Raw genomic sequence first — 143,548 nt, 5'->3', positions numbered from 1 at the left:
CGTGTGCGTCTTTCGCTGCATTCAACACAGCGACCGGACACGACAGGATTTGATAACGATAAGTATAGGTAACGCTGCATTCCAGTGAAGTGCGCGCCCTTTTGCCATGACTATGACAGCTAGACGTATAAGTTGTTCCCTTTTAAAAACGACCTATAAACTTTCTGTCGACTTCTTATACACTCTATTGCCTTCCTATAGATATTTCTTTTTGACCATTCATAGTCTATACACTGTCTATAGACAAAGGTCTACTAAAAGTGCGTGGCCATAAATCTATAAATTGTCTGTGGACTGTCTATCGGATTCGCATCGTCTCTGAGCCAGCCATAGGGTTTGTATATAGATTTTATAGACATAATTCTATGGACTGTCTATAGACTCTAAATTTTTTTTGTAAGGGTTCAGCGGTTCGACGCTTTCCACAGAATACGCGCAAAACTTTCGGATAGGCAGGATACGGAGGCAGACGCATGATCGTTCCGTTGCAACAACATCAATCACACACGCAGACAGCATCGTACATGACGTCCTATATAGCAGCCATAAACATCATCGCCGCCGTCGGAGCTGACCTCCGAGCGCCTGCAGGGAGCACATCGTGTCTCTGGTGCATGGCATTTACTTGTCCATATATTTCGCGAGTCGTGATTATCGGCAGCAGCACACATAAACCGAGGTTTACCGTTTTGATCATGCACCGAATATTCACAGGTATGAGTGAGCCCTTAGCTGCAGCCCTTATAAAAATTGTATATAGACAGTCTATAGACTTCTTATAGGCTCTACTGCCTTCCTATAGATATTTCTCTGTGTCTATTCATAGTCTATAGACTGTCTATACACAAGTCTGCTAAAAGTGCATGGCCATAAATCCATAGATTTTCTACAGACTGGTCTATAGCATTTGTATTGCCTACAGACTGGTCTTCAGAGTTTGTCTATAGAGAGTCTATAGACTTTATAGACAGGAGTCTATGGACAGTCTATAGACTGTCTAAAAAAGTTTTGTAAGGGTGGTCTCAAATCGATACACAAATTGAAGTTTCCTTGGATAAAATTACGGCGTTCTAATGATAAAGACAGACTATTTTCACAAAAAAAAAAGAAACGGAATTTCACGAGCTAGAAAAGCTCAGAAAATGAAACACGGTGACCGCCTCTACCAGCGGCTATCGCAAAGCAAGCTTCAGTGACGTCAGAACAGCGAACGGATTCCCGAGGCTGGGTTACACTTCCGTTGACTGCTAGTCGATGATCACAGAGTCCTACTCTCGGTCCTGGCGTCATGAGTCTGAATCGAGTGACGGTAAAATTTTAACAGGAATCCTTCCAGCAAAAAAGGCTGAACAAAAGCGACATAGCCTAAAGGAGATATTGCTTTTTAGGGAAAACACTGGTTGGAGTTCTTCTCAGCGTTCCCTTTTGAGGCTGTGACGTGAAGAGAAAAATCTGGTTGTCATTTTGCCATGTTGCAAAGCGATTCTAAGTAAAACATGTTCGTTACGATGTGCATTAAATTACTGTTGAGTGGAATCCAGTGGTGAAGCATGGCGTTGTTACTGCTAGTCTGCAAATTAAAACATGCTACCATGGTCTAGACGGCGATCCGCTACGTATTAGAGAGTTTTAGCATACAGAAGATGTAACAGCGAATATATAGACGTATGCCAGATTGCCAGACGCCTACGCTGGCACGCCTCCCCTGTGCAAAGCTTTCTGTCTTCAAACCACTCGTGCACTTTCCATCATCCTCCTTCTTATGCCCTTTTCTTCCCTCTTTCCCTTCTCTCCATTCGTAATGCCCTCAGACAAGATAGTTTCAGGTGAATAACAAACATATTTCTCTCGCCCTCCCTCAACCAGTAAAGCGCTCACACGTTTATTCACGGTCGCGAGCGTTTTCCTTTAGGCACACGCCTCGAACTGCCAAGCTTTGTCTATGGACGGGGACAGCTGAAGCAGAGAACAGACGCGAATGGAAGAAAGTGGACGGAGCTACAAAGGTGACTACAAACTCAGGACAACCGCCTTCAACATTAGCCGTTGAAAGGAGTCGAGAATTAAGCAGCGAACCCGAGATATCGCATCGCCTCTTGTCTGGCTCCGCAATTTTTGTTTTTCTCGTCGCTTGCCACTGAAAGATCGCTTTGACGTGTACGAGAGCCTCGTGACGATTTCAAGGGCTATATCTTCTTTCACAACATGAACCGATGGGCCCCTTGGTCGGACAACGGCGGATAACTTGCGAAAGCAAGAAGCATATCTGAGCATCTATTTCCCTGTCTTCAAATTCCTGGAAGATATCATTAACGAAGCGACTGCAGAGTGCCTCCATGCAAGCGCTTGCGTTTAGTGCAGCAACGATCACTAATAGGTCGGGAGACGTAATTTTGATTGCGAAATATTACACAATTTCTTGTGTTTCGCCAATCGCGTCCCGCCCAGCCCCGCCCTGTCCTCTCTCGCTATCGCTGCTCTCGGTATTACTCCTGGCTATCGTATCCCTGTCCCTTTTATCTCCGCCGGCCAGCAAAATCTTTTCCTTCCTTCGTTTTTCTATTGTATTTTTTTTAATAAACCATTTATACGCATAGGCTTTCAATTTTCTGCCTGGCTCTAAAACTTCTATCAGCCGTATATGGGGCAGTCTCGTCGTCCTTACATCCGAAGGTGTGATTTTTGGAATAATACAGCAGCGCCTAAAAATTGCCTCTGTGACTCAAAACGGCGCAGTAGTCAACACCCCTGACGGTAAAGCTAAGCACTGAGGCACCCAAGAAGAGACGCCATCGCTACGTCAACCAGCGGCGATCCGCAAAGCGCGCATGCAGCGGACCTCGAGTGGCCCAACGTCTTCCTTTACCTTGGCCGCCGCGCTGGGTGTCTCCGTTTTCCCCGCTTGAGTCACACGCTTGACCCGTACGCGGCAGCGCAGCGCTCTGTCCCGCTACCAATAGTTGCGTGCACTGCTGGGCGAACGCTATGAGAGGCTCGTCTATTCGCGTGTCACTTTGCCGCCCCTGCTTGCAGTACAGTGCAGTATAGTCCAAGGTTCGACGGAACACCGTCTGGTCAGGGTGAAACATTATTTACAAATGAAAATTGGGTCACTGGGTCCCTAATCATCCTAATTGGGTCCCTAATCATCCAGACAACGGCCAACACGCTAAACAAGAATCAGGGCACGCTACATCATATCTACGTGAAAAGATTGCAGAAGATTCTGAAGCGTATATAACCATCCCTTCTTCTGTGACAGCCTTATTGTGAACAAGGGCCCCGTATGAGAGCCGAAACGTCATTTTTCATCTTTTGACTTGGTCAGTGACCCAATTTTCATTTGTAAATAATACAGCGCAGTATACAGGAAAATTAACCGGACGTTAACCATTGCGGCAATGCGAATTTCAGCGATAGCCGCGGTGGTGTCAAATTCCGATATCAGTTGGAGCGCTGAGTTGAACTCTGGGCGCGGGTGTAGGATGGGTTACGTTTATACCGCTACACTTGCTGCAGCGGCACGGGACCTATCAGTGATTGCAACTGTGGCCAGTCAGCGTGTCGCGTTGTCACAAAGTCATACGTGACGTCACTCCATTCTGGCCAATCAGCTTTGTGCGTTGCACCTGGTGCGCTACACCGACGATATATCGACGCTTTATAAACTGGAAACGCGACTGACAGCTGTCGCTGTAGTACATCAGGGAACTGCCGCCCAGCAAACAATCCTTCCCAAACTAACCACGTGAATCGCCTCAATTTCGGCTTTTAAGTCTGATTCTGCAGTGTTAAGCAGCAGTTTTGTATGGTAGCAAAGTGCGCCGAACGGCGGTTTTGATTAAAATTAAGTATTTATAAATAAATAAATTTATAAATAAATAAAAAATCGGGTAGCAAACCCAGCAGCACGGCCTGCAAGAGACACTGTGGTGTGTGCACGCCTCTGGGTTTATTACGACCACCGGAATTCTTTCAACACATAGCAAAACCTCAGTAGACAGGCGTTGTTGGACCTCTTCACCACCTTGGCGGGTATCGAACCTGTTACCATTATTTGATGGACAGAAATTCGCTCCCGCATCGCGAAAATACTAGGCTGGTTTACGAAGACCGAACCACTTCTCCACCTAGGGCTCTCCTGGACAGGAAAAGCACAGCAGACGAGAAAGACCGTACAGCGAGGTTACTATTTTCATTGTTTCAGAGCGTGTCAACTTTCGTCTGGTTTATCGATACAGGTCGTTATCGATACATTTTATCGATACAGGCCAATTTCAGTTTGCCCTCGGTGCTCCTTTAAGTTGTTCTGATTGCAGAAGACATAAAAGCATGACAAGAATTTGGCGACAAAGTAATTAATCGTTACAAACCCGTGCATCGCAGAGATATTCGAAACTAGTTTATTTGCGAGAAAGTAATCACTGCTGTGCGATTAAAACCAGTAAATTACAGTCTAATGAACGTAGAAAAACTTGTCCTATGTTGAGATGAGAAGGAGGAGTGAGAGTAAACTTTACTGCCTTCAAAACGCATCTGGTACGCCCTCTAAAAAGCGAGGCCCTCAGTACGGGACACAAGTAGTCTGCGCTTCTCTTCTAGCTCGGTCCACCAGCCGAAGACGAGAACAGCCGAAGGAGCACGCACCAAATTGCACAGCGACATGCCGTTTCAGACAGCACTGCACGGAACTAGCGCCACGAAGCGCGTCGGGGGCTGGTCCGGTCGCGGCACAACCTGCGTCACAGCCGAGCGCACGCTGGGGCGACGCTAAGCTGGACTCGAGGAGCGACGCGGCGGGCCTCTCGCGGCGAGGCAGGCCGCCGTTTTCCTCACCTCTGTTTATTTTACTTCATTTTTTCTCTCGCTCGTTTCCAGCTGACGGCGCAACGAAGACAAGGCGAAGCCGGTTTCCTTGAGGGAGCCCAGTGAACGCCAGTGCCTCAATCTTGCGCCAAGAAACGGTCCACGAAAGAACAGGGTGGTGCACTTGAAATGTTTCCCGCTGCGGACACTTTCTTTGTTTTTGCGTGCTTTGGCCACGCTGCGTAAGGCAGTTTCACGTTGTGGCGCCATTTACTGTCGCTATCTGCACGTAGTCTTTGCCAAAAGTAACCCGGCACAGGTGGTGTGTTTCTTAGCCGCATAGCGAAGCACTCATGGCAGCCCTTAGGCTCTGATTCCGTGTAAAGAAAGGTGAGGCCTTGTCCTTACATTATGGCACCGTTCACTCTTTAGGGCTGCTGTAAATGCTCCGTTATACGTTTGAGAAGCAAGAACCTGTTGATTGGTTACTTTTGGCAAAGGGGGTACATACGCACTCCTTATCCATGGTTTCGTAGCACACGCCCACAATGAAGAATAAACTGTGTGTATCTCTGCCATATCTCGCAGACGCATTAGAAGCTTTACATTTATGGGCTTTTACGAAGCTGCACCTGTTAGGGAACCAGTAGAATGGGCATTAACGTACAGCAGGCCAAATGTTTAGCTAGCGTGCCCGACGGCCGTGTTTTCAGTACTCCTGCAGCTTAAGGCTGAGCAAAATTGCGAAAACATCAAATATAAGCACAGGCTCCCTAAGCCCATGCTTAATATTGAGATGTCCGCAAGTTTTCTTCGTTGTAAAGCGCAGAAGTGCAGAAAAAGCGGCCGTCGCGCACGCTAGATGAACATTTGGCCGGCTGTACTGAAGAAGCACTCAGAGCGCATGTAAAGACGTCATCATCATCATCACCATCATCAGCCTGAATACGCCCACTGCAGGGCAAAGGCGTCTCCCATGTCTCTCCAATTAACCCTGTCCTTCGCCTCTAACGCATTCTTTTTTATAAAAGGGTGTGTGCCAGAGGGGGTTTACTGCATTCTTACTCCCATATAGGCGTACCCGTGTTAACAGTGTACAGTCGTGAGCAATATAAGAGGGAACAAAGTTTGAGGGTTCCCTCATTGATTACTCCATAATAAGGTGGAACAAGCACAGTTTTTTTTTCCCTTTTACTAGTTTTTCTCTCTTGGAGTAAAATATTCAAAAATCATTCTCAAATCTAGCGGTGAAATAATCAGACAACTCGAAATTTTCTGCACAAAGTTTGTTGGCTCTCATAACTGCTCACGACCCCACACGTCGTATATGTGCACTAAATGGGTGCTTCCGTTAAAGCCCACGCACCACATCGGGGTTATCGCCCTTCCCTTCAAGCCCGCTTGTACATCGCTGCATTCCAGAGGCAGCGCCAAGCATCAGCAAATCCCTACGGATCCTGGCTATATACGTTGAGCATTTAATACAAACAGACAAAAAGGTCGCGGCACATGAGGCGCTGCGGCTTAAGGATAAAATCGAGCGTTCGTATTTCCTCCTCGAAACGACTCCGGAGCGCCCAGTGTCCCCGTATAGCGTATATATACTGTTGAGATAGGGCAAGAGGTCCTGTATACCGCTGACACTGTGGCGGGACTCAAGACAGTTTGCTCTAGTTTTCCCCGCCACCTTCTTTCAGTGGTGCGCTGGCTTCAAGAAGAGCCGTGTGATCGCTTTTCGACCGACTCAACGTCTCCAGCAACAATGACTGCTTCATATTTACGTCTTGCCACCTTTTTTTTGTTTGTGTGTGTGTGTGTGTGTGTGTGGGGGGGGGGGGGGGGGTTGGACGATGTTTTGCGATCATTTTTCTTCGGTCCTAGATGGCTCTACTGCATTAAAAAAAAAAAAAAAAGAAAGTCACCGAGGCGCTTTGAAGTTCGCGCTCAACCTTTCCTCATTCATCTGGTATGCTGCCAGTCTCTCCCCGGCTTCGAACTGTGGCAACGTTTGCGTCATTGCAGAGTTGATGACTTCTTGGGCATCGTCGTGCGAAAGCGGAGGAAAATAAAAGAGGTGGGGAAGAAGGTTGGGGGGGGGGGGGGGGGGGGGGCGAAAGGCAGCAAACAAATCCTTCAAAATAGAGGATGGGGGAATAAGAGGGGGGGGGGGGGGGGGGGAGGCAACATAACAAAGCCTTCAAAACTAGAGATAGAGATACGTCGAAGTACTCCAACACGAGCTCAAAATAGCAGACGGTACTGGTACTTCGCTACGAAGGCAAACTTGTCATCCCGACCGTCGACGGTGCTGTATATATAGAATATGTGATGTGGCAGTTATTTATTTATTTCAGAAGTACTGCCAGCCTTCGCAGAAGACCTTTGGCAGGAGTGAGCATATATTGTGAAGAAAGTACAAAAAAAAGCGCAACAAGACATGGTAATGACAACAGTGGTGTCATCCGCCTGCTTGAGCAGATTAACACTGAGAAAGAAAAAGAAGAAAGAAAAATTATTTGTACAAGCTTGCGCTGTTCAGGCATACAGAAGGAAGACTGACACATAACACAAGAACGCAGGCGCATCAACAGCTCGCTTTGGCAGATAAACACTAACGGAAGACGCAGGCTGTTCCTTCAGCAAACACAAGATTCCAACCACAAAGATTGATGAATAAAGTAATATCACCTGAAGCGTAGCGCGAACTAAAACTGTTAGGTTGTGTTAACGTATGCACTCCAACACTCCAATTCTGATCAGAAAGAATCGGCAGTCGGGCATTCCACAGCGCCAGAAGGCAGAGCGATCCACTGACGCATGGTTCTTGAAAAAAAAAAAAAGAATTTTTAAAGGTATATTTAGTATAGTTGCAAACAGCCTGGATAGGTGCAATCCTATACTGAATTGCTGTAGGCTCCTCAGTGCCTGCGACCCTTTATGGGAGCTGGTTACGTAGACGTTTGCAGAAAGAGTTGTAATGCGCTCGAAACGGATACCGTATTTTTTTTTTTCGTCTCTCTTTTAGCGCGACATAGCTTCCTCGCATCAACGACTTGATGAGATCTTGGCGCACACAGCCTTACGGCGGCTAGCAGTGGCCTATGAAAGCCCGTTTTGCTGTGAGCTACGATTGATTACCGGCTTGTAAAAAGCTACCCATTCGATGTAACAGTAGCTTGGTTTGGGCTAGTTGGTAACAGTTCTTCGAAAACATAGCGCAAAAAGGACACAGACGACACAGCAGTGGACAGGACAGGCGCTGTCCTGCCTTTCCACTTCTGCCTGTCCACTCAGCGCCTGTCCTGTCCACTTCTGTGTCGTCTGCGTCCTTTTTGCGCTATGTTTTCGAAGTACCCATTCGATTTCAAAAAAAAAAATAATAATGTCGTTAATTCGAGTTTGCATATTTCTAACTTCTGGTTTATTCATTCATTCATTCATCTTTATTCGACATCTTTACAGAGGTCAGGAGCACAGACAAAAAGATGAAGAAGACAGCTTGACGGGGTCTGTGCCCCTGTGCCCCTGGTCTGTGCCCATTCGAAGCGACAGTTCGGTCCCGTCAACATCAGGTGTACTAGAAAGGTAAACCTTAATTCGAACTCCGCGTAACTGGAAAAGATATCTTGTCCTCGTCGAGTTCGAACTATCGAGTGCCGACTGCAATACGTGTTCGTCATAATCCGACGCAGTGAACGCGTCGTGCACATGCATCGGATGACGTCTGCTCCAGGGGCGACGTGTACACCGGCTGGACGCCACGTATCCCAAAGCGCGACCCCCTTCCGGCATGTTTACGTCTACGAGGAGGCAGCACCACGCCGCACCAAGCGCGGCGCTGAGTCACACGCGTAATCGCCGATCTCTACGCGGCGAACCAGCGCGTGGGAAAGGGCGATCGTGCGCGGTCGTTGACGCACGAGGAACAAGAAGGCTGCGCGACAACTGACTCACCGCACTTATTTCCTCGGGCTGGACGCGAAGGTGCATGATGCAAATCGCCGCTTTCTTTTACCACCGGCGTCAGGCTATTTTTTTCTGCGGCTGCCTTTCTAAAAATAGCTGCGAGCCGTTACAGCTCGGGATTTAGCCTTCTGTGGTGACGGATGGGGCGCGAATTTCGTCAGCTCAAGTTACCTTGTATAGATTCCAGGATGTAGTAAAAAATAGCACAGGAAAGAAAACGTGCTGCTAAGCCATTTGGCCCCTGTAACGTGTGGTCAGTAAAAGGTATGGTAGGGTAAACGACATGGCCTATGAGCGACGCCGGCGATATTTAACGTGCACTGACGTCATACAGCGCACGGGCGCCATGTGTGTTTCGCCGCAGTGGGTCCAGAAAAAGGGAAGACATACAGTCATCCTGATATAGCTCTAACCAATGCCGCGGGAGGCAGCGTTAGTGTGGCTGAATGCGCACAAGCTCTCAACGACGCATTCACATCAGTCTTTATCCGAGAAGAGGCTTATTTAGCCCCTGCTACTACGAATAATTCTAATACCTCAAGTAATGTAGAAGAACTTCCTGCTGGTCGAGTTGGCGCATAGCTTTCTCTGAATGGCGTTGCCCACACGAACAAACATACACAGGAAAGAGCAGAAGACAGAAAGAGCGCAACATGCGCTCTGTCTTCTGCTCTTTCCTGTGTATGTTTGTTGGTGTACGCAACGCCATCCCAAGAATTATAATACCTCAATGTCCCAAATAATTATTATTGAAACTGGAGTCCTATCTTTACTAAAGAGACTCAAAACGATATCAGCGTCTGATCACCTTGGTTTTGATAACAAAATGCTCAAGAATTCATGTGAAAGAATCCATCGCATCTAGTCAGCTATTTTTTCGCAGTCCCTTTCATCTGGTTTGGTTCCACGTGACTGACGCCTAGCTAAGGTTGTGTCCATTTTCAAGTCCGGCGATCATTCTTTAGCGCTAAATTATCGACCAATTTCATTAACTAGCACGATTTATAAACTCATTGAACACGTGATTCATTCGCAGGTATTTAACTTTTTAGAACAACACAACATCATTTTTAAATACCAACGCGGCTTCCGTAAAAGGTACTCGTGCGAAAAGCAACTTGCTGGTCTCATCCAAGATCTTCATTCATCTGTTGATGCTGGTATTCAAGTCGACTCCATATTTCTTGATTTTGCCAAAGCGTGTGACAGGGTTCCTCACAACCGGTTATTAACCGTATTAACACTTCTTAATATTCACCCTCTTGTTATTGCATGGGTTAAAGATTTTCTCTGTTCCAGGTTTCAGTTTACCACTGTCAATAACCATAATTCGCCTCTCAGCAAAGTTCATTCCCGCGTTCCACAAGGAAGCGTGCTTAGCCCCTTGCTTTTCTTGATATTTATTAATGATTTACTTAACTCAGTTTCTTCCCGAATCAGACTTTTCGCTGACGATTGCGTGATTTATCGCAAAATGTATACTAACGAAGATCGCCTAGCCCTTCAATCCGACCTCGACACAGTAACAGCATGGTACTCTACTTGGCTCATGCAACTTAACCTTCCTAAAACAAAATTTATGTCTTACTAACCGAATGTCTAGATTTGAAACAGCGTATTCTTTAAATAACACTCCAGTTGAGTTGGTAACCACTTATAAATGCCTCGGTCTTCACGTTCTTTCAGACCTAACATGGAACCACCATATTAACCTTATTCTTGCGTCCGCTAATCGGTGTTTAGGTCTCTTAAAACATAACTTAAAGCATGCTCCCTCCCACCTCCGATTACGTGCTTACACCACTCTTAATCGACTTAAAATTGAATATGCTTCGGCTATTTGGGACCCTCATCAAGCATACTTAACAAATAACATCGAATCTTTGCAGAATCGCGCAGTTAGTTCTATCTTCTCTGATTGTTCGCGTCATAACAGCATTACAGTCTTGAAGAAACGCGCTGATCTTCAGGATCTGTCTCCGTCGTAAAGTTGCACGTTTGTCACTTCTTCATCAATTGCATCATCACTCAACGCTTCATAATGACTTTTGTTCTTTGCGTTCTTCCATTTTTGACCGCCGCGACCATCCATTTAAAGTTAAGCGCTTGTCCATTTCTATCCACCATTAAACGCCACTTCAGGGAGAGCGTTTGGTGTTGCGTGTGTCTGTGGTTTTCTATGTAGTCGTCTGGCGTTTCGTTCTTAACATTTTTTTTTTTATCATCAGCTGTCTGAAGGTAGCTCAGCTTGCAACGCTGTTACATCGATTTGACTGAAAGTTTCTCTACGCTGCCGCGATCCATGCCGGGATTTGTAGTCCTTGAAGAACCCCCATTGCAACCGGGCAGTTCATGAAGGGAGGAGACGCGGTACTCAGCTCCCCTTGGATGGATGGAAAACTTTATTACGCAAGCGAGTTTGGCCCGTGCAAGGTCTCAGGGCCACCGCACAGTCCTCACATTACGCGAATGTGTGCAGACCACGTAGGGCCATAATGAAGTTGCATGCCAGCGTTTGGTGTTGCATGTGTCTGCGGTTTTCTTCGGTAGTCGTCTGACGTTTCGTACTTAACACTTTTTCTCTTATCATCAGCTGTATGCAGGTAGCTCAGCTTGCAACGCTGTTACACCGATTAGACTGAAAGTTTCTCTACGCTGCCGCGGGCCATGCCGGGAGTTGTAGTCCTTGAAGCACCCCCATGACAACCGTGCTCTGAGGGGAGTTCGTGAAAAAAGGAGACGCCCCTTCGAAGTCGCTGGTACGATTCGTTTCCAGACAACAGCCATATCATTCAGAAGTGTGCATACATTTCTAATGCAACCTGTTATTTAAACCGGAGCATTAATGTCTCCTGCCTAAAAGTATTTCTTATTGCTAAAAGGAAATACCAGAATTACCAGATTACCGGGATTACCAGAATTCCGGCAGCTGATATTTTCGTGTTGTTGTCTTGGCGGCAGCGTTTTCCGGTTCGTGTATTTGGTTGACGGCGGTGGCACGTACGCGGACAAAGTTAGCGCAGACAGCACCCAAACCATTCCACTTCCCGACACAACGTCGGATGATCCGATCGGAACCTCTGCAGTGCGAAGAATGCACGTCCCGGGTCTTCCACTGGTCCTGCTGGGGACTTCGCTGGTTATCGCCCGTCCTTCCAAGCCTCTTGCCTACGGAGAGCGACCTCTTTATTCTTGATGTTCTTATTCAAATCTGCCCCCCCCCCCCCCCTTTTCCTTTCCTTTTTTTCTTCGCTTGAACAGCATGATTACATTTCGACCCGACCCACAGCAAATTACGCACCAGGTCACATACTTGCCTGCTTGGTATTCGAATGGAATAACCTGATACTGGGCGCTTCGCGAGAGGAGAACTGCGTTCAGGAGATCACGTAGGACCTTGGCCTCGCAAGAAGCGTGGCCCGCAGTACTATGTAGATAATGGTGACTTGAAAAAGGACGCGGAAATAACCGCAACGCGGTAGTCTGTAACAGTCGGGCAATGCCCTATATGGACACCATCCAGTGAGTATATCCGCTACAGGAAGACAGGACGCCATCTTATATTACGGCGAAAGCCTTTAATGGCGCATACTGTCGTCCGTTAGCAGAGGGTGTCCCACCTTTGGCAGAGTGTTAACTCGGGAACTAAAAAAGATAGGAGAAAACCAATGGTTGCTTCAGGTAGAGGAGGAAAATAAAATGAACCCAGAAGCCAAGTTTGATGACTAGAGGGTAATTAGTTAATTATAGGCAAAAATGTCCAGATTGCGTCGAAATAGCGCGGACGTCGATATAGCCACGGGAGCGGTGTGACCAGGGTGTCGAACCGGTATTTTTTCGGGTTCGGTTCAGGTTCGGGTTCACGCCTTTCGGGTTCAGTTCCGGGTTCGGCTCCAGCGGACCATTTCGTTCCGGTTCGAACCGGTTCAGACCGTCCTGAACCGGTTCAAACGGGTTCAGGACAAAAAAAATATAAAACGCAGATGAGTTTCAGTCAACCCTGCTATGCGCTTTCTTTTTTCTGGCACATTGGTATATAAAATAAAAAATGCTAAAATTTGTTCACCAGAACATAAAACTTTGCTAGTTGGTAAGGGTTCATGCTTAAGCAGCGCAGTAAAAAGGACAAAAGGAAGACTGGAGACGACACAGACCCTGACTAACAGCTGGTTATTACATTCTCGGAAAAGTCCATGACGGCGCAGGACACAGTGAACAATCCAAAAAACAGAACAAAGATTAAAACTAAAACACCATACTGTGCATGCACATCATAGTCGAGTCATGACATTTTTCAACGAAATACGAAGACTATATTCCATAGTAGACAGCGCTCCGCTATCTCCTGGACCTCAAACAGTTGCCAAGAAAGCCTGACTATTTCCCTATCAAATTGATGGATGGTGAAGCAACACGCTCATCTGCTTCCGTCCTGATCATAAAGGCTTCCACCATCACCCTACAAATTCGTCTGGGTGAATAAACAGAAGACGTCTTTCTAATTGGGGAAGCAGTGAGCGTTTGTTCGAACATCACAGATGGGTGAAAAAAGTAGCGGTGTGGTACAACTAGCGAGTGCAACGATTGCTTCCTCTAGTAGATAAGACAATTAAGTGTCGTGTTTAATAACTCTGTTTGCATATGTAGGGAGTTGGTGGAGGCCTATATAAACAGGAAGGAAGCAGATGAGGCTGTTGCTTCACCATCTATCAATTTGGTAGATAAGGAGTAAGGCTTTCTTGGCAATTGAGTGAAGTCCAGGAGATAGGGGATAGTGCACTGCACGGGCTCGGGCCGGCCCGAAAGCCCGAGCCCGGCCCGGCCCGCGGGCTGGGCCGGGCCGGCGTATTCGCCAACTGCAGCCTGTACAGCCACAAGGCTTGAAACCACGGTGAATTGATCACGGTGACTGAAAATTGTCACAACGGCTTACCTAAAAGGGATAATTATTGCCTAAATATTGCTTAAACGGCGTTATATGCCACTAAGCATCACGATTTGCGACCTAAAAGGGAAAAAAATTAAGAAATGAAATTTAAAAAAAGCAATAAAATTACAGTACAGAGAGCGGAGTCGAACGGGCGACCTTCCATACGCAACACGTGCCTCTAATCCACTGCGCCATAGCGGCGATGTCGAGCCGTCATTCTGAATGAATATTTATCACGAGCCTTAATGGTGGCTGCTACCTGCCGGTGGGCGGCGCTGTCCTCGCTGGCTGTACCGGCTGCATTTGGCGAACACGCGGCCGGGCCGGGACATGATCTGTTTTGCCGGGCCTGGGCCGGGCCCGGGCCTGAAGTTGCAGGCCCGGGCTCGGGCTTAAAGCTTGCGGACCCGAGCCGGACTTGGTTTCGTACAGAAACAGCTGGTGTCCGACTATTCATTCACTCTTGCACAATGAAGTACACTACTGCGGCATTGGAGCAGCGAGACAGCTGAGCTATGAGTTATAGTACGCGCTGAGAAAAAAACTAAGCTTTATTCATTGACTTATTTCCCTATTTCCACGTCGCGGTGGCTTAGTGGTCAAGTCTCTTGATTACTGAGCCGGGGAACCAGCGTTTGCTCCAAGCCTCGGCGGCCGCATTTCTATTCAGGCGGCAAGCATGACAGCCATGTACTTGTAGTATCATTGCTCGTTGATGAAACCCAGGTGGTCGAAATGATCCGGAGCCCTCTGCTTCGGTGTCTCTCACAGCCTGACTCCCCTTGGGCCCTTAAGCCTCCAAAACATAGCTTTTATTTTATAGCTATATTTTTATCATGTGAGAAAATTCACAAAGTAAAGCGCGTTTAGCTTTCTTTTTGATCAGCTGACCGGCACGTCTCGTAAATGAAATAGCCACAAAAACTCGCGACAGTTTGCAAATCCCATCTAATAACCACATATGTCCCTCCTCGCTTCTTCAGCCTGGTTGTCATGACAAGTGTTTTGCCCTTTAAGCTATCACGTGGTTCGCGCGTTATCTTCTGCTCCACCAGTAAGAGTGAAATTCAACCGGTCTTAAATGACCATTGACCGTTGGTCATCCCAATACATAGCTATACACTATTAGAAATACATTCGGGACGAACATATTAGTTTAGGACGCTTATATTCTTCAAACACACACCGGGAAGTACTCAAGCCTTTTAGCTTTTCGTTTCTGGTGAAAGGCAACCAGTTCGGCCATGAGTTCAACCTGTGAGATCGCGTTCACTAAAAAATGTCATCCCACTGCTTGCTAGGCAGCTATAATGTTTACACTTCGTGGGTGGCAAAATATAACTGATTAAAATCATGGGGAAATGCAGAGTAGTCTATTACGCGCGTATGCAGCCCTTTTTAATTGGCTCTCGGAACTTCCGAATTTATCTTTGCGCACCTGCACGAGATCACTGTCCAAAAGACCGGCCTGGCGAGCACTGCTCTTAATCACTTCCTTCTGGGTTAAAAAGAACCAACTTTCTGCAAGCCAATCTGCGGTTTCAGAACCTTTGTCGGCCAGTTCCTTATCGGTCTAGTCGCAATCTACTTGCTGAGAGTCAGCAGTGTACCTCAAGGACGACTGTGAAACGGGCCGGGCCGGGCCTGGGCTTTCAGTCCGGGATTCACGGGCCGGGCCGGGCTCGCTAGAGCAGTAATTTAGCGGGCCTGGGCCGGGCCCGGGCTTGGTGCCGCGGGCCTGGGCCGGGCTCGGGCTTCAGGTCTCGGGCCTGGGCCTCAGATTGAGGCCCGTGCAGTGCTCTAATAGGGGAGTGCCGTCTACTATGGAATATAGTCTTCGAATTTCGTTGAAAACAACGTCATGACTCGACTGTGATGTGCATGCGCAGTATGGTTTTTAAGTTTTAACCTTTGTTCTTCTGTTTTCGGGGTTGTTCCCTGAGTCCTGCGCCTTTATATACTTTTCCCAGAATAAAATAACCAGCTGTTAGTCAACGCTCGTGTTGTCTCCCGTCTTCCTTTTGTCGTGTTTACTGCGTTACTTAAGCATGAAAAAATTGTTTAATGCGAGATGTTCTGACTTTCCTCATTTTACTTATTGTCCGCATCAAAGACGAATTTACGGCAAGAGCCGCAAAATGAAATGAACCCAAAATTAATGAAAATCGGCTATGTATACGCTATAATCCACCTTATGAGGTGTAAGGCGAAAGCCGGTGGATTTTGCATCTACAAGACCCTCCTGCTTGAGCAGTTTGGGAGACCCCGTCACGCGAGTAATAGGTCTGCCTTGAAGCTTGCGTCAGTTGGGACTTTCTCGTACGCAGTTTACTTACAGGGCCCCAAGACTGCCACCGCACGCGCCCTCTACGTTCCCGCGCACTACTGAGAAACGAAACTGCCATGTGTCGGTACCTACATACAGACGGACATCTTTCCGTCGCCCCGAAAACGACTTGCCAGTCCCCCCCCTCCTTTACTACATGGTAAGAGAGTGTGCGAGAATCCCTCCACCGCCCATACGCCGCCAAACGAGAGCCTCGTGGGAGCACAGGCTCTCTCTAACATCCAGAACTAACCAAACATAATTTATTTAAATCACCTATTCGACACCGCTTTTGTGACTCACGTTACATATCCCGAACTCCTATAGCTCAGTATCTTCAAAAACACAGCTAATCGTGGCTTCTCACTATTGTACAGTAAGAAATTACGAAATTGACTTATTATGATGAGGTCAACCTTCTGATAAAAATAGTATCATAAAAGCACACGCTTTGATGGGTTGAGAACGCTTCGTTTTTGCACGAACACAAATTGTCAACAGCCCCGCCGCGGTGGCTCAGTGGTTACGGCGCTCGGCTGCTGACCCCAAAGACGTGGGTTCGATCCCGGCCGCGGCGGACGAATTTCGATGAAGGCGAAGTTCTAGAGGCTTTTGTACTGTGCGATGTCAGTGCACGTTAAAGAACCGCAGGTGGTCGAAATTTCCGCAGCCCTTCACTACGGCGTCCCTCATAGCCTGAGTCGCTTTGGAACGTTAAAATCTAATAAACCAAACAAATTGATAACATGTTTGTTGCGACGTTGAGCTCCAACATTCTTGCAAGTGCAGCATTGTGCGAGGAAGAAGATATACTTGCACTACTTTGAATGTTTGCGACTTTTCCTGGGCGCTATCAAAGGGAACCTTTGCGTCAACATAATTTTTTGCGCCCTTGATAGAGTGATAAAGAGTGGTTAATCTGGCGTGCACCATTTGTCCACCAACTTGTTTCAGGCATTTATTTTTAAAACTACGAACCACCCCTTTCTGGCAGCTATGCTTCATAGGCGAGTAAGCGCTCTCCTGTCTTTTCTGGACATGCTCGCGAGAAAACCCGCGTCGATGGCCTACTAGGGCAATCATTGCCTACGCGTTCGCCGGCTCGGCAAAGCATACCGAATGGAAGAAGCGCGGTGCGCCTGAGACGGGGGCACCGTCGAAAGCAAAGCTACTGACCGTGGTCGCGGATCAACTAACAGCAGGGATTTGATAATTTTGAAATCCTTGCTGGCCATGCCGGTCACGTGTTATGCATAGCCTGCCCAGTCGTCGCACCTTTTGCGCCGCTACCATGTGCAGGCGTTGTCATACAGCGGACAGTGCAACGGATGCATTCTGCGCCACAAGCGCTGCGCTACTTCGTTCATGGTTAAACTGCGCGAAGAAAAAAGGACAGAGACAGAAACAAACGTACACACTGAGCGCAATCTGCGCTCAGTGTGTACGTGTGTTTCTGTCTCTGTCCTTGTTTCTTCGCGCAGTTTAACCATGAACGAAAAGAACCAACTAGCCCGCCAGAAGACTATTCTTGCGCTACTTCGTCGCCTCACCAGCCCAGGAACGACAGAAACAGCTTGAAAACACACGTTACCAGACGCAGGCACATTTCTGGCAACACTTCGTTGATCCATAGCCGACCAGATGTTTCCTCGGATAACTACGTTCCTGCGGACCACAAAATCGCAGAAGCGCCTCCTCTGACGGAGACGTTGAACACCAAGTGCGAGCTCTCTCTACTGCCAGGAATCTCATTTAAGTGGCCGACCTGCCGCCAGTTGCTATGCACACTTCATCCATGATTAGTTGTACCTCGTCCCTAAATTTGATAGTTGGCAGCAAGGTCTCGACGAGGATTAAATGACCACCCTAGATAGCCTTTAAAGAGAAGCTAGAGGCTTCTACTTTGCACAAGTAGGCACGCATAACGCAGCTTTATAATAAACGCCACTTTTAGCGGCCTTAGTATTTTTGGATGTTGTACGAAAAATCCACTTGCTACGAACATCGGATATAACGAACGGAAGCCGCGTGACCGTCAGCTTCGTTATAAGTGGGCTCGACTGTAGTTTCAATCGGCCACAAAAACCTTGTCCACGCTTCAGACATGGACCTTACATGTTAGGACGAACCTTCGCGCCGAAGGGACGTTTGGGCCGTGGTCAGTGCATTTCTATCTGTGCGAGCAAAGAGAGACAATTTGACAAATAAAATAATATTTTGTCGTGATGCTGTGTTCTTTTGGGACATACTTAAGCAGTGTCTTAAAAAACCAATTGACATCATACATTTCTTTAAAACATTTATGTCTGCGATGAAAAACTCCGGAATTCCGTGCTGATAGGACCGTGTTGATAGGACCGCTTAGCGTGTGGAAAACCCGCATGATGGATGAACACGCAGAACCACCGCGTTCAACGAGGTCACTGTTCAGACAACAGTGCACTTTAACGCAGGAGGAATATGCTGCGCAAGTTCAACCTTCTGACTGGTTCCCCTTTCTTGACGTGTGCACCGTCTGGAATTTTGATGTGCGGGTGGAGAAAAGTAGTTATGGTGGCATGAGGCCTTATGCCGAGATCGCTGAATTCGACGCGGTCAAGTAAGGCATGAGGAGGGTCAGAGAGGTTCCAAATATTCCATGCAACAACCATAAAAAGAAGCCTAGAAGATGACCGAGTAGACTAAAGCATCTGTAACGAGAGTTTTCTGTTGCGCCGCCATTGGTATGAATCCCACTCGGAGTCAGAAGATAGAGTATGCATACTCTTTTAGTTGTTCTTTTTACTGCATTAACAATATAGCTTGATTTCCCAAAAATAATCGCGCTGTGTGTGCGTGTGTGTGTGTGTGTGTGGGGGGGGGGGGGGGGGGGGTGCGTGCGTGCAGCCTCCATCCTTGATGCACACTCCGGTGGGCGCACATCCGTGCATTCACTGGTAAAAATGCACCTTCAAAAACTTTCACCCATCTCCCCACCCCCCATCACCCACCTGTACTCGATATAGCCCAGGCAGATTGTTGTGAAGGCTCAACGTATTGAGTCGCCCAAGCGTTGTACGAAAAAAAACTCCAACAATCATAAGTCGCCAGACAGAGAATTCAAGATCGAGCAGTGCGAGAACAGCGGATGGAGCCGCGCACTGGCGACTGGCAGCAATTTTTTCTTAGAAGCAGAACTATTTCAGCGAATCGGCATAACGAAATCACTTCATCGCAGTTACATTTCATCGCAGTAGCATCTTTCTGGGCGCATTCACTATTGCATGCAAGCGAGCGCATGCATTTCCGCGTTGCTGGGTATTCGGTATTTAATTTTTTTCTTATTAGTACATCTCCACCGTTGCCAAGAACCCGCCTTTCGTTGCATATTTCCGTCGCGCGCAAACAAGAATATGCGGATTCTAAAAAAAAAAGGAGCTGCACCAATTTATACATCGTTCTTTTGGTAATACTAGTAGTAATATCTCGGGTATAACGAGTCGAGTAGACATTGGGGCTATGCAACAGACGGTGTAGGGGAGGGCTCCTGATTAACGGAGACCAGCTGGGGATTTTCGGCGTGCGGCAGAGCACGCTGGTTTTTTTATTTTTGGAATCAGCAGCCGAGCTCCACAGCCATTGAGCCATTTTTTTTCTTTATTGCCCAACATCGTGAGAGGTTTTATTTAGAACCTATTGTGTGAGACAATGAGTGCCTACAAAAGTAAATGTTGCAGTACCCACTGCGGTGGCTCAGTGGTTAGGGCGCTCGGTTACTTATTCGGTGTACCGGGGTTCGAACCCGGCCCCGGAACCCGGCGTATTCTACGTGGATGTCTCAGGCCCCCACCATGGGGGATGGTACACAGCCGCAGTCGTCCACCAATCCAAAACAGTGAACGGTCTTACTTTCCGAGCCCGTGACATAACACACGCGGAGGAGGTCGCCATTGCGTTGGCTGCATCTGATTCCAATTCAAAAACAATTATTTCCGACTCGCGAGGGGCATGTCGGAACGTCGAGCAGGGCTGGGTACCGTATCTAGCCTACCGCATTCTTCAAAACAGCGTCTACACCGGTGACCCCGCGCACCGGCGTATCGCTTGGGCTCCCGCTCACATGGGCCTTGAGGGAAATGAAGCTGCTGACGCCGCCGCCCGCGCGCTCTCTCACCGGACATTCCCCTCCGACCCTGACGATCAGGAACTCGAATTTATTCCAGCTTACACCTTCAAAGACATCGTTTTACTCTATCAATCTGGCCATAGTCTTTATCCCCGCCCGTGTAAAGATCTGTCAAAGGCGGAGGAGCGGCTTCTGCTCCGCCTGTATACTAATACTTTGCTGTACCCGGCAGCTCTGAAACACTTCGACCCTTCTTTCTCGGGCAGCTGTCCGCACTGTGCGGAGAAGTCTTCGGACATCTACCACATGGTGTGGGCCTGCCCCTCCAACCCTGCTATCCCCCCTCACCCCAACCCAACCCGGGAGGACTGGGAGGCGACCCTGCTCGGCTGCTCTAACCTGCAGGCCCAACGGGCCTTGGTCGCGCGAGCCTGGGCGGCGGCCGATGCCACTGGGGTCCCGAACTAGGGACCTCCACCTAGTATTTGCAAGGGCTGGCCCCCTCTGGGTCAGCTCATGCATAACCTCCTGTATTATACCTGTACATAAATGTTTTCCACCACCACCACCACCACCACCACCCGGTGTCCATCACGAAGTGAGACAGTTACTGCGCCATTTCCTTTCCTCAAAAACCACCGTGACAACGTTTTTGGATCCTCGCGCTAATATTTCATCTATTTGTGGGAAATGACGCAAAGAAAAGGAAGGTATTCTCAATCGGTGGTTAAATAACTATAGCACCCAGTTTTATTGCGTGTTTTCTCCTTTCAAATGACACCATAGATATTAGAATACATGGACCACCGTGTGGTATTCGCCTACTGCCACTAAATAATTTAGAAAATATTTTCTTCCTCCCATGCCGTCTCAGTTTCATCAACCGAATGATGGCTGTGATGTAAGTTCAACATTAGGTCACGTGAGACACGGGAAAACTAATACAAACGCTGAAACGTTGTTTTGATCCACTATAGCACTTAAATCAGCCGGCTTCAAGACCTATAATAACAACGAACGACGTATCAGCACTTATATTGCCGTTTTATTGCACCTCACGCGACCTAATTTCCTCTTATTAAGGTGGAAGCTTGGGCTAGTTGGAAAGGATTTGGATTCATATTTGCTAGTGCTTAGTGTTCTTGTCCCGTCTGTTCACTAAGCGCTAGCAAATATGAATCCTAATTTCCTCTGCTCGTCACAGCCATCGTTATGTTGGTGAAACCGAAACAGGGTCGTGAAGAAATTCAAATACAAATTATTTAGTATGTGTTGGTGAAATACCACGCGGTGCTGCGTGTACATGAATGTCTGACGCATGGTTTGAAAGAAAAAAGCACGCAAGCAAAAATGTGATGTCTATAGTACTTTGTTGAGTTAGAGCAGTCCTAACAATTTGATTAAAGATTTACGCAAATATGTAAAAAGGGAGGAATAATAACTCAAGTTTCACATAAACCTGAAGTACAAAGAATTGGCGGTAGTACATTACAGAAGCGTCAATTAGGCTTCTTCCCAGGCACCAGACTTCCTATAAGTTTGCTGTCGCATATACTAGGTACCATTTTCGCACTTCCCAGCGCAGACAGCTACGGGTGGGTAAGTCTATGCGCTAGGTCATCTCATTTTGTCCGAAAACAAGAAATATGCCGAGATGCAACAAAAGTGTGGATGAACCGGGTCCCGAACCGGTTCGGAACGGTTCCTTTGAATCGTTCCGGTTCGGGTTCAGTTCCAAGATGGCGAAAAAATTATGGGTTCGGTTCGGTTCCGGTTCCGGGCGAAAATTCGGGTTCGGTTCCGGTTTCGGGTTCGGGTTCGGTTCCGGTTCGACACCCTGGGTGTGACATCACATCCACTGTAAGCCAACAGGATAGATAAGTGGGCGAGTTGGTGATACATTCTTCGTCTCGTTCCCGTTTGTTCGCGCTGTTTTTTTGCACACTGTAAGTCGTCACGGCATAGCAAAAATTTTCACAGAATGGTCGGAAAAACATCGTATTTGCGTCAAATTATATGGAGAAATGTGTAATTAAGCACAATTAACACTTAAGATTCCCGAAAGATGTACAATTTGGGTATCGATATAGCCACGGGAGCGGTGTGACGTCACACCCACCGAAAGTCGTCACGGCATAGTGTCCTCGGCTTTCGCCTTTCAACACTTTAGTTGCTAAAGTATCCTCGCAATTTTTTTTAACGTAAGTCGCCATTTTTTTTCATCGCGCGGAGGGGGGGGGGGGGGGGGGGGGGGCGGACGTTTGCGTAGCAATGCGTTGTTAATCTGTATAGGTGGTAGAGATGTATTGTATAGATATACTTGAGTGAAGCTCCGCTTATATCATAGCCTCCGCGCGCAAAACTCTTCCACGACAAAAAAGTAGACCGCTGCTTAAACGTTTATTGCTACCTAAACAAGAAGCTTATCACAAGAAAAAAGCTATGACCTCTAGAGTTTTTATACGTGCATTGTTTCATATATTTCATATTTCAGTTTCATATTTTTCTTACGCAAATTGTTGCTTCCTCTTGACTGCGCTCTACTGAATTTCGTTTTTCCTGCGTTGCCCTTGTTTGGCCAGCGGTAACAACAGTGTGTGATAAGCGAACATAAGACACATACATAAACAAATATAGACATAAAACAAACGAGTATAAATACGCCACGTGTGGCCACTTTATCCGGGTTTTCTGGGTATTTACAGCCACTGAGCTCATCTATCTTCCTAAAGTCGGCACTGCCTCGTATATAGCATGCCGTCAAGAGAACGAGGCAGAAACAAAAGAATAGCCAGAGTTCGGCGACTGATGCAATGCTCAGCGCACTCCTAATAGCACGTGGCATCGGGAACACCCAAGCCGACAGACGATCGCAGTCTTCCTCGAACACTCATCACAAATTGCCCCGAATATGAACCGCGTCTTCTTCTGTCCGTTCACGGCGTGTCCGTTATTGCGTTATGCTTTCCAAGAAGAAAAAAGAAGCAAAGCGATTTTTCCTTTTCTCGTCTCGGCTTCCGAACAACGATATAGCTGACGCGGCGCACCGGCACTGACCGCTCGAAGCGGACGGCGCTGGGAACGCCCCGGAAGTTCTGACGCGCTCAGGATTTCCAGCACTTTGGACGAAGCACAGGCAGAAGGCCCTATTATCGTGCGTAGTGCATGATCTTTGTCATGACAAATACAAAATTTAGTGCATGACAAATACAATGAACTACAAATGGTCAAGGACCTGCACACACCTGTTAGTTTTCTTGTGCAACAGCGCAACGGCACAAGGCCAGAGGACAAGAAGGGACGATACACAGCGCTGTGTATCGTCCCTTCTTGTCCTCTGGCCTTGTGCCGTTGCGCTGTTGCACAAGAAATCATGTCTGACCAACCTGCCCATCAGTTATTGTTGTACACCTGTTAGTGCCTAGACGGCTTCTTTAATGTCCCATATAACCCTGTCTGAACATGTACGGATTTAGTTTTAGTTTGGTTTATTGGGGTTTAATGTCCCGAAGCGACTCACGCTATGAGAGTCGCAGTATCGGAGGGCTCAGGATAATTTCGACCACCTGGGGTTCTTTAACGTGCTCTGACATCGCACAGTACACGGGCCCCTAGAATTTCGCCTCCATCGAAATGCGACCGCCGCGGCCGGGATCGAACCCGCGTCCCTCGGGTCAGCAGCCGAGCGCCATAACCGCTGAGCCACTGAAGCGGCTCGATTTTATTTTTTTTTTTAATAGGGCATCGACGGCACTAATGTGTTACAGGGCAAATGACTTTCCCGATGTTCTCTGATCACCCCTGAGCCATAACCCTACCAATATCGTTACTCCAGCTCCTCCTCTGCACCTCTCCACTAGGTTTCGTCGACCTTGGTGTCAACTCCATCACTGTCACGAGCCACCGGCTACTTGCTGTATCAAGCGTCCTGCACAATCACGAGTCCTAATTAACAATCTTATCACCATGTCACGGCTCCGAAAGGAGCGCGAGGCACCTTCCCGAACCGAGGCAAAGGGTTGGAGCTTTGACGCCCAGCGGTAGCTGGTTTATTTTCAGCGTCGCGAATGAAGACAGAACCACGAAGGCAGTTTCTGAAAATAGGATATATTCACGGTATCAACCGCAGGAGACTAAGACGCAAGCATTAACAAAAACGTGAAAGTAACAAAGCACAATAAGTAACGGACAGGAAAAGTAGTAATTACCAGTACAACAGTCAAATTTCAACTAACAGGTTATATGCAGGTTGTACACAGACATCGAAAATTACAGAATAGGAGTGAAGGAAAAGTTCACAGTCAATTAGGAAACGGTCCAGCGAGCGCGGCGGCAGTCCACTCACAAAGACGACGCAGAAGGGGAACTCTCGAAGGTGACGGTCCTTCCGGAGTCCTGTGGCGTTCTTCGGAGTGCGATGCGACGGCGGCTCGGGCAGTCCGGAGTGATCGGAGGCGAGAGGCGCACTACTGTTGTGTCCGACTCGGGTTCTTGTCCAGCCGTCGGTTGTCAACGCAGAAGACACTCCCTCCCATGGGAAGACACCCCCTCCCAGGGGAATCGTGGCCACGCTGTTCACCAACTAAGACGTGCTTTTTGCTGTCGTAGGATCGCTTCGCGCCGTGCTGCCCATCTGCTGATTGACCCTGGTCGTCGAAGGAGCAGCCGCACGGCCCTCGCCACATCACGCAACGACAACGCATGCATGATAAAAGCTGTGACGTAACATCGAAGACAACGCCACTCTACTACAAAAAGGGATGATCGCCTTCGCCGCCTCGGGAATCGTGGCCACGCTGTTCACCAACTAAGACGTGCTTTTTGCTGTCGTAGGTAGGAATTTTCCCTATTCATTTCGTTTCTTTGAACTATAAGTCTGTGGCCATTGATTCCCAACTGACTCGTGATTCTGTGATTTGCTTTCCCTTGGTTCCCTGCTTTTTATTTAATGGGGATCGATGTGTGTACGTACCGAGCGCGCATTGGCACGTTTTTTGCTCACCAGCGTCGTGATCACACTCATGGTTGTGGCTGGAGAGGGGCACCCGGACTAATCCGCGTGCTTTGCCCAAGACCGTCTGTGGTGCTGCTGACTCTTTTTTCACTGTTACTGCTTTGTTCTGGGGATGTCGAGGCAAACCCTGGTCCAAAGATGGACGACGTTTTAGCTCTCATCAGTGAATGCCATAGTGAAACCACAGCCACCCTAGCTGCAATCAAAAAAGACATAATCAGCATAAAAACGCGGGTTAAAAACATTGAACAGAACATCGGAAGTGTCCCCGAAATTGGGAACAATGTCGAGGCGGTGAAGTTGGGCATCGCAAAAACAAGTGAAGAGCTGGCAGATGTAGTAGACGACATGAATAACCGCATGAGACGAAACAATCTGCTCATCAAAGGCCTCCCCGAAGAAGAACAGGAGGGTTTTGCCGAATCTGAACGTATTGTGAAGAATTTCTTCTCCACCCACCTCGACTTAAACGTCACTGACATCGAACGTGCTCATCGTATAGGACAGCGCCGCTCAGGAACTAACAGACCATTAATTGTGAAATTTCTCAACTTTAAAACAAAAACAGAGGCTTTGCGCAACGCTCACAAACTGAAGGACTTGGAATCAATGACAGTATGGCTGGAGGAGGACTTCTCTCCCAAGATTCAGTTAGCGCGCAAGAAGTTGCGAGACTTCGTCAAGACAAATCGGGACGAAAAGGAACGTTTCCGCATACGCTTCAACAAATTGCATTTTCGGGGGAGTACCTTTATGTATGATGCAGCTACTGGCAGTGTCGTAGAAATACGCCAAAATAGACCGAGCACAGAACGAGACGAACAAGCTTCGGCCGAAACCAGCCAAACCAACTCTCAGCCAAGCGAAGAACAACCAAACAAAATTTCAGACTGACTTCCCCCGCCCGGCCATAGCAAACACATGGACACCAATAACGTTTCGGTTCTCTTGGCAAACTTCCGTAGTATAATACCGAAACTTCACGTTCTCAATTCATTCATCTACACATGTTCCGCGGATGTCATTGTCGGCACTGAAACCTGGCTTTCGGACGACATCCCCGACTCTGAATTGTCATTTCCGCCTTCGTTTCAAATTTTTCGTAAAGATAGGATCGGTTCTCGAGGGGGAGGAGTAATCATAACAATAAAAAAGGAATTTCGCCCGACTGTTATACCTATTGACACAGGACTGGAAATTATTTGGGTCTCGGCACATGTTGGAACTAGAAGAATTATCTTAGGAGTTCTTTACAGACCTCCTGACTCTGCATCTGATTTTACTGATTCCCTGAATGAAGCCTTAGAGCAGATAACACTTAAACATCCCAAATCAATTCTTGTCCTGTGCGGAGATTTTAACTATCCTTCTATCAACTGGTTGGATTATTCTGTCAGCCATCATAATAACCGAGCCGAATGTATTTGCTTTCTCAATCTGATGCAACTTTATCAACTAACTCAGCTGGTTCGTGAACCCACACGTGGCGATAATACCTTAGACCTAGTTTTCACCAACCATCCTGACCATGCGTCCGCTTCTGTGCTGGAGGAAATCAACGACCACAAGATTATTCACTGCCGCTTCAGCTTGCCTCGCCCTGATAACACAAGGATCAGCAAAGAGATACTGGATTACGCACGTGCAGATATACCTAAAATGAATAGCATTCTAACAAGCTTTGCAGCTGATTTCCGCCACGACTTCACTAAACGTACTACGAATGAAAACTGGTGCTTATTTCGCGATAAATTAAAAGAACTTGAGAAGATATGCGTTCCCAAATTCACAGTCTCAAACCGAATAAATGATCCCTGGTTCACTAACGAATGCAAAAGGTACTTAAACAGAAAAAAGAGGGTATACAGAAGAGCTTCAAGAACTAATGCACCACTCGACTGGATGAAATATAAGGAAATTGCTGCGCTTACTGAAAGAAAACTCGAAGAAGAAAAACAAAAATACTATAACGACACACTTCCGAAACTATTAAAAAGTGATCCCAAAAAGTTTTGGCGCACTGTAAATCCTAAAAGCAGCAACATTTCACCAGCACTAACTACAGGAGAGGGCTCGCCCTTACCGTTAGACGAGTGCGCCGAAATCTTCAACAAATCTTTTAGTGACATGTTCACAAAAGAACTCCCCACTGATAATTTACCGCCCATTTCTCCAGCATACATAAGGTTTCAATTTGCACCTATTACTATCACAACAAATGGCGTCGCCCGCGCAATCGACAAGCTAGAACTAAAAAAGGCCCCAGGACCCGATGGGATCAGTACAAAGATTCTGAAACTAACATGTCACGAATCATCTGGTTTGCTCGCGCTGATATTTCAACAATCTCTGGATACAGGACAGCTCCCGGACGACTGGAAACAAGCACACATCATTCCCGTACACAAATCAGGAAGTAACACCGATCCAAACAACTTCAGGCCCATCTCACTTACTTGCATCTGCTGCAAACTACTAGAGCATATCTTCTTTTCCCACATCATGAACCATCTGAACCTTAATAACTTACTTCTCGAGAACCAGCACGGATTCCGGCAAAACCGATCATGCCAGTTACAACTCTTTGAGCTTGTGACTGACCTTCATCAATCCGTACACATGTCTCATCTCACAGACGCCATTTTCATTGACTTTACAAAAGCTTTTGACCGTGTTGCCCACAAACGCCTACTACTGAAGAGCCGAAATTTACAGCTCGACGACAAAACAACTACATGGATCGAGCAATTCCTAACCGATCGTTACCAGTCGGTCAAAATTGAGAACCTCATTTCTAAACCCACTCGCGTATTATCCGGTGTCCCGCAGGGCTCAGTATTAGGGCCATTACTTTTTCTAATTTATATAAACGACATAGCCTCTAATATTACTTCATCAATACGGCTTTTCGCAGATGACTGCGTAATATACAGGCAGATAACCACCCCGACTGATGCACTAGCTCTCCAATCAGATCTAACAGAACTAACTGAATGGTGTTCAACGTGGCAGATGGATATCAATGTCAGCAAAACTAAGCATGTAAGATTCTCTAGCGTAGCAGAAACATCACAGAATAATTACCGGTTAAATAATAGTGGAATTGACTCCGTGTCGTGTATAAAATATCTGGGAGTGTTTTTCAGTCAGAACTTAACCTGGGATGCTCACATTGAATACATAACTAATAAAGCCTTTAAAAAAATTGGTCTCTTGAAACGCCGTCTACCCCTTGCGAACGCTGAAACACGGCACAGCGCTTATACAACGCTTATCAGGTCGTCTGTTGAATACGCTTCTGTTATATGGAACCCCTCCCACGCGATTCTTACAAATGCTCTAGAAGCAGTACAAAATAAAGCCGTCAGATTCATACTGTCATCCTACTCACGTCATCAAAGCGTATCAGCAATGAAGCAAGCCATCAATCTTCAACCTCTTGCTACACGTAGAAAGTTCGCCCGGTTGTCATTATTTCACACCTTATACTATAGCGAAACGCCGTTCTCCCGAAATCATATCTTTCCTGCACCTCATTGTTCAGCTCGCCTGGATCATGCGCATAAGGTACGTCCGATTTTCGCTCGCACACTAAAATATCAGAAGTCACCGCTAGTTTTGTCAATTAATGAATGGAACTCATTGCCATCCAGCATTGTCGGCCATACTGAATTATCATCGTTTCAAACAGCTTTACTAACATTTTTGAACACAGAAAATGCGTCATAGAGTGCTAGATGATTTACCGTGTCCATGAGTTTTTGGCGGTCCTTTTTTTGCTTTGCCATTTTTTGTGTGCTGAACAGCTCCGGAGCCTCTTTTGTGTGCCATTGTATTTTTAGTTACTTATTTTGCCCTAATTATTACTCACTTGTTTGAACGTGTTGAATTTTGCGGTTTCAATGTGTTATACTGCACTTAACCAAATGTTACCCAAACTCTGCCTTCTGTATATTTACCATCATTTGTTATGAGTTGATTTGTTATGTGTGCTTTCTTTTAATCATTCCCCCCCTATGTAATGCCCTCTTCTGGGTCTTTAGGGTAAATAAATAAATAAATAAATAATTCACTCTAAGGGACAGCCCCCATAAAACAAATACCCATAAGCGCACCAAGCAGTCGATACACACAGGACGGAGCACGTAGGCTCCGCTCCTTCCACTCTGCATGGCCGCCATGTTGGGGGTGAAAAAAAAGTAGGACAACCAAAAAAATGGTCACGTACGCCAACATCTTCTGTCCTGCAAGGGGGCACCTTGCAGGCGAGGAAAGTTAAAAAGTTGAAAAGGAAGCCCAAAGCTTTGGGCCTGTTAGGGGTGACTGAGCTCGAAAACCTAACACATATACACAACAAGCCGGGTGTGCTTCCCCGCTCGCGCACTGCGGGGGGTCTGCCTAACTGGGCGGAAACTAACACGCGAAGACGACGCGCACGTACTCGCGCTCTTGCGACAATCGACCAAGGCACAGACATACAGGATACATTGACATGTGATATCAACAAACTCTAGAACTTACAGATGCTTAATTACCCGAAATGTAGAATATACAAATGCGTACCACTTTTGTGACACACCAATTCTCGCTTGACTTTTTCCTTCACCAGCTCTTTCGACTGTCTTCCAAACGCGTAATGTTCCATTTTCCACCATCCACCGTTTATTGCATTGTCCTTTGTTTGTTTTCCAACCGACATCTCAGACAGGACCTCTGTACACTAACTGCTCCTTACCTGGCCATCACCACTGCGCAAGTGCGCCCGCTGTACAAGATACAAACCGACACTCATAATCACCCCTGCTAAACTCTGCATTTTTCGGCTTCCCAGAGATGCCGAATGCATTCGATATGCCAATGCAAAACCTTCCTTTTTTTTTTTAGTTCAAGTCGTCGCCCCTATTATACGGTTAGGCAACGACGCGGTATATTATTAGAAGGCCCTGGTCTTTGAACAGAGTTCTCTCAATCAGGAGGAGAGAGCTTTCGCACCCAGGTCAAATGTACACCTGCGCCACTGACAGATTACAACACATGAAAGCCCGCATATACCATGCCAGCACCATTAGGATATTTTAAGACCTCAAACCACGACTCCGGGTCACGCGCGGTTCCCGATAATTTTGCAGATCACTGTGGAATTGGCAACTGAGTCGAAGTTGTTTCTGGGTGCGGTGACTTTAGGGAAGGGGCAACCCTTTACGAAACTGTTTCGGGGAACGGAGCAAGTGGCGGCCTCGAACAAGTGGGCATGGTGTGGCGGAAGTGATTTATTTTGCATTCGAGCGCACACATTACGCGCGTCTTTACGGTACTTACTCGGCATTCGACGATCCGAGTGCCTCAACAGACCCGCTAATACCGAGAAAAGAGCGCCAAACGAACTTTCTGCGAAGCGCGGCCGTTCGGCGACCCGAAGCCGTAGCGTAAGGTGCGCCCGAGTTCAAAAGCACACCACAGCCTCCATGCACGTCGTCTGCAGCGAAGCCTCCGCGAAAGCCAAGCCCGCATTCACGCAGTTCGCGAAGAAAATGCCGTGGAACGACCGAGGTTCCCTTTGTCATACAACGCGCGACGTCATTGAGTTTATTCTTTTTTTTTTTTTCGGGTGGCTAATGAAAAGACGACGACGACCGGCTGTGCTCGAGACGAAAAGAAAGCCTCTCAGAAGAAGTGGCCGGCGGCTGAAGTTCAAAGTGTGCCTCTATGCAACCATTTGGCATTTCGCCACGCACACTTAAAGCTTGTTTTTTTGTTTTCTTCAATCGAGCCTCACACAATGCAGCGATTCTGTCCCTGTCTTTGCAACATTCCTTTCTTTATTTTTCAAAGCCACGGATATTGCCCGAGACATTTGAATGGAGAGCGGCCTTTCGCAGGCGTCGGTCAGCGACACGGGCGAACGCAGTGGAAGCGTTGCCCGCGAAGCCTCACGAGGGCGCTGCGGACGACAGACCGCACGTGTTGCGCAATTTAATTCGTTCGCAATGCTTCCCATGGGTGAAAAGGGTGGTGATGGGGAGGAGGGGCGCTATGCAGAACGACGCCTCTTCAATACTTCAAGGCTACACCCTGTACAACCAGAGTATACTGACCGAATAAGTTGCGCAGTACAGCCGGCGTAACGCTCATTGCGTTACAGAGACAAGCGAGAACCGCACGCGTTCGAGATGGCCATGCATTGAAAGGCGAAAAGAAAGAACGTGTACGTACAGTGTACGCACGAGTACGCGATGGGCGCTCGAGCGATTCGTGCACAAAATGCGGTTTTCTAAGCGGCAGTGGGCAAAGAAGATCAAGATAAAAAAAAAATTAAAGGGAACAGGGCGAAGGGGAATGCTGCGCGAGTTTCGTAACGGTTGAGAAACCGCTCTCGTTCGCGAAACCTCGTTTAAAAGATAACCTTGACCCCCCATTTTTTCAAGTGGCCTTTTCGACGCCAGCCTTCGCGCAGCTTCTGTACTGATCGCTATAAAGCGGGGGCGTTTGCGGGAATGTCGGCGTTCACGGCCAATCAGCGTTTGGTCGCGTTTCTTTTTTTTTTTTTTTGTCAAAGACGACCTTGTCCCGTATACAGTGCGCAGTTTCGAGACCGCGGCAGGAGCTTGTAAGTGTTGCGTGCGGTAGAAGCGTTCGCCAGTGTCGAATTTCAGCAGCACGGAACGAAGGACTTTAAAACTTCTAAATCACTGCGGCGGCCCGAATTGGAGCAACGCGGAAACAAAACGTGCACATACTATATCGACGTCTGTGGCTGTTCTGACGTCTCTTTCGCGTTTTTTTTTTCGCGCTTAATTAAATAACTAACTATACCTCGTCAACCAAATTTTTCCCACGACAACGTTTTACCACAAACTATCCGTCACAATTGTACTTTCATTCTTTTATCTTCAGAGAACGACGCAATCGCGCGGACAAAACTGCGGACACTTTTTGCTGACGCGACAGAGCCATACTATGCTGGTCGAAACTGATCCGGAGCCCTCCACTACGGAACCTCTTTCTTCTTTCACTCCCACCTTCCTTCCTTCCCTCACGGCGCGGTTCCGGTGTCCACCGAGATATGTGAGACAGATACTGAGCCGTTTCCTTTCCTCGACAACCTATTTTTATTTTTCATTTCTCGCATTAAAAGAAAAAAGAAACAGCCTTCCAGCAGGACTTTTCAGCGGACCACTTCGCTCGATCGTCGTAAGAGAACTTGCGGCATGCAGAAAATACGCACAAGCGGACGCGCAAGAGCGAAGACAAGTGAATGCACTGTCCTCTTGCTACCGTCTGTTTAACTAGGCTCAACCAGCACGGCAATGCTTTGTCTGTCACGTTAGGTTACGAACAAAACCCTCAGTGGCAAGGAGGTGAAATTCGAAAACCTGCTGAGGCGGAGCAACCAAAGTCCCACAGCAACTGTTGAAACGAGGAGATTGAAGTGGCTCGCTGGAGCGCTGAAGAGGTTCGAAGGTGAAATGACTCGAAAAGTGGCCGACGCAAGGTAAACAAACTACGCATGAACGCTGGCAAACAGGGCATGTCTTACATGCGCATTGCCACACGCCGTCGGGGAAGACGAACGAGTCGATGAAGCACCCCCTTCGATGTAAGCAGCGTTGTTATTTTTTTTTTCGAGATACATCACACGAAAACAGCGCAAACTTCACAAAGGACGCAGAAAGGGGAGACGAGACACAGGCGCTGACAAACAACTGAAATTTTATTGTTGTGACACATCGGTAAATATACAGAAGGTATCAAAAACAGCAAGAAGGGTAAGACATGAAACAGACAATCGCAGCAGGAAATGAGCAGGGAATCATGAATGCCGAGCTGACGCAAGGAAACGAAATTCCTTATCCAGAAGGGCCACGGATGGGGTGCTGACACAGTGGTTTTAGGCTTGCGATTTTTTTGGCTTCAACTATCTCTCGCGTGATTTGGTCACTGCACCTGCTCAGCACGCTCGTGTCACTCCAGTGAGGAGTGCATTTACAGTCGCGGCAATGAACGCCCAGATGGCCCGAGATTCGAGTGCTTACATTGTATTTGTGTTCTGACAGTCTTTTGTTAAGGCATCTGCCGGTTTGTCCGGTTGTCGAGATACACACATCTTGGACGCGTCACGTCATTTCACTGCATCCACACGTCCGGGACTGAATCGTCATTTCATCGCATTCAATATACACTCCCCCTCTGCGTAGGCTCTACCTCAGTGCAGTTTTTATTTTTTGTTTTGTTTTGTTTTTCATCAACTCTGCCTGCCCTTTTCATTGTTTGAGGCAGCTGACCGACGAACAATGCGCAAGCCTACCGCGAAGCAGTGGTGAAAGCAAGCCGAAGCCGGCGGCCGCATTCTCGCATCCAGCACCTGCAGCGGCCGCTACCGAGAACCACTGCTCTCCTTGCAGCTCGCATCTGGTACTTACGTAAGGGGCCCACACACGCGCACGGCGTGCGTAGCTGGCCGATCGACACAGCGGAACGGGGCGTGCGGCGGATCGGGCCATTGTGTCGGTGCGCCACACGGTGGCGCCAGTTACGCAAGCGCCGACCTCCATCGTAGTTGCGTCCTCCGGGCACGGCGGCGCGGGACGAAGCGTGGGCAGCGCGGGCGTGCGTCACGACTGCTGTGCTGTCACCGAACGGACCGGCAGCTCCAGGCACTGCTACCGCTGGCGGCGAAAACCGTGCAATGCTGCTGTACCTGTGGAAGACCTCCGAGGGTCGGGCTTCGTACGCAATTCTGTATCGCACGCACTACAAAGGAAGGCATCCTACGTCTCGCTCTGACATTTTGGCTGTCGTATTAATTAATTATCGTATTTATTAGCGATAGCTCGAAGGATAAGAATGGGGTGGAGCGCATATGGCAGCTTCTCTCAGATCGTGAATGGCAGTTAACCAATATCATCTCAAGAGAAAAGTATACAACAGCTGTATCTACACCGGTACTCACCTATGGGGCAGAAACGTGGAGGCTAACAAAGAGGGTTCGGCTTAAGTTAAGGACAACGCAGCAAGCTATGGAAAGAAAATTGATAACGTGTAACGTTAAGAGATCGGAAGCGGGCGGAGTGGGTGAGGAAACAAACGCGAGTTAATGACGTCCTAGTTGACGTCAAGAGGAAGAAATGGGTTTGGGCAGGGCATGTAATGCGAATGCAAGATAACCACTGGCCCTTAAGGGTCCTTAACGGAGTGGATTCCAAGAGAAGGCAAACGTAGCAGGGGGCGGCAGAAAGTTAGGTGGACGGATAAGATTAAGAAGTTTGCGGGGATACGGTGGCCGCAGCTGGCAAAGGACAAGGTTAATTGGAGAGACATGGGAGAAGCCTTTGCGCTGCAGTTGGCGCAGTCAGGCTGATGGTGATGATTTATTAACGCAAAAGCATTATATGGCTCTGTCCCTTCAGCAAAACGTGTCCGCACGATTACGTCGTTCTCTGAAGATAAATGTGTGAAGGTGTGATTGTGACAGATAGTCTGTGATAAAATGTTGCCGTGGGAAAAAATTGGTTGGTGAGGTGTAATGTGTTCATTAATTAAACGCGAAAAGATATACACTCCGACGTCAAAATAGCCATGGACGTCGATACAGTACATGGGCGTCAGAACAGCCACGGACGTCGATGTAGCATGTGCCCGTTTTGCTTTTGCAATTGCTCTAGTGCGGGTCGCAGCAGTGATCTCAAAGTTTTTTGCGTGCACGGATAGCTGTAAAATGGAATATTGGTCGTACGTGACGCACACTTCGGACAAAATTTCCAGATTTCCCGGCAGCACAGGGATTCGACGGCAGTTGGCAACGCTACGCAGTTCTGGCCTATGTATATAAAAATTAACATAGTAAGGTTGCACTATACAAGAAAGCCGTGTGCGGACGAAAAATAGTTGAATAGTTAACAGCTTGGTTGCAAGGCAGGAGAGTAGCTTGCCAGTCAGGGTTCCCAATGGGCCCGGCCGGTGGTGAAGGTGAAGGATCGTCAGGATCGTCGCTACTACTTTGGCTATCGCGACCGCGTTTATCCGGCCCTCATATCGGCCAAAGTTTTGCTCGTTCATCATTGACAGTATTTGCTTTTCAACTTCGCTCAGATTCTGCAAGCTTGACATACTGCCTGTCAAACAAGATAACATGCGCGCCGCGACGCCGCTTCGTCCTGGATTGGATTGATTGCCGCACCCTCTCATGATCATGGTGCTCACGTTCCTGTATTTTTTTAAAGACAAAATGCGGCTTCGCATAATTGCGACATATATAACCAATTTCCTTTCAGTGCCGATTTCTTTTAATCATCTCAGCACTTGAAAATCTCACTTTATAAATTGCTACGACGTTTGTTTTTTCATGGTTGCCAGATGAGCCTACCATCTCATACAGGTGTGTTCCCACATCAAAAAATTCTATTTTAAAATGTTCTACCACACTTATTGGGACCACGCCTGGCTAAACGGTAATTTGGGTAAAGAGCTATCGATTGCTGCAAAGGAAATATGGCCGATAAAATTAGGTAGACTGACCCTTTAAAGTGTTTCTCTGGGCTAGTTGGCACTGGCCTGCTAAATTCGAGGCTACTAGTGAAGTAACAGACGCAAACAGGACACAAAAAAACAACAGTACCACCATTAGTCTGAGGGTGGTCCGGTAGTTTTTTGTGCCTTGTCTGCGTCTGTTATTTTGCTAGAGGTGGCCCGGTCGTTTTATTAATGCGAAAACACTAGCAGGCTCACCGACATGAAAAACCTGGCGTCACCCAAAAAGTGACGGCGTTACAAAACTCGCGATTGGTCGAAACTGTGTGACGTTATCAAAGGCGGGAAAATACGAAATGTTAACAAGTAACACTCAGTACTAATTCCTAACGAAGGAATAGAAGTTGTGGATGCCCGAAGGATCGGGCAATCCAGAACAATACAAATCCCCTTTTTTGGAAAGAAACTACCCAGCCAAGTAATCTATCAGTGCGGCGTCTTTCGGGTGCACCCCTTCAGGGAGCAACATGAAGTATGCTACAACTGCAGGAGGGTAGGACACCGGGCCGATGTCTGCTACAAACCTACAACGAACCTTTGCCGCCGCTGCGGAGAAAATCACTCGCCTCCACCTGAGGGAGAACAGCCAACCTGCCAACCCGTATGCATCGTCTGCAACGGGGGCCACAACACAGGCAGCCGGAACTGCAAATTCCGGCTGATCAACAAGAACAAACAAGGAACGCCCCATGGCAACCAGGCACCCAAGCAAGGGGACAACGACTCATCACTACACGGACACCAATCTAGGCCCAGGAAGAAAGAACACGGTGCTACCGGAAAAGGAGGAAGCCACAGCCGGAACAACTCCAGCTCCTTCCCGCCCCTGGGGAACCCTGCAGGGAACGACAAGCGAAGCTCGAGCCGCGGACGCAGCGATAGCCGCTCCAATAAAAAGGTGAGCTGGCCAGCAGAGGCCTCCCAATCTATTGACGCTCGAGAGAAGGAGTTTCAGATCGAACTACAATCCCGAGACAGAGAAATTACCAGCCTTAAAAAAGAGTTGGCTGACATTAAACGCCTGTTACAAGCGCATCAGGTACAGAATGCCACTGCGGCTAGAATGCCACCCACCGCGTCCCAGGCTTCGACCAATAATGCGATGGAAACAGACGCTATTTGCCACACTCCCTCCACCGCGTCCCAGTCTTCGGCCCATAACGCGACGGACCCAGACGCCAGAATAGCAACTAAAAGACCGCTTCCTACAAAAGAAGGCGAGGAATCCAAAAGAAAGGCCGAGGCTTCGGAAGCCGACACCCCGCAGCCGTCGAAAGCGCCTACCAAACTCAGGGCAGACATCAATACTCTGTCAGAGAGAACTAGCGCTATATCAACAGAACAAGCAACATTCCAAGGCCTCGTTACTACCAAATTTGCAGAGCTAGATATTCGCTTTGCAACACTAGAGGGACAGGTATCCCAAATAGCCACCTGCATGCAGCAAATAATGGATAGGCTTACAACTATCGAGGCCCGCCTACCCCCCGTCTTGGATCTGTCCACGACGCCACAACCATCTATAACCCAACATGGCACCACGCCAAAAATTTGAAATTTGGCAATGGAACTGCAGAGGCTTCCGCCGCAAGCGGGCCCACTTGCAGCTCCACATCCAACAAGCACCGTCTGTTCCAACCCCAGACGTGATTGCATTGCAAGAAGCTAGCGGCAGGGCTACACTGCCAGGCTATAAAGCATATCTGCCACCTCATTATGATACTAGTAACGCAGCCGGCTCCTTCACAGCCACTCTGGTGCATAGAAATATCACCGCAATTCAACATTTCATAAATGATTCGGAAGAAGATTACACCCTACTTGAAATAGTACCAAGGCAAAAAGGAGACTCAAATCTCTTCATCCTTAATGTATACAACCCGCCCAGAAACAAAGGCAATGGACTCCCACACTTGTTGATAAACACAGTAAAGCTGGCTGCTGGGGCTCAACTAATAATTGTGGGAGACTTCAACGCTCAACACCCAGCATGGGGATATACCAAAGCAACTCCGAAAGGGAACCTGCTCTGGCAAATCATACAGTCACTAGGGCTCACAACGCTAAACAACCCGAGCGACCACACACGCATGGGTAACAGTGTATGTGTAGACACATCTCCAGACTTATCCCTCTCTAAAAACGTCAAGGACGCAAAGTGGGTCAACACCGGGCAAAACCTTGGTAGTGATCACTTCATCCTTAGCATCACCTTCCCCACGACAAAACTTAAAAACAAAGCAAAAGAAATACGAACCACGGATTGGGACAAGTTCAGGCAACTTCGCGACAAAACAGCTCCAAAGGAGATCTCTAACCTTAGCGACTGGGTTATCTCCCTGAATGAGGATGTCAGCTCCACTAGCGTTGTGGTGCCAGTTGAGAAGGAGGAGCAGATTGCAGACTCAAAGCTGTTACACCTGTGGCAGGCACAAAAAGGCCTCCAAAAACGCTGGAAGAAGCAAAAACACAACAAGCGACTACGCAAAAAGATCGCTGAAATCGAGAGGCGAATCGAGGAACATACACTTACTCTCCAAACACAACAATGGAACCAAATATGTGAAAGCGTCAATGGACAGCTCGGAAATAAGAAGACATGGCATCTTCTAAGACACCTGCTCGACCCAGAACAAACACGTCCCGTGCAACAAAGTCATCTGTACAGACTCATACATAAATATGAGGGTACAACTGAAGACCTAATCAAAGAGCTAGCAGAACGTTATCTAAACACGGATGATGGTACCGCACAACCAGACTACCGGGGGACTCCTAATCCAAATTTAGACGCAGACATCACAGACGCAGAGGTCTGGTACGCAATTGGAAAACTGCGGACAACATCTGCGGCAGGACCAGACAAAGTAACAAATAAGACTCTCAGGAACTTAGACGCAACGTCGATCGCGGCGGTTACAGACCTTATGAACAAATACTGGCATGCAGGCAACATACCACCAGAGTGGAAACAAGCGAAAATCACTTTTATTCCTAAAGCGGGTAAGAAACTCAGCACTGAGAATCTACGCCCAATTTCATTAACATCATGCCTAGGCAAACTCATGGAGCATGTCATCCTCAATAGACTCCAAAACTATGCGGAGGACATGAACCTCCTACCTGAAACAATGTTAGGATTCAGGGCCCAACTATCTACCCAGGACATACTGTAATGATCGGAGGCCCAGCCAGCGGAGAACGGCGAGCCAGCCAGGCGCCGTCAGGTATGCGGCCAAAAGCGCGGCTGTTTCTCGGCGTTGGCGTGGACAAAGGCTCTAATCCCCTTCGCCGGCGATGCTGAATGCGGTTCTGGGGCCGGACTGCGCTGCTGGGGACTAGCAGCGGAAACCGGCGAGCCAGTCAGCCGCCATCAGGTATGCGGCCGAAGCGCTGCTGATCGGGGGAGACAAAAGAGACACTGCGTGGGGCAGCTACTGGCGACGGCATCGGCGTACACAAAGGCGTCTAATCCCTTCGCCGGGAGGGCTGAGTGCGGCGCTTCTCCTGGACTGCCCGTGGACTGACCGACGAGACCCAGTGGCGACGACGGCGGGGCGGCGGCGCCGCTAACTCATTACCCGCGTGCGCCCTGGGCAGCAGACAAAGCAGAGGGGCGACACGGCTGATTTGTCGCTTCCACCGAACTGAAGAGGTCACCGGTGTGAGCGGTCAGCGCTCGCATCCCCATCGATCAAGATCATCACACAGCCGCAACGACCTTTGGGCCTGGTCAAACAGTTCGCGACTCAGAGACGCCAAGTTCCTCCTTGCCCATGTGTGTGTGTCTGTGCGGTGTGCGCGATCACGTGGGGAGGGCGGAGCCTAATAAGACGCTAGCAGCCCATTGGACGCTCACCCAGAGATCAGATTCCCTAGCTGGATGCCTGGGGAATCTGAACGGCATTTAAGCAGCAATCTGCGGTGTGCCAGATCATCTTCCCCCATTTTCTGACTCTGGTCTACTTGCTACTGTACAAAATGTAAAATAAACGTTCCAGCTTTGCTATTCCTCCCGAAGGCTTCCCTCCGTAGTCTGGCTGCTTCGCCCTAATGCGGTGAAGATCCTGGTCCCGATCCCCGAACACATCAATACTCTTGCAGCTTAACAAGGACATAATTGAAGCTGACGAGGGAACAGGAACGAAAGCAATATTGGGTTTAGACCTTGTTAAAGCTTTTGACAACGTCACCCACAAAGCCATTTTGACAAGCTTGTCAGAAATCAACTCCGGAGAAAGGACGTACAACTACATCCGATCCTTCCTCACTAACAGAACAGCAGTGATAACGGTCGGAACAATAGAGTCTGCCCCAATCACACTAGGAAGTAAAGGAACGCCACAGGGCTCCGTCCTGTCCCCTTTCCTTTTTAACCTCTCCCTCATCAAAATTCCCCCCAAACTGGCACAAATACCAGACCTACATCACACGTTCTATGCAGATGACATCACACTTTGGGTAACCAAAGGATGCGAAGGCTACATAGAAGACACACTGCAAGCAGCAGTGGACATCATTGAGGCATGCGCATGGGAATCCGGCCTCACTTGTTCTGGGCAAAAATCTGAACTCTTCGTGATCCGTCGTAAACAAAGAGGTAGGCGTACCACGACATCCCCCCCGCAAATAAACGTCTATGTTAATGGACGATCTGTCAAAGAGGTACAGACCATGAGAATACTGGGGTTGTATTTACAAACAAATGGAAAGAATACTGACACACTCACTAAGCTAAAACGCACGGTAGAAGCGACGGCGCGATTAATCCGCCGCATAGCTAACCGCAGACAAGGGGTGAGGGAAAGATATTTATGCCGCCTAGTGCAGGCCTTTGCGCTAAGCAGGATACTCTATGCCACCTCTTATCTCAAATTTTCGAAAGCAGAAAAGGACAAATTGGATAGCATGATACGGCAGGCCTATAAGGCTGCGTTAGGACTCCCACTAAATGCCTCAACCGAAAGGCTTATGAGGTTAGGAATACATAACACCTACAATGAACTGAAAGAAGCCCATTTAATGGCTCAAACAGCGCGATTAGCCAATACCAGAACTGGCAGGAGTATTCTTACCAGGCTCGGAATTAACTTTCAACCTACGAATAACGATGCTAAAGTAGACTTACCCCGCGACTATAGGACGGCCCTACTAATCAAACCACTCCCCAAAAACATACACCCCTTACACCATGAGGGTAGAAGACAAGCACGAGCCAAAGCCTTACATAAGAAATACAGACAGTGCGCTGCAACACTTTATGTAGATGCGGCAGAATACAAAAATACCAATGCCTTTGCAATTGTGGTTGTGAACGAGAATGGTGACCACATCGTCTCGGCGACAATCAAAACGAAATCCTCTGAAACGGCAGAAGAGGCGGCTATAGCCCTCGTCCTAGCACATACCCAAGGGAGCATCATCCTCAGCGATTCCAAAATGGGTATCAATAATTTCGCTAAAGGGCGAATTACAAACACCTCCCTTAGAATCCTTAACGCAACCAAATTCTCACCAAATTATTCCGAGTTGATATGGGTCCCAGCCCATTCGGGGAATCCGGGGAACGAGGCAGCCCACAATAAAGCCCGAGGTTTTGTCGACCGGGCAGTGGATGAGTCTGGCTCCCTGAATTTCACGAAGGTCTCAATGATCACATATCATGATCTCACCAATCATTTTAAACTAGAGAGGAGAATTTTCCCCCCTCCAGACAAAAGCCTGACTAAAGAACAAGAGGTTACGTGGCGTCGTCTACAGACGAGATCGATACGCACCCCATCACTCCTCGCGCACATTTATCCAGATCTTTACAACCCAAACTGCAAACACTGTGGCCAACGTGCTACCTACGATCTCATCCTGTGGGACTGCAAAATAGAGCCACCTCCGGGTGATCTAGTTACAGCTCCTTCTCTCGAGCGGTGGGAGACCGTGCTGGCTAGCTCTGACCCCAGAACGCAAGTTTTGGCGGTGGAGTGGGCTGGCAAAGTCGTCGAGGGCTATGTACTCTCGACCACTTAACGCGACCTCTTGCCAAGCTCTTCCCGGCGAATAAAATGTTTTACAATCAATACTAATTCCTACAACTGCATCAACTACAGTGGAATAGAATAAAATTAGAATGGATTGGAATAGAATCAGAATTGGAATTAAATTGCAATGATTCGGACGTAAGTTGCTTATATATGCACCCCGTAATTTTTGTCTTGTCTGCGCCTCTTACTTCGCTAGTAACCATGAATTTGTGAGAAGTAGGGCGCCTGAACTTGGACTCGTCGTATTCGTAGTAGTAGTGATATCAATACTAGTCCTGGTAGTTATGTCATATAACAGCAGTGTCGGAAGGAAAGAGTACAGCAGTAGCAGCAACAGTAGTTCATTAGCATCTACCTAAGCGCAGCCATATACGGCTATAAATTAAGGAAAGCTATACAGCTTCCTCGGACACTTCTCAGTTGAACAATTCGCCCCAGTCCAGGTACAAAGCACGGAAAGATTTTCAATTCTTCTCTATCTTGGGGGATTCCCCTAAACATTGGACTAGTAGTCTAAGTAATAGTCTTAGTAGTGATTTTAGTAGCCATAGTAACCGCATTATTGTATAATTAGTAATGACAGTAGTAGTAGTAATGATGAAAGCGGTGTACCTATCTAGTCTAACACTCAACGTGCCAACCCTCTGCTTGGGTACCATGAACTAATTTTGACCACTAAGACTATGGTACAGTTGACACACGTTATAACGAAGCTGACGGGGCCCGGCAGTTACTTCGTTATAGCTGTAGCTTCGTTATAGCCCGTAATGTCCGAGCTTCTAAGGGGAATCGCCATTCCTTCATTATATCCATTATTTCGATATGGACGTTTTCGTTGAAACACGGTTCTAGTTATAACTGATTATCGAAAAAAAAACACTGTTCGCACTCGGCTCTTTCTGTGGAGGGCAATAAACACTAGACTAGATTTACACGAACAAATATTCCGACACTGCGTCGACGAGCTTCGGATGAGCTGCGCGTCACGAACGGCAGTGAATCGACCTTGCTGCCGCTGTCACAGTTTCCGGCCGAAACGGAAATTGCCTCCCCCCCCCTTCCCCCTTACAGCGGTGGCTCACTGGCTCTCATTCGGCTGTTGAGTTCAAGGTCGCGGGTTCGACTGCGGTCGCGCCGACTGCATTTTTATTGAGGCGTATTGCAAAAAAATGCCCTCGTACTGCGGCTCGGCGCGTTATTTGTGGTCGGAACTATACTGGAGCCCTTCAGTTTGGCTTGGCCTCGTAATGCATTGCTTTGAAAAGGAGAAAATCAACCAATTTTGGTTTTCTCTTGGGGGCCTACTTGAAGATGTGCACAATATGATCAGAAGAAACAACCTCCTCTTTTTTTCCCGTTTGGATAATTTCTCGAATGAAACTTGGTGTGAATCAGAAGAAAAAGGGTGGCCGTTCTTTCCGTCGAAACTAGGCGAACTGGTATTTTTTTTTTTTTAATTACAGAGAACGCGAACCGACTTGGTGAATTCCAGCAGTACAAAAGCCGCCCAATCTTTGTTCACAGGGAAACAAACTTAAGAACCAATGTGTTTCAAGACTTTTTTTTTTCGCGCAATATCTGTCAGCGGACTAAACTACCACGATTTCCATGAAATGTTAGTGAATGTCAGTCTGAGACGTCAGTTCGGGCTCTGTTGTTAGATGTGTAATATAGATTGCTCGGTTGCCATTTTTTTCTTCCAACTTTATTATGCGAATAAATGTGTTTTTTTTTCTTGCAATGGCGCCATGCAAACATTATGTATCCCCCACCTTTCCTGCGATAATATCTTTGGATGGTGCAGGTATGTCTCAGTGAGTCAATTCATAAACCGATCGATAAACCAATCAAAGAATCAAAATTTAGTCAAATGAGACTCGTGCCACATAGCAAAAAAGTGGTAGGGTTTTCACGTAGTTAAACAGAGCAGGCTTGCGAAAGCATCTGTTTAGCATAACAGGTTCATGGTCTTGCCTTGCTGGGTCATCGGCACGTCTGGCGACGATACGTATTAAACTCAGTTCAAGCTCTGATCGAGGTCACACTGATCTGATCTGTTCGCGCCGAAGATGGATGTTGATGAAGACGACGACGTGCAGTGCACAGCGCGGGGGAGGGGAGGGTGCTGCAGTTTTTCAAGAGGCGTGATCGGCTGCGGCGATAGCAACCGCGGGTTCGAAACCCAGTCGCGGCAATATTTATTTTAAGGCGAAAGCCTTTAATGGCTCATACTGTCGTCCGTTAGCAGAGGGTGTCACACCTTTGGCAGCGTTTAACTCCTGTTAAATCGGGAACTAAAAAAGATCGGAGAAAACGAATGGTCGCTTCAGATAGAGGAGGAAAAAAGGAACCTAGAAGCCAAGTTTGATGACTGTAGAGTAACTAAATTAATTATAGTAGAAAATGTTAAAATTTCGTCGAAATAACGACGACGTCGATATAGCCACGGGAACGATGTGACGTCACATTCACCGGAAGTCATCAGGGCATAGTGAAAATTGTCACAGAATGGTCGGATAAACGTGGGATTTGTGTCAAATTAGATGAAAAAATGTGTAATTAAGCGTAATTAACCCTTAAGATTCCCGAAAGATGTATATTTTGGGTATCGATATAGCCACGGGAACGGTGTGACGTCACATCCACCGGAAGTCGTCACGGCATAGTGTTCTCGGCTTCCGCCTCTCAACACTTTAGTTGCCAAAGTGTCCTCGCAATTTTTTTCTGCGTAGGCTGTAACTATGCCAGGTTTTGCCAAGGTCACCTTCAAGGTCAAGCTTCACACAAACTCGATGAGTCGGTTATACCGCATGAAGTAGTTAGTAGGGTTGTGCGAATATTCAAAATTATCGAATATAATTCGAACACTATATTTTTAGTATTCGTATTCGATTCGAAGTCCAATTATTCGTGTTGTTTCGAATATTCGACACCACGCGAATATTCGTATCTAGCCGAATATTCTATTGCGAGCAGCGGCGTTCATTTCGGTCCGCAAGTCCTATCGACCGAGAAATAACAACATGGCGGCGCCCAGAGCAATGCGTAAAGTTGGGCCATGCAGTAGCTGACTGCACTGGTGAGCTTCTTTGTGGCTATACCTGCGAAGCTGGTGTAGTCAGAGCTGTGCACGAAATACCTCGCAATCGGGCCAGTACAGTGCCAATTTAGAGGGCATTTTCTGTGGCTGGAGAAGTCGTTTCAGCTAGAAGGGAACTACTTCTGCCTGATTATGTGGAGCATCCGGTTTTCCTTCACGACAACCTTTATGTTCATCCCAGCAACGAGCTTTTGTGCTTATGGCAAGCTAGCCTTGATCAATGCTGTGTACCAGCCATCTTCTCTGATATTTCCACTCTTCTAAAAACAATGTTCGAGACTTTGATACTTTTTGTGCAGCCACACACACCTTTTGTGCTTATTTCATCACTGATAGTTGAACTGTGATGTTCTTGGGTGCTCAAACAAATGTTTTGTAGTGGTTAAATGCGTCTGTCCTTGATTATTCGATATTCGATTCGATATTCGGAACCAAGTATTCGTATTCAATTCGTATTCGGAAAATTTGATATTCGCACACCCCTAGTAGTTAGTGCTTTCGCATGAAAAGCTGCATATGAGTGGCTATACCGCGCAGTGACCGTCATGACCGCGCAGCGCATGGGTGCCAGCCAGTCGTGAACGTGACTTGCAGACAGTCCTCCGTGGAATCGGCCCCTGGTTGGCTGATAAGCGGGTCACGTGACTGCGCAGCGCACGGGTGCCAGCCAGTCGCGAACGTTACTTGCAGACAGTCCTCCGTGGATTCTGCCCCTGGTTGGCTGAGACGCGGGTCGCAGCTTCCACAGTGCTGCACGATTTTGTGAAGGCGCGGCACAGTGCTCGTACGCGAACACGGCCAATTTGCCCGGCTCCGGAGAGCTTTAGTTAGCTCGGATGGCGCGCTTACATAAGCCGCCGGCACAAATAGCAGGCCGACGACGATGGCAGGGACGTATTTAGCGCGTAAATGGAGCTAAATTAGGCTAGCGGGTCTCGCAGAGTACTATACGCGTCATCACTATACGGCGGCTACGTGCGTACTGTAGTGCGGGGCGTGTTTTGTAATGACGCCCACCGTGTCCGCTTTATATTTTTGCGTCATTATAGAACAAGGCAGTGCGGGGGGGAGGGGGGGGGGGGGGTATGAGCGTTTTTTTTTTCTTTTATTATGACTGTACGCATATCATTTGCAACGATATTATAAACAGGACAAAGGCAAGGCGAGAGAAACACTTGATGCAGAACACCAGCTTGCTTCTGTCCCAAATCAAGGGTCGAGTTTTAAAAGGTAGAGAAGCCTACCTGCCCTATAAAGCCAGTTCCCATGAACTTGTCGCTGCTCAGCTAAGTCTGTTACTTGGACCGACAGCCGCCCTTTGTGAAGAGCATTTAAGGAACCATTGTGCACGTGTATCTGTGAGCGAGTCGAAAAGCTGTCTTCTCAGATTAGCACTTGCGTGCACGAGCGTGCTGAGCAGGTGCGATGACAAAACCACGCGAGAAATCATTGAAGCCGTAAAAATCGTGCATCTTAAAGAGAGTTGTGTCAGCATACCCTCCATAGCTCTTACAGATAAAGAATTGCGGTTCTTATCGGTAGCTGGATGATCTGAGTTCTCCTGTGTGATTTCCGGTGGCGATGACTGTTTATCAGACTCGGTTGCTCTTCTTATTTTCTTGAGGCTGCTGTATGTTCATCGAAGTGTCTGAAAAAATAAACCTTCAGTTGCACACCAGTGTCTCGTCTACTTTCTTGTCCCTGTGTAGCTTGCGCTGTTCTGCCTTGCCTCTGGATGAGAGGAAGAGGGAAAGGTGGGGAGGTTAACGAAGAGCTCTTTGATGTCACCATGGTAGCTGCGTAACTTCCCGGGGGATCAAAGGAGTTCTTCGGTCTAGGCAGCAGCCCGCGTGCCCAGCCGATGACCTGCACAGCCGAGACCGAGCTGCGCAACAAGACCTGCCACTGCTCGTTCGTTCACTGACGACAACAAATCAACACCTACCCTCACCCTATCTCACTAAATAAAACCTACTTCTCTCTGTACAGCGATGAATGCCGAATACGCGGCAACTACTCTCTAATCTACTACACATGATAAAATACCCCTCCCAAAGGAACTCATTTATTGTTAAAAAAAAAAAAAGGAGACCGCAACGGACTATAAGTCATTGCATTAAAAAACGGCGGTCTGATTGGGCCGAAATTCCAGGGTTTACAGACTGTCGCGACGCCCGTGGTAGATACCATAAACTACGAGGTTGATGATGAACGCACAACCGCCTGGCAACAAAATCAGTGAAACAGCTACATTAACAATAATACATAGATATAACATCAATAAGAGTTGGCACTCAAAAATAGATATAGCCGCGGTGCTCAGTGATTAGGTGCTAGACTGCTGACCCGGAAGACGCGGGCTCGATCCCGGCCGCGGCGGTGGAATTTCGATGGAGGCGAAATTCAAGAGGCCCGTGCACTGTGCGATGTCAGTGCACGTTAAAGAACCCCAGGTGGTACGTCGAAATTATCCGGAGCCCGACACTAGGGCCTCCCTCATAGCCCGAGTAGCTTTGGAACGTTAAGTCCCATAAAAACCGAATAAAAAATAGATATATAAGAAAACTTGGGGGCCTTCTTAACTACATTCCTACAGAATAAAATGCGATAGCATTTAATTGTGTGCCAACTTTTAATTGTATGGGGACCTCTCATTTTAAACCTTGACGGTGCCCTATGATTGATCCACTGGTGGTCACGCGGTGGTGACGTAACGACCCTCTCAATCGCATTCACAGATCACTGGGAGTCATCATACCCCTCCTGGCGCAGTGGTGCAGTGGTTAAACGATAAGCCGCTGCTTTGGCAGGTGGCTGTTTCAAACGCAGTCACCGGTGCGGTCTGGTTGCTCTTCTCCAGTGTGTGTGTGTGTGCGCGTGAAAAGCATTTCATGGACAGAATAAAAGGAGGTCAGTTGGGTGGGCCCTCGTTCCAGGAGCCCATTGGCTTTTGCCGCCGCTCTTGCCCGGTGTTCACCAGCCAAAGTTGGTCTGCCGAATGTGAGCTGGACAGCGCCGCCTCCCAGTCCTCAGTTGTTGGGTCGCGATGTCCAGAGATATCTGGATATCTCACGCGCATCGCCACGGTAGGCAGGTGGGTTTGGCGACGGTGTACAGTTTGCTCACAGTGATGAGGGCAATCACAACAGGTCTCTCTAACAATTTTGATTGTAAAACATTTTATTCGCCGGGAAGAGCTTGGCAAGAGGTCGCGTTAAGTGGTCGAGAGTACATAGCCCTCGACGACTTTGTCAGCCCACTCCACCGCCAAAACTTGCGTTCTGGGGTCAGAGCTAGCCAGCACGGTCTCCCACCGCTCGAGAGAAGGAGCTGTAACTAGATCACCCGGAGGTGGCTCTATTTTGCAGTCCCACAGGATGTGATCGTAGGTAGCACGTTGGCCGCAGTGTTTGCAGTTTGGGTTGTAAAGATCTGGATAAATGTGCGCGAGGAGTGATGGGGTGCGTATCGATCTCGTCTGTAGACGACGCCACGTAACCTCTTGTTCTTTAGTAAGTCTTTTGTCTGGAGGGGGGAAAATTCTCCTCTCTAATTTAAAATGATTGGTGAGATCATGATATGTGATCATTGAGTCCTTCGTGAAATTTCACGGTGCTCTGTGATTGGTCGATTGGGGTCACGTGACACACATGGCGTATCAGGGAACTGACCAATTAGGAAATTCACTCCCGGAGAAGCCTTTTTTTTTTGTAAAACGACAGCCTAACTGCTATCGCATTAATAATCTTGCCTAGCCCATAGATATAACAGTCCGAGATAAATTAAAGAGGTAAAAAAAAACGTTCTTCAGACGATAATGCTGACTAGTGCACTGCACGGGCTCGGGCCGGCCCAAAAGCCCGGGCCCGGCCCGCGGGCCGGGCCGGGACATGATCTGTTTTGCCGGGCCTGGGCCGGGCCCGGACCTGAAGTTGCGGGCCTGGGCCGGGCTCGGGCTTAAAGCTGCGGACGCGAGTGGGGCTTGGGTCCGTACAGAAACGGCTGGTGTCCGACAATTCATTCACTATTGCAGAGTGAAGTACACAACTGCGACATTGGAGCAGCGACACGGATGAGCTATGGGTTATAGTACGCGCTGACAAAAAAACTAAATTTTATTCATTGACTTATTTATTTTCTTATTTCCACGCCGTTGTGGCTTAGTGGTCAAGGCGCTTGATTACTGAGCCGGGGAACCAGGGTTTGCTTCTATCCTCAGCGGCCGCATTTCTGTTTAGGCGGCAAGCATGACAGCCATGCACTTTGTAGTATCATTGCTCGTTGAGGAAACCCAGGTGGTCGAAATGATCCGGAGCCCTTTGCTTTGGTATCTCTCACAGCCTGACTCCCCTTGGGCCCTTAAGCCCCAAAAACATGGCTTTAATTTTATAGCTATATTTTTCTCATGTGAGAAAATTCACAAACTAAAGCGCGTTTGGTTTTCTTTTTGATGAGCTGAACGGAACGTCTCGTAAATGAAATAGCCACGAAAGCTCGTGAGAGTTTGTAAGTCTCATCGAATAACCACATCTATCTCTCCTCGCTTCTTCAGCCTGGTTGTCATGACAAGGGTTTGCCCTGTAATTTATCACGTCGTTCGCACGTTATCTTCTGCTCCACCAGTAAGAGTAAAATTCAACCGGTATTAATTCAATCCCATAGTGTAGGACGCTTATAGTCTTCAAAACACACACCATGAAATACTCAGGTCTTTTAGCTTTTCGTTTCTGCTTAAAGGCGACCAGTTCGGCTATGATTTCAACCTGTGAAATCGCGTTCACTAAAAAAAATGTCATCCCACTGCTTGCTAGGCAGCTTTAATGTTTATTCTTCTGGGCGGCAAAATATAACTGATTAAAATCATGGGGGAATGCAAAGTAGTCTATTACGCGCGTATGTAGCCCTTTTTATTTCGCTTTCGGTACATCCGAGTTTATCTTTGCGCACCTACACGAGTTCACTGTCCAAAAGAGGGCCTGGCGAGCACTACTCTTAATCACTTCCTTCTGGGTTAAAAAGAACCAACTTTCTGCAAGCCAAACTGTGGTTTCAGAGCCTTTCTCGGCCAGTTCCTTATCGGTCTAGTAGCAGTCTACTTGCTCAGAGTGAGCAGTGTACCTCAAGCGTTACTGTGAAACGGGCCGGGCCGGGCCGGGCCCGGGCTGGGCTTCACTCCGGGATTCACGGGCCGGGCCGGGCTCGCTAGAGCGATAATTTAGCGGGCCTGGGCCGGGCCCGGGCTTGAAGCCGCGGGCCTGGGCCGGGCTCGGGCTTCAGGTCTCGGGCCCGGGCCGGGCTCGGGCCCCAGATTGAGGCCCATGCAGTGCTCTAATGCTGACAGCTGTTATTCACCGATTCCAGGTTGCGCCACCATCTGGAAAACCCCGCAAAATGTCCTCTGCGACTAGTCACGTTTTGACGCGGAATTTCGCAAATGTTATGAGAAGCTACCAGAACTAACCGCAACTTTAAGGAGCTGGGGGTTCTCAGCCTGTCAGAAACGGCACATATACGCCACCATGACGTTCATTCTGGCTGAACTGTCATTGGTATTGGCCGCGCCACAGAGAACACGCTCACCTGATAACGTATTCGGTCAGTCGCACAGTGCAGCGCGCACACGACGGGCCAAATCGCCAAAACGGTTGGCTTCAAAAACGAGCTTATATTTTTAGAAAATTCTCGTCATATTGCCGGTTTGTCATACTTACCCCACGCACATGTAAGAAACTCTTCACGGGCCCTAGCGCAGTGTAATGTCACGTACTCGACACGAGAATTACTACAGCAGTCCTGGCGTGCTGGGACCGCCGAGAGCGTGACCTCGGCACCGACACGTTCCCTCGGGGCGATTCGTCGAGCCCGGCGCGTTGGAGCGGCTTCCGAACAGTGTACACAATGCGGCAGCCCGGAGGCGGGTCGCAAATCTTACGTAACTTAATCCAAGGTCACGGATGTCTCACGCGAATGTCGGCTTGCAGAGCGAGGCGCACGGAAGGCACGCCCTACTTCTCGTTCGCACCCTCTCAACGCTACTTGTCACGCCACCCGCGACACAATAAGCGGCGCAATTTTTCATTAGCCAGGTCGACAGCAGCGCTGTGCTATTTTTGTGCAACGTATGCCTGGACAGCTTCGGTGGAAACAGCTTGGAAGAATACAGCTACCATGACAGCTCGAAACCATTGCCGAAACCGGCTAATAGGTATAGAAATACCTCGACCATCTTTCATTTCCCTGCATCCAAATAACCGTAGCACTGCTGCATTTATGGATGAGCGACTTTGAACTACTCAGCAAGCGTGACGATCTTCGATCGACGTGAGATGCTATCGCGGTATATAATTATAAGGAAGACACACCATCAGACGTAAAGTACTTCTTAGTTTCACTGTGACGGTCTTTTCTCTTTCTACAGTCATTCCAAGAAATTTGAGGTTGGCATTAGTAAGATGAACTTTTGGCCAAGTTTGTTGCTTAGTTTAGACATAACTGCAGCGCGAAAAGAACAGCCACATAAGGAAGAACACACTCAAGACACGTGCAAACGCTGCTGTCTGTTTGTCCGTGTCTTGAGTGTGTTCTTCCCTATGTGGTTGGTGAGGTCGGCACATGTATCTGCCCTTAGCAGTTCAATGTGAGATCTGAGCTCAAGACTACAGTCATAGAAGTAGCATAAAACGCCACAGATGTGTTTTTACTCTTATTTTCCAACTTGTTCTATAATGAAGACCCTTACGGTAAGTAAACATAAATAAATATGATAATGCATGCTGCTTATTAGTTCATTTTGGCTAATGGATGGATGTCTAACAAGCACAGAAATGAAATATATATACAAATATATGTGCATAAATTAGAATTAGCCTCAACAGTGCGCAAAAGTCACTAAAGCAATAAAACATAGCCACAGGGCGTTGCATTGTAATGGCCAATAAAGGAATAACGCTTATAAAGCAAGAAACGATGTCTGCGTAGAAGCCACCCCCCTTGTAGAAAAACAACGCTCCAACTTTCCCGTTTTAACGAAGTATCCACTAAAGAAAAAGCACTGTTCTTCGAAAGCAGATGATTAACTGAGTCAAATGATTAGAGACTCTAAGCACAACCCCCGTTTGTAGCGTTGTTTCGTATCCGATTGCAAAGCGCATGCCATTGCGAGGTGAGATTTTCATTCTAAAAAGTGCGCTTTAGAATCGGGTTTTTAGCTCCCACGACTTGCAAGCACTAAGGCACAAAGGCGCTGCTATTCTTAGCCTTCCGGCGTCTTATAATGAATGGTACAAGAAACAGAAACGCACAACCCAATCCGAGTAGCGGCCTCTTTCGCCTTCGGTCTCTAATTGCGTGCTGCTTCCTGTTAAGCTCACTTAGGCTCACCGCGTGATATCGAACTTCCTGTTGGTTTCAACGACGGCACTTCACCAAGAAAATAACATGAAAGGGAGCGCCTGGGAAGCTCCGAGCTCTACACTAGCTTTTGGGGACCATATACTGCAGGTCGACATCCGTGCAGCGCACTGGAGGCCCGCATTAGCGCTAGGTGGTACACGCTGGCTCAAACTAGTAAAGGGAACAGCTTTCTTCCGCACGAGCCAACGCTGCACAGAACTGACTGGTTACAGTTCCGGCCACACGCGAAGGAACTTGTGAAAAACAATGCAGGTACGCACGCCGCGACTGTCACCGCGTGTCCGCATTGTTATCTCCCCAGCGCAGCTGCGACTGCTGCAAAAGCAAAAACGCCGATGCTCGCACACGCAAGCTTCCAAAGCAATACGCGCGGGGAGGAAAAAAAGAAAGGAAAATTTACGTTCTTCCTTTTTCGAAGCGCCGTGTGCCGGGGCAGTGGTTCGGCTGATTTACGGCTCTGCCCGTGGGAATGAGATCACGCAGGAAGGCAGACGTGCGCAGGCGAGCACTGCCGACGCTGGACGCAACACTCGCTCGGGCCGCCGAAATCGAGCGCCGCGCTCCGTTTCGTTCTTTGTCCGTGCTGGCGTCGTTCCTTGGCCCCGCCTGGGCGCGACCCAGATCGGCTACGGCGAACCGCGACGAAAAGAAAAGCGGCGGCCACCGGCTGCCAGGTGCCCATTAAGCTTGCCAAGAACCGCGCGGCATTCCGCTGTACTGTTCGGAATGCAGGCGTAGTACGCCAGCCGGCAATTCTTCCATACTATTACACCTTAGAATGCAAGGAAAGTTACCTCCTAAACCCAGTATAACCATAATAAACAGAACTCACCATTCTTAACAATTCACCCTTACGTACTCAATTCATTTCTCTCACAAATCGGTTGAATGAGAATATAGTCAATAATAACGAATTCTAACATTATGGTTTATGGGGGTTTAACATACCAAAGCAACTGAGTCTATGAGGGGCGCCGTAGTGAAGGGCTCCGAAACTTTCGACCACCTGGGGTTCTTTAACATGCACTGACATCAAACAGTACACAGGCCTCTAGAATACCAACATTATATATATATATATAAATTTCTCCAGCAATTTCATTAGTCTTATTGATTAACTGTAACTGTTCTTATTGCTATTTGTGTTATAGTGCGGATATATGTTCATATTTGCTTTTCTTAGCCTGTGTACTATCACAGCTAATATGTAGGAATGCGTGACTTTTTTGGCATTTGTTACATTACATTGTCTACTTTACCAGCGAACTGAGCACTTTTCCATGCAAGCCATTGTTTTGCCTCAGCTTCCTGCTTTCACAACTGAAACTACAACATATGGAATTTCACGCAGGATTTATCGTTGTATGAGGTGCATAATTCTTTCCACTGGTATGGATGTGTTGTAATAGAGTACCCTCACTCTCTGGAAGTTGGTAAACAGTCCTGTTGCTTCACTGCCAACTTGCTCAGCTCAGAACTTAACTGAAACACCTGCTGTACATTCTCTTGATATGAAACACTACACACACACAAAGTCTATCTTGGCAAGATGGGACATTAGTATGCTAAGATAGAAAAAAATGTACCTCTTACTAAAAGCAGGTTAGAATGAGAATGGACAGGTAACAAGATGAGTTCAGTGAAGTAATATTTACTACATGTCTTTCATCATACAACATAAACATTTCAAGCCTTCAAGCTCACAGGTGTAATTTGACAACTATGCTTTCAATAAGAAGTAATCACATTAACATCAATGATCACGTATCACCCATGGAGACACACCATTCTCTCAGTAAACTGTCCCGAAATTATGAAGCGTTAAAGATGTACCTATAATCCATGAACTGTACAGTCAGGCCGGAATGAAACGAGAACAGAGCATGTCAAGAAAACAAAATATTTTACCTGCCTACTTTCAGCTGAAGTGTACAACTAGCCTGATTCATGTGTCTGGATAAAGGGCCGACTGAAATGCATAATCGGAAATAGGTTGTAAAGGAATATCTCGCTGCAAAGCAGAAATGTATGACATATGCGTGTTCGCGTTTCATTCCGGCCTGACTGTACAATAAAAAAGGGCAGGTAGGAATACCAATTTCTTGCATTTAGTTACTGAAAATGCCAACACAATCAATATACTTGCTTTAATAGCCAGACAAAGTATTTACAAGGAAACAACAGTGCTTACATAGCGGGCAGTTAATGCAATTGGAAATATTATCATACAAAATCCAGACCCTTCAATATGCACAGCACGCGCAACAATGAACAAGCACGCAACCACAGTGAAGCTGGTGCACATTTTGAAGTCACAGGGAAAGGTACTCTCACATCCAAGCACAGATATGCAGTTCAGCACCAGCCGACACCCAGTACAGTGTATACACTTAGAGCAACTGTTTTATGTGCTGTACATATCTAAAGATGTGTCACACACTAGTCCATGTTTCTGCACTGAAGCCTGAAGCTCAACTTCATTCACAACAGGAGAATGCTTTCCCTGACAATGTACTTCTCATAATGGCACCAAAGCTGTGGACAGCCTCATGGATTACCCTGTTAAAACACATGCCTGAAATGCACATTTTCATATCATGCTGCTAGACAGCTCACGGTGCTCATATTAATAGCGAAAGTGTCTTTGTTTCCACACGCAAAAAAGACACTAACAAGATTACAGTCACCAGTTGTAATGCTAAAGAGAAAAATTTCCTATACTCACACTCACTGGCTTGTAGACAGTTCTATGTATGTAAGTGTAGGCAACACACAACACCCAATTGGCAGGCAGTGCACACACAAGTCCAAGTCATGGAACGTTCAAAAAAAAAGAAAAGCTCCAAACACACTTTTATGAAACAATCTCAGGACACGGTAGCCAGCATTCTTCGTTTCGCCTGCAGATCGCGAGTTGTATGATGCCTCCTCCCATAGTGAAGAATGTAAATAGTCATTGCTTCATCAATTACAGCATCAGCATCCCTTATGAGGTGGTCTATCTCTTCAGCAGAAGCCTCTTGCCGGATAGCCTGGGGCACAGCGTTGACGAGCACGTCAGAGAGCTTCTGAAGCTCATTAGCAAGCTCAATGCTGTTCTCACCATATATCTCACGGATTGCATCAACAGCAGGACTCAGCACATCACACGCAGAACGAAAGTCGCCAATAGCACAGAAACATTTTGCAACCATGTCTTTGGCTTCCAGGAGCTTCAAGTTGTGTTTGTACATCAACTTTTCCCGTGCTTTCAAGCACTTGTTGAGACGCTGCAGAGCTTCCAAGTGGTTTCCCTTCTCAGCAAGTTGCACACCCTGTACATAAAGGTCGTGCATTCGAAATGCCTTCTGCTCGCGTGCAAGGCATTCCTGAGTAGTGCCACAGTCCAGGCACGCAGCTTTCCCACTGTCATCGGGTGTATTCAGTGGGCCATCGCAGTACTCACACTTCAGGGCTTGTAAACGCTGTTCGGCGTCTTCGCCAGCATTGCAGGCCGTGCAATCACAAGTGAAGAAGTACTGCTCCTGCAGTGTCTGACGTCGTTCTGCAAAGGACATCCTCTGGTAGTGCGGGCCGTAGCAGTTCAAGACTTCCTCTCCAGCTGCAATCTTTCTCACCGCTCTCACCACAAGAGTCGAGCCACAAGGAAAGTTGGAAATGATATTTGGGCTGCAGGCGTGGTTCATGAGGCTTGCACTTGGGTAAATGGCTGTGGCTATTCGAACCTGCTCAGTTGTGACCACTACATCGTCTTCTTGCGTTGTCCTCGACTCCAGAGAAGTAATAGCATGCGCGTTGCATACAAGCTGCTGTATGTGGCGTAACAAGAGGCCTCCAGCAAAAGTTTTTAAAGCTGCAAGGTTAGGCTCCTTCATGGGAAGGCCTGAGTGGTGGTTAGAACCATTCCTTCCACTGAGACTCAGCACTGAAGCCTTTGAAGTCACGTCATCCAGGCTGAAAAACTGAACTTGATCCAGAAGCAAGTACAGTAACGCTGCTGTTAAGGAATACTGCAGCATGTCATCAGCATACATTTTCTCAGAATGAGTCACCAACTCGTACACAGCGTTGTAACTGTACTCACTAGCTTCGTCGTCCCCTTCAGCAAGAGCACGATAGAACTGAGTGAGGTTGGCCAGACCTGTGACAAGCAGAATCCTGATCGCCAAATGTGCGATACCTACAGAGTACAAAAGGTTCAGGTTGCCACACTCCCACTGGTGGTACAGGCTCCAAGACTCTTTGGCGCAGCTGAACGTACAGTACCGAACTTGGTTGCACTGTGAACACGGGACGGCGTTCTGAAGCCTCTTGTGACAATGATGACAGTGGGTCTTGGTGTGACCGGGCAGCAGGACCGAGGCGTACGGCTTCTCGACGAAGATCGCGTCTCCAGTCCGCAGATCCCGGTTTGCAACCACAAAGCGTCCTTTTTCCGTACTGTACAAGATGTCCACAGCACTGGTGCAGTTGGGCACAGAATCGTGGACGCCGTGAGCGACACTTGGCACCTGTGATTCGTCGTCGGGGTCATCTTCGTCACTCGGAACTGGCGGTGTCTGGTTAGAAGTGCACGCTTGTTTGAACAAGTCGATTTCCTTCGCCTGCTGCGCATGCTTTCGACTGTCCAAACCCGCGCGTCGTAGTGCCTTGCTGGCCAAGTCGAAATTTTCTAGGGCTTCTCTGGGCTTCCCGAGGCGGAGGTAGCACTGGCCCTTCCGCAGGTACAACTTATAACGCAGATGGTTGGGATAGCCAAGTTCGAAAGCGTAGCGGACGTCGCACAAAGATCGCTTGTACTTGCCTGCATGAAAATACGCGGCCGATCGATTTGCAAATCCCAGTGAGATCTCTTCGGTGTGCCCTTCGGCGTCCGGCGTGTCCGGGAATGGAGCTGACAGAATGCTTTGCGTATAAAACTCTGCGGCTTTAGCAAACTGCTTGCGGTTGAAGCAGATGTTTCCCTCGCTGCGAAGTTCGGAGGCCTTCTCCCAGAATTTCCGATGCTTCGACGAGCAGAGGACGGCGAGCCAGTGCTTGATGCGCGGGTGGGCCACTTCGTGGCGAAGGCAGAACCTGACCCGCTCTTCGTTCGTCTCAAGCGCACTGAAGACGGCGAAGCCGTTTCCCTGACGTATGCGCTCCGCCGTGCCGTCGAGAACGTCCTGCCAGGTTTCGATCTTGGCCATCGCGAGACAATGCTCCCCGGTGCTGACCTACGCGAGCGAGCGAAGAACAATGCTCATGCTCGGCGAGCGGCCGGCCCTTTGACCAAGCGGACGCGCAAGTCGACCCAGCGACGCACAGACACCACAGACTTGCGAGTGACCCCAACACGCGTTCACAGCAGGAGCGGCGGGGCACCGCTATTAGACACGACAGCTGCGCACGTGATTGCGGAATTAAACGTCGTCGGTTGTTTTGGTCGCAGCAATTTCCTTGCGCCTGTGACCGCTCGAGTTTTGTGCGGCCTTCACGGCGTCGAGTGGGACGGACTCCAGCTAAAGTGAACAGCGCAACAGGTTTGACTCGCCACACGGCACGAACAGCGGACTTCCGCGTTTTGGATTGGCTGCGGCTGTGCGCGGCTAAGGTCGGCCAATGGCTTGGCCCGTTGCCAGACAAGCGTTTTTCACGGCCACCGATAGCGAGGTTTCCCACTCGCTTCGTGCCAGCCCTGCTCTCCAGGTGTACCCCATTTCCACAGAGGCATTGTTACGCAACAAATTTCGCGCAGGGCAGGTGACAACGTTAAATGCTGTGTTTAGGAGCGACCTCAATAGATAGCTCCCTGGGCTTTTGCGGTGAGGCGTGTTGTGCCTTTTGTATTGCTGAAAGCTTGCAGCGTGAACTCTAGCGCATGAGTAAAAGAGAAAATAAAGAAAGCAGATCCAAGTGATGACATTTCGCCTGTCCTTCGGAGGGCGCTCGACTCCCGCTGCTTGTTAGCTGAAGCCAGTATTTTTTTCTTTTATTTTTTCACACGCACCGGCAAGATCTAATCACGTCTTTGTTCTCATTTCATGTGGCTTAGGAAAACAGTGCTTTATTTTTCTTTTTTCGTGGTTCTTTTTGCTTCGCGCAATTCTCAACGCTTCAGAAAGGCCCGTTTTTTTTTTCTTGAGAGCCTTTTTTTTTAATTATTATTTACCGTGTTGCTGAGGGGCATTTCAGGTCATTTCAATTTGCCCTGCTAAAAGAACATTGCGCTCTACGAAGATTCGACTAGCAAGAGGTTTCAAGCAGTTGTCTCGACTGTCGGCATTTTTTTTGTTGCACCTTATTTGCTAATTATAAAACAGATAAAATAGTTACCTTTACTATCCTTAACTTTTGCGCAAAATTTTTGAGGTGAAAGTTGTAGAACGAGTTCAAAAATTCACATTTCATGCGTTAGCGTCAGTTACTTGTCAGTTACTGATGTGCCTCCAACCCAAACGAAATTTACTACCCGCAGGAAAAGTGAATTAAAGGTACGTTTTATTGCAGGACAGCTCAAAACTGATACAGTACGAAAATGATTCCCGCGTAAAAGCGCGGTATTCCGCGATGCAGATGTCAAGAAGTAAAAAATTTAAAGCACTTCCGCGATTCATTTACTTTTCCTGCTAACAGTAAATACATATACTTAGGTTCGGTGCAGAAAAACAAATAAAAATAGGTACAGTTTGTGTCACGTTTAGAGAGAACGCAGAAGCGGAAGCTCTTCGCGAAGTGCGGCGGACACATGTTTCCGCGTTTTCTCTGAGCATGACATATACTGTACACGTAGTTGCATGTGGGATTTTTTTTTTTTGCTCAACTTACGATAATTTTCTGCAATTATGTACGAGGCGAATTAGTCGCACTTATGGTATGCACTTCGCTAACATATGCACCGCGATAGAACTGAGCATGTTTTTTTTTTTTTCTGCCAGATTCGAACGATCCAGGCGCATTATCCGTTACCTGACTGGTGCACCAATGTGGCGCTTTCCAAGATGCATGAACTTTTTCTTACATTACGAACACTTTTCGGTATGTCCAGCCCGACACCAATCGAAAGCGAACTCATAAATTCACCAACGTTTATCACGCGCGCTTTGCAACTTGGTTTACGGTAGGCTCCAGTATTCACTCATGCGTGCGGGACTCCGAAAACCCTTTTCGACTTGAGGCAAGCTTACCGCACACAACGGACTCAATCGAAGTACCGAAGAAAATAACATCGACCGACCTTGTTGCACAAGGACGACCAAGAATAAACGCCCTAATTATACTTCCAAAAGTGGCGGATCTACGTTGCTCTGAAATGTACTTATTCGCCAGGCTGGCAACAATAAATTGAGCTATTCACCTGTTTCTTTCAAGGCCACTGGATATTATAAATGAAAAGCAAGCCGATGCACGCAACGACAAGGTCTTATAGCTGGCCGATTTAGATGCCCTTTGGAACGAAACCTTAGCATGCACGTGATTGCGCGTATCATACAGTAGCCAAAGTTAAGGCATATTTCTCATTCGCGAAGGGACTTGCACCTCATTCTAGAATAGTGTTTAAATACCGGCTATTTTCACGATTTGACCGAGGTCCGCAAGGCACGCAGACGGGAATTTCGATTTGGGGCGGCACCCCGGTTTTGAAGCACCGCCATTCCATACATCAGTGACTGCCTGAAACCAGATAGGCGGCGCAAAATATAAAACGTAGGGACGTAATTGGTATCGCTCAAGGTAGCTTTCAGAATTGCGCGAGCTGAACGCGACGTCGAAAAATACCGTCTGGATGCAGATATTGCTGAAAGACCTAAATACAAGCCTTTCCTTTCAACACCCTCCACCCTCACGGGATCGAAGTGACAGCAATGCACGCATGTATATATATATACGTATAATGCCCAAACAAGACACAGTTTTTCCAAGTTTCCACTTTCTTTTTCTGTGCGCACACAACCAAGCGCGCCTTAACGGTATCACGCGAGCATCGACCGTTCTAGAGTTCCTGTATATGCTACCAAAGGTACCTTTGGTAGCATATACAGCAACTCTAGACCGTTCGCTTGATGAGCGCCCTATGACGGAACGAATCGGCAAACTCGCCGAGAGTTGCCGCATGCGCTCGAAGCCCAGGTCACGGTGGCTGCCGTCTGCTAGGCTGTTCCTGGAGCTGCGCGCTGCCCCCGACCTTTTCCTTCGCTTACCGCACTACCTGGCATTTTTTATCTCCCGCTTATCAAAATCGTGGGCCGCAGCCATATCTGCATACAGATGCAAACAAAACAAGAGCAAACGAAAGATTGATCGCAAGGTTCGTTCGAGAAACGCTGGGCGGCACGTGGCTTCTCCCGAATGCATTACAATCGAAGGAAAAGGTAAGTGGGTGCGCGCAGCCCTTGCAACAGCCTAGCAGACGACAGCCACCGTGACCTGGTCTTCGTGCGCATGCGGCAACTCTCGGAGAGTTTGTCGATTCTTTCCGCCATAGGGCGCTGATCAAGCGAACGGCCGATGCTCGCGTGATACCGTTAAAAAATTTTAAGGGTATACATCCTTTGTGGCAAGGGCTTACAAGTACGTGAAGGGGCCCGAAGTAAATGTTAGCTTCCCTTTTCCATCTGCCAAAGACACCAGACAAATCATCACCATTGTTTTCAACAAAAGGGAACCTATGTGAGTGCTACTGTTTTACGTTCCTTGTATTCTGGGTTAAATACCAGTGCCCGTAGTTTGCGTTCCACGTCCCGTTATGGGACGGTCGCATGATACAAGTTGGCAATGGACATCCTAGTTGACTGTGAACTCCAAAACATGGACTCGTGTGCAGCAATTCTCGCGCAGGCAGAAATAAAATTGGCAGAAAGAGATCAACTCACCCCAGTACGAGCAGCTCCTCTGTACTTTTCTTTCTATACCAACCGAACAGCGCTTTCTTTGCACACCTGCTGCCTAATCCAGCACAGACCCCCATGTACGCGTTATGCCCCTTCCCAAGGCTATAAGAACCCGCAGTCACATGCAACCAGTGAACGCAGCTTAATTTTGCCTACGTCCCAGTGGCAGCCATATCATAAACATTTGAAGTAAAGCTCCGCCCACATACTGCAGGTTGCCCCAATAAATTTTGCTAAACGCCTATCTGCTGTAATCAAGTTAATTAGCAAGCTCCCCAATTACAACTCGTTTTATGAGGCCCACCGCCAATCCGATCGCGAGGGCACATTCACATTAACGCAAAAAACCTTTTAACGTTACATGATCTTCCCGCAAACAACCTGCATTCCCCCACGTGGCTTTCTGCGCATTAGCCTCATTTCTCCATGTGGTTTAATATGAAAAACAATTTTTTTTATAGCATGTGGACTTACGGTACTCTGCGGCAATGTCTCGTGGCAGCCTCGTCGCATGCCTGGACCGCAGCAAGAAGCCAGTGACAATAAACACCCGATGCAGGCTCGGCTCTACAGCGCAGGGCGCAAGTTCTCGCAGTGGAAAAGCAACTACGTGCGCGAAACAAGAAGAGGGGAAAAAAGGCCAGTGCTAGATCACTCTAAAAAAAACAAAGAAAAAAAAAAGGCGCTTGGTCCACAAGGCCCCCTCATGAGGTCCGTGTGCGGGAAATGAGGGGAGCAGCGTTGAATCCGTTTTGTGCCTGTCCTGACTGCGCGCCAAACACACTTCCGAAGCCGTCGACATCGAAGTCCTAATCCCACTCCGCTGAAAGAGCCTAAAGTGGATTGTTGACCGCCATCCCTAACCGCCGCCGACCAGGGTTAGGAACCGACGTGAAAAGAACCGACAAAGACAAGAACGTTGGTTGCGTACAGTACTTTATTTACACAGTCAAAAAGAAAAAAAAAAGAGAACGCTGGGGAGAAAGAAAACACGCCGGCCCTGCTACCTAGCTAGCCCTGTTGAATGCTCGGAGCGCGTCTCGATATACGCGAGCTAATTATAAGCACAGCTCTCACCTATCGCAGCCTGGAAACTGAACACATACCTTTGTTTTCCAGGACACACAGATCCGGGTTGTGAAAAGAGCCCTAGAAGTCGCCGAACGCCACGGGCTCATGGATGGGGCTATAACCCACACCGTCTGCTACATTTGTCGGCGGAAATAAAGTTTATCCTCCTCCTCCACGGATCACACTCGTCGAGGATCGGTTCGGCCGGCAAAAAATTTTCGGCGCAAGATGTATTTCTAATCAAAAGACCTAACATTATTGATGACCATTAAGAGGTCATACTGTGAGTGAAGTAATTTAAATTATGCTAAATTCATATCAAGAGACAGGAACAGGGCGGACAGGAAAACTTAGTGTTGTCACTACTGTGAGAATACAATGTAAAAAAAAAAGATTATTCATGACGAACAACCACCATTTATAAGGCTGCCATCCCAGTGACCTTTGTATCGCTGCAAAATCTATGGAGCTGCAGGTACAAATAATCCACTATTGTATGCAGCCCCGTGAACCTCTGGGATGTCCACGTCGAGTACACAGGCACAGATAATAAAAAAAAAACTGAACTGATGCTCCTCTGCGAGTGGCGTCAGTAGCTCAGTTTACCCTCTTTACTGCCATTACTAAAACGAAATGCACACATTTTTGCCGCTCACGCGCAAACATCAGGGCGGCTGGACATCGCATGCTTGTGTAGTGGCAAGCTACTAAGCTTTTTGAAGCGAAAAGCTTCACTAGGCTAGTCAACACCGGGTCTGGCGTGCGCCGTGATCAATTTTAGCCACATCTGCGCGTGCGCGAGTTCACCGCGTCACGTCATTGGAGAGGCGCACGTGGTTGGCGGAGCCGCCGCCGAGCGCGGCTCCGTCGGTTGACCTTCGGCGTCGTTCGCGCGCTCTGCGCGTGTTTACCGAGTGTGCATCGGCGCGCGCTCGGCTTCCTCGTATGACGCTCACCGAAGCTTTTCGCTGATATCCACGCTTAACCTATGCGAAGCCATAGCCATTTTTTTAGCTACACTTGGCTCTTCACTTCTGCTGCAACCTGTTTGTAGCGAAAATGGCCGCTAACGCGCACTGGTCCCACGTAACGCGCGGATAAGCGCGCAACCAGCAGCCGTCCACATTTGTGACCGCCGCACAGAATTCCTCTATGACAAAAAAGTAGTCCGTGGTTTCAACTTTTTTTGGTACCCAAACAAGAAGCTTATCACAAGAAAAAAATTTACAAGCTATAGAATTTTGATACCTGGCTTGTTTAATGTAGTCAGTTTGCGATTGGCCAGCGGAGCAATGCAAGATGCCGCGGATCGAGGCCCATTGTTAACAACTGCTGCTTTTTTTTTTTTAAGTTGTATCCTACTACAGCTCAGGTATAAGCTTTTGAGCATCACCAGCTCAGAAAAAAGTCTGCATGGTACAAAAAGTGGGACTATTCTTCGTGTAGCGCCGAACGTAAGCGGCCAAAACGACGATTCAGGGTGAAATTTACAAGCAGCATATGGAAGCAATAAATCTCGCAGCTTGTCAGTCACTATGAGAATCTATTAAAAATGGTACCAAAGACAAGGACACACACGCTGATACCGAGTATCAGCTGATCCCGCAATCGCGAGTCGCCTTGGCCCAGTCACGTGACTGGATGGAGGCAGCCGGAGTTCGCAGTCCGAGCGCCACGACAGAAACGCTGAGCGTGAGAAAGGTCGCTTCTTGCAGACAAAATCCCTCGCTCTGCTCACCAGTGTCTTATTTCTCAATGTTCAAAGGTGTCGTGAAAAAATAGCGCACTCAGGACAACGAAGACCAAACAACACAAGCGCTTACTCGCACGCGAGAAGTGATCGATTGCACTAAAAAATGTGCGCAGATGTCAATGACTTGGTTGGTTTGGTTTATTAGGGTTTAACGTCCCAAAGCGACTCACGCTATGAGGGACGCCGTAGTGAAGGGCTCCGGAAATTCCGACCACCTGGGGTTCTTTAACGTGCACTGACATCGCACAGTACACGGGCCTCTAAAATTTCGCCTCCATCGAAATTCGGCCGCCGCGACCGGGATCGAACCCGCGTCTTTCGGGCTAGCAGCCGAGCGCCGTAACCACTATGCCACCGCGGCGGGGCTGTCAATGACTTAAGTGGGAACATGATTGGTTTAGGTTACTGAAACGAACTGCCTTACGACTGGATACGAAACCAACCAGCTTAGCCCAAGGAGGTTAAAGAAAACCTCCTTGGCCTAGCCCCACTGTGCCTAATTTACATTAACATCCCAGAACTGAGGCGTTTGTCAGAGACTGGGGAGCCGCTGGCCTAATAGTTCTTCTTCTCCTCCCCCCCAGATACGACTGGGACTGGCGACGAAACACTGATGCACCTGTTCCTACATTGTGCCGCCTTCGCCCTGCCGCGTCATGAATTGCTATTGGCTCACAGGGCGCTGGAACTCGTCCCGGACGATATCATGATGCTCCTGTGGGCACGCGGGAGTATGCGTACCCGCGACAGGGAACACGGCGAGCGAGCAGCCTTAGCTCGTGCGCATTCACAGCGGAGACAGGCGTCACATCCCGCCTACTTCACAACTGGTGGCCACGCAGTGACACGGCGTTCCGCGTATAGTTAAAGAGCAACAACTCCCCTCCCGTCCTCCGCTTCCTCCTCTCGTTTTGATGCAGAAACGTCTATTAATGCATCAAAAATGGCGTCCAACGCATGCCTGGGGAGGCGCAGGGCGGCCACCCCAAGAGTGGGGGAGAAGAAAGGCGGAAGGGTGACTGCGGGGCGGCAGGTTTGAGGGGCTTTACGTACACTACCCATGGGTGTGCAAAAAGCAGTCCGGCAGCCCACGTGGGTTGGTAGTGAAGAGCCGCGCGCGAGGTAAAATGCGATAGCATACAACATGCGCGTCGTGTGTACTTGCGCAGTGAACTCGTTCGCGCGCTGCATGAAACCTTTATCTACGCAAGTTTTTATCTTTTGTGTGTGCGCGCTTTATGCATGCCATTAATGCACATATTTCAAAATATAACCTTCTGCGCTAGTTTCTTGCTATCTCCTCCCCTTTAGTTCCACCCCCCCCCCCTCCCCTTCTACCTAGTAAACTTCTGCTGCTTATCAGGCGCCCGAGCAATATGCGGCCGTTTCCACGGCCAATAGCTATCCATTCTTCCCACCTATTTTTAAAAACTACTACTACTCGTCAGGCCAACTGCTACTCGCAAATCACGGCTCGCCCAGTGTTTGAACACCAGCAACGAATGTGCCTTTGTTCGGTAATTGTAAATAAACAAGCGAGACAGCGCCACTGCAGTCTTCAAGTGCACTGCACAAATGTTGGCGAAAACATCCCTTCAGAACGTACAGGTAAAACCAACACTGCATAAGACAGCGCAGGATCATTTTCGGCGGCTTGCTGCATGTCGTGGAGATCAATGCGGGATGCCCAACTTCACGTGCGGAGCGTCAATGCCACCACGGAACAAATTACAACACACCCCTCACAGCAGACCCTATAAGTAATTTGCATCCCACTGTAACAGTGTGATATGTAATAATGTTTGTTCTCCAAACAGTCTGCAAAGTTTCGTCCCTTCCTGCTTGCCAAGTTTGTCGCGAAAGGGCAGAAGCCTGCAGACTTCCTCTTCAGTGGTGAACTGAACCTTTCCTCCATTGAATTCAGGCACAACAGAAAAATATCCCAGGCGTCCTTCTTCAACAAGAAAAGTCAGACATACGAGTCAGTGACATGAAAAAAGAATTTGCTAAGAAATTCAAAACTGTCTTTAAGAACTCATGCAAGTTCGGAAATGCATACACTGAAAAATGCAACAAATCAATGTTTGATGCAAGAATCATTCCACTACCTGTTAGTCTGCAGTGTGCAGAGAGAAAATCAAGGATGGTAGGATTAGCTTAGTGTTTGCAGGGCATCCCATGCTTACACTGACTATGCACAATAAAACCAGCCATTCTTTTAAACGAACTATATAATCTGGCATGGTACACTTCCTAGATTAAATGAAGCATGCCCTTAGATTTGCTAGTTATACACTAATGACAAGGCTCGGAATGTAGAACACTGAAACTACAGAACTTTCATTACAACCTCACGCAAAAATTAGAAGAACCATGTCCAAGGGCAAAAGCAACAATAACAGATTAGTTACAGTACTTATTGCTCTGGGATGAAAGCACAACACTTGAAAATGCACCACTTTAAAAAAAATTTGAGCTGTTAAATAAACTGAGCTATTAGACTTCTGCAACGACCACCACAGAGCATGATGATCCAGGAGAGATGATTATCCAAAGGTGTTGACACTTCACTCCAAGGGTCGTCGAAGAGAATTTCTGCTGCACTTCCCCGGTGATGGAGGTGCCAATGCTTTTCTTCAAAACCCACCTGGTGACACCGTACCTCTTTGATAAGGTTTGCTTGCACACAATTCTGCCCCAAAAGCCAAGAAAAAAAAGAAGGGCTGAGCAAGGCACTCTTTAGGATGCGATATTAATTCGCATGAATTATTACTAGTCACAGGAGAAGGCACATAGCAATAGAACTTACGCTCACAACCTTTCCTTGAGCAAAACTTGTATATCATGGCGTCTTCATGTTGAATTCTGTCTGCTAATGATATCCTGTATATATTTCATTTGAAATAGTTCGATGTTCTTTCCTCTACAAGTGAGTGGTCTTCCATGTACAATGTCTTGTATACGTTACTAAGGGTTTCTTATACGGGGACTTCATGCGGTTGTGTGGGTAGAATGTGCCTTTATTGAATACATGAACATGTTACTTACAGAAGAGAATCATAAGAGGGGCCTGGTAGATGTACAGTGCTACAGCAATACATAGCAACCACAATGTGGAGAGCACTGCTCAATTCATTTTACCAGCACAGAAATTTGAAACAAGGACACCATGTGCACTGAATTGGCTGACACAACAAATGTATGTAAGGCACACTCTAAAAAAAAAAAATAGAGGATAGACCATGCAAAAATAGCAACAAAGAACAGTCAATAATGTCTGTCCCCAATCATGCTTGATCCATGACAACCATGCCATCGTCGTCTTCATTAAGCGCCACGTCGTCCGAGCATTCGTCCACCACCGCGAAGTCTCCGTCTGGGGTGCATTCATCTGCGATTTTCATTTTACAAGAAACAACACATGTTAAACATATGCAGTGCATTATCCACGATTAATTAGTGTTCATTCAAAACCTCACTCCAGAGTATAATTCTGAACTTGAGACAGGGAAAGATGTAAAAATTATATATAAACAAGTAAAAACAACACATTATCCTATGCAACATTCCCTGCTAGTCTCTGCAGCCAGAATTCACTATATTGCCATTTCATTTGAGAAGGTACCAACACTGGGGAGTATTATTATTGGTGTTTACAATCATTTGTAGACAATAATTACATTCAGGATCAAGCGTGCTTGGCACGCACCTGCAAATTTGGCAGAAAAAGAGAAAACGCCAACACAGTTATTTCTACTCATTATTATTTTGTATGGCCGAGCCTTACACTAAGTCTTGATGCCTAGCTGAATTAAATTTTTAATGCCAAATTTCACTAAGTGTAATCAGATTTAGTTTCTAAAATTCTCACAAGTATGCTTATGACCAGCGTGTATGTGAGGAGAATAAGTGCAGCTAAACACAGATCAAATGATAGCGTGCATAGTTGTATATTTATGGGCAGTAGAACTGATGAACACTTATGTCTTACATTCTGGTTGGATGCTGGCTTCTCAATCAAGGATAGTCTTGGACCATCAGTTGCAGAAGCTACCAGTGAGTATGCTGACAGAGCACACAACACATCGATCTAAAAACCTATAGGTAGCATAGTCGTTGGCTACAGTAAACCGCATTCTGTGCCATAATGATGCCTCACAAAGATGCTAGTGCAACACAACACTTAGCTAACCAATAATTTTATTTTAGCGTTTCTAAACTCTTCAAAATTGCCTTCACGACCACAGACATCGCTGTCGACATTTTTTGAGTCTGAATCTAATGAAGGCACCAAAAGCTTCTTCACAATTTGCAGTTACAAGAGACATGGGAAAATGCATATATTCCTTTGCAGGCCTGAGTTACAAGGTGTCAAGCAAAAAGCAAGACAACAGGTGCAAACACACACAATTCCAGAAAGGACTGAAGTTTGTTCAAATTGGCTGTGTTGTAATACATAACAGCTCTACAAACACACAGCACAGCCTGTACTGTCATGCACTGTACGGATAAAGCACTATGAATTCGCACCTTCCAAGCCTTCTCTGGCGTCATCAAGCACTGGCTCGGCACCAACAAGTGACGCATCTTCGAGTGGCGCTTCACCCTGTTGATTTGATCGTCCCAAACGGTTTCGCAGGGACATGGGACGGAAGAAAGACAGCAAACACATACAACTTTTAGCACTGTCGAAAACCTCAGGCAGCTACAAAGACAGCAGATTATGGACAGATCACTGCAATACAAAAGGAGCAATGGGCACACCTGCCTAAGGGAACGCAAACTTGACACCCTACTCACTAGTAATGGCACAGCGACAACCAGCTAATCCACAAGCTTACAAAGAAGCAAGCTCGTGTGAAGCTTGCTTGATACACGTTAGCTTTCTGTATGTTTTTTTTTTATTTGTAGCTTTTTTTGAGAGAGAGACTGTCAGTTCAAGGTAAAAGTAGTTCAAGTTTACTTCATTCCAAGAGGACAGAAAGAAGAAAACTTCTCGAGGTTCTTTTAGCCAGGGTGCCAGCATGAGTTAAACACAACATTAAATATCTTGGAAACAGGCAAGTGACTATAAAGAGGGTACTTACGCTGGGCCATCACACCGAGACATATCGGGTTTAGTGCGAAACAGCTACTTCGCAAATTCACCACCACTGCTCTGATGGCAACTGCAGTCTTAAAACATCCGACATCCAGTGGTGTGCTTCGCACAAAAAGCGTCTCCCAACACGTCTCTCAGTTCAGACCACCATGCCACGTCGCCGTCTGCCGCTTTCTTCTAATGCTGAACAACTGTGCGGGCTACTGCCAGACAGCTAAGCTCCTTGTCGCACGCCTAAGGCTAAAATACGGCCTCCACTTGCTAAGCGATACAACCGCGGCTACAAGTGTAACCGCTACAGTAACGCCAAATTGACATATCCGGCCACGTAGGTGTGGGACCTTCGACAAGACGCGCCACAATGAGTCGCCCAGCATGAGTGAATCTTGAAGCAAGTTGTTCAAAATTTGCTGAAAGAGAAGCGAAAGTTACGCAATTGCTGCCAGAACACTTTGGGTGTATGGGAGAGCACTGCTGACATTTAAAAGGGAAAGAAAGACGGCAACAAGTTCATTCGTACAAACAGGCAGAACAAACAGCAGCTGCAAAGCTATCAGGCAATTGTCAGAAGCACAAGACGGGATTTAACCCATCTGCAGCACATCTGCTAAGCAGGCAAAGAGATGACCATCAGCGTCACCACATCGTGGGTACGGCAGGCTCATGACGCTGATTAAGGCTGTAAATTAAAGCTGTTATGATGCTGATTAAGGCTGCAAATTGAAGCTGTTTGATTCAAAGGGCCATTCAACTGAATGCTTTTGTTCCTTTCACAAATGGATTCTTGCAAAGTGGGCATTTCATTAGGAAAACAAAAATTTGCGCAGTTGCATGTGCAAGCAGTCACTTTCTTTCAGAGAGCACAGCAAGCCATCCTCTAAGCCTTAGTCACTGCTAGCATCACCAATGCTAAAACAACACTGCCAAGGGTGACGACTCTCTGAGAACCATAAAAAAGAACCCTTGGGAAACTTGGTACATGACACCAAAGGCAGAAGCCGAACAAGAGAACTGCAGCCGTGGCTACCTACCAATACCAGCAGCTGTCTATAAGCCAGCAAGCATCAATGTCACAGCAGAACAGGCACAACAAACTAATGACTAGTCACCTCAAGTAGCAAGCCTAAAAAGCACAATGGAAACAAAGCACTGCGTACTAATACTGTTACCTAAATAATTAAAAAGCAGTTTTTCAAAAGGTTACCAGATTTTCAAAAAATATGTTTCAGAGGAATCACAGCACCATACAGGGACTACCTTGATGTTTTTTAAAAAAGCTGCATTTTATGCAGTCAATATGGTTAACGACGAGCGCAGACTGTTCCCTCCCCTACTTAGACTCATTCAATTTGCAGCATTCTAGCAAACAAAATGCAGTGAATCCTGGTCTCGAAATGAACGGGCTACACAGTCTTCACATGGGTAGTGTGCTCAGTCAAAAAATTTCAGCCACCTGGGGATCTTCGACGTGCACAACGCACAGTACAAGGGCCTCTAGAATTTCCCCTCCATCAAAACTGGACTGCTGCAAACATCAAAACCGCATCTTACAGGTCAGCAGCCGAGCACCATAACCACTGAGCCACCGTGGCGGCTTTTCCATGTCATGTATGTATTTTACTAGCGCCATGTAGGATGCTAGTGTCACTGGAAGCCATGTCTTATCTGCCCCCTTTCTAAAACAGAAAAAAGAGGGTGGCCTGAGCAACAACACATACTGGGACATGGATAGATTGCCATTTCGTATGCACTTCCTCAATTGTCAAGTATGTGAAGAGAAAGAACTGAAAACAGAACTTTATAGCCTACGGTCAGCTCTCCACAAGGGTCACTAGCAGAAGAAAGCATAGGCAACAGCAGGCACAGAGGTACATGCTAGCCCGTGAGGACTCACCAGCTCTGATTGGAGCAGCCCGGTTTCCGGCTGCTGGCCTCCTTTGCCAAGGCCGCCATCTTCAGCTTCTGCGCTCTCTCGGGTTGCCGCCACTGCGCTCGTCGCCAGCGACTCCGCTGCAACAGAGGTGCTGTTAAAGAGGCTCTCCCCCGGCATAGTGTCGTCGAGGTCGTCAGTGGCGCCCAAAATGGCCGCCTTCCAGTCGGGGCAGTCGTCCAGAAGACTGTCTAAGCCCAGTGTGGTCACCGCGGGCACAGAACAATCTGTAGATGGCTCATCAAAGGACATGAAGGGAACCTCGGCGTCAGATTGGCAGCCAAACGTCTCGTCAGCATTGCTGAACTCCATGCAGCTCTCGTCTGCATCGGTCATCGCCTCCGGCTGCCCTGCTGCCCTGGCCACACTGTTCAGCACTTCCGCCTCATCTAAGTCAGCATCGGCCTGCCCTTCGCAAGAGATAAACTGAGCCACACCATCATCTCCTGAACGTGCTGGCGTGTATTCCGCGGTAAAGGCAATTTCATCTTCTGGAACTAATCTCTCGGTGCTTTCGACTGGCGTCCGTGCAAAAGGAGCACCCTCCACAGCAGGTTCCTCTGCCTCAAAACCGACTTCTTCATTCATGGCTGTGGACGGGTATTCCTCAGAACATTCATCTACAACGCTCAGTAGTTCTGCTTCAGTGGCAAGCGGCAAGCTTTCTTCTGAAAGCGCTTTGTCTTTTTCCATAATAGTATCTCCACTGTTATCGTAACTGGCCTCCATTCCAGCTGGGACATCGTTTCCACCAGCATCGTCAACAACAGCAGTTGAAGACTCAACAACCTGATTATTCAGGGTTCCCGACACTTCACCTAGCATGCCACATGAAATCCTACTGGAATCCTCTGCTCCACTCTCAACATGGCTCAGCTCTTCACCGACAATCCTATCACTCAAAGCGGTGTCACCAGCTACATCCTCACTCACTGAAGACCTTTCCCGCTGTGGACCAACACTTTCGCTTTCGGCGGAGACAATTTCATCTTGCAACTGAGCACCTGTGCTCTCCTGCTCTGCCTTTGCAACTGCAATATCTGCCTGATTCCTGGATGGTTCCCTGCTACCCTGCCCCTCATCGGCTGCCTCCGTAGCTTCTAGGAAATTTCGGCCGCTATCTTCAGCTAGCTCGCTGTTTCTGTTGCTTTCAAAATGTGCATCTAACGGCGGAAGTGTTTCCTGTATCGGCGGAACAAAGCTAGAAGCACTCGCTTCTGGTTCAACCGTTACTTGTGTACTCAGTGCATAGCTAGCTTCCCCACTACCCAAATCCTGCATTTCCTGAACTGGCTCTGAGGTATTGTCGGTAGCGGAGCTGGCTGTGGCTGTTTCAGCCACTGTACGGGAAGCCTCTGCTTCGATAGAGGCTTTACTGCCATCTTGATTTGTGGGAACCTCGGAGGCAAGGTGAGAGGTTAATGTCACTTCAGCCTCATCTCCAGCACTTGTGGCACACTTCAGCTTATCATCACTGTCGTATGTGGCAGGGGTGGGTGCATCGGAATCGGCTGCAGGCTCCTTCGGCATTGCCGGCTTGCTAAGCTTACAAGGCTTCTCTGCAGCTGGTTCTGACGAATCGGTTGTTTCTGCCGCCCCACTTGGTGCCACATTAGTTCGGTCCACGCTGTCCGGCGCAGTACCTGAAACAGCAGCTTTCGCGTCTTCTGCTTCCGGTTTCACTTCTCCAGCGGTGACCACCTTCGTGGGTTCCACATCATTCGTGGTGGCCACAGACTCGGCGTCACCTCCACCAGCTTCACTCGACTTCGCGGGTCCCTCAACAGTTGCACTGGTCACATGCTTCCCATCACCTGAACCAAGAGAGACCACAGAACCTTGCATGGGCTTCACGGGAGTTGCGCTGATTGGAGCCGCGGCACTCTTGACGGCGACACCGGTGATTTTCTGAACAGGTACGCGTCTCGCCATTGTTGCCGGTGATGACGTTGGCAGCGCTGATGGCTCCGGCTCGGCGGGTGGCGGTGGAGGGGGCAGCCGCAACACTTGCAGGGGCACCACTGTGTTACATGTAACTCTTTTGTTGTTGGGCCTGACGTAGCCAGCATTTCCCACAAAAGGTCTGCCATGGGTTATTAAATGAGGCCTTGCATGCAAGGAAGCTGAAATGAGTTTCAGAGGCATCGCATTAGGCCGCTGCAAGGAGCTACAGAGCGCAAGAGGACGTTAGGGCGTTACACGGTCCATGCAAAACACTCCAGCGGCAGACTGCGTTAAAACTTCGACCGGTTAACCCGTTGATGCCTCGTGTGCTTTGTATCATCCCTCTCCAGAAGCAAATGGCTGACACGGTTTGTCAATGCTTGGGCATCAAAATATGCACACACCCACACGTGGCCGTGGTGCACACCGTAGAGCCACACACTTCCCGACGTGATGAAAACAAAGCACAAATGATAGTTTGGGCACTGCAGCAACCCACTCTGTGTTGTTGCAGCTGCACTTCCCGCCCTGTGTCACTTCTGGCTACAGCTGAGGCAAAAGTGACCGGTGCCCAATGCTTGTATGTGTCTCTGTAATGCGTGCTTAACACTTACAATGCACACCTAAGCTGCCAGTCTACTCTGCTCAATGCATTACAATCATTTCTGTACAGCAGGCAGGGGAAGGATGAGTTGAAGGTGTGTATGAGACACAACTTAGTATCAGTGGTTAAGGGGGTCATGTATGCTTAGTAGGAGGGGGTGTTAGGGTCATGATCAAAGGGTTTAATGGGCTGCGCGTCCTAACTGTGTGACGACGTCATTTCAAGAGGATGGCAAACATGAGATCTCGGGGAGGCCTGGCTACAACAGAGGACTCTGGTAAAAGATACGCCTTCAAAATTCTTATCTATCAGCAGATGGTGCAAAGTGCAGCAGCGATTGTTACTACTAGCAGCCTGCCTGAACAACTTTTGATTCAACACTACAGACTGTGCAGAGATAATAAAAGCGAAGCATGTGTGTGATGTGATAGCATGGCAGCCTGCAAAAACAATGCACTGAGTCACTGGAAACAGATGCTCACCTGTAGGCGGAGGTACGTTCAGCGGAGCCATGGTTGGCGGTGGCACAGTGGCAAGGTACTGGGGTGGTGGTAACAGGGTGCGTTTGGGTGGTGGGACCGGAAACATGGGTGGGGGCACCGACAGGTTGGGCAACTGTACAGATGGTGTCACGGGCGGTGGCGCCGCACCGAACGCCGGCGGTGGCTTCACCGGAGCGATCGGCTGGATGTCGTCGCGCTCGATGCCGAGCAGCTTAAGGTCCATGTCCTCTTCGGACATGTTCGTCCCCGGCAAGGGCAGCAACGGCGTCTTGGTGACGACACCAGATTTGAGCGCCTGCCTCCGAGGCACCGGTGCGGCAGACACTGGTGGTGCCGGAGTTGGTACCGTTGGGGCAACGCTGGTTACCGGCGTTGGCAACAGGCCTGGGGTTGCAAAGCAAGACGGACTAAGTCCCAATCTACCAACTGCTCCAGTCTGCCTATAATCCACACTCTACAAAGGTGTGACGACACTGTTTTTCCATTTCTTTTTTACTTGTTCTTTTCAATTCTGCAGAGGACTGGGAATAGAAAGACTAGCACCAATGGCTGCTGCCGAAAGAAATCTGCATATGAGCAGCAGTCCTCAATATAAGTAAGGGCTAACTACATAAACGAAGCTGATCTCGATAATTAGATGACATAAACCAACCAAATATGTGCATGTATTGTGTTACGACACCAGTCCTGTTTTAGAAGCATGGAACAGTAGCCTCCCCTTGACTGGTGAATATCAAAAGCAAGGTGAATGAAGAAGAATTAGTGGCATTCATTACATAACAGATAATTTGGCTGGATTTTCAAGTAGCTAGAATATGATGTACACACAGAAACGTTTGTGTGAATGTTACCTTTTAGCTAGTAAGAACAGCAAGGATAGCAAAATTTAGAAGCATTGCTCCCTTAAACCGAATTCCTGTAAATAAATGGACACAAATGCTTGTTTTACTTCACAGTCTAATTATTCCGCTCTGATGCTTTTCCAGGAGCAGGCTACGAGGTAATCAGCAAATAAACGAAAAACTGAACTAAAATATACAAGCCTGGACAAAAAATTCTGCTTTATCCGACATTTTGACAAATTCTCCCTTGCCTGAAAGCAGTTCGAAGTCTAGGACTAAATAGAACGAACACTGTAAAACTGAAAAGTGCCAACTGACAACCGAAGGGGTAGTGAGCGAGAGCTCCAAGGTTCATGATTTAAGCTAGCTGCTGGGCCTCTCTTAATCGGTTTGCCCTCGGAAAAAAGAAAGTATGCGTTTGATTAATAAAGAATATAAGCAGAAGCTTGTAAGTTGCTATTCATGTCTTATTAAAGCTAGCAAGTAGGCTAATTGATAAATTTTGCTCACGATGGCCAACTCAACCTCCAGTAAGTGCCCCATGTTGAAGACCAGTTTGGCAGGAACAACCTCCAATTCAGCCATTTTTTCGTGACTGAGACAAATGCAATTGCAGCTATAAAGAGATACCTCAAAACAAACAGAGAAACAATATCTAAGAAAACAGAGGATGGAAGTTAAAAATCTGCCACCAAACCAGTCCAACTCCCACGTTAAGAAAAGAAGGACACTCTGATCTAAACTGCAGTCTTGTCCCATTAAGCTGTTTGCCCTACTAAGCCTTATTCGACCCCACCTCAAAGAAGGCAAAAGAAACCGACACCAGCCCACTGTATTTTGTGGACATTAGATCACCATTGCCTCCAATTAAGGCTGTCAATTAGTGCAGATACAGACTGCCATCTAAAAGCTACTCTGTTTAGTGCAGCCGTTGGAGTGACTGCTGTGGTCCGGTATAGCCAAGGATGACCTTTTCTTCAGTACGCTAAGATTTTAAAAAGCCATGCAGATGTGCCAAGCAGGTGTTCCTAGCAACTATGACGCCATAAATGTGGCATGAACGGCGAAAGATGACAGAAAAGCTTCGGCTATAATGAGAGTGAATGCAGAGATGCGCAGGCATTCAAAACCAAATCACTGGTTAAAGCCTAAGTTGCTAACCATCTGCCGTAATAAACTTTACTGCCAGTTGCTGAATGAGTGCTATGAATCTGCTTTTCAAAAGGTCAGCCCTCATCTGAAAGCACCTGTGAGCCATGCTCAGCAAACATTAGCCTGGCTGGCCAACACTTGTCTTGAAACCAGTTACAGCTAGAAGGGGGGGGGGGCTACGGAAAGCAGGTAATCAAGACAGCCTCTTTTTGCACTGTGGGTGATTTAGAACAGCGCAAAAAATTTTTCTGTCAGTTGGTTTGGTTTGGTTTATGGGGTTTAACGTCCCAAAGCGACTAAGGCTATGAGGGACGCCGTAGTGGAGGGCTCCGGAAATTTCGACCACCTGGGGTTCTTCAATGTGCACCGAGTTGTGTCAAGCACTTCCACAGGTGTATTACATAATATTCTGATGGCAAACCATGAATACAAGCCACGATCATGACTACATATGTATCAGCAGCACGAACACAAAACAGGAAGGAGGAGAAGATAGTACGGAGCGCTGAACTTCCCGTTCAATCGCGCGCCTTGATTACCCCCCCTGGTGGGCTTTTACCTGGTGTGTGTATATAATTGAGGGTTCAGTTTTTGCTCAAATAAAAGTTGGAAGTTCAGCGCTCTGTACTATCTTCTCCTTCTTCTTCCTGTGTTGTGTTCGCGCTGCTGATACATATGGATCGCAACCAACTAGCCCGGCAGATGGTGTTATTCAAGAGCATGACTACACCTGAATTCAGAAACCACGATGCCGGTCACCTAAAAAGTAATCATTCAGAGCTCTGTACAGCGTGTTTATGAATACGTTTGCTGCCTGATCAAATGGCAAGCTGTGCAATCAAAAGAAAAATGATCAAAGGAAAATTTTTCTAATTTCAACATCACTCAACCTCACAGATGAATACACTGCATTTCATAATCCTGTTTGGAGCATAGACCCTCATTGCACCAACAGTGCACTGGACTCTGATCCTGGCTACTTCAACACTCACAAGTATAACTAAGTCTGTTTTAAATGTACACTAAACCTCATTTAAAGGTCACCCCAGATGGACATAACTCCTATGATTACAAATGGCTCCTTGTATATAAAAATTATCGACACTTAAAGCTGCATGCACTTTACATGCTCATCACCAAAACTACTGACTAAAAAATCAAAACTGATGATCCCCTAATACACATATTTACAACTTCAAGCCTGTAGAAGTGTGAACAGTTGAATGACGATTACAATTACATTCTCCCTCTTCCAAACAACTCCAGTAGTTGTCTTGACAAAAAGGTACGACCACATTCTGTGAGCAGATTACTTGACACCTCTGAGCAGTATAGTCTCAAGACTGCCCAACAACCAAAAAAGTAACCTTGGAAATGTCCTTTGTTATTCCCTGCAACATCCCCTTAGAGTCATGCACCATAAATGAAGTCCTTGAAATATTTTCCAGGCTTTGCATCAACTAAACCATCTCTAGACGTTGGTATGATACGGCATGGTACATGGGGTTTCATGTCCCAATGCTGCACATGGACTATGAGAGATGCCATACTGGAAGGCTCCCAATTAATCTTGATCACCTGGAGTTAATGTGTGCCGGCAACGCACAGCACACTGGCATTTTCACATCCTCCACCATAATGTGGCCGCAGTAGCTGAGATTTGATCCCATGACCTAGGCCTTAGCACTTCAACACCAGAGCCACAAATCAACTGCGGTGGGTATCTCTAGATGCTAAAAGCAGCTCGGATCAAATCAAGTCACTCAGAGATGATGCAGGGCTTGGGACTGGATCTCTCTGGTGGCAAGATGCACTAATGTCGGCACTCCTCACTGCTTCTCTGGCCAAATGATGCAATCCATGCAGTTTAAGAATTGAGGCTCACCTTGACAAAGCTGATGGCAGGTGACAAAAGGGTCAATGTGCTAGGGTAATTCCTTCAGCCAACTCCCAAAAATGTGACCTTTTATCCTCCAGTGTTCCACTGTGTTTCCCTCACCGCCTTACAAGCGCTGCATGCCTCTAGTGTACTGCCACGAGTAAACTACAGAACACAACGTTCGGGTTTGGGAAGGAAATGATCCACGCCCGCCACAAATGCACATCAGGTCTGTTCATTTCACACGAGAACATTGCACACACAGGCATCTCCATCCTGAAGTAATCAGAGTTACCAGGTACCAACACCTGTAAGCTTCCTGTCGACAAAGAAGTAGATGCCGGTAAATGGCAAGGCCCAAGAAATTTTACAAACTTTCTCCCTGGATAGTAACGTCCTCCCATGGCAGGGCAAAGGTCATTGCTAAAAGCAATGGCAGCTACGAGGTTTCTTTTGGGTCACTGCCATGTTTTTGACTTTTTGCCATAACTCTCAACTGCTCGACTTGATTTGCAAGTGTGCCCGACATGGCCCATTTCGAGGCTGCACACAGCCTACGCAATCAAACAACGGTTGTCTGTCTGTACTTTCGCCGTGTTTCTCCGTGGATGTCACTACTCGTGTGGGTTTGTTTCTCCGAAACAAGTGCAGCTCTTCAAGGAATAGAGACATCAAATTCTGGTTCCATGATTTCATTTTTGTAATAGTGTCTACTGACGGATCACCACATGGTATTCACCTCTGACTCGTAAACAATTTAAAATTGAATTCCTCCTCACATACTGTTTTCAGTTTCAACAGTTGAACGAAGGCTGTGACAAGAAAGTTCCGCATAGGTTACGCAAGGCACAGATAGCAAGATATAATTGCTGCTTAGATGCTTTAGTTCAATACAACACCGAAAGCCAGCTTCTTCAAGAGCTGGAAAGACATCCAACTAAGAAGCAGTGGGCACATCACTGTCTTTTTACACCTCACGTGACCTATACTAAACTATGATGTCGCAGCTATTGTTCGGCTGTTAAAATTAACACTGAAACAGCACAAGAGAAGAAATTCAATTATAAGTTAGATACCAGTCTTAGGCAAATACCATGATACATCTGCACTAACGTCTTACGCATTAGAAAAGGGAAACACCAGCAAAATATCTTGGTGTCGATACTCCTTCAATAAGAGAGACACTAATAGTTTGCAACGGCAGCCCGCTAAGCAACGATTTGGGGACCACCTTTTCAGAGCCGTGAACACCCGTTCCTTGCATGGGTCGCAAGGAAACGTGCACATGTGTTTGTATGTGCAGTGGCACCAGCAAATCAATGGTTGGCCCAAGTACTGGGCTGAGTTCAATGCACAGCATAAGGGAACATGCCTGACAAGCTTACAGGGCGTAGCAGTGAAGAACTTCCCTGAATACTTGCATTAACAGCCCGTAGCAAATAAATAAAAAGTTGGCATGCATTACAACTATGGACTTGGCACACCTGATTAAGAAACCTAGAAGTGTTTACGTAGACAGGATGGCTGTTGTCATACAAGTATGCGTCAGAATAGCCTAACAAGTTCCTCTAGCGTTTAAAAAGCTCGGCTGCAATACAGCCTCGGTCAACTACTTGAACTCATTGCGATTCCAGCAATAAAAATTGTAACTACCCCATTACCAGTGCCCTGTGGTTTCAATGGCAACGGAAATCTAATATGTTAAAACGTCAAAATGTAGCAAACGGGACAAGTCAGTCATGGCCGCGCAGGTTTAATATTAATAGGCTTTTAGATCATGGCCCCATCTGTCAACGACCTCAGGTGACAGTGGCAAAACAAAAAAAAAGAACTAAGAGAGAACAACATGAAAGAAAAGCTCCACACAGAGAAGACTTCGGAGTGAATCGTATTCAACTCGAAGCGATATTCTTCACAGCTTGCAAACTGACGACTTGCAGCAACACTGTCTCGTGTAGTAGTTTCCCATGTGTCGGTGGATTGCGTAGGCCATATGCAGGGAAAGAGGCCGGACAGCTGAGTACAGGCGAAAAGACAAAAACCAGGCACCATATACTTTACTTTACATATGATTCAGCAGTTTTTATTCCTACACCGCTTGAAGGCAAGAAATACAGTTGATGTGAGATGAACCAGAGCTGCACAGACGGCTTGCTTCTTTAACGAAACAAAAATTAAAGATTAAGTGCAGAGGATGTTCCTTGCTTAACAAAAGGAAGGGGCTGTAAAAATGCAATCAGAAAAAGACCTTAGTGAATGACTTGTCGAGCTGAAACTGACCCGGCTTTTCTGAAGCAGAGCTGGGAAGCGGAATCTCCATGCCTGCTTCATTTTTCTTGGCTTCCTCCACAAGGTCTGCAGCCGTAGCCAAAGCCAAGTTTGGAGGCAGCGCCGGGCCGTACGGCTTGCTCTCTTCCGGCTTTGCTGTTGTCGTAGCCGCTCCGACTTTGGATTTGCCGGAGAGAAAGGACGGCCGGAAACAGGGCGCCTTGCCGATGATCACAACTGGAGTTTGCTTGGGTGCCTGTTTCTGCGGCTTCTGGCCCTTGAGGAGCTTCAGCTTGATGCCGCTGCCGCCAGTGTTTGCCCTCGACGGCGGAGGCGATGCCGACTTGGCCCCACCTTTCTTCGGACTCACCTCCGAGTCATCCAGCTCCTTGACCGAGCGGCTGTTCTCGCGCTCCGCCTTGAGCAGTTCCTCGTTCTTCCGCCGGATCTTTTCCTGCTCTTCCTTGCGGCTGGACTTTGAGCGCTTCGACGAGAAGCTGTGCTCGAACACGGACGCTGCCGCCGGGGAGTGCGAGCGAGAGCGAGACCTGGACGTGTCCCGGTCCAGCTTCTCCCTCTCCTGCTTTTCCTTCTCCTGCTTCTTCTTCTCCTTCTCCTCCTTAATGGCGGCCCCAATGGCAATGTCCTTCTCCATCTTCCAGCGCCGCTCATAGAACGGGTTGAGCAGTATGTATTTCTGCAAGAGGCAAGAATGGCTCGAGATGTGGCATGGCAGAACCTAACAGTCTGGCTTACTTCTGCTCTCACAGCAAAACAAATTAGCCCACGTTATTGGCCCAATATTGGAAATGTATTGGTAAACGCCGGTCTTACAAAGGACCAGAGTGACGCCGTCCATTTCCAATACTGGGCCAATAGGTGAGGTGCGTTTCCGAAGTGAATGTAAACAACTGTAGAAAAATCGTCTGCCAGCTACTTCCGGTTCCAAATTGCTTCCACGCACTGCCCTGCATTTGAGCATCATTTATTCGCTAATCTATTTGTGCTGTGACATTCTGTATTGCACAGCATCACCGTAAGATCAGTGTGTGCTGTGTATGAGTGTGTCCTGAGCGCAGAAAATGACAATTACGAAAGGTACGAGTGTTTTCTCGCGGTTATAACATTGCCAGCGTAGACTGGCTGTTCTGCGTATGCACGGCAGTCGGCTATATGCGCGGTTGAACTATTTTAACGCGTTGGTCATTATATATTAGTTTTTTTTTGCTGCACCGCGAAGGCAACGAAGGCTGAGCTTGCACAGTTTTGCAAACGATTGATGTATTTGCCTCAAAGCATGTAAAAGCTGCCAGTGGGCTAGCAGACTATCCATACATGCAACCGTGCACACAGCGCGTCTCAACACATCGCACTGCATACGCATAGACAGCATCCGACCGTTTGCACTATTTTGGTTGTACTTCATGCGAAAACATGCTACAAAGCAGAACAGAGTCGACGTCTAGTTGGTCTTGCTATGATGCAATACAATTAGTGGTGTTGCAGTGAAAATAAATTAGTGTAAGAAGTGAATTAACACAGCGACTGCCGTGAAGCAAGCGAGCAGGGGGAGAAATTTGGAACCGGAAGAAGCAGTAGCAGACGACTTTCCCACGAGCCTCTGCGCTGAATCTGGAAACGCACCTCACCTATTACCCGCGCTACTTGGGAGCAAGCTACTTAGTTCTGGCAAATGAAGAATAAAAAAGGAAGGATGAAAAAATGCGGGAGCATCTGCGAGCGCATCACTAATGTAGGGCTCACTTGACAACCCATGTCTTGTCTTCAGGACTAGAAAAGGAACGCCGATGGCGCTACTGACTACCAAGAACTATCACTTAGGCACACAATTAACAATGAATAATCGCAACTAGCTGTCCACTGTGCAATAATCTATTATGTACAGACTATGAATGACTTGCATTGACCATATCACTCATTTACGAACTGTCGACAACTTATTCACTACTGTGTTGACAGTATTATCAACACACTACACAACCAGATAGAATTTGTGATCACATATTCATCAGCCACTTGAGTATGGCAAACTACCTCTAACATCTGGTGTGAGTCACGTGCCAATAGCTTCAAAGTGAGCACAAAATTCCTGAGGCCGGTGGTTCAATATGCCTTTGCATTTAAATAAAATTTAAATAAAAATGAGCCCTGGCAACATGCCACACCTCCTTGCATTGATAATACAGTCGAACTTCGTTATAACGAAATGGTTTATAGCGAAATAATGGTTATAACGAAGGAATGACTGTTCCCCTTGGAAGCTCGCTCAACACGGGATATAACGAAGCTACAGCTATAACAAAGCAATCGCCGGGCCCCTCCAACTTCGTTATAACGAAGTTCAACTGTAGCCGCGAGACCATGTTGTGCCTGTAGAAGTCCTAACTTTGGGAGCGGGGAAGATTGGAGTGCCTCTCACCTTCAAGAGTTTTGGAAGGCTGAGGACGCACAACTTACGACAAAGGGCAATTATCAACTTTCCGAATCAAATTCGCATCTAGTCTTCAGTGTACAGGGCTGTACATGAGGCTTCACATTTGAACTTTTACTGATGAGTCACAAAGCAACATGAACAAAACTAGGGCTATTTTATTCCTCACAAAAAAAAAGCTAGCGGAGCTTGCAAATTTAAAGCAGCCTCGGCATTAGCAGGGCAAATGGCACTGATGTTAAATCAACATGTATAACTTTAAACTGAGAGAAGGCTAGGTTACAGAAAGCTAACGCTCAACTCCACCAATCCATCTGCAAGGCAATCCATTTGGATGTCAGCGTAACCCCATGGAAATCCTCCATTACAAAATCAAAACTTCAGTTTGGGCTAACTGGTTCATCGCATGATACAGATAAAGCCATAGCAATGAAATCAGGACACCAAACATGCACACAAGACAGGCTGGCCTCCACCCTGCCCTTTGATTCCCTCATTTAGTTGCTCTTGTTTCATCCGTATCCTTTACTACAACCTTCGTTAGAATCCATTTCCCCTACACGGCAGCCAACTGTACTCTTAACAATAACGCACACATGCAAATGGGCGCTGCCCACATACCGTGTAATTCTGATTGTGCTCAATACTGTGCAGGTGATTGCGAGCCATGGCAGAGTCTCCACTCATCACTTTGCAGAGCTTGCAGTAATAGCCGGAGATTCCGACTAGAAACTGGACACCTGCGGGACAACAGAAGACAACCATGGCATAGGAGTCGGTGAGCAGTGCCTCGCGACAACTCGACAAAGTTACGTGCAACCACTGCAAAGCTGCTCGGGGGAAAAAAAAATGCAGCACCACTTATAGGATTAAGGCAGCCATAATTATGGCAATTTATCCCATCTGAGCAAATTGCGAATTGGTGCAAGGGTAGTACCACACCAGTCCACAAACACGAAGATAAAAGGGGGAAAGAGGAGTCATTAACACGTGCAGCTAAAATCTGGTGATGACCACCACCCAAATGAAGAAACTGAATTCCTCCATTCCTCCGAACGAGGCATTACAACGGCAATGCAATACGGGGATCCCTCTCTTGTCTGAGAGAACGAGGGCACAGTGAGTAGACCCAGTAACCATACTGCCACACTCTTCACAGTTCTACACACTGCCCCTGGTGCAGTCACCGTGGAACAGGGCATTGCTGACTGCTCTAACCCCATCTGTGCCCAACTATGCCAACCTGGAAGATTAAGGCCACTCATGATACCGCATGCAATGGTGCTGCATTCCTCATCAGCAGCTACATGCGACTTAGAGGTCAGGGCTAGGCTTAGTTGAATAAAGAAGCTTCAAATAAAAGAGTAATTACTCATTAGCACTCACCCAGAACACAGCCATACAACTACAAAGAAAAGCTATACAACTTTCACGGACTGTACTAACACCGTTCCCACTTCAAGCTGGTGATCAACTTAAACTGGGCCTGCCGACTACTAGCTGTTCCAGTTAGCTTCAGTGCGTCCTCTTTCGGGAAATAACGAATGATAACGACAAGCACATGATTCAATCTGACCTTAACACTATCTCAACATGGTGCAAAACTTGGAATATGACTTTGAATGCTGAAAAGTGCAAACTTATGCGCATTTCTCGTGTTAATAGTGATCTTCCCGTATATACTCTTAATGGTGTGCTACTTGATTCAGTTAAAAAATATAAGTACCTCGAATTCATATTACGTCTAACCTTAGCTGGCACGCGTACATTGAGCACATCACTAACAAAGCTAATCGCATGCTGGGATATCTGAGACGTAACTCTCACGCAGCGTCAACTAATATCAAACTTCTACTCTATACCACACTCGTACGTTCACAACTAGAATATGCGTCATCAGTCTGGGACCCTGGTGTTAAGAGTTTGATCGACCAACTGGAAATGGTACAACACAAATCAGCGCGCTTTATTCTCTCTGACTTCCGGCGTACGTCAAGCGTAACGGCTATGAAAACTACATTGGGCCTAACTTCACTTGCATCACGACGCAAAATTGCACGCTTGTGTCTTTTTCACAAAGTATTTCATCATGAGTCCATTCGCTGCGAGTTACTTCTTCCCCCTTCATACATTTCACGCCGCACAGATCACATACATAAGGTAGGCATTTCTACATGCAAAACTAAAACATTCAAGGATTCTTTTATTCCTCACACGTCATATGACTGGAACCACCTTCCTTCTTCAGTCGCCACAATTCCTGACCCTGTATTGTTTCGGACTGCTGTTACCGCTTCTGTTGAATGATATATTGTGTTTATCACTTATTCTAACTTATCCATGTTTTGACAATTTATTCTTCTCTGCTGTTGTTTGTATTTTCAGTGTTATGTATTACCCACTCCCCTCTGTAATGCTTTGCCCTGAGGGTAAAATAAATAAATAAACAGCACGGACAGGTCTCAGACTTGATCCCTGGACCAGGTCAAATTTTTCTTCAAAAACACGCTTCCTGCGGAAGCTGTATAGCTCTTCTTTATAGCCACACTGGTGCAATTGGGTGGATGTTTGTAATTACTCCTTTGTTTCGAATCTACTCCACCTCTGGGGGTTTCCCCCAAGAACTTTGGACTAAACACGAAGCTTGAAGCCATTTATCAGAAGAAATATCTGAGTACAAAAGGAGACCCCCAAGTTGTGCAAATGGATAATAGAATTCCCTTTAAAACTATGGACACGAAGACAGGTTAAACCCGTTCTACTAGTGCATAAGCTCTTAGGCACCATAAAGCCCTACATAATCATGAGAACATACAATTATGATCCCATCACATGGTCCAGCTTCTCTTATACGCCAGGCTATAAAAATGATAAAGTACACTATCCAAAAATACACGAGGACTAATACTTTTCCCGGAGAACTCAGGACGCATGCCCTAGCCGGAAATGATATAGCAGAGCCGACAAACTATTACAAAGGCAGAAGGGTTTGTCTCTGCCGGTCTTAGATTCGGCCGTGCTGGTCTTCTCTGCTGACACACAGGCAGAAAAGTCGCAGCCTGCTTCAGCGACATTAACTGCAACCCTAAGGGTCACAACAAAGAGAAAATGCATGCAACAATGAATTACCAAAGAGAAAATGCATGCAACAATGAATTACAATTTATCATATGCATTGCACAAAGTGTAGCATCAGCGCCTGCATTCCATACCTACAGCCCAAACAAACTCGTAGTATAGTTTATAAGCATGGCCATTTTCTTTATCAATTAAGAGTGAAGTTGCAGTACAGTCCAAGAGTCCAGAGTGATCTCATCATAGCAAAGCTGGCTAGATTTCACAAACTAAAGGCACGACAGAAGCAAAGCTTTTGTCAACGAGTGAGTAAGAATAGATTATGCAAGGATGTGTGCTTTACTTGGAGGCTAGAGAAAAGAAAAAGGAGGTGCTCATTAAGTTAAAACAGGATTTAGATGTGGCATGTGACATCACACAAAATGCTGCTACCAACTTCAAAAACCTTTGTGCAGGAAACTTATTTTCATGCGGATATAAGCCAGATGCAAACAGTACACTTGGGTCATGGCAAGTGTACAATGCAGTTATTGTAAGTCAAAGATCTGCAACTTAAATGAAGCCTCCGTGTAAAGCTCTATCTATATCTATCTTTCAGGTGAGGTACATATAATTTAGTACAATGGTTGGATCAAATTTTATTTTTACTCACACAGGAGGAAAAGCAGTGAAAGGTTAACAATTACACACTTCTAACAAACTCCAGCAGCACAGTTATTTAAAGCAAGTTTTGTGCTCCCTGTACTGTGTTCTGTCTTCCAACTTTTATCGCAACCTTCATTTAAGCTTGCAATTTGTTACAATGTTTTAGGGACACCTAGCACTGCTTTCTTGGTGTTTCTTACGCTTTTTTACTAAGTCACTAAAACAAGTTTCCTCATACAACTGCTATCTGCGAAGCGACCTGTTCTAAAACCTTTCTTGTGCACACAATGCAATGCACAACTCTGTACTACCCGTATGCTTAGCAAATCTCAGCAATGGTTTGCAAACACGTGCTCAAAAAGTGCTCGACAGAGACAGCCCAAGCCCAAGCTAGGTAACTTACCTTTGACTGCGGACACAATTGTACGATGGAATTTTTGGGTTCCAGTCTGCGACTGTTTCTCAACCTCAGCCCATGGCCGTTCGTGAGATGGCGTAGCCTGTGGGAGTACGGCAAGAGCCCGTTAGTTTCTGGATGGAGGCCATTACTGAATATATACCAGGTGTCCCAGCTAAATGGAACTAAGCTTTTAAAAAAGACAAAGTGTCCTAGCCCACTGAAGCCAACTGGGGTTCACAGTTGCATGGCCTAGTCTGCAGTACTTTTTTTCGTTCTTCAAAGTTAATAAGTTACACCTAATTACCTAACCTTTCAATTATTGACTTGAGGAACAAAGTGTCAATGGAAAAGTTGTAGATTGTACCGAAAAACCATTAGCAGCGCTGTTTCCTTCAAGGTACAATTTATGTAGTTTTATTTGTATTGGCCTTAAAAGAAAGCTGTCACATGACCACCTGCTGGCTCATATCTCTGCCCCATTGTACATGCAAAGGCTCACCAGAGACAGCACTTTAGAAAAAAGAAAAACAGACTTTGTTTTCTAAGACACATCTTGGAGCGTTGAAATGGCACCGTTGTCTTGTGGAAACATTTTTTATTGTGCAAGCTATGCTTTAAGGCCAGTAAAAAAACTACTTTACATAAATGGTACCTAGGTGAAAACATTTCAGTCAGCTGTTTTTCAAAGCGATCTACAATATTACCACAGACACTTTGTTCCTTAAGTCAATTAATTACCTTTGAAGAACGAAAAAAACATTAGGTCATGCACCTCTAAACAGCCCTCAGTTGGTTTCACGTGGCTAGGACATAGTGTGTTTTCTAAAAGCTTTACATATGTATAGTTTCTAGGCAGTGGGCTGATTTTTCTACCATGCGACTGCTCCCTTTCCACACCCACAATGGTTAAATTTAAGATCAACCATCGTACTGCACGTACTACGTGGCAGTCATGGTTTGGATCCCACCAAGGCGTGGTTGACTTTGCCTTCATTTTCAATAAGATTACATAGTATCTAAACAATTATGCAACCCACTCTCACACTAATCAACATTGCAGTGAAAAAAAAAAAAAGGACGTTACTTTCTTCTATGCTGCCACTGGCTTCAGTGACGACTTTTTACCTATATATAGGCACCCGCAAAAGTTTTTGGAACAAGGAAATTCAAGAAAAAGCTTGAATGCTTGCTAGTTTACACAGGCAGCAACAAACGGGTGTGTTTTGTTTTTACCAAAATTATACATGACCTACTACCATGTCAAGCAAGTATTTAACACATGTGACGATGACATCCCCTATTTCTGTGTGTTGCAAACAAGCAAAACTTAGAGAAGCCCTATGATGTGACGGTGTTTTGAACAGCTTATTCTACAACGCGCAGCAATTATTGAAATTCAAGTCAGTGAAAACTGCATTTTTAGCCTCCTTTTCTTCCGTATCACAAACTCGAGGACATATAGAAACTTATGACAATGGTACTACTAAAGAGGTGACAAACAAATACTAGTAAAAAAAAACAAACTTCAAACTTGTGAAAGCACATGCTAGAAGTAAGCCTTTAACCGTTCTGTTAAATGCGGCAAACTAGAACCGAGCAACCTTCTGTAGAACAGCTGAAACAAAAGATGAGTTCTCGAACCAGTAATCAAGCAGCATTTCCAGGCCACATAATCATTCATACCAAGTTTTACACTCTAGTCAAAAAAAGAATGTCTATGGACCTCTTGCCCTCATTGGAGGAAAAGTAGCAACAGCATTAGCTATAGCGTCTGGGACCCTGAGCGCACCACGGAAACCACAAATGAGTCACATGACCATAGATGCCACACCCCCATTTGCCAGAGGTGGTGAACATCCTGACCCTTTGCAGTGATTTGTCAGAACACAATCACGTGACCACCAAGTGACGGATGCCATCTAGCTTTTCTGTTACGATGCTGGAAACAGAAGGGAGCCACCGTGACAAAAAGCTATAGCTGTCGAAAACAAGAACCTTAACAAGTGTGCATATATGAAAAGCAGTAGTAATAATTAAAAAAGAGTCAACCAGAACAATACAAACCTGCGACACCACAAATGCCAACTCACAGCAAATACACAGTCAGTGCCTGTGGTGTTTTCAGAGTCGCTTTCTGTTGTGGTTAGCTTCATTTTTACTGCTTTTCACACCCTTTCAACAGCTATGAAAAGGTGCTCCTTTACTGTGCGCCCTTCAGTAAATAGGATCATACTAACAATACCAAAAGAGTACAATTCAGTATATGCACATATACAGGCCAGCTATGGAGAATATGAAGAATACAGAGAACACGAAGCGCTAACAATGCAAGAGAATGCGCTTCGTCCGTTGTGTTTCCGTGTGTATGTCCCTTGTAGCGCGAATTGATCAGTACGAAGTGCTACATGTAGGGTGTACAGAGTATGCAAACATGCGAGCTGCTTACCTCCTTGTGCTTGGGCGAGTGCAAGTGGCGGAACATATCGTTCATCGTCGGCAACACCACGTTGCACGTCTGGCACCAGTGGTCGCGTGGGTCTTCGTACACAAACTTGATGCCAGCCGTGTCGGGGCTCTCGGCAGCCAGAGCCTGTCAGAGCCAGATCCGCCCGCTGACGCTCGCCCACAATGTGCCCCACACAATGTGCCTCACAATGCACCTCATAACACGGCGAGCGACCCTCCTTTTCTCTCAACACACGTCGTACGCTGCCTAGGCTTCCCTAGCTGTCAGCAACAGCGGACCTGTCACTGACAAGAAGACAGCAGAGTCAGGCTCCCCAGAACCACCACTTACCACTCCCAATTCAGCTAAAGCAAAAGCTACATACAAAGAAACACTACTTCTACTACAGCTGCTGCGCCTAAAAATGATACGCTAAAGTAGGCTAAGGTACAAGACATCATCTCTCTATAGGGAGTATTCACCGATGTTACAGCGGCCACCATTTTGTTGTCTGTGGACAACGCAAAAGGCTGTCGGTGTGTCTAATGGGACTATTAGGGCCATTTTTTTTTACCTGCACTGGCTACACTAGAGTAGCAGTGATTATGATTTTACGATACGCTTGCTACACCAGTGTAGCCAGCGTAGGTAAAAAAAAATGGGACTATTACTTCCTATTCCGCCCTGCACTGCTGAAGCTTCACACTGGGCAACAAAATGGCGGCCGCGACATCATGCGAATACCCCCTTGCATCTGTGCCTTTGGCTGAGTCTGATGTTCAGCAGAAAACTGCAGTAAATGCCCTTTCCTCAGCAAAGTTGGCTGCTACTGCCATTTATACCGTGTCTCCCAGCTGAATGTAACAAATTTTTTAAAAGAAGACTGAGCGTCCTAGTCTGCAGTAGTTTTTTTGTTCTGCAAAGTTAGAACTAACTAGCCAACTTTTTAAATACTGGCCTCAGAAAAAACTAATTTTGAAAGTTGTAAATCATTTGAAAGAACAGCCAACTGAGATGTTAGCAACAAAGTACCATTTATACAGCTTTATTTACGAACACTAAAAGAAAAAGCGCGAAATTCAAAACCTAGCACTTTACAGTAGTACATCTTGAATAACCCAAGATGCATTGCCCAAGAGCCTTTATCTTCAAAATGTTGTCTCCGAGAGGGCTTTGCGTTCGTACTGGGCACGGGCATGAGGTAAGCAGATTTTTTTCTTTCTGAGATCACATCTGGACGTTCAAGTACCACTGCTGTCAAGTGTTAGATTTTGAATCACGGGCACTTTTTTTTAGGACCAGTAAGAAAAACTGCGTAAGCGGTACGTTGTAGACAGCTATTTTGCAAGGTGATCCACAATTTTCAAATCGACGCTTGTTTTTACTCAAGCGAGTATTGAAAAAGTTAGTTACTTTGCAGAACAAAAAAAATACTGCACACTAGGCCACATGACTGTCAACAACTCTGAGTCAGTTTCATTTACCTAGGGTACTCTACATTATTTAAAAACATGGTTATATATTTAGATGGGATACCTGGTATGTGCGTACAACAGCAGACAAAAGTTTTATGTAAGGCAATATTTGCAAAAAAAAAAAAAGCTAATTCCTTTGACGCCTTTCTGTGTGTCCCGAAATAGATATATATAGCCTAATTTGTGACTGTGCTAATTACAAGCACCCTTACATCCCAAGCAAGCAATGTGCCTTGGATGCAAAGAAAACAAATGTTTTTCAACAGAGCCGCCTAACACAAGCTTTGGACAGCGGGTGCGCCTCTAAGATGATAAATGACACCTTGTGAACGTTGCCTGGTGATAGTAAGCACAAGTTGTCATGAGTCTTCTAGTAGTATTTAGCAGTCTGCAGATTTTGTGGATACTGGTTCAGCAACTCTGATCGGCTGAAAAAGAAACCACCACCACAGCTAGCCATTTTGCCAGGTGAGACAACTGAAAGAATGCACTAATGCAATCTTAAAGTTATCCAGCTTAATGACAATAAACTTCGAATGCGGTTTCAATAAGAGCCAAAGGCATTTCATGCCTAAGCCAGAGGGCAATATAACAAGACAAGCACTAAGTCAACAGTCTAGAAACAAAGCATGTTGAAAAGGGCAGTTGGGTGCTGTCATAATCATGCGCAATAATAAAAGCGCAGATGAGTAGAAGGCAGCTAGAAGTAATGTGAAACAGGAGCCTCAGAATCTCCAACCCTTCGCACTATTTCAGAGAAGCGGCTTTGCACCAACACAACCCACTGTATATATTAATGACATTACCTCTTTTAAATGTAACTACATTTCTGCCTCAAAAGTTTCAACATCCAAGTGTCTCGAGCCAAAAAGCTGTACACATCTGAGAGTCATGATTACAATGTTAGCATCCTTTCGCGGAAATAGCACAAATACCTAGCCGGCATCACAAGAAGCCATAAAATGCTGCCCTGATAAAAGCATGAGAGGGCCATAATGAGCGAATAATTCATGAAGAAACACGGAAAAACTTCAATGCACATTATTACAGTGAAAGGTGGGCACAGCAATACCAACGTGGCACTGTGCAAACAAAATAAGAACCAACAAGAAAACAGAAAGATCAGTTAGATGAGTAATCAAAATGCACAGAGTTGCCATAAAAATTGAATACCATGAAATGAAAACACACTAAGGCATCCGATTTAAAAATGAACAGGACTACTGGTCAGTTCTCTTAGCAACAATCGCTACTGCTGTGCCCATCTCTTACTGCTTCTGAACTTTTTCTGAACTTTCCCCACTCTAATACCAAATCAATTCAGCCAAATAAATCTGGTTCATGCGCACAAAATGCCTTGACAGCATAAAAAGTATGGTGACAAACAAAAGTAACACACACAGAAAGGACTGGTACTAAACATCTGATTTTGTTTGCCTTACATATATGATATATATACTGGTATGCACAGATTGCCAAGTGAAATTTGGCTGTGCCAGGTAAAAAATTTTGCAACTTTTTTCTCGATTTTCTTTGGTCTATGCGGCTGAAAGGGGGCTGTGACATTAGACGAGTTGGGACTGAAAGTAAGTATACCTAATTACAAACCTAACCAGTACTTAATATTCTTTCATTCCAAGTGCTAACTCAAACTAGAACCACCTGCCTGCCAACATCATCTACACATACCAGAGCCCGTAGCCTTTAAATCTGTGTTTCTGCTTCACATTGGTTAAAACTCTCCTAGCACTGTTAACTTCGGTCTATTTACTGAGCACTACTATAATGACAAATGGCCCTGATGGTCATCATCATCATCAGCCTGACTACTCCCACTGCAGGACAAAGGCCTTTCCCATGTCTCTCCAGTTAACCCTGTCCTTCACCAGTTGCAGCCACCATATCCCCGCAAACTTCTTAATCTCATCTGCCCACCTAACTTTCTGCCGCCCGGTGCTACGCTTGCCTTCTCTTGGAATCCACTCCGTTACCTTTAAGGACCAGCGGTTATCTTGCCTTCGCATTACATGCCCTGGCCAAGCCCATTTCTTCCTCTTGATTTCAACTAGGATGTCACTAGCCCGCGTTTGTTCCCTCACCCAATCCGCCCGCTTCCGATCTCTTAACGTTACACCTATCATTTTTCTTTCCATAGCTCGCTGCGTTGTCCTTAACTTAAACTTAACCCTTTTCGTTAGCCTCCACGTTTCTGCCCCGCAGGCGAGTACCGGTAAGACACAGCTGTTGTATACTTTTCTCTTGAGGGATATCGGCAAACTGCCATTCATGATCTGAGAGAACCTGCCATATGCACTCCACTGGTGGTGCTCGATATCCACTTTCTAATAATTTTGCGTCTATTTCCTGACTGATGTGGCAATGCCAGCAGCTAAAAAGACAAGGCCGGCAGGTGAAATAAAGTCAACTAGAAGTTAAGTCCCAGTCCTTTCTCTGCCAGTATGCGTTCATTTCCGGAGGAGGACCACAGCCCCAGCCGGCCTGCTCACCTCTTCCTCCTGCCTCTTCTTGTAGGCAATGGCCTCCAGCTTGACCTTCTGCGAGACCTTGAAGATCTTGCGCGACACCTCCTCCATGTTGCTGTTCACTTCCAGCACCTGCTTCTTCACATCTTCGTACATGCTGCTGCTCTCGAGCAGCAAGGGGTCCCTGTGGCCATCCCTTAAGAGAGCGCCCCCAACCCAGCACTGTATCCATGCCCTATCCATGAACACCTGGTCGCTCGCCACACTTAGAGGATCAACTTTGGAGCAGGAAAAGTCAACGACAAACCAGTACCACTCAGTACTGTTACTGGAAGCATGTCTGCAGCATGGTATGCTTCCTGTCTGCTTGGTTCCTCGTAGCACCGACAACATTTAGCAGAACAGAGCATGTGTTAAGAGATTATACCTCTGTCACACGGGCGAACTCAATGCCGAACCAAGTTTTCAATGGCCGTCCAGACGCGCTGCTACCACAGAGCAAATTTCAATGATCACTGAGTAGTGAGCATGTAATCCAACAGATGGTGCTAGTAGTAGCAACACTGCATGAAAACAAGTGAAGCAGTAATAAAACGAGCATATTATTAAAGCAAACGTGATTTTCAACTCAAAATGTGTTTGAAAGAAGCTACTCAAATACTTCGCAGTTCGGCACAATCCATAGAAAGAGATGGTGAGGCGACAGTGGGCAATGATGCGAACCTCGTTTCAGAAGAATTCATTTTCCAATGAAGTAATATATTTTCAGAATCACAATTACATGGAAAAAATTATACACCGAGTTCAATGTCTACTGACCCAACGGGCAGTGAATCTGCCCGTGCGACAAGGGTATTAGTGCAGCATAATGGGCTAGCCAGCAGGAGTCGCGGAAGGTCTCCCAGACTTCTTGCCCTTCCCCAAGGGTGAACAGGTGCACCCACCCGTTTCCATCACTTGTCAACGCACCCACATCCACCTAGACAACATGACCACAGACGGTACATGCCCTGGTCCACATGTCAGTTATGGACATGCTCACTTTTTGCCAGTGGGTGGACGTAGGATCTCTTCAAGTCATGCAGGGGTGGCGTCACATGGCCCAGAATGTACCCCTTGTTGCTGCCACGGAGTAAAGACTAAAAATAAATAAATTATAGGTTTTCAAGAGCCAAGGTGTAGGGAGCGGCTACACAATGGGGGACTCTGGATTAATGCTAGCCGCCCAAGGTCCTCCGATGTGAGCAATTTAGGCTTAGCAGCGGGTAATGCGCATCCCGCGCCACTGTCCGTTTTTGCCAGGTCGCAGGAAGCTCCAGGCGTTAAAAAAAAAACGGCCAATTCGCATGCCAAACAGTTCCGCAAAGGAATTTTCGAACTGGGCTCCATTTACCCTGTTTGCTCGCGATGGCGGTCGCTTTTCCGGATGAGCAGTAGGTAGCAAAAGAACAAACTTCAGTTAGGGTCCTTTACTTCCAGTAACCTCTGGGGAATGCGTGCCGGCGTTGCATCAAAATACAAAACCACACTGAAACTATAGAACTGTTGGCAGTTCGGTTACCAGCCAGGTTAGTAGCAGGTCACAGGGCCATGCCCAAGTGTCTTCGGAAGGCGTGGAGAACGCTGCTTTATCGCTTTTGATCTCCACTTGTCACCGGCTACTGGCACCACAATTGCATCATAATGCATCCACTGCTTCGAGCTGCATGTGCACCACAATGCCATCCCACGGAAAATATGTTGCCAAAGAGCACAAGGAAAGTTTGCGACTGCATGGAAAGTCCATGACGGGAAGGTGGCCAAAGATCGAATCACAAAGAGCTACCGTACACACTCGTGAAAAGGCTACACTCATTTCCAAAGTTTTGATAGGGTATGGTCCTTACACAGGACCAGAATTTTTCCTTAAAAGTTTCCCAACTAGAGCAGAGCCTTGGTCATGAGTCCTTTTTCTATGATGTGACACACTTTCGTGATAAATTAGTGCACTCCCTGCGAATCTTTCAAATACTTAACGCATTGAAAGTATGTATGATAGGACGTGCACCCAATGACTGGAGTGAATTGAGCGCATAAAGTAAGACAAAAGGTTGCCGATCAGTTTACTAGCAAACGTCAAGAGATTTTCAGTTAAGTTCAAGACCCTCCGAACATCTGGTGCTCGAATGACAGTAATGATGCCTTGGCTGCCCAAGCAGCGCAGGTAATTGGCCCAATATTGGAAAACAAAATCGCCAACACTTGTCAATAAATGTCCAATATTGGGCCAATTAGCTGTGCTGCTGGGGCGACGGTTCGAAGCGGCAAACCACGCGTGCAATCCGCCTGTGCTGGTTTTACACACGCTTCCCTGTCAAAGGCCTTGCAGAAATCAATTAGAAGTTCATTTTAATGTGAGGTTATTATGCGACAGTAAACTGGTAACATGGTTACTTGTATAGTAAATAACTACTATATTCAGAGCATTTCTGCTGTGGCTTCAATGCAAAGCCTGCCAGGCCTATGGGCATCAGGCGAATGGTGCGATACTACGGCGCGTATCACCCGAGCCAGACAAGGAAATATGCCACTAGCATGGGTACTCCCCATTCTAGTTTTTTGCGCAGCATAACGTTCTGTCCTTTCCGGTGTAAATGCTGAGGCACTCCATGTTCATGGTGCCAGGCAGAGTCCGGCACACAGGACGACGTGTGTGTGGTCATGCAGTGTGTCACAGGCAGTTATCACCTATCAGCTCCGAGCGTAACGTACCACGTGGGCAAAACTATGCACACTGAAGCAATTATTTTGGCTCACTTTTCTTGTGTGAATTACCAGCTGCCAAGTTGGAGGTGCGGCCCTTAGATGAGAGCCCACTGTGGGCATGCTTTTTTTTTTTTAACTAGCTAGAGCTGCCCACAGGGGAGGGGGGGAACGGCAAGGTCTTGTACAGTGAAACCTCGTTATAGCGAACTAGTAAAAAATCGTAAAACAGTTTGCTATAGCCGAAATTCGTAATATAAAATTTCGTCCAAAACGAGCGCAACAACGGCGCAATTTAGTCATCGAAAGGACAGCAATTCTGGCGATCCTTACAAGAGAAGCGGATAGATGTTTTCCCAGGTTTTGGTGGTGTTTCGAAGACGCTCGCGGCTATTCCGAAGACCGCAAGAAACCGAGCGCCAGTTAGGTTGGCTCCCTCGCACAGCACTGCAAGTGCAGGTTAGGTGCCGGCTACTGTGGCTTCTCTGCACTACAGCCGTGTCGCGTGGAAAGCGGTACGTCAGAGCGAAAGCTGCCGCCGTTATCACCACCTCCGCGACAGCCGACATGATCGCGGGATTGTTACTGCATGCTTACAACCACCAGTGTTGCTTCCATGGCGCTGTCTACGAATGCCAGAGGCGTGAACGCGTGCTGAATGCCGGACTGCAACCCTACACGCCGCTGTTGGCAAGTGCGAGATGAAAGTGCAAACCTTGGTGCGAACGCGTGCCGCATCACCACCAGTCACTTGTGCAGTGCGGCGAAGCCTGCCGCCTGCCATCCAAACGGACACAGTTTGGCGCCAAGGAGTTCGATATACCCGTTTTTGGCCAAGCGCGTTCGATATATAAAGTAGAAATTGCATGAATTAGTCAAAAATATTTACGAAGAGTTCGATATAGCCCATAATTCGTAATATCCGTGTTCGTTATATTGAGGTTTGACTGTATTTATCAAACTTTTTCTTTTGAACAGTGCGCTTTGGGATGTTAAACCCCACAAACCAACCAATCTTTTGAACAGTGCGGGATGCAACTTCCAGGAGGGGGCGTGGAGAGAGCACTGACTTATATTAGAAATTGACTTGTACGGGGCAATTATTCCCTGAAGCATAAACAAAACTCATCAGTGGGCTAGTTGTTGCCTGGTTTGATGACCGGGCCAGAAAGGTGTGCGAAGAGCAGAAGCAGACAGGACAGCAGCATGCCCAAAGCATTGGGATGCCCTCACAAGGTGGCCAGACTCACCGATCATGCTGCCGCCGGCGCATTACTTCATTCTGGATCTTCCCTAGCCGCACGAGTTCCTGCTTGAGGAGATTGACCTTGTCCCTGTAACTGTCCTTCGTCTCAACAAGGCGCAGGTAGTTGTCGATCTCCTCCTGGGTCACTGTCTGCTGCTTCTTGGCGATCGGCACCGCATTACTCTCCTCCTGCTTGATGGATGCACGCAATGACGCCTCTTGTTTCACTGGCGTCATGGGGTCATCCATCCCACTCTGGAGTGGCACAACGCGGAGGTTGGAGCGCGTCTGCTGCTGCGCCTGCTGCTGCTGAGACGCTGGAGGAGGGTAGGAATAGTCCGGTGTCTGGGAAGGTGGCGGGTATCCAGCAAAATAGGGCGTCCCCTGGGGCGGTGGAGCATTGATGGCAAAGTTTGGTGGCGGAACAGACAGATTGGGTGGCGGGATCAGAGCCGGACCAGCAGACTGCTCGTAGTAGCCAGGTTGTGTCGGGGCTGCTGACCCCTGATAGTACGGCGTCTGGGAAGAAGGGTGCTTGGGTGTTCTCTCCAGGCTGCTTCGTCGCGGCCTGGGCGGCGGACTCTCGGGACTCCACCGACGCCCTGGAGTCCGACCCTCTTGCCTTCTGGAGGTGTGCCGCGGCGGGCTCGGCGACCAGCGCTTTCCCATCGAGCGGTCCGATGACGGCGAGAGGCTGTTCACCGGTGACGGAGAGTATCGACGCATGGAAGGTGTCGCAGCCCCACGGTAGTAAGGACTCTCGCGTCGCTCCCTGCGGTATGATGGTGGCGAAGGACGACGATAGCTATCAACAGGGCTTCGCCCACGCCGTCGGTGACTTGGCGAGTAACTTTCGCGCCGACGCTTGACAGGACTTGGGCTACGAGCACCCCGAATGTAAGAACCCTCCTCCGAGGGTGACCTCAACCTCTTGCGTTCACGCTCGTAGCTGTCCTCCTTGGCTTCCTTCTCTCGGCTGAGCATCATCTTGAGTTCACGCAGTTCCTGCTTCATCGATTCAATGGAGTTGAAGCCCAACATTGATTGCTTGGATGAGGATGACGGTTTGGGCGTGCGTGAAGCCATGGGCGGTGGACTTGGATTGGGTGATGGCGTCCGATGCCTCTGTGATTTCCAGGTAGTCTCCAATGGTTCTGGGTCATCAGGAATGCGGTCCATCATGCGCCGGCTGCCTCGCAGGATAGGCGGGGGCTCAGGGATGTGCGGCTGCTTGCTCTCGAGATACATCTTTCCCGACCGCACCGACTCTTCAGTTTTGCGTCGATCGAACGGAAGCTTTAGGTCGATGGTCAGGTCTGACGCATCTGGTGATGCGGGGGCAGCACCAAAGCGCTGCGCCGTTGGCATCCACGACTCTTGAGGCAGAGGCTTCTTCCGGGGCGGTTCTTCGACGAAAGGCTTTTTTTCCTGCACGGATGGTGTACGCGCTTTGCTAGGAGCTTCGTCTCCGTACAGGAATGCGTCTTCGTCGTCAATGTTTTCATCGATGCCTAGACCCGGAATCAGCGTGGATGACTGCCGCTGGCTCTTGCTGTTCTCTCCATGAAACCTCGACTCCGCCTGCGAACTTCCGTGGCTCTCTGAGAGCAGGTCTGCATACAGGTCAGAGCGCGAGTCGGGACGGTGCGGTTCGGGACGTGAATCGGGGCGCCGATCCATGCGCAAGCTGGCGCCGCTGCTTTTGCTGTCCCGGCGGTCCTCCCATGCATCGCGCCGGGGGTCATATTCGTCAACATCCGGAAAGATGTCGTCAATGGGTTTCTTTCGTGTTTCCACAGGTGTGAACGATGAAATGAGCTTGCCTCCACCTGCTTTCCGCGTTGACTCCGAGCCACCTTTGCCGGCTATTGGGAACAGAGGCTTGGGGAGGTCATCGTAAAGGTCCTGTGGCACTTGGTCTTCGTGATCAGACTCCTCTGGTGAACGTGCGCCGGAGTAGCTCTGAATTGCCTTCAGAGCAGAACTTGAGCTCCGCGGTGAGTCGAGTTTGTCAAGGCCGAGCTTCTGCTTCTCCTTTAAGGCTAACTCCAGCAGCTGGGCCCTGCATATATTTGTTCATGTGCTTATTTAAAGTGCCACACAAGCCCCATTGTGGAATACAAGCCACTTTTGTGTTTTTCATTTCAGGTCCTTTCCTTTTTTTACTTCACATAACCTCTCTTTCTCGTCACTTTACCTTTATTGCTGCCAGAAATATCGCTTAATAAATAAACAGTCAAAGCAACTGCAATCATGATTCTGTTTGGTAGACAGAGCTTGTACCTACAGACAACATACCACACACTTTACAGGATCGCGCATAAAAATGATCGATGATGCTGCCTTAGAGCCCACTTCCCCCTTAGTGGTATGCTACATCCACTGGCAGTATGCATACTACCCATGAAGGCTCACATATTCTAAACTTTGCACTGAAGTGATACTAGTGGCAAAATGCAATTTGGAGCAATTTTTGGTGCACCAAAATTTCCTATATGGAGCACTGCTTTAGATATAGTCTGGAGCACTACAACAACCAACAAGGAGAACTTGGAGCAATAAAACATTGACTAAAAAAAAGCACTCTGGATTTATTTAGCTTTTGATTTCCATGTCTCTTAGGTTGGCAATGTGGGAAAAGTTTTGAGTTTGATGTAAAGGCGCATTACACCATTAAATTTGTCATAATCAGCACAGAGTCACACCTGAAAGGTCTTCAGTTTCAAGTTTTATACTCTATAATTGAAGAGGAGACACCTTTGCGAAATTTGCCATACAATGTTTACTTGATGAGCACATACCTTACATATATATATATACATTTTGTATACACAAAGAGGTTCCGACAAGTTTTCCCGTCTCATGGACACCAACAATAAGGTGAAAGAAAAGCATTTGCTGCAAATAAACTCAAGGGGCAAGAAGTGATGACAAGGATCGTGATAGGTGTAATGTTGAAAGATAAAATGGCAGCAGAAATGAGACCGCAAAACGCGGTTTCTGATTTTCGACCTAAAAAAGACAACGAAACCAAAATTACCATGAAGAAACGCATTAAAGGAGTGGAGACAAGCATTATCTGTGTGCTTTCTTGCCTGTCATCTTGTTCCACGCTACATTGTACACTACGAAGAGCATAAAATGCTACAGAATAAGACCAGTAAATCATTAAAGTGACAATAAGAATGATAAAAACAAAAATCGCCAACAGACATTTCTACATATGCAACGATACATTCTGCGAGAGCAGCTTGTGGTAGTGAAAAGCATTATTTTGCACCGCTGCACACAGAGGGCACCACAGGTCTGTAAAGCGCTGAACAGCGCAAGCACTAGTTCATGCCATTACCTCTCCCTGTTACGCCTGCGTGTTACGCCGATGACAACATGGAACTGAAAAACATGCCTTTGACAGCTCTCGCAGTAAAAGAATGAGAAAGAAGGATGAGGAAGAGCGCAGCAAAGGATCACATGGAGTTAATCCGGCGAAAAGGTTCACGGTTGAAGGATAGATGTGGTCTGTGACACATACGGACAGTTGGACAGGACTGGGAGAGAGGTTTTTACCCCAGTGTCCTTGATTGTGTGAGTATTGACAGAAGTAAAACCAGAAGTCGGCAAAGAGGGCACAGCCACCACCAACCTGAATCCCGATTCCCCCGACGAATCCTTTGGCTTGTGTTGTGGGGTCTTGGGCCTGGAGACGGAGCCGTAGTCCCTGGACCCATAGGGGCTGTCATTGCGAGCGACGGGGCTCAGGCTTCGACGCGTGCTGACCAAGTTCGGAGCATCTACGTAGCCAGCCCGTGTCCTAACTGGCGTTTTGGGCCTGAGCAATTGCTCTTTCTCTTTCACGATTGACTGTGTGACGGCGTTAGCAATCTGCGAGTAAAGAGGAACAGTGCAGTTCAAAAGCTGAACAGTGCAGTTCAAAAGCTGAACAGCACACCCGGACTCTTCTAGAACAAGCAAACACAATATCATCCTTAAAGCGTGAATCTTCACCCAAAGGGGCAAAAATGTCGAAATTTTTCAGATTTCATTTAGCAGCATGTCAAGATTAGACAAAAACTTTCCATCCTCCCAGAGGCTTAATAATACAGTTTCTGTTGATACCTCATTTCTACCTACACTAATTCCTCACTGGTTTCAGAATCACAATTACGCTGCTTTTTACTTATTCCTGCCGTAAGAACCATTCATTTAAATAAATCAACACATTTTAAGCATTTTAAACCACTGACTCCTACAAAAAGAAAATACAAGGACCACAGCAGTACCAAAGCTACATTTCTTGCACTTATTTTGCACACTTGGCTTCAAATTCTTCTTTTGGAACTTTGTTTTGGAAATTTACTATAGCACCCTCATATCTGCACACTGCACTCTCTGTACCAGGCTTGAAATTATGTATGACACATGTACAAATGTACATGCTGTGCCTGAAGGGGTTATGCAATGCCAGCCCTCTGTGAGCGAACTGTCAGATACTTGGGACAAAATGAAAAACACGACCAACTAGTTGGAAATACCCGTCTAATGGGCAATAACAAAACGCACACCTGGTTTCAGTAGACAGAAATCCATTACATGTGAAAATTTAAGCCATATATACTTAGGGTTAACAACAGCTCGCAGACCAGTGTCTTCTTTAAATAGTCACAGCATGATGAAATCGATGAAAGTGCCTCCTTCTGGTCCTGCGTCTCGTTTATCACTGGTTTTGCTAAAGGACTCACATCCCCAACTAACGACCCCTCCACATACATTTAAATGACCAAGTCCGCAGGACTTGCTACCAGCCAGGCAAAATGGCCCACAAACAGGAAAACGCAGAACACCAGTAGCAATATGAGGTAGCAACGACCTGTTGTGGTCAGCAACAAACACGACAGATGTGGTGCCAGAGAAGAAAAGAAATCCTGCACTGCACTGGCAACAAGGAGGTCTTTGTTCCCCTCACCTTTAAAGCCTAAGAACTGGTTTTGACCTCAAACCTATTTATGATGGTACCATCAGCAGGTCGATGTTACCAGTACTCATTGACACAGGGCAAACGCTGTTACTGATTGGTAATCAGCTCTATGAGGCTTGCTTAAACTACAGAGAATGTTTACTACATTTGAATCAGAGCGAAAGCATGGATTTTTGATATGTAGAAGACGAATATGAGCGGGAACTGTCGCCGGATGGAGCGCTCGCGTTAGACCAGCTGCGGACATGGAAGAGATGATTTTGCTCAGGTCAGAACCATCGGATAAGTGCCACGTAGAAGACAACGAAAAGCAGGCAGCGCCGCACGACAGAGCGCTCGCGCTAGTTGAATAGACAACACAAACAGACAACGGATGGCTTTGCTAAGGATTTCGCTCATTAATCATTAAGGTTAACGCTTACGCACTAAATGGCCCAATCTATGTCAGACTGGCCAAAACCCCTTTGAGCTTGGCCATCAAAAGCACAGGAAGGAGTGTGTCTCACTATGCACTTTGATGACAGAAAGCAATACCACTCATCTGTCTGTTGAGCTGCAAGAGTCTGCGAATCCAACAACATCCCACATATCTATCAGTTCTGGTTAAGCTCCTCTTTCTCCACGTTTCTAAGAGTTGATTTCTGCCTAATTTGGCTCTGTTGTCAGATAGGAAGAAAACTTGGCGCCCGGAAGCACCTATTTCCCTTCCCATCTGATAACAGAGCCGAGATAAGCAAAAAGCAACACTACGTCCTTCTACGGCTATGTACACCATCGTATGGAGGGTCTCTTCAGCACTGGTTTTACGCCCAAGGCTAATCCGTACCACACTGGGGAGGCATTTCCTTTCGAGTGGAGAGCACTCCTTTTAACCTCTCGGGAAGTGGCACACCCATGCCTGACTGCCCCACACAGTGGGCGAGCGTCCACGCTTGTGCAACAGAAAGGCCGAAGGGTTCCCCCCAGGCACTGCAAGATGGTGGCCTGGCAGAAGCAGTCATCACATATTTCACGGGACATGGTAATTCGCACTGACTGCTTGCGGAAGCATTGCTCCCGTTTTCGGGTTCACAGAGAAACCAGGCAGGAGCGGAGCACTTCAGCCCGAGACTGACAGGTGCAGCCCCTCAAACAGTCCAGCAAAGCCAGTCTACCTGCCAAGGGGAGGCCAGCAAGGTGCTTCTGATCAAACACAGAGATCTGCCTGTCTGTATTGCCTTACAGTTATTAGGTCCGTGTTGGCACACGGACCCAACACCCCTCGCGTAATACAGTGAATATGAAAGGCAACAGGTGTTAAACTAGGTTCAAAGCGTGATTTGCTTTCCAATGTTTTCTCCCCCAGTCTGGACTACAGACACCGCAGCCCTTAGCAAAGGTGCATGCCCCACTAGTCAACTGCAGCAACTATCACAGATCACAGGCCACCTCGTACCATTACCATCAGTAGCCTCAAAAGAAGCGGTCTGCCTCCGGACCTTTTAATGGAAAGACAAGTTGTGTCACTGGCAAGTTAAATCCCATGTAACGGACACCTTGCCAATGTTTGAGAAACTGGTCTGGGCAACAGATTAGCGGTGCCAAGACACAAGCAAGAGCAGACTCATGCTTGAAGTGCTAGCTGTCAAAATCCGCAGCGCTCAGCTCAGCCAACAAAATGCAGGCATGACACCACTGCTATGCTGTGCTTTCCCACTTGCCACCTATAATACTCTTAGTGCAGGAGGTCTGCCACTTAGTCCTAGAGAAGTTTTCCCTCAAATACTACAAACAATCATCCAAGATAACCATCTGCCAGCCACTAAAAATTTTTAAACAGATGCCCACTATGTAGCAGACAAAACATCATATTGGTGGAGTTCAAAATACAGCGCATAACCAAGTTAATAATAGCTACACTGTTCGAATTCAGTTACTGATACCCATTTACATATCGATCTTCCCCAATTCAGTGCACACCTATGATGGGAGCTAACATCTGATGCAAACAGGCAACGGCCATGTAAAATTCTGCCAGAGTTCTCTTCCACACATCATGAAAAACAATGAGAGTGGATAAAAGTGGTTTTTCTTCTTGCCACTTGCAAAGCAGTGCCACAGGCTAAACACTTAAAACAAACCAAAAAAAAAGCATGAAGACATGCGCGAAGACAAGACTCGACAAAGACCACCCATATTCAAGCCATTGTAAGGCGTCAAAATACTAAGCTATGTGCAAGGCAGCGTATCAGCAAAGACACATAACCATGGCTGTATGAGCACGTAAGCAGCCCAGTCTTGTTTGGTAAACAGCACTTTGTATTCTCCAAGGGACTGAAGAGCTTAACTGGAAAGCCCAAGCCCCAGAAGAATGCACACATGAAACTAAGTTCAGCACTACTTTAGTGCTAGACAAGCCAGGTCAACAATGGGCGGAATGCAAGCACATACCAAAGGAACATCCATTCCTCTTTGGTGCCATAAAATTAAACACAAGAAAAATGCATGCACTCTGGAAACTATTCCTGACAGTGCAAAGCAAACAGGTGCCAAGATTGCCATAAGCCAAATTAGTCGCAAAAATGCAAAAATGCCTGTGCTGTGCGATGTGAGCGCACGTGTAAGAACCCTAGGCAGTCCAAATTTTTTTTCTTTCAAAAGAGTTACAACCAGCCCAATAAAGAACATACAACACAGGGCACTGACTAAACTGATATTTTTGTCGAAAACAGACTGCCGAGTAACATCCATGCATGCACCAAGCCAGCCTGTGTAATTAGCTATTTTCCGTTGTGTGTACGTCTTTATATGGCTGGTAGTAGCACTTTTGAATATGTGTCACTTCAGGACGACAAACCTCAGGTACTATAACAGAGGCCAAATTAGGTCCCCTTAAAGGTATCCTGGAAAAACTACAACAGTATCATACCTGCATCAGGTGTCAACAAACGTTCTGTGAATTAGGGTAGTGTTAAAGTGTTTGTGTGCGCCATTCTCTAAATTCTGCATATGTTCACAAAGGAAGCCAACTGCTTGAACACTGATATGTACCATACAACTGACATCAGCATGGTGTAAAATGCAAGCATCTATAAGACAGCCAAGTGATAAGAACACTAAGACAGATCCGTCCTCCACAGCCACATCTGTTCATTGGAAACTAGCAGTACAGTGGTACTTCCACCTAACGAATGCCATGCCGAATTGCTAACTGCAGAAGGCCTTCTGTCATGAAATAACACTGGGGCTAAGGTAGTACTGTAAAACTTGAACAAACCAGCAAAAATAATCACAAAACAACATAAAGCCTAAAACTGCTGTCTGTATAAAATTTTTAAATGTGATTATGGAGCGAGTGCCAGCAAATAAGAGATTCAGCCAAAATTAGTGAACAGCGAACAAAAGACTAGCTTTGCCCTTTTGCAAGGTGTGAGCTGTATACGTGTCTGACATGCATACAACGCTAAAATTTAACTCGGAATGCCTCCAGATATTGAATCACATCACTTTCAAGCCCTTTCGGCCACTGTTTTTCGAAGAAAACGGGGCACATATCTGTACCAATGACTTTGTAAATTACAAAGACCTCAAAAGTGGTAGGTACCAGCATCTGTCTTAATGCTGCATAAGAAAACTTGCATTAGAATTGAAAATTTCTTCAAGAAGCATTATGAGCCAGCTGACAGATGGAAAAGGCCCAAAAGCTATACTATTTTTCATACTTTAATTTTCCCACCACAACGGGCCTTGCTGAACTGTGTACCGACGCTCACGAAAGCACACACGTCATCTGGGAGGACTATCACCGAAAGGAAAAACATGCTGATTGGTTTGTTTGATGGTTTGGTAGTATTCAGCACCCAAAAACTAGCACACAGATGTACCCTCGTCAGTCTTCTGGCACTTCAAGGAAGTTTGGTTTGGTTTAGTTTGGTTTATGGAGTTTAACGTCCCAAAGCGACTCAGGCTATGAGAGACGCCGTAGTGAAGGGCTCCGGAGATTTCGACCACCTGGGGTTCTCTAACGTGCACTGACATCGCACAGTACACGGGCCTCTAGAATTTCTCCTCCAAAGAAATTCTAGCCGCCGCGGCCGGGATCGAACCCGCGTATTTTGGGTCAGCAGCCGAGCGCCATAACCACTGAGCTACCGCGGCGGCTCTTCAAGGAAGTGGGACAACATGTGTGCTGCAGCCCAACAAAGGGCGCAATACTGGATGCATGCCTAATATGCATGCCAGCATCTGAACACCCGGAACATATTTCCCAAACAACCTTTTACATCGAAACATAGGAAAACTTGCGCTGTGGAGACTTAGCGCGAAAGCACAGAATGAAGGAAGAACTACGGGACAAATGCTCATCCCGTGTGTTCCGCGCTAAGTCTCACTGTGCACAGTGTCTCAACATACAAGCAAAACTCATCATCTACTTAAGTGCGGGCTTATAAATTCACAGACCTAAATTAAAGCCCTTGAACAGCAAAGAGAAGTTTGAGCAGTGTGACAGAAGCAGGCCAGACAGTGGGGCCAGGACGCTAGTAATAGCAACCACTGCACAACTGATGAAAGCGACAGAGCACCGATTCCTAGCAGCAGCTGAATCAGGTGACAAATTCGGTGAAACGTCAAGTGATTACAATTCAATTCATATAAGGTTAATATAAACATTCTTAATGATTCGAAACATTTTTCAATAATCTCAAAAATATAGTGACCACACCAGGAGGCAATGTTTGGTGAAAGTACACAAAGCACACTGTCAACAGTCAGAAGAGAAATTAATAGGAGGCACCTTAGTATACTTAGAAAAGCTAGTAGGCATCTTCTTTAAAACTTCTCGCAAGTCTTTTTCCTGCGCTTCAACTTTTCTTGGGCTCCAGTCGGAGAGGTTAATGCGTATTCTCATAGCAGTAGTGGCAAAACGATAAAGCACCGATTTGTATCTGCTGTGAGCATAGGCTCTGCTCTACTTTTCCAGCGGCTAAGCTCATCATATGCCCCGATATTTAGAGCACGTCACATATTCAGCACGGCTGAATTACCGATAGAGGATACAGTCTACTAATTTTCACCCTAGTGCTCCCGATGCTCCGTATTAACAGGTGGCCACAGAAAATGGCCTTTTGTTGCAACCCAAAGATTTGTGGAAGCGCCAGTGTGGCAGGTGGCATCAATGCTTTATATTACAGTCTCAAACAGTGCTGAATGACAACAAAAGGCTAATTCTGCCAACTATGCAAAATTACTTACTGAACTCCTCAGTGCTTTACAAGCATTAAACTGGGCCCGGGGCTTTCTAAACAAACAACAACAACGTGGGGTCGTTAAAGGCAACAAATTAGCTTCTTTCATCAAACATATTAACAGCTGGAAATAACACACAGCGACATCCATATGAGACAACCTGCCTTTTTTTAAGTGAAGAAATTGCACAGCACACGGGCGCTTTTTGCACCTTGACTCCATCCAAATGCGGCCACAGAAGCCGAGCCCCACAGCGACAAAGCCACCGCGGCGGGTTTTGCAATTTACTACCGACTTCAATTGACACAGTGAGAAGCCCATGAAGCGGCCCAATAATAAGACCGCAAAAATTGCATACCCAAAGTACTGCCGACTACCACCTTGCATATGGCACTTGAATTTTTGCAGTGCTGTTTCAAGACAGAAAGAGGAAAAAGTATATTTCCAGCAGGCGAGAAATTAATCAAACACGAAAGCTACTCTCAGCTGCACCAATGGAGGAATGACAAGGCATCCATGCATTTATGCATTCAACTGGAGACTCACCTCCTGGAGCTCCTTCTTGGTGGGAAGCTTGCGTGTCCGCGGCTCTCTCTGCGGTGTCTTGGAGCGGGTGCGCGATCGAGACCGCGACCTCGAGTAAGAGCGCGAGCGAGATCGAGAGCGGGACCGAGATCGCGACCGAGAGCGCGAACGCGATCTCGAGTAGTACCGGTCCCTGCTGTACCGGTCCCTGTCTCTGTCCCGGTCGCGGTCCCGATCGTCGTCGTACCGCTTGTTGTATCCGTAGCCGCCCCTTCCCCGACCACGACCCCGGCCGCCCTCGAAGGGTCCTCCCCTGAAGCCCCGGCCCCGGCCACGGTACGGGGCCCTGGGAAAGTAGCCACCACCGCGCCGGCCGCCGCGGAAGGGCCGTCCGGACATGTCTTCGCTGGGCCTCCTTTTTTATCTCTCTCAGCGAGTCCTGTGACGGGGTCCGCAAGGACCGCGTCGAGTCCACTTTACGCCCGAGTCCAAGCTACATGTGGTGCTGCGCCAAGTGTACACAATGCAATCGTTTTCTCATCTCGAACGGAGAACCTACAAATACCACGCACCACGCACTAAACAATGGCGTCGGCCGCGACGGTCTCTCAGTGTTTCCGGCTGCGTAAAGCAAGCAGCTTGCTCGAATTCCACCTTCAAAAACCCTGCAATTTATTCAATATCAAACGAAGGGAAAAATATTTGTCAAAATAAATATTCATCAATAATGTGGGGACAAGCAGCGAAAGAATTGAAAATAGATCAGCACTGCGATCTGGAGCGGGCCAGATTAAGCGGGATGCACAGGAGAGAGTTTTCTAACCACACCTTCTCCCTGCAGTATTTTGGTTTCGCTTTCAACGACGGTGTAGCGTAGTGAGCTGCATACATTCCCTGTGTTTGGTTATCTCCCGGCTCATTTATGCTGGCCGAAGTGGATGTTTTTGTGGGAAACAACACGTTGATTGACCCAGAAGTGTTCCAGCTATGGCTTGAGGGCTATTCAGGTTCGATCTAGCATTCGTTTGACCACCGGGCTGAGCGCACATTGCTTGTCACGGAGCAACTTTTCTTATTTCAAAATAATCTCATGAGTGCTTGCCTATAAGATGTGTGCATGTGAAAAGTGTTTTAACACACAAACTACAGGTAAACAACCCAACAATCATGTGTCCAGCGTCGTTAGAATATACTGCTCTGTGTTTTCAGCTCAAGATGCAGCCGTCACGTTGCACTACAATGAACGGATGAAAGAGACGGACATTCCTTTGGACCTGCTCAAGAGCGATGTCTTGGATCACTACCGAACACTTCAGATGCTTGAGAGGCTCCTGCACAGCCCCGTACACCTTGCCGAGCAATGGACATTCCAACTGGCGCCACAAACTCAGCGAATGCTGATTGCGAGGTAACTTTTAGCAATGTATTACACGGTGCAGTATGTTGGCCTCACGGGGGCTGGAGCAAAATTTTCGGGGTTATTCGAGCGTGCAGGATCACAGATTGCAGTTACCTCCAAATTCTGGTGAAATGTGCAAAAATCTGATGACAAAGATAATGCCAACATCATTCTTTGCTTTGCTCGAAATGTTCTTACATGGCGCCAAAACACATGTAGAGGTACCGTCAGAAGTAAATGGAAGGCAATATTAACGAAAAAATGTAATCATTCCCCCCCCCAGTTCATGCATCCTTGAATATATATATATGTGCAGCCTAATTGTGATTTTGCGAATTGCACGGTGCACCAACAAACATGGACCATTATGCTTTAGATTTAAAGAAATTAAATCGTTTTGACAAAGTCGCCTTCCATTTACTTTTGACGGCGAGTGTACATATTCCCTCATGCGTTTTGTGTCTATCACTTGCAGCATTTGCATTACTTCGAGCTGTATTAAACTGCTGAACTCTGACATGCTTTATTTTTGCGACTGAATCATGTCTTTTTTTTTTTTTTTGTCATAGAAAATACTGTAGTGTGCTGCTACAGGTAACCAGTGGGCTGAAGTCTTCTTAGTGTATTTACTTTTTGCACTGATCTGAGCCTTGTCGACATGAGGGTGCATTTGACTGAATGTTTCTATTCAGGTACTATGACTTTGACCAAAATGTGGTAAGAGAGTTCCTTGGGAAGAAGCTGTCTTCACGGAACCGAAAAGACCTGGATGAAGTCAGTGAAAAGACTGGTGTTGACATCAAGAGCTGTAGGCGTCAGGTCTGTGATGCAGTATTGGTTTACTTAAAGGTGTAATGCACCACGCTCTCTTTCAAAAGCGCATTGAATGACTACAATGTTAAGTTAGTGGCTAATGTCGTCTTGTACACTGCCTGTGTAATTCAGTGTGTAATTCAGTGTGTAATTCAGATATGAGGGATTTGTATCGTATGTGCTTTTGTTCTGGTAAATGCTGTATGGCAATGCTTCCTAAGCTCTGTTGCCACAATTCTTATCCATCAAGGTTCCCTTCAGCCATTTGTTACCACAACAGTAGAAATATTTCTGTTTCAGTTCATGAACAGTAATGCACGAAACTGGTACTGAAGTCTGCTTAATTCTGACCGTAGTCATAATGAGTGGCCTTGAGACGAAAGTGAACTTTCTTGTCATAGCAGGATTTCTCAGTATGAGGTAGAGTTACTTAGTTGAATGGCACGCCACCATGTGTTTGTATTACCTATTTCAAGGCTTTTTAAACTCTTGCAACAACAATACTACAGCATCTCTCATAGCCAGCATCACTCTGTGATGTCAAACCCTGCAATTTACGATACTAATTTTTCAACAATCCTAGAACTTTGTCAATAAGTTTTATGACATATGCAGCACATTCAGAATCATTCTGGCCAGCGTCAGATTTCATTTCAGAGGCCTTTGCCCTGTAGTGAACGTAGCAAGTCGGCATCTGACCTGTGTTGTGAGGGTATCACTGCACAACATCTCAAGAAAAGCATACAGACAGACACACTTTATGGATCTCATTATTAAGTTGCCTGATATGTGCACTGGTGTCACTGATTTCCTTTGCAGCGTATACTCTGAATGTGCATTGTGTAAAAGTGAAGTTGATGTCAAAGAACAGTGAAGAGTGTTTTGTTGGCAGTGTCATGCCTTGAAGCTATGGCCTGCCCTTGTTTTGCAAAAACATGTCCGAACGCTCTACTGCGAACTTTTTTCGTGTGTCTATGTGGAGCAGAACGGAGGGCAGGGTATGGTTTGAGGGCATAATTTGATATTAATTTTTTAAGTTCATAATCCACTTTAAACCCCCCTCTGCTAAATCTGCTGACTTTAGTAAACATTGTCCTAAATTATTAGAGCTGCAGCTAAGAGGGTAACCTATGCGTGTGCTCAAATTGTTGCAGTTTGACAACATCAAGCGAGTCTACAAGGTAGTCGAAGAGCTACCAGGTTCTCTGACAAAAAACATTCAGACCCATTTCCTGCTTCCCGAAGAGCTGACAAGGTGACTGCCAATTTCCCTTGAACAGTTCTCTGAAGCCTGGTTGCTTTTCAATTTGTATCCTGCTTTGAGCGTCCCTTCATTCATGGGTAGAGTAATGTGAAGTTCACTTTGAATGCATGTTGGTTAACATCCCAATGATAGAAGGACGCGTCTTTGTGGGCCTAACGTAGGTTTTTCTATCAGCACAGGCGAAGTGTGCAAGGAGGCTTTCATTAGGCAGCTGCTGCATTGTTCTGGATGAATTCGCTTCATCAGAGAGGAAAGTTTAGCGTTAGTGTCTCTTATGAAGCAGCATCTTTACACGTTTCATTATTATATTGAAAGAACTGCAAACTTAAAGTCCTGGGGCTTAATTCAATAATGCTGTAGCTATGCAATGAATGCGCATGTAAAAATTAAGTCGCACATGTTAATGCAGGCAAAGTAGACAATATTGACAACTTGAGATAGCTGTACTGGACATAAAGTTATTTTATTAATCCTGAGTTTGTTATAAAAGTGCTAGTTGCTGGCAGCTTACACTAAGAGTGAGGACGTCAGCATTGTCTGCTTTAAATGTTCTGCTCTATGTGGTTAATTTTTTTTTTTTAAGTTGTTTTTTGCTTCAGCTGCATTGTTGCAAGAAGTGGGCGTTAAAGCTTTCAAATTTATGCCTTCATAATCTAGTACACCAACTCTTGACAGGTGATAGCTAACTACAAGGAAGATATGATAATTGCTGCATGCTTTGTATTAACGGTTACTTGACAAAAAGCAGGCACTGCATTTGGTAAATGAGGGGAGCTAGGTTATGCACCTAGATGGTGTGTGAAGAGGCATTGAGTACTTTAACCATCTAGTCATGAAACTCCAAATCAAGTCCGAGTTTGTCCTGTGGTTAGTTTCTGGAGGCAGACAGATAGAGGCAGTGCCCATGAATTGCAGACTTGCACAGCAACTTTCTTGTATGTTTTCATCAGCCCTCAATAGTTAACGTGAATAATGACCTAAACTTTGAATTTTGGATTAATCAGTGCCAAATTGACCAATTTTATGGTTGTTCTGTGAGAGCGTTTAGGTATTCCCCATGTATTGACAGCATGGAAACCGTAACCAGGTCCCAGCTGAAGGTGCCTTATGGCATCACTGCTAAGAAATGATCAGGTATTCATCTATTGTTTGAAAATTTTGTTTCAGAGTTCATTTACTCACTGTGACTGTAGTGGTCACCAGCTGAGTTCTTGCTGTTTAGTTATTGCTGTCAGTGTCATTCAGGCCTCAAACAGTTGCTATTTCTGAGCCCCTCATGGTACCTTGATGTCATTGGTTGCTTGCAGGAAGTATGCTGCCATTGTCTACATAACTCACAACCGGTTCGAAACTGGCAAAAAGAAGCTTGGCTACCTGCGGCTAGAAGACTTTGTCTTCTGCGCTGACCACATGATCCGTCTGTGGAGTTGTAGGAACCCAAGTAAGCATTCGAGTTTCCATTTGCCCAGCATCATTACATGTTCAAGCTAGCTGCAAGCATCAGATGCTTGCTGTAATGTGCGCACAAGGCCACCTGGTTCTGACTGACTCCGTATAAAGAGCTCGCAGATTTGTCACTAATTGGATCTTTTCTATTCTAACTCTTCCTCCACTGTTTCAAACAAGTGATTTAGACACCTTGTTATTTTCTTTCGGTTTAGTTTGGTTTGTGGGGTTTAACGTCCCAAAGCGACTAAGGCTATGAGAGACGCCGTAGTGGAGGGCACCGGAAATTTTGACCACCTGGGGTTCTTTAACGTGCACTGACATCGCACAGTACACGAGCCTCTAGAATTCAGTGTAAGCATTTGTTTTCTGTTGTAAAAGTAAATTGTGGAGTTTAATGTCCAGACGAACACAGAGACGTCGTAATGGATGGCTCCAGATTAAGTTAAACCATGTGGGGTTCATTAATGTGCGCTTATATCGCACAGCACACAGGTGCCTTTGGTGCTTTGCCTGCGTTGAAATGTAGCTGCCGTGGCCTGGGTTGAACGGGTTAGTAGCCGAGCACTCCAAACACTGAGCCTGTTTTTTTTCCGATAATCATGGGCATAAAAAAGGGGTGTGCAGACCCCAGTTACCTGATACAATATCTAAAGGCTTGACTTTTTAAAGCCTTTACTTCAGAAATTTTGCTTTGCCATGTAGCTGGCTTATGACAAGAAGTGGCATCTTGGGACAAAACTGTTGTTGTTTGCAAGCATTGAATGGCCTCTATCCAGAATACATTGTTTTAGTTGAACACTGAAAATAATAATCACTTGGCCACGTAACAGTTTGGAATCCTGCCTTATTGCTGGTGCTATCTTCACCCCATTACACTGTCCTTGGATCCTGCAGCTCTGCGAAACTGTGTTTTGCCTGTGCAGTGATTTCTTCGGGTCAGATTGAGATTATTGAGGAAGTGTAAAAAAAGACCAGTCTTAGCGTTCATTCTGCCAGAGCCTCACACTTTGGGGTCGTCGTTGTCTTTAGATCCAATGTTGTGTGTTGGCGATGCCACTGTACATTCAGAGTTGTTTGGTAGACTCTATTTTTTTTGTTCCAGACTGCAAGTACGAAGAATCTGGCATGGAGATGGACCGCGAGTTTCTCCAGCAGCTGCGCGAGATGAAACTGCTTCTCGACAAGGACCACATTGACCGACTGAAGGACTCTGTGCTGTTCTCGTTACGCAGTCAGATTTCTAAACATACTTTGCAGGACGTGGAGTCGAATTTCAAGGTGGGATTTACTGACCATCTGCGAAGCATAAAATTATCACGTATCAATCACTGTGACGATTCGCTATTTGTGAGACAGCTATTGCGTAATGCTTCAAATTGAAGTGGACGATATAAATGGTGGAGCAATAAACACACCGAAAGAAAACAGGATGTGGAACAAGGACACAGGAAGAGAGTGGCGCACATGAACATTACTTACAACTGAAATTTTGTTTCAGAAAAAGGTGTATAAATATGAAACAGCAAAGAGTGTGAAAATGTGGATTGCTGTGCGATAGCTGTGAATCAGTGAAGTCACGTGACAAAGTAAAAAGACTGCGAAGTGAAAAGAACCAATGGCGTAAAGGGCCACTTTTAGCTTCAGTTTCGAGCCCTCCTTTGTAATCTTTTTACTTGGTGATGCAACCACACTGATTCCTGGCCATTGTGCAGCAGTCCACATTTTTCCACCTCTTGCTTGCTAGGGCAATAGCATATAGGCAGAAAACAGGCTTGCTTTTTGCCTATTTATACGCCTTTTTCTGAAATAAAATTAAGTTGTTGGTGCTCGTGTGCACCTCTTTTTTCCTGTGTCCTTGTTCCACGCGCTGTTTTCGTTCAGTATGCATGCATAACCAAATAGTCCAACACACCTTGCCCTAGTCAACAACACAGCTAAGGATCTGCGTGGCTTTGTCAGGTGCTGTTCTTGGCACTCTTGGAAACGGTAATAATACTCCAATAATTATGGTTTATGGGGGTTTAATGTCCCAAAGCGACTCTGACTATGAGGGATGCCGTAGTGAAGGGCTTTGGGAACTTCTACCACCTGGGGTTCTTAACGTCCACCGACGTCATCCAGTACATGCGCCTCTATTATTTCGCTGCCATTGAAATACAACCACTGTGACCAGGATCGAACCCGCTCCTTTCGGGTCAGCAGCCGATCGCCATAACCACTGAGCCACTGCGGCAGTTAATACCCCGATGTGTTTATGCAAATGTAAATGGCGTGGGAGGGTTTCTGTGCGAAATTGTATGTGGTGCTGATGGTTACGAGCATTTTGGATGATGCCCCACAGATTATAGGAAGGCAGAAGCTATGACAACTGGCAACTGTATTTTGGCTTGTGCTATTTTATGCTTGTTTTATCTTTGCAGTCATTGACGCGGACACTTGTCAACATTGCTTACGGGCTGAACCACAGTAAAGATCTGAGAGATTTCTTCATTGATATCGTTGAGAAGGTATGTGTACCTTGCAAACCAGAGCTGCTGGCACAACTTCAAACTGGTGCTGATCCTAAAGACTTTTGCCTTGCAGATCATAGAACCTTGCAGGACTGCTCACTGGACCGTAGACGAGTTGCAGTTAGTCATGGATGCCTTTGTGAAGAGCCCCCAAAGTGTCACTTTTGCACAGTAGGAACACATTTTTGTCAGAATTTCAAATCACCTTTATCTTTCTACTTGCAACAGTCGTGTGAAATTTTATTCGTTGTAATAAATTCTACAGCAGGCTTGCTTTTTCTTTGCAGAGACCTGCATCTTCATGAAGTGTGGATGCGATACATGGAGACAATGGCAAAGTGTGTCTACAAGCTGTACTCGGCATAAATTGTCCCAAATGTAATGCTGTAATGATGATGCAACAGGAAAATGAATTGGCAGAGAACATTCAGAAATAATAAAAATATGCAACAAATATTGCATCGTCTAGCTACACATGTGTTTCATAGCGGAGTGAAGCAGCACAAACCAAATTGTAAATTGCGGGATTTAACATGTCGGAAGCAACTCATGGGGGCTATGAGGGATGCTGTAGTGAAGCGCTCTGTATTAATTTCAACTAACCGGTGCTTAACATCAACTGACATTGCACAGCACATGAGCACATCTTGCATTTCACCTCCATTGAAAAACAGCCGCCATTTCTGGGATTGAACTTTGATCGTCCAGCTCAGTAGCCGAGCATGCTAACCACTGAGCCGGGTCCTAGCAAACTGCCTTGTAATATTGCCTTCTTGTGGGTACTAACATAACCAACAAGCCTAAGCTAATTTAAGGTGTCTACTGTCTCGGCATCTTTTCGACAACAGGGACATAGTACCCATAGAAAGACGTTGCCACAGTGGCACCAGCAGATAGCCTAGGTATTGCCCGTTCATACTGTCGTAACTGCTGCGCGCTGTTTCTTGCAACTGATAAAACCGTGTGCACCTATAACTTTTCCCAACTGCCGCCTAGATAAGACTGGTCGTAGTGTGAGAACAGTAACCTAGAATCTGGCATTTTCTAGGGTAGCAACAGTGCTGTGTGTAGAAATTCTCACTCCTTAAGACATATCAATCAATGAATTCTTGGAAATTAAACTAATGACTACTCAGAACTGGAAGCTTCAAGTAGTACGCTTTCTAATTTTGAGTTGACAGCTTTGAAAGAATAAATACAAGCAGCCTGTAGCATGGTCGGAGAAGTTGGCCTTTCAGTTTGGAATGCGCAGTCACTCCAGTAGTTAAAATCGGCCATTACAAAACATGCGCTGGCTGCCAAAGCAAAGACCAGCCTCGCTTTGATCAACCAGTTCGTGACACAGCAGCATCATTTTACTGCAGGCAGCCACAAGGAACCGTTCACAATGATGAAGCACGCACTTCACTCAAGAACGTAAAAACAGCAAGTTCGCAGGCAGGACTTCTAGTTGATGCAGACAGCGCGCATCGGTTTCCGCAGATCTGTCGTTGTTCCGGTGGTGGGCGTCAGGGTATTCCAGTCGGCGTGATGAAAGATATGGCGTCGCCGAATGCGCCCCACTGGACTCGGTTCAGCTGGAAGTACGTCACCCAAGAGACCAGCACGATGGCCCACAGAGTAGCGCCGATCGCCGACCTGATAACGTAGGATTTGATCATCTTCTGTTCCTCGAACGGCTGACGAACGAATGCCTCCCGGAAGAACCAGATCGCGTTCACCAGCCACAGAAATGGGAGGGCGAAGAATCCGCCCCGGTAGTACCATCGACACAGCCGCAGCTTCTCGTCGTCCTTGACTTTTCGCAGGTCCATTCTCGCCTCGACGTTTCAAGACGTGAGGAAAACACGCAGCTCGGAGACGAACTTTGGACGAACGAACAGCAGCGGATGACAGATTACCTTGGATCACGTTGGATTTCAATCGCTGACCGGATTGGCTTGAAAGTGACTAACGGCTAGATAATGCTCATTATGGCGATGGTGATAGCGCAAAGTGACGGGTCTTTTCACTTTGCCTTCAAGAGAGAAGGAAATCGCCTAATTTTTTTGCTGTATTAAGAAATGAGGAAGTAAGTTCCAGGATATTAACTATACCAAAGGCCTGGAGGGCCGCGTTGAAGGCAAAGCATTATAGCGAACAACCAAAACGTTTCCAAACCAAAGAACGCCTCCTAGATTGTTCTAGTAACGTTAGGGTGTACGCTAAGTTGCTGTGCGTATTGTTGTTGCTTTTTTTTAAAAGAAAAGGAGGGGGGGGGGTGGCTATTTCGTGCCTTTAAACTGGACTGAGAAATCTAATGAAAACACTGTTCGCGCGTTTACTCTGTAATGTCATCCATAAATGCGCCATTTCAACAAGAAAACTGCACTTTTTTTTTTTTTTGCCATGAATGCGTTTTTTTTTTTTTTTTTACGTGAAGCTCCAAGTCCAGAGTTCGTCGTGTGCCCTCGGTCGCCAAAGTGCGTCTCTTGCCGCCTCCGCAGGAACGAAAAGATATAGCACTTGCCGTCCCCTCTGACACCTGCAAGAGCTAGCTCTCTTACGACCCCTACACGGCCCTGGAAATTCAGACGTAAATCCCCTTCGTATCGCGGCGACAACTGCAACCTACATATTAATTCCTAACATATACAAGTTTCTCTTCTCATCTAAACTCCCATCACGCTCCTTTCCACCAATCCTGTAACCTCCGCTTGATTAAAACTGTCCACATCATGCAGCTGTTGGCCTGGTCGTTTTACAGCGAAAGCTGTCAAAGCCGCCTTTCCCGGTTGCACGGCGTCGTCGTAGCACGGAGTGCGAGGAAGAAAAAAGGAGAGGGAACTAGACTGTAGGTGCAGCGCTTCATGCTGACAGGCTCTACCCTCCGTCCGCATTACATCGACACACGCCCCAACACCCTACCTCCAACTACACACCCGTGCCTAAACACTCCAACTGGCATCAGATTTCCCACAACCCCAGCTGTCACAGTAATTCGCATTGCCACAAAATACGTAAGCGTACATCTCGTGAATTTCTCAAGTCCCAGTGCACCTTCTTTTGGCGTCATGCACTGTGGGCATATTTCAAATTATTGGCTATATCGAACACACAGATTACTCCTTGTAAAAGTATAGGAAAGACGCGTGATATATTGAACCCGAATTTCGCTTGTCATATCGACACATCGAACTGCAGGCCGCGCCTCTGCAATTGGCGTATATCCTAGCTAACGACGCTGTGAACACGCGTGGAAATGGGTCGGCAGCGCGGCCTTGCGCTCCTGCCGGCAGCGCGCTAGCGCAGAGTGAAAATGTGTTACGAGGTGAATGTGGAGTGTGCTTGAGGTGGCCTTCGATCACTTGCACTCATTTTCCACGCGCCATGGCTGTCATGCAGTGAAGCCAACCTAAATAACTAAAGACTTGCGGCGACCCTCGCCTATCTGGTGTGCTTCGTTTGCTTCGCTACCGAAAGCGTTGCGGAAACCATGCGTGCATTAATTTTAGTAAGCAATCATTCTACTTATAGAGTGCTGCTAAAAGGATTAGACACCCGACAGTATAGGCTGCGGCTTCGATGTGAAGCAGGTTAGGCCTAACGCGGAGCGACCGGCGCGCTGCCAGCATGCTGGCGTGAGGCACATCACTGCAAGAAAGTAGTCACTAGCGTGGAAGCAGAGTACTCGTGCTTCTAGGTTATAGATAAGCTCATCTACTGCCATTTTTCATTTATTGAATTATCGATATATTGAACTATTTAGCAATCTGCTTCGAGAGCGATATATCCGGGTTGGACTGTAGTTTCACCTTCCTCATTAAATATTTAATGTTATGCATGAAACCTGCACCTGGGCTCGACCTTTTCCGGATGCCTAGGATTTTTCAATGTGCAGTAAAACCTCTGTATACTAGCGCTTTTTGTATACCTCTATTGGACAATGGCTGCTGCAGCTGGGACTTGAGCATGTGGACTACATAAACTGGCAGAGTCATTGAGCCACTGTTATGGGTTATGTTTTCACAGTGGCACAATCTGGTGAATGATCAACTGCAGGGTGTTGTTTACTTTGCAAAATATTCCCAAAGCTGCAGGTGTACTTAACCCATCGCAGGATTATTAACATTACAGCATCTTACTGCAATATGCATAGGTAGTTTAAGCCCCAAGGCTAGCTTGCATAATGGAGTAAGGGTGCAGCACATGAAATACGAACTCCACAAATAGCAGTGAAGTCCTTTAAAACAGAGAAAAGTCACTGAGCGAAATAAATGAAAGGCATGGATGTCAACCGAGCTTGGTATGATTCCCAGACTTGCACACAAGGAACAGGAATAAGGGACAAAAAAAAAAAAATTGAGCTGAGAGCAGAGAAAAGATAAAATGCAAAAGTAACGAATGTATGCATATAAAGGCCATAAACAGTTTCTGACACCTGCTGACACATTAGTGACCTTCCATGAACACTAGTGGGTGGTGCCAGCAATAGCATGCACAGGGAACGCCACTAAGTATCATGTCTTTCAGACACGTAGGCCCCTGTGAATTGCAACAAAACGCACAAGCAGGTTAAACCATTTCTTTTATTTATGTACAAGCCGGATCCCGCAGCAAATGCCCTCACACAGCTGCAGACCCTCAAACTCTGTCCTAATGGCCCAGTCGAAATGCTTCGCTGAGTAAGCGCAGCTCTCCAGGGTGTATTTACAAGCTGTGAACAGCAGATCTTGAATACAAAATTGCAGAGTCCAGAAATCATCGCAGTGTCCGCTTTAACCACACAATCGGGAGAAACAAGTTGCACCAGCCAGGTGAGACAGGGTCAGACGCCGGAATAAAGTGAGAAAAAGTAAACGTAGAGAAGAAACACAGGGTACAAGAGAAGCGGCCTCTTGTTCTGCAGCTCCTGTACGCACAGCAGCGAACCGGCACTGTAGGTCGCCCACACAACACCAAGCAACTGTAATTTTAAAGAAAAAAGAAAACCGTGTTGGCAGCACCAACTTTTCACACAACAATACAACGGCACAGAAGCTGTAATGCCAAAGCATAACCACACAAACAGGCAAACTTCACTGAAGTAGCAGTGATAGCTTACCTTAAATGAAGCAACAAATGGCAACATTAATCTTTAAAATTGTAGTAATGCTTATAGGGAGTACTGTAATTTCCAGTATATAGCAGATGGACTGTACAATATATATATTTTTTGAATACTGACCAATATAGCACAATATGCCCAAAGTGATTCTATCCTGAAGTTTAGTGATATTTGCACTGTGCTTCTGATTCCACTGTGAGGCTGACTGGGTGCGTGTTTACTGGCACTAATAGTTGCTATCTCAATGTCGAAGAACACTAACCTACTGACAAGTGTGCAGTGGATGGCAGAATACTGGAAAATGAACACCCATCAAGTTATAGCCAATGGCTGCTCACAGTCTTTACTGAGAGCAGCTGTCTTGTTCACCCTCTCCCTCCAAAAGAGCTCAAAAAGTAAAAAGGGGGCTAACAAAAGTCCCAGCAGACCACTGGCTACTCACCTTGAATGTCAATTCCACATAGTGGAATGGTCGGACAAGTGGGAGCACAGTTGCGGTGACCACAAGCGGTAGCACCGAGTAGCCAATCACTCCGAGGCATTGGGAGTAACTCACCTAAAAAAAAACAACACTTCTAATAAGCTTTACTTAACTGCGAAATAACGCTGTGATTACCAACTTCCATTAGCTCGAGGAGTATTTCCATGCATAAAGAAACATCTCAAAGCCTGAAAATCAGAACTATATCTTGCATACAAGCACATTTCGACAAGACAACCTTGCCTTCATGTGATTGTGAACAAAAAAGTGCAAGCTGTAGGCATGAGGTACGCGTATAAAAAGAGTGAAAATGAAAGGCAATTACGAACTTTCCCTCACTGTTTATTAGTATAGCCACAAGACGACCGACTCGCCAATCTGTGTATGCTATTCTGGGTGCCAAGAACACAAGGCAATTGGCACACAATTAGCTCATCATTTTCCAGGAGGTGACATATGCAAAGAAAGGATTCATTTACAACAAACAACAAAGCTAACACTGAATCCTTTTATTCTATGTGCTAATCTCAGCTAGAAAAAGTGGGGGGTCTTGTAGCACAGGTGCACAAAATTACACTCTTGTTTTTCAACACAGACATAGATGGTCTCTTGGTTCAGACTAAGGAGCATGTTATGGATATGCCCCCTCTTTTTATGGAGTGATAAACACCACAAGAAAAAGTACACAAGGTGTATCTTACCTCTCCACCCAAAACTCTGGCCAGCAGAAAAATGACTAGTGATCCAAAGATCCACATGGTGATGATCCATGAGACCACCTGCACACACAACACCATGGAGTTTGGGGTAGGGAAGCACAGCTGGCTTGTAATGAGCCATGGCATGTAGGCTGGATAACACTACAAAGGGGACCCCAAGAATCTTGGCACCATGCTCCGCTAGCAGCACAACACTTGTGTGTACAGGGTATATTTTACCACTTCCACACATTTCCTTTTGCATAAAACGAACTCACTTTCAAGAGCTGCATCTGCATCACAGAACCACTGGACGTCAGCGACCGATAACAAGGCATTACAGACTAAAAGTCATCAACATGTAGGGCTAGTTAATCTCAACGATAAGCCGGAAGCCAAGGCAACACAATCAGAAGACCTTTACAGAAATGTGCAAACACCAACTTGAGGCCGCAGCTAATGACAGCAATCCACTACGACAGCCTTACAAATGCCAGGCTGCGTGGTTTGCTGGAGGGACAATGCCAAAATGGCCATTCTTGTGTGGTCCCAGCATACTGCTCTTCAATGGGTTTTTATGTCATTCAGGTGTAAACTGCTAACTGCAGTTTGCAGGATTCATGTTTCTTCGTGAAGTTCCAGATGGAGCTTCAGTAGTTCTCTACGTGTCAGAAGATGACACTACAAACCCACACAATGAGGCACAGCACAGCAAAAACGGAAAGCCGGGTGGGTTGGTTGATGTTCACCATTAGGTTGTTTTAGAATAGTGGGACCCGATCGATGAGAGGAAAAGCGGGGCACCAGTACGCATGTGCCTAATAATGCCCCTCGTGTTATTGTCCCCTGCATGAGCACTGGTGCTTTGCTATTCCCTTATCCCCAAAACCAACAGGGTCTCCCTATTCCAAAGACAACATCTACACTGCTCTTGCAACTACTGTATGTAACAGGAAACAGTAATTAAAAATTTACATACTCTATAACAACAGCAACAACCACTCAAGTAACAACACAAGCCCACAAAACCATGAAGATATCGATATCTCCAGAGGTAGTCAGCCAGCCGTCACTTGCACTCTCAGGTAAAGAAACTGATCACCTCTAGAGATTCTAACATCATCATGGTTTTATGGACAGGTGCTGTTACTTGAGTGGCTTTGCCGATGCTGCAGAATGCATATAATTTTCATTAGCGTTGTGAAAACACTAGTGAAAACGAAACCAGCAGTGAAAACCAGTAATGAAAACAGTGCACAACCCATTTTCCCTACTGTTGTGTCTAGTTAAGTTAGTGGCTTAAAACATAATCGTGACATAGTATTTAATAAGGCCTGGCCAAGTTCCTTTGAGTACCACTGGATGGCAGCACTAAGCTGCCCAATGCAGGGATTCTGCGCATAATCCCAGGGGTGCTCATGCCTCTTTCAGTGACAAGATAGCTCAGCCATAGAGTTTCTTACTATTGCCTAGAGGGAAAGCTGGCGGTGCTGCACTTCAGCCACCATGGATGCTCAAAGCATCATGGGCCGGTGAGCTACTTAGTGCGGGACAGTCGTAGTTTTTTGGGAACATGGAGTGGCATTACCGAGACGTTTCATTCCGAAAAAGCTGTTCGTGTGTGCGCAGATGACTTTCGCGCGAACACAGTGTGCAAAAGCCATAGTAGCGAAACCGCAACAGCACACGACGCCAATAAACGGTTTCTTTTTTCAAAATGCCATTAAAAAACCTCTTAAAGTATCTAAGCAACAACATTTTTTTGAAAACATATCTACTTTTAATAGTGTGCCTGTTAATTACGAAATATTAGTTTTTGTAGTGTTCATTACTTGGCCAATAGGAAAGCTAGCCATCTCTTATTTTGGGCAAACTTTGCACTTAGATGCTTTTCTGCTCGTTTGTTGCAATCATTAGACAAGATATTAAATGTTAAGACATTTTTAGTTATCGAACAGCTTTATTTTTCTATTATATTTTGGCCAAAAGTTGTAGTTCTGCAGTAGGTAGCTCACCGCCCCATGATGCTTTGAGCGCCCATGGTGGCTGAAGTGGTCTCGAGGGGTATCCACGCAAACTCCCATAGACGGGGCGCCAGCTTTCCCTCTAGGTAGTAGTAAGAAACTCTATGAGCTCAGCGATCTCTTGAACGTCCCGGAAGAGCTGCAACCGGTGCTGGTTGGTGGCAGGGACTCACCGAGAACTGGCCGTAGATGGAGACGAGTGAGAACAGGATGACAACCAGCAAGGGGCCCCAGAAGTCGGGGCTGTCCCTGACCAGCTGCCTCTTGTAGCCCAGGAAGGGGAACGGCAGCAGCACACAGCACACCTTGTAGTAGATGTCCCTCAGGTCAATGTCCAGCTCCTCTCTGCCAGGGTGAGAGAAAAAAAAACAGACCAACAGAATATAAAGTTTGGTTTATTGGGGTTTAACGTCATAAAGCGACTGAGGCTATGAGAGACGCCGTAGTGAAGGGCTCCGAAAGTTTCGACCACCCGGGGTTCTTTAACGGGCACTGACATCGCACAGTACACGAGCCTCTAGAATTTCGCCTCCATCGAAATTCAGCCGCCGCAGCCGGGATCGAACCCGTGTCTTTCAGGTCAGCAGCCGAGCGCCGTAACCACTGAGCCACCCCGGCGGGGCAGAATATAAAGATTTAAAGACCGCAACAAAGTGGAATGGGTTCAGAGCTTAGCCTCTCGATTCATCTTTAACAAATATCGTCGCATTCACTCCTTGATCAAAACTATGTCATGTTGCAAAACCAAGTTCGACACGCTCAAATTTCTGTTCCTTATTATCAATCAATAGGTCAGATTCTTCTGAAATTCTCCCTAAAGAAGCCCCTAGACATCGCCACAGCATGTATATTCAGTCTCTAGTAATTTGCAACAATGCATTTAACTACACTTTCTTCCCCAAAACGATAAAAGAATGGTACATAGTGCCAGATTCTTGAGTCGTCTTCTCTTCGTGCATTTTTAGTTAATGCAGACCCTCCTATTTATTCTGGCAGCCCAGTGTGCTAGCCTATTTGCTTTCTGTTTGTATGTACCATTGCCTTCCTGTACACATGCTCTCAACTGTGCATGATTATGTAACTGTTTTGTTAGTTTCGAACCCTACAATGCAGTGCTGCATGCAAGGCAGTCGTATGATCCTGGAGAGATGCACTCACAGGAGAGGGGCGTTGTCATCGTCGTCTGCGTCGTCTACTTCGAGCAGCCAACCAAAGCCCTTCTGGTGCAGAAACGAAGAGCCAGGTATGGAAGATGCGAAGGAGGTGTTACCTTTGCCACCATGCTGGGAGGACCATGGGTGGTCCATCGTGCCAGTGAGGTGGCTGTAGTCTGTCAAAACATGATACCAACATGAAATGAATGCCTCCCTTGTGTTAATGACTGCAATATAGCGGAAAAGTGCAGCAGCATAGGAAGATCAGTTCACTGAGATGAACCAATTTATAAGCCTTTCAGTGCTGCAATACGTATCAGAAGAGTCAGTATACAAAGTTAAACGAAATCATTAACCCAATCTTTTTATCAATGAAACATGTGAACTTCATGAGTAGTTCATGGGTCATTCATGCCCTAGAGCTGCAAAAGTTCTAGAGAATGTTCTACTTCTACTTCTAGAGAATGTTCAAACACAAATGATGCTGTGATGTGCACCAACGTCATAGAGTCAATCGTGGGCACATAAGTGCAAAGCAGACCTAAGTTTGCGTTCTTGAAAGCACATCCTAACATGTTTTACATTCGCCACCTAATCCAACTAGCTGCAAAATGTTAGGGCTGGGCACATATCATTGCCTGCATTTTATCCACTGGCTCCAACTGTTATGACTCCCAGATGTCCAGGTCTGATAAACGTACTGACTTGTGTTGCGTGAGAGAAGCAGTGTACATTGAATAATGGCCACCCAACCAAACCTTGATGCTCTAGTGTCATGATAAAATACCGACAATAGGGGCCATTGGTAAGTATGTTAAATCAGACAGCGCAGTTATGACCAGTAATCGACGATTCTAATTTACAAACCTCACATAAAAAAGGACGAAATTGAGACGGTGGGCAAGTTACAAATTCGAAACGCGAACAGCAATTTCGACCATGCTGAACGCCTTTCGATAACTGTGGTTTCGCATCACAGGATACACACTTTAGATAGGTACCCTAGCTTTTCATGGTCATCAACAAGATTTTCGAAAGTTTCTGTCAACCGCTATGAAGAACGGTTATGCGAATGTGTTTAGCATTTTCATGGTTTGTGTTGGCTACAAATATGCGGGAACGCCTCTTGACGACTGCCGTACCAGGACTCGTGGCTGACGTCGACATGAAGACGAACTCGTCGAGCGGCCTGCTCGACGACGTCGGCGACGGCAGCGTCGGCGCGGCCGCTGTTTTCGCAGTCGCGGCGGCGGCAGCCTGGACGACGGGCGAGTCAGCATCGAAACCGTTCGCCTCCTCAGTGTCCATCGAAATCTTCACGTAGCTGCCCGAGCCCGTAGAGCTCGAGTCCGAACTCTGTCCGTTGTCGCTGTTGCTGCCGTGAACGGGAATATCCATCATGCTTTCCGTTAGTTAAATTAAGCACCGAGAAAGCAACCGCTTCTCTAGGACGCGCTGTCAATGCCACTGCGAAAGCGCCTCACACAGATTCACCGCGAGCCAAGCTCATTCATGATGCGCCAAAGCGCATTGCTATGCCACGCGGGCGGTTTTCTTCCCGACCAAACTTGTAAGGACCCTCTCTACCGGGCCGCCATTACCAGCATTTGCTCTGAAGTGCCGACGTCGTCACCGCAGGGCGAAGAACAGATGGACACGAGGAATTCGCGCAACAGTCAACGAAACGTTCATGCGCTACACGGTTACACCTTCACCACTTTCGTGCTCACGACAAGCAACATATCAACAAAAAAAGTAGCATCTCGTTGCCAACCGCACTCATCGCATTTCGGCTAAAGTTTGTGCGTTCTAATCAAGCGTATTATCTTGTTTCACCCGTGTTTTTCAATAAACTAATGATTAGTAAAACGCACTTACAAAGTAGAATAAGTTGGGCTTGATGTCTTCGACACCTTTGGTTTACAAGCGGCTTTTCAGGATTTGTAAGATGACGTCACATGAGACATCAAGAAAAAAGTGCGGGAAATGGGTCGAGCGATTTAGCGCGCTTTCCTGACAGCAATTGACAACTTCGCCACTTCGCCGTAACATGTGTGCGAGGAACTTGATCCAGTGCATTTAAAACAGTCGAAACATTTTAAACAGCCGCAGGAGAGCGTACAGAAGCTCGCAGCCAAGCGATGGGAATTCAAGGTTTGCTGCCGTTCGTTCAGAAGGCGACGAGGCCGGCGAACATAAAGGAATTCAGTGGGAAAACAGCCGCCGTGGACACTTACTGCTGGCTTCACAAAGGTGCCTTTTCGTGTGCCGAGCGACTCGTAAAGGGTGAAAAGACTGATGCGTGAGTTCTGTGTTTTGTTGCCCTTCTTTTAATCTAGTCAGTGCAGTCCAGTGCTTGATTTATAGACGCTGCTAAATAAACCAACTCGGAGCTAGGTTTCTTCAACCGTAGCTTTTCGTTGTTGTTGTACGAACCTAAACTTATGGTGGGGAAACGGCTTACTAACATTTTCATGCATATATGCTTGTCTGGGCAGTTTGGGTTGATCTCGAAGAAACTGAGTTGCTGGTTGCCGTAAGCGTTCGTTCTCTGTTTTTGTGCGTTGCACTTGTATATCTGCAGGTATGTGACCTACTGTATGAAGATGGCAGACTTGCTGATCATGTCAGGCGTGCGGCCGATTTTGGTGTTCGACGGGCGGCACTTGCCATCCAAGAAGGTCACGGAGAAAAAGCGTAGGGAGTGAGTACCTTCGTTCTTCCATTAACTACCTTTGTTGACATGACCCCGTCTCACAGCTCAGCATGTCGATGATGGCACGATCGAGCGTTCGAGTTTCATATTTGAGCTAAACACAAATCTCGCTACTTCTCCTTGTATTTCCAGACAACGGGAAATCAACAGACAGAAGGCCAAGCAGTTCCTCATTGAAGGGAAGATTCAAGAAGCGCGCGAATGTTATCAGAGGGCTGTTGACGTCACATCTGCCATGGCCCACGAAGTCATCAAGGTGGGATTACACTGTCAACCAGTATAATTCTGTGCGATAGAACCTTCACAATACATGTAGTACACCATTTTGATATCTGACACCGTTTCCCCTCAGGAATGCAGAAGGAGAGGCATTGACTACATAGTGGCACCTTACGAAGCTGATGCACAGCTCGCTTACCTGGCCCAATGCAAGCTGGCTGATGTGGTCATCACTGAGGACTCTGATCTTATCCTCTTTGGATGTGACAAGGCAAGCAGCTGTGTGGAACCTACTCATGCAGTGTTGTAGCTGGCATGACTGTGGAGATATTCAACCAATTTTGATAAATTACGGCATTTGAACACGATAGTTGGTTTCTGTCCTCTGCTGAAATAGCACGTATCCAAGCTGGTGGGCTTTTGCAGGTTGGCCACTTCGTCTTCTTTTCTGAGTGTGTTTTTCTCTTGGAGGAAGATGATGATGATTATTTCAAAAAAAAAAAACTGCACTTGTGACTTATGTTACTTGGTATGCTATATTACACAAAAATGCAAAAAATGGAAGATATGCAAAAACGGATAATTAAGATGTTGTATGGCAGCAAGGTTGTTTTGTTTCCAGTGGATATTTTTTTTCTTGTATTCCGTATTTGAATTTTGGAACCAAAGATATTGAAATTAAAGTAAATGAAATGAAATTGATGGGTAGTTTAAATTTCTGATTGAACAAGCAAAGTGGGGTTCAGTCTTTTGTTAAAAATTTGAAAATTGGAAGGTGTCAGTGTGTAGTGAATAGTTATTAGCAACTTTCGTGCTGTACCTGCAATTAGTGCAGTTTCATGTCAGCCCATGCCCCATTCTATCCTCCAGGTGCTGTTCAAGATGGACAGAGCAGGCTTTGGCAGCCTGTACGAGAAGTCTGAACTCGGCAAATGTTTTGGGCTGCTAGCGGACCGCTTCACGCTCGACAAGTTTCGGCAGATGTGCATCCTGTCTGGCTGCGACTACCTCCCTTCCCTGTCTGGCATCGGATTAAAGAAAGCCAACAAGTTTTTCTCGCTTATCACTAATCCGGACCTCCGAGCTGTAAGTGCCACGCTGAGCATGCGGTTAATGCATTTGAGTTTCATGCTCAAAACCAAAACTTAGCTGAGTAGACAAGAGAAACGGACTTGACCCTAGCTTCAATTGAAATTTCACTGTGCTGCAGCTGCTCATATACCTGCTTGCTCACCTCTGGATGTTTCCATCCAGTGTGCTGAAGAGAAATTGCAGTTATTTTCTGGTTTATTGCAGTTCTCATTAGAGTGAAGTGTGGCAAGTAAGAGCTTATTTACTGCAACACATTACAAGCTGAGCTGGCTGATGGGAATCTCCAGCACTGGGGTGTAATTTGCTGATGTTAGTTTACTGTAGAATTTATTGCACTTTGAACATCGGGCATCATGCATTATGGTCCTTGTGTAAATTAAAACTGCTCACTCTTTGAAAATTTAATTTTATATGCTGAACCTTGAGTTACCTGCTGTCTAGGTGTTTCAGAGAAGCCTGCCACTAATTTTTAGAAGCAATTTTTGAAGCAAAGAGACGCTTTTTTGGTAAAGTCATACAAGTGTTTGTGGACGTCATACTAATACTCATCATACTACTAATCGTGTCATCATCATACTAATACGTATAATGATCATACGTCACTGTATGATCGTAGGTCATTATACAAATAAAGTGATTAGCTAAATTTTTAGATATTCACCTGATTGCAATTAAAGAGTTGTATAGCCGGCCATTAGTAATGGCCGTATAAGTTTTTAGAATTTCAAAAACACTATTACCCTCACCGCTCTGGCTCAACAAATTTTGGCCATTAAGTGCGCAATTCGAAAACTATGTGCCTGCAGAGAGCACAGAGCGATGTCTATCAAATAGCAGGTGCTGACCGCTCCTCGCCACCTCGCTGTGCTAGTGTGGGTGGGGCAGAGAATGTGACTTCACACGTTCAACACGGAGTGACACTATTTGATGGATGTTGCTGTGTTCTCCCCGTAAGCGCGGTTTTCAAATTGTGCCACTAATGGCCCAAATTCGTTCAGCCACAGCTGTAAGGGATGTCACGTTTTAGGAATTCTAAACTGATATCGCTATTACTAACGATCAGCTTCAAATCTCAACTTGCAGTCAGGTGCCTATCTGTAATAGTTAAAGAATTAACTATTGAATTTAGTTAATCACTATATTAGTTATGATTTGCCAGTTTTAGGATGTCCATCAACACTATGCCACAAAAACCTTCTCTTCACTTCAAGAAACCTATTTTTAAAAATTAGTGGCGGGCTTTCCTGAAACACCTGATATAATTTGCTGGCAAAGGTTGTTGGAAACACATTCATGGTTTATGTGCAACTAATAAAAAAGATGCTTTATAATTTCTGTTAATACTTGCGCTAGTCCGTAAGTTATACTTGAGCCCAAGCTACTATTTGCCGTATTCACTTTATCTCGTACCATGATAAGGGGGCTCTTTTTTTGCCTATTTGTTGACTTCTTAAAGAGAAGAATGCTGGGTCTTACCTTCAGAAGCTTCCATTCTGGTCTGAAGTGATTGTGCCTGTTTCCAGTTTTTTTGCAGTGCAGAAAGAATTTAATTGGTTGTGTTTGTGGGTGTGCATAACGCTTTGTAATCAGTGGTAGGATCCTAAGACTGCACAAGATTCTTGAATCTTCTGTGGCATTTTTTACTAAGTAGTTAGTATATGTCAGTATCTTTTTGTGACAACTGAACTCTGAGACTCACATTTCCTAAATTAGCCAAAGTTGTTGTTTGTAGTTTTCATAGCTTGTCACACCAGCATCAGTTCACATTCGAGTTTATGGTTGCATGCTTATGCTTTTTCTTGAGGGGGTAAGGGGGGTTGCATGATATGTGGGATTTCTAATATTGTGACCATTATTACTGTGGTGAGTTTTCAGGGTTTTAAGGCTGACATTTGTCATAAATGATGCCTTTCTTGCTTGCTTAAATAACCATTACTCTCATTATAACTTCAGTGTCCTGAAATGCAAACCTATTGAGCATGATTTGATCAAAGCTGCGCGAGAAGGGTGCAACTGATGTCCTAGTCATTGCTGTAAAGTTTTATACTTTCTAGCACAGTTTGATTGACACATTGTGTTATTTAGGCCTGCCAGCTATGTTGTCTCAAATGTTCCCTCATTGAGGACCATATGTTCTTCCCTGGGACTAGACATTGCCAAAGCTGCCGTCATATCTCAAGATGCCGACTCTTTCTGTGGACAACCAGTACGTCGAAGAATTCCTGAAGGCAGAGAACACATTCCGCTATCAACTCGTCTTCTGCCCCGACCGGAATGAACTCGTGCCCCTGAATCCCTATGACCCAAGCATTGACCCCTCAGAAATGACCTATGCTGGACAGTATCCTTTTCCTGAAAACACTTTTGAGGTGCATTCATACCGTGTGAAGTGACTTTCAACCAATGCTTCCGTAGTCGCCATGTATGTTCGAAGTATCTGATAACTGCATGAGTAAGGTACTATGCAAGCGCTAGACTTTATAGCATTACTTGGAAGGCATTAAAGGAGCATAAACAGCAAACTTTTGCTTTCGTGTTTGCTTTGAAATGATGTGCTGACATTATAGTGTACTTCAATCACCCCATGGTGTTCGTCAATGACCACTAAAGAATTTGTAATTGAATTTCTTCACGTCGTTTCAGATTTGGGTTTCATCAACTGAACGATAACTGTGACATGTAAGAAGCCCTTAGGTCACATGAGGCGTGAAAAAAACTGCAATATAATTGCTGATACTTAGTTTTAATTCACTACAATGCTAAAACCAGCATTGTAGTCAATTAAGCTGTAGTTTCAAGAGCTGGAACGACAACAAACGCCGTATCAATGGTTATGGTTATCAATGGTTTTCACCCCTCATGTAAAGCCCTCACCCAAGGGCCCTTGAGGTATCTGCAATAAAACAAAAAAAAAGATATTGTTTCTTTTTGATGCTTTATTTGACCTAAACACTTATTGCATGTCACAGCCATCGTTTGGTTCATGTAGCTGAAGCTGCATGAGGGAAGAAATTCATGTCTAAATTATTTAGCGGTTATAGGCAAATATTATGTGATGATCCATGTATTCAAATGTCTGATGCATCATTGCAGTGAAGAAAACATGAAGCTAAAATGAGGTGAATAGGTAATCCTTTAAATACTGCATGCCATATGTTTGTATGTTATGCTGGATTACTTGTTTCTGCAGCTTTGAACTTTGAATGTTCACAAAGCTTGTTAATCATTGCTGTGTAAATGTCTTTTTAAAAGCCCTATCCTGGACTACATTCAGGTCAGTGGTGCAAAAGATTGACATTATATTTTGATTGCTACAATAGAGTCCTTGACCTATTTTGTAAATCCAAGACAGCTTCCAAGGGAGCTGGCCTTTGACATTGCAGTTGGGAATGTTGATGTAAACACTGGACAGAAGGTCGACAGCTTTGTTCCAAAAGATAGAAAGGTAAACAAGTAAACAACTTTCTGTTTGATTTCACTAACATGTATTTCATGCAACCCCTTGGGGCATGTTCTTTATTCTAAAATAATGCAGAACCTGTCACTCAGTAACTTGCTATTTTCTGATCAACATGGTTTACAGCGTGAACTATTTTGTGAATATCAATTTTTTTGTGTGTTGCTAGTATTCACACCAGCTTATGCTTTTTTTTTCCATAAGATTTATGCTATTGTTATTGTCTTTTCAAAGGTTTTTGATTAAGTTCTGCATTAGCAACTCCAAGCAATGCTACCCCATTTGTTAGCTTTGGTGTATCCCTGGTGTACCCCCCTTGTGGTATACCCCAGGCATTTGTCCTTAGTTTTTATTACTTTTTCTATTTGCATCAGTTACTTTCCTAACTCCATGTCATATCATGTTCATATCCAGGCAGATTCCTGTGTAATCTGAATTCCGAGATTAACACCTTCAGTGACAAACTTATACTTTAAGATGACAAATTTTCTTTGTTTTGCAAAAAGCGATTATAGCAAATCAGTGATAACATGGTTCGGGTAATTACACTTGGTATCTGTGGCCTGTTGAACTCACTTGACTATACCATCAATGAATCTTGCGTTGAATACCTTGGTGTTATAATCACACCTGGCCTCACTTGGAGTAGACAAAGCATTAGCAACAAAGCAAGTAATAGACTAGGACTCCTCAGCAAATCATTGTAGACGTGTAGCTGCTTTGAAAATTAAGTTTATTGCAATAAACCATCAGTAAGACCACAACTGAAATGTGTGTCTACTATCTGGAACCCTTACCAGAAATGCCTAACATTCCCTTGAAGCAATAGAAAATTGAGGTATCAAGTTTATGCTGTTTGACACAAGACGCGGGTTCGATCCCGGCCGCGGCGGCCGAATTTCGATGGAGGCGAAATGCTAGAGGCCCGTGTACTGTGCGATGTCAGTGCACGCTAAAGAACCCCAGGTGGTCGAAATTTCCGGAGCCCTCCACTACGGCGTCCCTCATAGCCTGAGTCGTTTTGGGACATTAAACCCCACTAAACCAAACCAAACCTAACCACAAGTTTTCTCTACTTTTAACTGCTAGATTACAGAATGACAGGCCAGGTCGCATGGGGCTAGCTAATGACATTGACTCAAACTATTATTAATCTTTTCAGCAAGTTGAACTTTGTTATATTTTTTGACCCCTTATGTAGTTTCTTTGGTTTTTGTGAGCGTTATTATGACTAGATAAGTGAATAGAAGGTACAGATAGAATTACCTGAAGGTATCCATGTCTGTCTGTTTTTTAAGATACTGAGAGCAAGAAATCCCTTAGGAGATGCGCAAGACCAGAAAGAAAAGGTAAACATTGATGAATGCGTGAAAGACTCCGCTCCAAAGAGGCTGGGTGCATTTGAAGTTGCTGAGCGGAGGCCATTGCAAACTCCGAAGACCCCAAAGACTCCAGTCAGGTTTCCTCAGCGTTCTCAAAAACCACTGACCTCACTGGAAAACATTGGTGAGTTGGGCAAGACCAGCATGGGGAGAAACTTGTCGTTCTTGCACGGCTTGGAATAATTAAGGGAAGGGCTTACTATTGGTGCGTATTTTTGCGAGGGTTTTTCTCTGAATTTGGTCAAGCTTCGAGCGCAGCGCACCTTACATAGAGTGCTTCGAGCTGGCTTGTTGCATTTGCTATATTGCTTTGAGAGCAGTAAAGCATGTGAAGAAGCAGTGATACCAGAAAGGAAAAAAAAGAGTCTGGATGAGATTCAGTGATGTTGCAGTTTGGCTTAGTTAGTTGGCCAATTTGCTAATGAGCAGCTTACTAGAAACACAGGAACATGAAAGACAGGTAAAGACGGGCACTGTTGTCATCTGTGTGTCTTTAGCTTTCCCATATTTATGCTTTGCAGAAAGTGGTGCCCTGAACATAGAAATTCAGCTGCACAAGTACCTTATCTTTGAGATTCTGTCTCGGTACTTGTTCAAGATCAGGCTGTTTAACTCGTCTATTCTTTTTTAACACGTTATTTACACCTGAACGCAGCTTATCACTCAGAGATGGTACAAAAACATGCGAGAAGTGCCGTAACCAGGTGCGATCCCCACAAGAGTTTGCCTTGTTCAGTGCAGCACTATGACGACTGCTCCTAATACTTATTACAGTCTGCAACTTTCCCCTGCTAGGGCAACTTTTTATTTTTGGGCAGCTGGGAAAAATTTTCAGAATGCGCACATTTACTGCCAGTGCGCAATTGGGTGTACTACATCGTGAGGCAACACAACGAAGGGAAGTAGTTGCAATGTGTTCATTCAGGTTGTGGGGTTACTGGCACGGTTCGGGCCCTGCACTCAGGGCCAACGCCACTCCGCTAGCTCGACCACACCTGTGGCCGCGAAGAACAACACCTCCGAGGAATAAGCCCGCAGGCAAGAGCTTTAATTGGGATCTCCCAATAGTTTTCCTCGGTCGCGCGCAGACAGCCGCGGCAGGCAACAGGCACAGGACACAGGCACAGGAGACAGGCACAGAGCAGTTCAGGTCACCTGGGCCGCCGCTGGTCTCGCGTCCGCTCTCTCTCAAGGCTCGCTGTCAAATCTCGCTCCGCGTCTCCGTGTCCCGCCTCCCGTGCGCGCGGCCCGCGCGGCCGCCGGAACCGAGGGGCGCGGGAGAGGAGGAGCGCCCGCACACGAGATGAAGGGGGTCTCTCCCTCCCCCCTCTCCTCCATCGTTGTCGCTTCGGAGTAAATGGAGGGTAGGAGGAGGGAAGGCCAGCGGCGGGCCCCGAGTGAGAGAAGGGAGGCGCTGGGCGAGGGTTAAGCGGTTTCCCACAAGGTATATGCAACTGTTATCACTGGTTGCCTTGCTTGCGTCAAATGGCCAAACTCAAATGTCACACATGTGCCAAGACATCATCTATAGCGAGGAAAAAGAAGTTGAAGGGCACCTTTATGTAAATATCAGTTTAGTGAGTTTTTAGACATAATTTTTTAGCGACACAAACATGTTTGTCAGTTGCTCTGTTTTCTACGTATGTATGCATGAGTTCTGAGATGATCTATTTTGCAGTGGCGTCTGCTTACATCAAACCATTGCAACATATCTTCATATTCTAGCGTTTGAAAAACAGCATTTTAAAACAGCAGTAAAATAAGACAGCCTGAAACCTTGCTTCTATGTTCTTCAGTATGCCTGTCTGTTTTATCTTTTGTGTACCCTTACAAGCTGTAGTAGCTTTGCGACGTGCATCTGTATTGAATTTCTGAATGCAATGGCGTAAGAGATGATATGACGATATGTCAAAGCACCATACATGTGACGTAAACTGTTTAGAATACCTGTTTGAAAAGCATTGTGCTTTCTTTGGTGCCACCTCGTTTTTCAGTTCTCAAACCTTTTTTTTTATGCTTTTTGAGAAAAGTGTCTTTAGCATTAATTGATGTGTTTTCACTCCGCAGATTTTCAGTATGACAAACAGGAAAGCCCACTGCCATCACTTGAAGGAAACTCGCTAAATAGTGAGTCACCTGCTGATAGCAAAATATCAGATTCCTCTCCCAAGAGCCCAGATGAAACGGGGAACATTTTCAAGGTGACGCCAAAGCCACGCGTTGTCCGCAGCAGGTAAGTGCAGACTGCTTGCCCATTTCACTCGCTTTCCTGCTATGGTCGATCCCGGATGTATTGCACCTGGATACTATACAAATTGTTTATGTCAAACAGTCAGAACATTCTCTTGAAAATCTCATGCCAAGATATAGCACCATTTTTTGCTGTTATTGAACTGTTCGGGGACATTCGATGTAATAAACAGAACACTGCGCCCGTGCAAGTGGCATTTCTCCGAATGACATTCTCGCAGTAATTTTTTACTCGCGGAGCTGTGTCAGCTGGACATCCTCGGGCACCTGCTGGCAGCACTCAAATCACACGGTGACATCTCAGCGACTGCGTCGATTTTTCTAATTTCAGTCACAGCATGCGAAACGGACGATGACCTGGATATGGGGTGTGCTTGAGGGTAGCTTTCAGTCTCTTGTACAGTCGATCCCGGATATATAGAACCCGGATATATCGAATTATTGCCTATATCGAACAGATGTAGAATCCCCTTGGGAATCTCATGCAAAAGTATAGCAAATTTGTTTACGTTTATCGAACTCCTGTGCACCCTATATTTGATATATCGAACTCCGTGCCATGCCGAGCCCCCGCAAGTGCGCTTCTCCCAGTATGTGCCACCCTGGAAGTGGGCTTTTTCCACTAGCGCGCGCTCCTGCAAATGGGCTTCTCCTAATAAGAGTTCACGTGGCGCTGGCCTTGGACAGCTGCGCTCTTAGTCACGTGATGGGAACTTTGTGGGGGGTGTGAAAGGAAATGGGAATGGCCATAAGGAGCTGGGAAGAGGGAAACCGTGCTGGCCGCAGGCCCGCAGACGCCTAATTTCTGATGCTCACATCGTGGCTGACATCATCGATACCGAGGAAGCGGACACGAGCAGTGACGAAGATTGTGCGAAGAGGCCCAGCCGCCATGCACTGCGGCTGAACTTGCATCCGCATTCAGCGTCATTCGTCGCTGTTGTGGCGCAATGGAGGGCACTGGACTTTCTCATTTGGATACTATCAACAAGCTTGAGGGCAGCTTAATGAACTGCATGGTGCAGAGGAAGAGGCAAGCAAAGCTCACTGACTTTTTTCTTGCGAAATAAAGCGCGCTGATCGTGGAGTTGTGCTTTCGTTTTTGTGGACTTAAGAGGAGTAAATCGGGAAGTTCCCACTTGCTACGATCCCGGGAAATTGTCCGAGATTTGCGCAATTTTAAAATAAGCGTCTAATAGGCATATTTTATATTTCGAATTATTGATATATCGAACTTTTTCGCGATCCCCTTCGAGTTCGATATATCCGGGATCGACTGTACTTGTTTTCCACGTGACACCGTTGTCATGCAGAAAAGTCATCGTTCAGTACAACATTGAATGGTATACCATTCTACACAGCTTATCGTGTGGTGAAACCAATATGTGCTAACCTTAGTGGCAGCTCTTGCATGGAATTCTTCGCTTGCGTTGCTGCCGTAGGTGTTACGGAAACTGACTCTACCTTGATTTTATTGAGATATAATTCTATTCATATCATGCGGGTAGCAAGATTATACCTCATATGATAGGCGGTGGCTAGTTCTAAAACAAACACCGTCCGCTGCAGCTTCTCTGCGAATTAGTCTAGTCCTAGCGACATCTAGGACTAGACAGTTGTTACAGTTACTGATAAGCTTACCTTGCCATGTTTTATATTGGGGAATTACTGATATATCAAACTATTTTGCAATCCCCTTAGAGTTCGACATATCCGTGATTGACTGTAGTAGTTTTGTGACCTTGGTGGTTTTTGTATGCTTCTCACTGTAAGGTGCGCCCGTTGACTTTTTTTTTTTTTTCTGACGGAGACTGCTTCTATAGCCTTGACCTAGGGCATCGGGCCATGACATAGCTGCCTGCAGTGCATCCTACATAGGAATATTTTATTCTGCATGGGGATTGCTGTTTTTCTTGTGTTCTGTTGGTGTCATCTTTTTGTGTGTATTCAGCATGAACGGTTCTCTGTGTAATGCTCGTAGCACGTGATTATTTGTTGACAAAAAGTAGTATTTTGTCTGGTGAAGGTTGCAGTAGACTATTACGTGTGCCTACTTTCTAAGGCTTGGCCTGACCTAATTAACCCAGTCTGCTGGGTTAGGTGACGAAAGGCATTTGGTCTTGTAAGCATTGGTCTTGTAAGCACATTTCCCCACCCCCCCTGCCAGCTTAAGCATGGAGAGAGTACAGAAATCTGTACTCTGTCTGTTCAGCAGATGCTGCAGTGTAAAAGCCGCTTTTATTGTGGCAATCAAGGACCATTTTTAGGATATTTACTTCTGCTGTGAACATAATAGGACTTATGTGGGTGCAAATCTCAACAACCTTCAGTGCTAAGACAGAACTGTAATTTTATTCAGCTAAATTCCTCTCATACTGTATAAAGTGACGATAGCACAGCTCTGAAACGAGTACTAGAAACATCAAGAAAATTGCTGTCAGATGTCGTGTGTGCCAAGAAGAAAGAGTTAAGTTAAGAGGAATGGCTTATTAATGCTTGTTTCAAAAACTAAAAAAAGGCCGCCACGTAGGCTCAGTGGTCATGGTGCTTGACTGCTGACCCGAAAGACGTGGGTTTGATTCTGGCCTTGGCGGTTGAATTTCGGTGGAGGCGAAATGATAGAGGCCCGTGTACTGTGTGACGTCAGTGCACATTAAAGAACCACAGGTGGTCGAAATTTTCGGGGCTCTTCACTACGGCGTCCCTCGTAGCCTGCCTGAGTCGCCTTGGGACGTTAAACCTCCATAAACCAACCAAACCAAAAACTAAAAGAAAAGAGAAAACGACACAGACTCAAAAGTCACACATGCAAGAAAACAAAATCTTAAATAAGAGTAAGTGAAGACTGCTCAGTGATTATTTCTTTCAGTTTTCAGCCAGAACTTTTTGGAGTAACATGTATTTTGAAGATGGTGTTAATGGGAACAAGGACACAAAAAGGCGCGTCAAAATTACTGCAATGGTGCCGCTTAAAACTGAGTTTTATTGTTTGCACATGCCTGCATTTTGTGATACAACCAAGCCATATCACAAATGCGCTGCTACAAAATTTCAAAAAAGAAAATGCTTCACTAACTATCAAAACAGGATGATCCTAGAGTTGCTGCTGCTGTGTCCTTATTTTCATTTGTAGAGCCTTCAAAGTATGTGACTGTTAACCAACTGGTCCATACTGAAATATTACTTGTCAGAGGCTGTGAGCTTGCATTGTTGCTTTGAAGCGACCACGACCAGTCTCAAACTGGGCAGCAAAGAAATCTGTGCTTCCTGACCTGAGCCTTGCCGGGCCTTCTAGTCAGGTCGGGGCCCATACAGTGCTCTAGCTTGAAATGTTAGTAAATAAGCTTCGCAGGTTTCACGTTTATTGAGGGCCCATATGGTGCTCTAGCTTGAAATGTTAGAAAATAAGCTTCGCAGGTTTCACGTTTAGTAAGGGCAGTCTTTATTTTCTTTTTCTTTTTAACTCTTCAAGGTTTTTCTCGACGCCAGCCGGCCCCGCTTCACCAGAGAGAAAACTGACAGATTGGCAGATCCAGCTGTCAGAACCAGTTCGTGACAGTGGCCAGACAAGGCAGGACAACATGCCACGAAGCAGCGCCTCTCTGGGCAAATTTCAGTGGAATTCAAGATTCGCACCACAGGACGTTCCGACGACACCGGTCTCGAAGCATGTGTCAACACCTTTCAAGCGACTGAGGCTGAGCATGTCTGCGCTGAAAAAGGAGAAGAGAAATTCCTGTGTTCTTGGCAATGATGTAGAAGATGAAGAAAGAGTTTTCTTGGCAGAAGAGGATGGCAGCGCTGCAACTAACCTGTTCAGCAAGACACAGGACTCGGGCTTTACCGAAGGCGATTTAAGCAGCTTATCTACACAAGACGCCAGTTCACTTTTAACTTCAACAGATGAACTGCAGCTAACAAAAGGCACTAAGTCATTGCTTGAGGTATTAGATGAGAAAAACAGTGTAACTCCAACTACAGTGCCCAGTGTTCCTCGTGCTGTGTTCAAAAACCCTTTTGCAAAGGTGTCAAGAAGCCCTCCTGCAGCTGCCAGTGACCTTGTAATTCCAGAATCTGATGAGGAAGATCCACTACCATCATCTTTCCGAGGACCATCAAAGAAAAACGGATCCGAGCTTCCCATGGAAAGATTGCAGGATGATCCCAGTGCTGAGAGTAAGGCAGATTTTCTTGAAGAAAACGCAGAGTCGCCAATTCCGAAACTCAGATGCGATTCCCTCAGAATGGTACAGAACTGTTCAGAAGATTTGGATTACCCAAACTCTTTAGATGAGTCACCATGGCCCGTGACAGAGAAGACAGAACGGTGCCCTAGTGTGACGGGAGTGGTTGAAGAGAGTGATGACGATGAGCTAACAGTTACAAGTGCTTTCATTGTAAAAAGACCCACTGAGACGCCCAAGTACACGATTGTGAAACCGCGGATTCCATCTAAACCCACCAAGAAAGGTAGGTCATCACCTTGTCTGTGATTTCATTTGCTTAAAAAGAAACTGAAGTTCTAAATAGGTCATTAACGGGACACTAGGGACCACTGGGTTCAATTTTTGTGCCTAGTAAAGAATTATCTGCTATGTTGATGTTTGTCTGTCACCAAGAAGTGCATTTATCGCCGAGAAATTGGATTGAAAAATTTCCCATGCGATTCAAACTTGCATTGCACCGTAAACAAAAGGCCCTGTGCTCACCGTTTGCAAGCTAATGGTGGTGTAGCCTAGATTAAGGGATCCTTGCAAGAAACGCTGCCTCAGTGCACTGCTGTTTGCTTTTGAAAATTAGTGGTAGTGGTGGCACTTGTAGTATTTCATTTCTTGGGCTCTTCTAGCTGATAAAAGCAGTGTAACACTGCAACCCATTGATATAATCCAACTTCAAAGTGTCCTTAGGGTCCCATTAATGCTTGTAGCTTACTGAGTGGTGGCATTGTACTTGATTCACTATTTTCATTGTCCAGCCTTGGTTATGGGCCACAGGGTTATGACCATAAATCTGTACAATTAGAGAGCATGTTTGGTGGATTTTGGGCAGAATGAAACTCTGGGAAGAACAGCATGCATCTGCGAAATTTCACTACAAACTGGGAAAAACGTCTGTAGAGGCATTTCATTCGCTTGGCAAAAGGTAGGGTTGATTGCGTCAGCTTATACTGGGTTGATAGCAGTTTAAGCGTTTTGAAGAAAATGCACCGTCGGTCACTGATCAAGCAAAGCGGGACGACCTTCCACGTTGGCAAACCATGCCAATATAGTTCTAGCCATTGTTCGTGCTGACTATAAGTCTAATGAAATGAGTCGGTATGGAATTTTGAGAAACATTCTATTTGTGAAAGATAAAATGTGTTGGTCTGGTGCTAAGTTGGTGCCTTGTCTGCTGAGTGATGGCTTGAAAGAACCTTAGTAGGAGGAGCCAAAGAATTGTGGCAGCTACATATACATGGCCTTTACCCTGATGCTTAGCTTTTTGCTTTAGACTAATTTTAAGGCGAAAGCCTTTAATGGATCATACTCACGGCCACGACTCTGTCCGTCCGTCCATCCGTTACATAAAACGTTTGTAATTTGTGGTGTTTACAACAGATGGTGCCATCTATCCGAGCATGCGAACCACTATGCTACGCAGACTTCCTGCCAACGCATGAGCAGTTCTCCTTGTCCAGCGTAAGGACGCTGGAGAGCGTTGCGGGAAAGGCTCGCACCTCATCGCATTTTAGATTACCAAAGTGCCTTCTAGAAACTTTTTCAGATTACTTATCACTATGGGTGGGAATAGTCATTTTGGTGATAAGCATCTGCTGTGGCAAAGATGGCTTTGTTTATGGTGCTTATTAAGATCCGCTTATGCAATACTGAAGAGCTTAAGGTGGTGGTTCTTGTTTGGTTTGACCTCTTAATTTGAGAATTTCGGTTTTTCTTGCAGAGCTACCAAAGCAGCGACGCCTTGGCTTGTCAAAGTCTGTAACGAAGAGAGATGCCAAACAGCAAAGCTTGCTAGAAAGCTTTGCAAAGTTCCAGTACAAGAAATAGTGCTACCTGTATAGTGTAAAGTTTGTAATAATGGAATATTGACTTTGGAGACACCCATAAAAGAAGTTTTTACGCTTCACAAAATTAGTTGTGGTTTTTATTTACAGATAGCTGTATAAGGGAGTTCCTCCATAGCAAACAGGGCTGCTGTTGTCATCGTAGCTAGAATGACATTATGTAAAACTCTGTTCACCTGCTGCCCAAGTGGGCCTCAGTATATTAAGGGGGGACACTGGTCTTGAAAAGAAAATTTTATTAATTTAGTCATTGTTATGAAATTTTCAGGGCACATATATTTTTGTGCGCTGATTCTAGATATGTCATTTAATTTCATGTAAAACAATTCCTTGAGCACTTATGCACTTTTTATGCTAGTATTTTGCGGAGAGTTTTGAAGAAAATTTGCTGCAGGAAACTCGCTGAAATGTATGCCAATGGGTTCTCTTGACACCAAGAAATACAATAAGGGTAAAATTATCATCCTGGCTCTCACAGAACTTGAGTAATAGGGTACTGAAGCTACCACTTCAGAAACAGGAATACACTTTCCTTCTCATTTCTGAAGCGACAACTTCAAAACTCTATAACTTAAGTTCTATGATAGGCAGGAAGACCATTTTACCCTTATTGTATTCCTTGGTGTCAAGAGAACCCAATGGCATACATTTCAGCGAGTTTCCCGCAGCAAATTTTCTTCAAAACTCTTCGCAAAATACTTGCATAAAAAGTGCATAAGTGCTCAAGGAATTGTTTTACATGAAATTAAATGACATATTTAGAATCAGCACACAAGAATACATATTCGCTGATGATTTCGTAACTGTGACTTCATTAATAAAATTTTTTTTTTCAAGACCAGTGTCCCCCCTTAACTGGTTTTGAGGAAAGGTGTATCTGTCACTCTTGGTGGACACTTCAACCGGTGGGAAGGAAAGAAGAAAAGAGAGAAACAGTTGTCATAGTGTAGGCCTTGGGAATAATTTCAACCGCCTGGGGACCTGGGGATCTTTAACGTGCTATGCTCCAACATCTCGCAGCTAGCACACTGGCACCTTTTGAGTTTTGCCTCCACCAAAATGTGCTGTGGCAAGAAGTGCTGCCCAAAGTGCTGTGCTTGGTATTAGTCAAAGTTTTATGCTTTGCCATTTTCTTATGATTACCATGCCGCTGCACGAATGTACCGGCAAACCTCATACGTTAAATTTTGGGACCGCCAAAAGTATGTTTGAGTTACTTTGAGATGAGCAGCAGCACTGAATCTGCACCGTGTTTGGCTGTATACATAGTCTTGGAGGCAACAACCAAAGTGGACGAATTGTCTGGCCAGCAACACTCTAGCTGCTTGAATTATCCAGTGAAATTAGTGTTGGAAATTTTGGGACCTCAAAAAATTTTCAAATGAAATTTTTAATCTACTGGGATTTCGAATGAGCCAATTTCGAAATTTTGAGGGCTTTAATAAATGTGGCATTCTGACAACGAATAAGTATAGCATCTATTTGACGAGAAGTTGTATTCCCTGGATTGCCAGCCAACTGTAACGATGACAGATACTGTAGAACCCCACTGTCACGTTTTTCACTGAACCACTGAAAAATTAAGAGAAAAAATTTACCAGTTGGGAAACGTAGTAGCCTAATGTTTGAAAAGCAGAGTGGCAGAAGGAAACCGAACGGAA

General features: G+C 46.4%; 6 protein-coding genes across 12 annotated transcripts; 2 read left to right on the top strand and 4 right to left on the bottom strand.

Moving 5' to 3' along the window:
- Positions 1 to 53,860: 53,860 nt before the first annotated feature.
- LOC149330885 (protein-lysine N-methyltransferase SMYD4-like) lies at positions 53,861 to 58,063 on the bottom strand. Its single transcript, XM_089561604.1, has one exon. The coding sequence runs from the start codon at positions 57,412 to 57,414 to the stop codon at positions 55,093 to 55,095; it is 2,322 nt and encodes a 773-aa protein (XP_089417730.1). The 5' UTR covers positions 57,415 to 58,063; the 3' UTR covers positions 53,861 to 55,092.
- Positions 58,064 to 66,918: 8,855 nt separating this feature from the next.
- On the bottom strand, positions 66,919 to 108,440 carry LOC149330884 (uncharacterized). Of its 3 annotated transcripts, none has more exons than XM_089561596.1 (12): positions 107,854 to 108,440; positions 100,750 to 100,988; positions 97,111 to 99,168; positions 93,143 to 93,314; positions 89,161 to 89,304; positions 86,718 to 86,814; positions 83,216 to 83,334; positions 80,155 to 80,839; positions 73,981 to 74,385; positions 70,915 to 73,073; positions 68,450 to 68,525; positions 66,919 to 67,310 (listed from the first exon to the last, which is right to left on the bottom strand). In XM_089561596.1, the coding sequence occupies exons 1-12, from the start codon at positions 108,229 to 108,231 to the stop codon at positions 67,207 to 67,209; spliced, it is 6,636 nt and encodes a 2,211-aa protein (XP_089417722.1). In that variant the 5' UTR covers positions 108,232 to 108,440; the 3' UTR covers positions 66,919 to 67,206. The 3 variants fall into 3 exon arrangements, with proteins under 3 accessions (XP_089417722.1, XP_089417723.1, XP_089417724.1); XM_089561597.1 differs by having other exon boundaries at positions 70,915 to 72,971; XM_089561598.1 differs by having other exon boundaries at positions 70,915 to 71,030.
- Positions 107,887 to 115,721, top strand: Fibp (acidic fibroblast growth factor intracellular-binding protein). Of its 3 annotated transcripts, none has more exons than XM_089561602.1 (9): positions 107,887 to 108,168; positions 109,042 to 109,240; positions 109,924 to 110,050; positions 111,199 to 111,299; positions 112,616 to 112,749; positions 113,860 to 114,035; positions 115,178 to 115,264; positions 115,341 to 115,438; positions 115,555 to 115,721. In XM_089561602.1, exons 2-9 carry the CDS (start codon positions 109,080 to 109,082, stop codon positions 115,631 to 115,633), a joined length of 963 nt encoding a protein of 320 aa, XP_089417728.1. In that variant the 5' UTR covers positions 107,887 to 108,168; positions 109,042 to 109,079; the 3' UTR covers positions 115,634 to 115,721. The 3 variants fall into 3 exon arrangements, with proteins under 3 accessions (XP_089417728.1, XP_089417726.1, XP_089417727.1); XM_089561600.1 differs by lacking the exon at positions 107,887 to 108,168 and adding an exon at positions 108,197 to 108,839; XM_089561601.1 differs by lacking the exon at positions 107,887 to 108,168 and adding an exon at positions 108,843 to 108,981.
- On the bottom strand, positions 115,450 to 117,180 carry pen-2 (presenilin enhancer, gamma-secretase subunit). Its single transcript, XM_089561603.1, has one exon. The coding sequence runs from the start codon at positions 117,079 to 117,081 to the stop codon at positions 116,776 to 116,778; it is 306 nt and encodes a 101-aa protein (XP_089417729.1). The 5' UTR covers positions 117,082 to 117,180; the 3' UTR covers positions 115,450 to 116,775.
- A 2,637-nt stretch (positions 117,181 to 119,817) lies between these two features.
- On the bottom strand, positions 119,818 to 126,654 carry LOC149330881 (protein YIPF4-like). 3 transcript variants are annotated; one of them, XM_089561594.1, is made up of 8 exons: positions 126,589 to 126,654; positions 125,853 to 126,085; positions 124,715 to 124,886; positions 123,730 to 123,901; positions 123,548 to 123,638; positions 121,536 to 121,613; positions 120,796 to 120,909; positions 119,818 to 120,212 (listed from the first exon to the last, which is right to left on the bottom strand). In XM_089561594.1, exons 2-8 carry the CDS (start codon positions 126,016 to 126,018, stop codon positions 120,025 to 120,027), a joined length of 981 nt encoding a protein of 326 aa, XP_089417720.1. In that variant the 5' UTR covers positions 126,019 to 126,085; positions 126,589 to 126,654; the 3' UTR covers positions 119,818 to 120,024. The 3 variants fall into 3 exon arrangements, with proteins under 3 accessions (XP_089417720.1, XP_089417719.1, XP_089417721.1); XM_089561593.1 differs by lacking the exon at positions 126,589 to 126,654 and having other exon boundaries at positions 125,853 to 126,498; XM_089561595.1 differs by lacking the exons at positions 123,548 to 123,638; positions 126,589 to 126,654 and having other exon boundaries at positions 125,853 to 126,493.
- Positions 125,851 to 141,948, top strand: tos (Exonuclease tos). The gene is made up of 11 exons (XM_089561592.1): positions 125,851 to 127,012; positions 127,295 to 127,414; positions 127,559 to 127,682; positions 127,779 to 127,916; positions 128,516 to 128,731; positions 130,888 to 131,078; positions 132,086 to 132,182; positions 133,493 to 133,700; positions 135,644 to 135,809; positions 139,299 to 140,296; positions 141,764 to 141,948. The coding sequence occupies exons 1-11, from the start codon at positions 126,852 to 126,854 to the stop codon at positions 141,868 to 141,870; spliced, it is 2,526 nt and encodes an 841-aa protein (XP_089417718.1). The 5' UTR covers positions 125,851 to 126,851; the 3' UTR covers positions 141,871 to 141,948.
- The last annotated feature ends 1,600 nt before the right edge of the window (positions 141,949 to 143,548 follow it).

The sequence above is a fragment of the Amblyomma mixtum genome, chromosome 9 (genome assembly GCF_055824585.1).
Source record: "Amblyomma mixtum isolate Tamu chromosome 9, ASM5582458v1, whole genome shotgun sequence".
Classification (NCBI taxonomy): domain Eukaryota; kingdom Metazoa; phylum Arthropoda; class Arachnida; order Ixodida; family Ixodidae; genus Amblyomma; species Amblyomma mixtum.
The sequence above is the reverse complement of the archived record's forward strand: the minus strand, read 5'-3'. Positions and strand labels throughout refer to the sequence as shown.

Excerpts from the sequence above, each read along its gene's own strand:
- LOC149330885 (XM_089561604.1), bottom strand. The coding sequence starts at position 57,414 with ATGGCCAAGATCGAAACCTGGCAGGACGTTCTCGACGGCACGGCGGAG.
- LOC149330884 (XM_089561596.1), bottom strand. The coding sequence starts at position 108,231 with ATGTCCGGACGGCCCTTCCGCGGCGGCCGGCGCGGTGGTGGCTACTTT. Across the intron at positions 83,335-86,717 it reads AATTGTGTCCGCAGTCAAAG|GTGTCCAGTTTCTAGTCGGA; the intron begins GTAAGTTACCTA and ends GTTGTCCCGCAG. Across the intron at positions 73,074-73,980 it reads GAACGTACCTCCGCCTACAG|CTTCCTTGCATGCAAGGCCT; the intron begins GTGAGCATCTGT and ends AACTCATTTCAG.
- Fibp (XM_089561600.1), top strand. The coding sequence starts at position 108,755 with ATGCTGGCCGAAGTGGATGTTTTTGTGGGAAACAACACGTTGATTGAC. Across the intron at positions 109,241-109,923 it reads CAGCGAATGCTGATTGCGAG|GTACTATGACTTTGACCAAA; the intron begins GTAACTTTTAGC and ends GTTTCTATTCAG. Across the intron at positions 111,300-112,615 it reads CTTCCCGAAGAGCTGACAAG|GAAGTATGCTGCCATTGTCT; the intron begins GTGACTGCCAAT and ends GGTTGCTTGCAG.
- pen-2 (XM_089561603.1), bottom strand. The coding sequence starts at position 117,081 with ATGGACCTGCGAAAAGTCAAGGACGACGAGAAGCTGCGGCTGTGTCGA.
- LOC149330881 (XM_089561593.1), bottom strand. The coding sequence starts at position 126,111 with ATGATGGATATTCCCGTTCACGGCAGCAACAGCGACAACGGACAGAGT. Across the intron at positions 123,902-124,714 it reads GATGACAACGCCCCTCTCCT|AGAGGAGCTGGACATTGACC; the intron begins GTGAGTGCATCT and ends TCACCCTGGCAG. Across the intron at positions 123,639-123,729 it reads CCATCTACGGCCAGTTCTCG|AGGGAAAGCTGGCGCCCCGT; the intron begins GTGAGTCCCTGC and ends ACTACTACCTAG.
- tos (XM_089561592.1), top strand. The coding sequence starts at position 126,852 with ATGGGAATTCAAGGTTTGCTGCCGTTCGTTCAGAAGGCGACGAGGCCG. Across the intron at positions 127,415-127,558 it reads ACGGAGAAAAAGCGTAGGGA|ACAACGGGAAATCAACAGAC; the intron begins GTGAGTACCTTC and ends TTGTATTTCCAG. Across the intron at positions 140,297-141,763 it reads ATCTAAACCCACCAAGAAAG|AGCTACCAAAGCAGCGACGC; the intron begins GTAGGTCATCAC and ends TTTTTCTTGCAG.